At 47.8% G+C, this 123,752-nt stretch overlaps 4 protein-coding genes and 1 non-coding gene across 10 annotated transcripts; 3 read left to right on the top strand and 2 right to left on the bottom strand.

The window, feature by feature from the left end:
* Nucleotides 1–26,514: 26,514 nt before the first annotated feature.
* Nucleotides 26,515–58,833, top strand: B4GALNT2 (beta-1,4-N-acetyl-galactosaminyltransferase 2). Its single transcript, XM_036269059.1, has 11 exons — nucleotides 26,515–26,567; nucleotides 34,822–35,019; nucleotides 35,552–35,683; nucleotides 39,276–39,382; nucleotides 41,114–41,151; nucleotides 42,486–42,666; nucleotides 43,925–44,011; nucleotides 54,074–54,261; nucleotides 55,041–55,181; nucleotides 57,756–57,975; nucleotides 58,577–58,833. Exons 1-11 carry the CDS (start codon nucleotides 26,554–26,556, stop codon nucleotides 58,780–58,782), a joined length of 1,512 nt encoding a protein of 503 aa, XP_036124952.1. The 5' UTR covers nucleotides 26,515–26,553; the 3' UTR covers nucleotides 58,783–58,833.
* Nucleotides 58,834–71,534: 12,701 nt separating this feature from the next.
* On the top strand, nucleotides 71,535–71,606 carry TRNAQ-UUG. The gene has a single exon. It is a non-coding gene; the product is annotated as a tRNA-Gln (tRNA).
* Nucleotides 71,607–82,614: 11,008 nt separating this feature from the next.
* On the bottom strand, nucleotides 82,615–86,322 carry GNGT2 (G protein subunit gamma transducin 2). Of its 2 annotated transcripts, none has more exons than XM_036269119.1 (3): nucleotides 85,028–86,322; nucleotides 83,279–83,402; nucleotides 82,615–82,862 (listed from the first exon to the last, which is right to left on the bottom strand). In XM_036269119.1, the coding sequence occupies exons 2-3, from the start codon at nucleotides 83,360–83,362 to the stop codon at nucleotides 82,737–82,739; spliced, it is 210 nt and encodes a 69-aa protein (XP_036125012.1). In that variant the 5' UTR covers nucleotides 83,363–83,402; nucleotides 85,028–86,322; the 3' UTR covers nucleotides 82,615–82,736. The 2 variants fall into 2 exon arrangements, with proteins under 2 accessions (XP_036125012.1, XP_036125011.1); XM_036269118.1 differs by having other exon boundaries at nucleotides 83,279–83,384.
* A 254-nt stretch (nucleotides 86,323–86,576) lies between these two features.
* ABI3 (ABI family member 3) lies at nucleotides 86,577–98,419 on the top strand. Its single transcript, XM_036267746.1, is given in 8 exon segments — nucleotides 86,577–86,857; nucleotides 93,272–93,439; nucleotides 94,664–94,840; nucleotides 96,038–96,123; nucleotides 96,300–96,395; nucleotides 96,580–96,713; nucleotides 97,154–97,336; nucleotides 97,674–98,419. Coding segments are annotated over 8 exon segments (1,125 nt in total). The 5' UTR covers nucleotides 86,577–86,740; the 3' UTR covers nucleotides 97,838–98,419.
* A 74-nt stretch (nucleotides 98,420–98,493) lies between these two features.
* PHOSPHO1 (phosphoethanolamine/phosphocholine phosphatase 1) lies at nucleotides 98,494–105,909 on the bottom strand. 5 transcript variants are annotated; one of them, XM_036267742.1, is made up of 4 exons: nucleotides 105,564–105,909; nucleotides 104,392–104,488; nucleotides 102,443–102,554; nucleotides 98,494–100,213 (listed from the first exon to the last, which is right to left on the bottom strand). In XM_036267742.1, exon 4 carries the CDS (start codon nucleotides 100,204–100,206, stop codon nucleotides 99,328–99,330), a length of 879 nt encoding a protein of 292 aa, XP_036123635.1. In that variant the 5' UTR covers nucleotides 100,207–100,213; nucleotides 102,443–102,554; nucleotides 104,392–104,488; nucleotides 105,564–105,909; the 3' UTR covers nucleotides 98,494–99,327. The 5 variants fall into 5 exon arrangements, with proteins under 5 accessions (XP_036123635.1, XP_036123634.1, XP_036123636.1 ...); XM_036267741.1 differs by having other exon boundaries at nucleotides 105,584–105,909; XM_036267743.1 differs by having other exon boundaries at nucleotides 98,494–100,086; nucleotides 105,584–105,909.
* Nucleotides 105,910–123,752: the final 17,843 nt, after the last annotated feature.

The following is a 123,752-nucleotide window of genomic DNA, read 5'->3' as shown; positions in this document are numbered from 1 at the left end:
GCTGCCACTGTGCCCTCACCCCAGCCCATGTGCTCCCTTGAGGGCTGGTTCCCAGAAGCAGGGGTTGCAGGGCCCTCCCCCCCACGGCACTGTTTTTTTGGTGGTGGTGGGATGTGGAACCCAACCCTGAGCTCCCAATAAAGCTCAAGTTCATCATCTGGCATATTTTATGAAGATTCAGTCCATTGGAGAGTATTTGCTTCTGTTCCATCCTAGATGCCTGTTTAACTGATGGCTTCTGCCTCCATGACTCCCTGGCAGGATGAAAAGGTGTGCTTAAAAAACAAAATCCAAACTACCAGCAACATATGATGCACAAAGGGGTGAATAAACTTAACTTATTAACTTACCAGCCTCAATAAGATGCCGTTTAAAGTTCAGCCCTATGGAGGACGGCAGCAGCCATCAGTTAAGTGAGCTTAGGCCTCTCCTAATATGCTTGTTGTCAATGCATATTAGCCAGGTGGTGTCCTTTAGCTACCTTGGACAATGCTATCAAGTGTGCTGGGAAGGGAGGACGGCCTCTCTGCATGTGGAATAGCCCATGTGCGGGCGGAGTCCCCTCCTTCCGACATTGCAACGACAGTGACAACACAACCATGACGTGGGCGGAGTCAGTCAGGTAATGCTGTGCGCGAGTAAACTACCTCAAGGTATGAAGTTACCTCAGCAATTACTTTCCTTTTGTTCCCCCCACCTTTTTTTTTAATCTTTTTTTTCTTTGCGGCTTGCTGATATTTTATATAAAAGAGAAAAAAGCAAAGCAAAAGAGAAGCTGATAGTCTTGAATATTTTATTTTTTTAATGAAAAGAAAAAAAATGAGAAAGTTATGTTTCATAATTTCCTAATTTCTTACATCATGAGCCAGTGCAACCCTTTAGGAACTGTCTGGAGAACAGGCCCTGTGGGAAAGACCTCGGGGGCTGGCTCCTTGGGAGGGGGCTGGGCTACAGGGAAGGTCCAAGTCAGGACCCAGGGTGAGGCTCCAACCTCTGACTTCAGTGTCCTGGAAAATCCTGCCTGGTGCAGCCAAGAGGCCCGGCCCTAGTGGCAAAACAGGCCTCCCTGGTGTCCCCTCTCTCCCCCTTTGGTGAAAGGGCATCCCAGCCGGTCTTTCCCAACAGTGGTGCTGTTGAGATATTTTTAAATATTGCCTCCGTTTTATCGAGGAGAGAAATAAAACTAAAAAAAAATACCCTATAAAATTTATATTTCTCTGTCAAAAATATGGGAGCCAAGATTCTATTGGTGGAGAGACAAAGCTACCCCTGAACCCTCTGCGAGGTCCACGTGGTCTACCACGCAATGCTTTTCACTTTGTGTTGTCTCATGTCAGCCCCATCTTGTTCTTCTTGGTCGATTTCAACAGACCGAGAGGCAAGCAGATACTTGGATAACTGCTCCTCTCTGCCCCCCGTCTTCAGATTGATCTGACAGTGGATTCAAACTTCGGGGAATTCTTGATTTAGGGTGGTGGGTGGTCAGGAGGGCCAGGGGATATGGGAACATGATTGGGGGCAGGTCCCTGCCTCATTCATGTCTTACCACTTTCTCGATGTATAGCCCCCCAGAACTGTCTACTCTAAAGAGAGGAGGAAGCCGGAAAGCATTTAGGGACAATATCAGGCCAGTAATAATTAGGCTTCCCACCTGTCATAACCACAATGAAGGGTCTCCCAACTTCCATCTCTGGCTCTATATGCTTTATCCCAAAATGAAGCAGACAACGTTCAGACATCGGCCATTTAGTGATTTAAGGTGAATTTCCAGCAGCAAGCATGCTTTGATACCTGGTTCAGACTACCATCAGGAAAAAAGTCACACAGTACCTGAAACGTGATTGTTGCAGTGTTCAGTTTCCTTGGGATCCTGCTCCCTTCACACCTTCAGCCCAGGTCCTTTCCCTCTGGCTGGTTCCGCTCCCAGGAGAGGCCAGGACGTGTGGGAAGGCACTGTCAGACCTGACTAGGGTTAGGCACAGCTCCACTCATGGCTGATAGTTGCCCAGCAGGAAAATCGGAAAAGTTACACTACAGAAAGCAAAAGGAATGTGGTTTGGTGGTTCATGTTTAGCGGGATGAGGGGCTTGCCTGAGTGGGTCTGCCTTTGACCCCTCAGCTAGGTCTCGGGACAGTTCTTGCCCCTCCTGCACATCACCTCCATTTCCCCATCCTTGGTGAGACGACAAGCTAACGTGAAAAGCACTTGGGAGATTTGTATGATCTGAGCAAAGCTACTTCTGTGCTCTAAGATATATATGTGTGTGTGCTACATATATATTTTTAAGAAAGGACCATCTCTTTAGGATATATTTTTTAATTCTGTGGAACACATGAAAAACCAAAATGGTTTGATTCACTGACTTTGAAGCTGCATCTGACAGTTACACCCCAATGGCTTTAATCCCCCCGAGCGTCTGGTTGCCTTTTGCAGTTTGGGTTGTGGACTCAGTTCCTGTGAGGGGTCTGGGTAGTAGAGAGCCATGTTTAGGGGCAGGGAGTTGTATCACCTTCTGCCTTTTTCTCTCCTCCCAGTCCCGTCTTTCCTTCCCCTGAGCTCTCCACTTCGGGGGCCGTTGGGAGCCGTTCTCTTCATTACGCCTCACCATTGGCAGAAAGACCCCGTGTAAAATCCAGAGAACACTGGGTCGGACACTCCAGTTGATTCTTTGTGTCCGTTTTCCTCTGTGCCAAAGACAGACAGGCTGAGAGAGGCCGTTTCTGAATCAAAGCAATAGCCATCTTTCGACATAAACCTGGGCTGTCTGAGGAGAGGGCTCCTGGAAACAGCTAAAGACAAGACCCTTTCTGAGGCTCCTGGGGGTGTGGGGGCCACGTGTGCCAATGGGTAGGGAGCTGAGAAAGGGGTCCGGTGGCTCCTGGTTGCACTTTGGGGATGGAGGGGAAGTTTGGGGCTCCTCCACGTGGGGCTGCTCTTTGCCCCTTGCCCCCACTGCAGAGACAGCACGTGAGTTCCCTTCAGGCCTGGCAGACTGGCAGCGAGGAGGGGCCTCAGCTCTCACTGGTGCCTTCCCCTCCCACTCCAGACACCCTCTGCCAAACTGGGAACTAGCGGTGCTATGTAACTACCTCACAGAGCCCCAGAGGGACCGCCTAGTCACCCCTTCTTCCCACCTCGCCTTCAGGGGTGGGGGATCTCCTTTCTTCCTCCACCCCCGAAGTGTTTATGGGGAGATCCAAGTAGCTTTGACGTTCATGCCATGCAACTGCTTTGCCTGTTTGTCGAAAACTGGTAGAAGGAGAACAGCACAGCCTGACAGTAATTGCAGGACGATGGAAGAAAATTCTTAATGCCAGGGGACATAAAGCCATTTCCCTTCCAAACTCTCGCTTTAGATGCAGAACATTTCTCTTGAATTCAGACTTAGAACAACACCAGCTGAAAACTTCCGTTTCTTTCCTTTGGATGCATAAGGCTTCTCTTTGGGGTGCAGGACAGGGGGAGGCCTCATGACCGAAGGTGGATTTGGAGGGTGAGGCCCAGAGCCCCCGCCCTGACGCTCGGCCCTCCTTGGGGCACAGTCTGATGGCACCATTACTGGTGCTGTAGTATGGTTGAATCCGGACTGACAAGACAAAAGAAAAAAAAATTTTTTTTTCTTAAATGAAATAGCAGGAAGCTCCTCGGGAGCATGTGTTTTGAGGAACCACAGGTGATGGATGCTACGAGTATAAATGGATTAACTACCTCAGTCCTCACAGTGAGATTGGAACCAAGGACGGACTCGTGCGTAGGGTAGGAATCCCAGCAGGAGGAGTGAATTGAGGCTTGTGCCGCAAAAGGCTTGTCCTTGAGGAACAGGCAGTCCTGCCAGCTTCCCCCACTCAGATCAGTTGGGTTGGGAGGGCTGGCCACTACGTCCCCCCTTTCTGCCTTCTTTGCCTTAGGGTCCCATGTTTTACCCCTTTTCCTCCAGCTTGTCCCTCACTTGTTATTTCTTTGTTGGACCAGAGGTGAGGAGAGAAACTGCCTTCTGCCAGAGGGGGCTGGCTGGAGTTAGAATCCGGGGCTTGGCCTAGAACCCACCACTCAGCCCCAAAGCCGGGAAGCCCGGGGGAGCCAGAGCTGAGACCTCTTCAGCAGGGTTTCTGTGAGATGCTCCACTTCCACTGCATCCCCTTCTCAGTGTCCTTGGAGACGCTTGGCTCTAGAAGGAAAAGATGGAGCAGGATCCTGTGTCCTGAGAGTCTGAGGGCCAGGTCCTCTGGTCGCTCAGGTGTCTTCGTAGTCTGGGGAGTTCCACTGGGCCATTCCAGCCCCTCCCCACCCTCTAATGAATGGACCTCCTCATAGAAACCCCATTTCACTTTTGTTTTATCTACCTCTTAGCAAGACAATAGAGATAAGTTAGGTAGTGGCAACTCCACTTGCTTAGGTTAGGGGGGCGGGAAAAGATTTCTTTTTCCAAAGGAAAAAAAAAAGATATTACCTTAAAAACACTTTCCAAAAAATTTTAAAAACCAAAAAAAAAAATAATAATAATAAAAAAAAAGAGGGAAGCATTTTCCAGTAACTACTGGATCATTTTAATTCCCCAAACTTTCTCTTTTCTCCCATAAATAAGTTTTACTCTGATTTTTCTCCACTTGTTTAAGATGATGCGTTACTCTAACAGGTGCAGCTTTCACAGTCGGCCCCTGGCCTGCCCCGCCCCCACACCCCATTCCTGCCTGTCCTTCCTGTGCTTCTACCTGTTCCCCACCCTCCCCCCACCCCAGCCAGGGGACTCCCAGTCACCCACAGCAAAAACTAAGGCTTTGTGTGTGTTGGGGCGCTTAGGTCTTGATCCACCATTTCCCCCATTGGGGTTGGGGGCCACTTGTAACACTTTTGTGTAAATTTTATATAACCAACTGCAATGGAAAGGTAAGATGAATTTCAGCAGATAATGAGTTAGCATCATGAGTAAATATCTATCACCATTTGGATTCTCCCGTCTCCAGCATCTTGATCTTGGTCCCAGAAATCAGAATAAGTCAAAAGAGCCCCCTCCCCTGAGGCAAAGTGAATGGGTGCATAAGAGATGTCTCTTACTCAGGACTGGAAAATGTATTGTTATGAATCATGGTGGGGCTGGAGGGGGAATCGAGTTTGTGATTGTGCTACCCTGTTCTGTAAATGTGGCCACTTTGAAAAATTGTACTTTGCTGGAAATTTGCCAGCCATCACCACCCGGATGTTGATTGTACCCTTTCTCCCACCCTTTAATCTGGTTTTGACTTTGTTCAGGGGGGAGGTGGGGCAGCTGGCTCAGACTTTTGGAGTTTGTTCTTTTGCTGGGTGAGCACTCCAGTGTCAGCCACAAACCACTTCATTCCACTATTTCAATTTCAAAATAAAAGGAAACTTGTATTGAAAGCTGAGTGTGTCTGTGTCTCAGAGGAGGGTTTTCTGGGTTGGGGAGCTGAGCTGCGACCTCAGGGTGAGAGCCCTGGTTTCCAGGGACAAGTCACTCAAGTGCAAAGTAGGCAATTTGCTTCTATTTACAGCACAGCAACAGAGGAGTGGCCTTTAAATGGTGCCTTGCTCTTAATTTCCTTTGCATATTGGAATAAAGCCTCCATTAAAGATGTTGAAACGACTGCAGAGGGTCAGTTGCTCTGGAAATGATGAGGGTGTATTGCTGTGTCAGGAAATAGAGAAGGTGTGTTGCTCGCTTCCTGACACCTGCCCGAAGCTGGGGTTTTTTATTTGTTTGGAAAGGGAACTAGGTCATTATTTGTTGTGACCCTGCCCTCTCTTATATTCTTACTTTAAAAAAAAAAATTTTTTTTTTTCCTTTACTGATTTTAGAAAAAGGAAGTGAGGGAGAGAGAGATAGAAACATCAATGAGAAAGAACATCGATTGGCTGCCTCCTGCATACCCCCAACTGGGGATTGAGCCCACACCCTGAGCATGTGTCCTGAACAGGAAACGAACCGGCGACCTCTTGGTGCATGGGTTGACGCTCAATCACTGAGCCACACCAGCTGGACTTATATTCTTACTTTTTGAAAGCTGGATTGGTGGAGGGACAGCTTCGTGTGACATGACCTGGACTCCAGTTTGACTCTCCTGATTCTTGGTCCAGCTCTTCCCACTATATCATTTGTCTTTTTTTTTTAATCCTCACTCGAGGGAGGACATTTTTTCATTTTTTTGTTTAGATAGAATGGGGGGAGAGAGAGAGAAACATCGACGGGAAAGGGACACATCGGGACAAACTACAACCGAGGTACGTACCCTTAGCGGGAACCAAACCCAGGTCTCTCCGGACCGCAGGCCGACGCTCTAACCGCTGAGCCAAACCGGCCAGGGCTATCATTTGTCTTAAAAAGATGCCAGGACAGGCCCAGCCGGTGTGGCTCAGTGGCTGAGTGTCGGCCCATATACCAAGAAGTTGCTGGTTCAATTCCCGGGCAGGGTACCTGCCCAGGTGGTATTTTTAATGGGGCATGCAGGAGGCGGCCAATTAATGTCTTCTCTCATCCATGTTTCTATCTCTCCCGCTCTGTTCCTCTCTCTCTCAAATCAATAAAAAAGAAAAAAGATGCCAGGACAGGACTGGCCAATGCCACGCTCAAAGGAATGTTTCAGGCTATCGAGTGAATAGTTGTGCCCGGGACGTTACAGTGTTCTGAAGTCTGGTGTGCAAGGAACACACTCCCTCCCACTTTGGTTTTATGGTTGCCCTGGCCATTGAGCAGATCAGTGCAATCTTCACTTCCACAGGGGACAGTGAGGAGTATCTTGCCTCCCCCCTGACCCCTATGCTTCCCCCCTTAACCCAGTCTTGTTTGAAAAGCTTAAAAGTGAATCTGGATGGGTTAAGGTCATTAGGCTGGGTTTGGTGTTGCTAGTGAATCTGCCTTATCAAACAATTGGATAGAAGTTGGGATGTGGTTTTTTTTTTAAGTCCTGATGGAAGCTTTGTATAGGAGGTGAATACTTATTTGTCCCTTGCCCTGTTTCAGAAAAAATTAAGTGGTTTAAACAAGGGAATGAAACCCTGTGGAAACTTGGCTGATAATGGCCAATATCTGATGAGATGTTGTGCTTCTTGCATACCTATAAGGCATCGAAGCCTTTACCTGATGAATTATTTAATCCTCACAACAATCCTGAAACAAATGACTTCCAATTTATAGATGAAGACGTTGAAGGTCAGAGAGGTTATGTTACTAAAGTCACAGACATTTGATTCTAGAACCTGTACCTTTAACAGTACAGCTGCCCTGGCCGGTTTGGCTCAGCGGTTAGAGCCTTCCTTGGCCCTTGGACCAGAGAGTCCTGGGTTCAGTTTCCGCTAAGGGCACATACCTCAGTTGCAGTTTGTCCCCAGCCCCGGTTGGGGTCGTGTGAATGGCAGCCAGTCGATGTGTCTCTCTTTCACATCGATGTTTTTCTCTCTCTCTCTCTTCCTCCCTCTCTCCCTCCTGCTCTATCTGAAGATAAATGCAAAAATGTCCTCGGGTGAGGATAAAAAACAAAACAGTACAGCTAACTAACATCTCTGCAAAAGAAATCTCCATCGGTGCATGTGAGACAAGATGGAAACTCATTCCAGCTGTAGATTTACTAGAACATATTCTTTTTACCAGCTATGTAAGTGATAAACTGGAAGTCTGAAAGTGGCTCTTTGACTCTTTCTTGATCAAATCAGTCAGACCTTGGCCTTACCTTGTTATGTATGTATGAGCTTGACAAATTTGGTGCCCAACCTTGGGACCCATAAAGTTACAGTGCCCCTAAGACAAGGTGGCATGGGTCAAGTTAGGGGATAATATGAGTGTCCCAGGACCTACTAGCACAGCCATGAAGTAATCCATGGATCAAGGTCAGGTTAGGGGATAGGACTTCCTGGGGTCTGATAGCGAATGTACCCATTAGTAAACATTTAGAGGTCAAGTGGCTAGAAGTGGGATTGGTGCCTTCAGGTGTTAAAGTGAATTTTAGGCTGAATTAAAAGCCACTTAAAATCTAAAGTCAGTGCAGAACAAGTTGCTCCCTCAGCTTTTAGCTACTGCATAACTCTCGCAGTACCTGTGTTAAAAGTCCTTGTCTGTATTTCTATAGGGGGAAAAAAGCCCCTAATAGAGTTTGGGCAAGAAACTTGCAGTGAAGAGAAGGGGGGAAAGATAAAGTAACTTTGCAGATGAAGGGTCCAACCCACTCATTGTATGATCTGTTGTTGAAGGTGTAATGGGTATTGAAATGCATCACTTCATTGAATTGTGTGTTGTAGACCAATGAGACACACCAGACTCAGACTCCGAACTGGGTTCAAATTAAGAGAGCTTTATTAGCCACGCGGTGACTGTCCCATCCTACATAGAAGAGAGAGCCGCTCCGAGCTCAGGGGGTGGGTTGCTTATATAGAAATTGGGCTAAGGGTCTGCAAGCAAGCAAGCAAGCAAGAAGCGGATATCTGTGGTTAGCCATTATGTCTGAGGGGTAAGCCGTTCTATTTGCACGATATAGTGGTCAGCTCCAGCTGATGCCTGTCTCCTTCCCTCCTACCTAGTTCCTGTGATCCTCTTAGGATCCAGGGCAAGGTCTACCAGGTGGGAATTTTTAACTACAAGTTTTTACAGTACTTTAGCTGTATGTCCTTTTGTTTTATTGCCCTATTGTCTGTCCTTCACATTGAATGTGCTTCAAGTATTAGAAAATTCCTCTGGTGTCCAAAATTTTTACTCTATAGTGACGTCTTGTTTGACAAGTGAAAGGTCTCATTCTTAGTGTCATTGGCTGCATGCCAGTGGGCCACCACAACCCGAAAGTCTCAGGGCCAGCTTGCCAAGTAAAGTGCCTTAAAACAATGGATTTCTCCAACAGTCAAGGAAAAATTGCAGGTTTGCTTTTTTTTATGAAGTAAGAAACTCTATGTTCTGATTGAAAACTTCTAATTGTTGGCCTATTCATCTTGCTGTAAAAAAATAATTTCCTAGGGCTGCTGTAACAAATTACCCCAAAGCTAGTGGCCCAAAACCACAGTGCTGGAGGCGGAAAGTCTGAAATCAAGGTGTCAGCAGGTCAGTTCCTCGTGCAGGCCCTCAGGGACATCCTTCTGGAGGTTGACAGCAATCTGTGGTCTTGTCTCTGCCTCTGTTTTTCTGTCTCTTACAAAGACAGTCATTGGCCCTGGCCGATTTGGCTCCGCAGTTAGAGTGTCAGCCCACGGATCGGAGAGTCCCGGTTTGGTTCCTGCTAAGGGCATGTACCTCCGTTGCAGTTTGTCCCTGGCCCTGGTTGGGGTCGTGTGGGTGGCAGCCACTCGATGTTTCTCTCTCCCTCTCTCCCTCCTGCTCTATTTGAAGATAAATGCAAAAAAAAAAAAAAAAAAGGCAGTCATTGGATTTTTTTTTCTTTCTTAATCCTCACCCATGAATATTTTTTCTATTTATCTTCAGACAGAGTGGAGGGTGATAGGGAAGCCTTTATCCAAGTTGCTTGGCCCTCTTGTTTTTTTAGCCTCTCACACAAAAGTCTTTGTGTGGGCCTGACTTTGACTCCTGGGGATGCTATGAGTCACCATAGGTGTGGGGCAGGCCTATTCTCAAGATGGTGGCAAAGCTCCATAGCTCCTCTCCCTGAGTTTATACACCCACAGTCCACTGGCCTCCAGCCAAAGCTACAGCCCTATACCTCGCATCAACCCCTCCACCCCTGGGGTTTTTCACGATCTTCCCATTTCATGGTGTTTTATTTTTCATGGTGTTAGTTCAGCATGAAAACCAGAACTGTACCATAGTTTATTTCTTAATATTTAGCAATTTCCATTGAGATTTCCTCTTCAAGTCATGCAGTATTTAGAAGTATGTCTCACCTGGCTGCTATAGCTCAGTGGTTGAGCATCAACCCATGCACCAAGGGGTCACCGGTTTGATTCCCCATCAGGGCACATGCTCAGGTTGTGGGCCAAATCCCCAGTGGGGGGCATGCAGGAGGCGGCCAATCAATCTCTCTCATAGATGTTTCTATCTCTGTCCCTCATCCCTTCCTCTCTCTCTCTCTCAAATCAATAAAGAAAAAAAATTTTTTAGAGGTGTTTCAATTTCCAAGTCAATAAGGGTTTCTGGTTTCTGTGTGTGTGTATGACTTACGTGTGCTTAAAAAGAATGTGCATTCTCTATCTTTGGAGTACATGTATATGTGTATATTTATATATGTCTATGTGTTTATATATACACACACACATACATTTGATCAAGATTGTTAATTAGATTGTTAAATCCTCACTAGAATTTTGTCCACTTGAACTGTTTATATTAAAGTCTCCAATTATAACTGAACACTTGTCAACTTCTTCTTACGATTCTTTCTATTTTTTGAGGTTCTGTTATAAGGTGACAGATGATTTCCTGATTGCTATCTATTATAAGAATGTTCCTTTTATCATTATAAATGTTGTTCCTATCAAAATTCACTTGTCTAAAATTTTATTTTGTCTGATTTTAGTATGGCTCTACTAGCTTTCTCTTAGTTAGCTATTGGCCAATAAATATTTTTTCATTCCTTCATGTTTAACGTTACTGTGTCTTTTTTGTTTTGTCTTGTTTTTAGATATGCCTTGCAAAGATTACATAGCTCATTTAAGAAATCAGATTAATAGGCTGTCTTTTATTTATTTTTCACATTCATATTTTATCTTATTTTTTATTGAATTTATTGGGGTGACATTAATTAATAAAATTACACAGGTTTCAGGTGTACAATTCTACAATACATCATTTGTATATTATATTATGGGTTCACCACCCTAAGTCAAGTTTCCTTCCAGTAGGCTGTCTCTTATAATATGAGCTTAGCCCACTCATATTTATCATGATTTCTAACATAGTTGGACATATTTCTAACATCTTATTTGGAGTTTTCTGATACTCATACTTTTTACCTCTCCAACTCCCTACTACTGCTTTTCTGCTTTTGTTGGAGGAGGAAAAATTGTCTTTTCTATTTCCTCTTCTCTGTTCATTTGGAAGATATGCATCTATGTCTATTATTTTTAATTATTACCACTTCTAATGGTTACTCTTATATTCCTAACATAACTCTTATATTCTTAACATGCTTAAAAATCAATGAGTCAAAACCCAGGTAAGAAATAGTAATGATGAGTACACAAATATCAGAGGGCAGAAGCTAACAGTTATCCTTATCCTCATATTTTTTTCCATCAAAATCTAATGTTGATTTGTCAAAACTCGTTCCTCCTTCTGAGAAAGATGAGAATCTTAAAGTATATATATACATTTATTTGCTGTTGTTGTTTTTACTATATTCCAACTTTTTCTTTCCCTCTCCATAGCTTATGCTCTTGTTTTCTAATATTTAAATTTACAAATATTTACATATTTTAGGTTTAGGTTTTTATTTTTATTTTTTATCTTTATTGTTGAATGTATTACAGATGTTCCTCATTTTTCACCCATTGACCCCCTCCTCCCCACTCCCATCCCCTCCTGCCTTTTCTCACACTGTTGTCTGTGTCCATTGGTTATGTGTATAAGTTTTTTGGTTTATTTCTTCCCACCCCCCAACCCCGCTTCCCTTTGAGGTTTGTCAGTCTAGCAACCAATCTGCACTTCTTAATCCCTTCACCTTTTTCACCCATTCCCTCAAACCCCCTCCCATCTGGCAACCAACAAATTCTCTGTATCTATGAGAATGTTTCTGTTCTGCTTGTTCATTTTGTTTGTAGATTCAATTGTCGATAGATATGTATTCATTGCCATTTTGTTTGTTCATATTTTTTATCTTGTTCTTCAAGAAGACCCTTCAACATTTCATGTAATAATGGTTTGGTGGTGATAAACTTTTTTAGCTTTTCCTTGCTGGGAAACTCTTTATATGGCCATCAATTCTAAATGACAGCTTTGCAGGATAGAGTAATCTTGGTTGTAGGTTCTTGTGTTTCATCATTCTGAATATTTCTTGCCACTCCCTTCTGGCCTGCAAAGTTTCTTTTGAGAAATCAGCTCACAGTCTTATGGGAACTCCCTTGTAGGTAACTAACTGTTTTTCTCTTGTTCCTTTTAAGATTCTCTCTTTATCTTGAACCTTTTGCATTTTGATGATGATGTGTCTTGGTGTGGGCCTCTTGGGGTTCATCTTGTTTTGGGACTCTCTGTGCTTCCTGGACTTGTATGTCTGTTTCCTTCACCAAGTTAGGGAAGTTTTCTGCCATTATTGTTTCAAATAGATTTTCAATTTCTTGTTCTCTCTCTTCTCCTTCTGGTACCCCCAAGATGTGAATATTGGCATGCTTGAAGTTGTCCCAGAGACTCCTTACACTATCCTCATTTTTTTGGATTCTTTTTTCTTTTTGCTGTTCTGATTGGGTGTTTTTTGCTTCCTTAGATTTCAAATCGATGGTTTCCTTTTTGGCTTCACCTACTCTACTATTGAATCTGTGTAAATTATTCTTTATTTCAGTTAGTACCTCCTTCATTTCTGACTGGTCCTTTTTTATGTTCTTGAGGCCCTCACTAAGTTTGCTGAGGTTCTCACTAAATCCATTGAGCATCCTTATAAGCAGTGTTTTGAACTCAGCATCTGTTAAGTTGCTTCTCTCCATTTCGCTTGTTCTTTTCCTGGGGTTTTGTTCTATTCTTTCATCTGGGACCTGTTTCTTTGTCTCCTCATTTTGGCTGCCTCCCTGTGTTTGTTTCTATGTGTTACTTAATGAGAGGTATGGGGCTAGCTGAGACCAGATGCTGCTTGTTTGAAAGAATTAAGGAAAACCTGAAGCAGGATCCAAGACAGGCGAATCCTATGGTTCAGCAACTGGCAACAGCTTGGGTGGGCCTGAAAGTTGGGTGGGGCAGGGCCTCAGGGAGTCACCAGAGCGGGGCTACCAGTGTGAACCAGGTTACTGGAGTCCCAGATATGGTGACTGTCTGCTGCCCCAGGGAAGGGCTCACCAAAGGAACAAAGGCCTCTGACAGCACGTTTGTCCCGGAGAAAGCCCCCTCTCCAGCCCTCGCTCCAGTGCCAAACAGCTCAGTTCTTCCCTGTATGTCTCTGGCGCCCCTCGAGCTGCCTCCCCTCCAAGCTTAGAGGGAGAGAGTCCGATAAGTCTGTGCGCGGGCCCTTTAAGGAGCTGCCTGGGGCTCCAGCTGCCTCAGCCTCCCTGAGCCTCAGTTCCTGCTGGTTTTTCCAGCCAGAAGTTATGGGGATTCTCTTCCTGGCACTGGAACCCTGAGCGGGGCACCTGGTGTGGGACAGGGACCCCTCAGTCCTCAGGGAGGACCTTCCCAGCCGAGGTGTCCTCCTGATTTTTATCCGCCACACGTGGGTGTGGGACCAGCCCGTCCCCTCCGCCCCTCCTACCAGTCTGGATGTGGCTGCTGCTTTAATTCCGTAGTTGTAGGACTGCCATTCAGCTCGATTTCAGGCGGTTTTGAATGATGGTTGTTCTGTAGTTTAGTTGTAACTTTGACGTGGTTGTGGGAGGATGCGATACCGCATTTACCTACCCTGCCATCCTGATCGGAAGTCTCTCATTGATGTTTCTCTCTCTCACAACACAAAAAACTGGCCAGTTTCTGGACTTTCCTTAGTAAATGTGTCGTTTGGCCGCCCTTCCACACCTGGTGTGGGGGCAGTTATCTATGCACCTGGCAAACGCCGCAATCTTAGGTCTTAGAAAGGTTTAGGTTTTTAGATAAAAATGAACCTTTATTTATTTTTATATATGTTTTTATTGATTTTTATTTTATTATTTTTTAATTTTTTTTTCTTTATTGATTTGAGAGAGAGAGGAAGGGAGAAGGAGAAAGAGATAGAAACATCGATGAAGGAGAACATCGATTGGCTGCCTCCTGCATGCCCCACCCTGGGGATTAGGCCCACAACCTGGGCATGTGCCCTGACCGGGAATCGAACTGGCGACCTCTTAGTGCATGGGTCGACGCTCAACCACTGAATCACACCAGCTGGGCTGTTTTTATTGATTTTTAGAGAGAGAGGAAGGAAGAGGGAGAGATAGAAACATCAATGTGAGAGAGAAACTGATCCGTCACCTCCTGCACGCTCCCTACTGGGGATCAAGCTTGCCATCTGGTCATGTGCCTTGAGCGGTAATTGAACTCTTGGTGCATGGGAGGATGCTCAATCCACTGAGCCGCACTGGCTGGGCTGAACCATCATTTCAATTAATAATTATTTAGACACACCTGTTTGTTTTACTGGTTTCTAATTTTGCTATTTCTCATTTCATTCCCCTAACTTCCTCCTGGGTATATTTTCTTTCACTCAAGTACATCCTTTAGTAGATATTTCAGAGGGAATCTGGAGGTTGAAAAACCCATTTTACTCTTTGTAAGTCTGAGTTTATCTTTGGGAGAATCTTTCTTTGGGTGTTTCTTCTTGTGGGATACTCATTATTATCCTGGATTATGAATATGTGCTATTATGGTAACTTTTATAGTTGTCTTTTTTTCTTTATTGATTTTAGAGACAGGAAGGGAGAGGGAGAGAGAGATAGAAACATCGATGAGAGAGAGAACATCGATTGGCTGCCTCCTGCATGCCCCCCGCTGGGGATCGGGCCCACAACCTGGGCATGTGCACTGACTGGGAATTGAACCAGTGACCTCTTGGTGCATGGTTTGACACTCAGCAACTGAGCCACATTGGCTGGGCTATAGTTGCCTTTTTTTTTTTTTTTTTTATCTTCAGCCGAGGACATTTTTTCATTTTTTGTTTAGATAGAGCGGGAGGGAGAGAGAGAGAAACATCGACGTGAAAGGGACACATCGAGTGGCTGCCACTCACATGACCCAACCAGGGCCGGGGATAAACTGCAACAGAGGTACATGCCCTTAGCCCTTAGCCCTTAGCAGGAAGTGAACCCGGGTCTCTCTGGACCACAGGTCAACGCTTTAACCGCTGAGCCAAACCAGCCAGGGCTATAGTTGCCTTTTTTGAAGTCATACAATAGGCATTTGTTATGTATCAGTGTTTATATTAGTTTGCTAACTGGAACTTTCCACCTTGCAAACTTAGTCTGTGACATTTACAGAAAAAGGCTGAGGCTCAACAAAGGGCTCAAATTCAAGTCCTACCTTGGGCTTAAAGGAGACAACTCGATTGGGGAAATAAGTGCTAGTTTCTCTCCTTAGGCATTATATGTATCTCAAAGTCCTAGTGGCACAGTCTTTTCTGGGTGTGACAGGGACTGTGAGGTGCCTTCCAATATCCATTCTCTCTTTCTTCATGGCAGGATCTCAGTTTTATTCAGGCTATCAATCAGTTCAGCTAAAAAAATAAAAAAATAAAAAATAAAAACCACCACATTTCCAGCCCATCTGAAAGCTGGGTTATGTGACTCAGTTCTAGCTCGTGAGATGTCAGTGGAAGTCACTGGCTTATTAAGGAGGCGCAGACTCAACTGGGAGTCTCAGCTTTTTGTACTCGGTCCTCCTTTCCTCCCCCTGGGGATGTGGAGTTGATGGCGCCACCCTTGGCTGTCATTATGTAAGTATGAAGATGAAGCTTCACCCTGGGAAGAGCAGAGTGGAGAGCTGGAGGAAACTGGGTCCCTCATGTTGTAAAGTGACATCCCAACTCTAGATGACCTTCCTTTAGATTTCTTGTTAAAATTTCTAACTTGTTCAAGCCACACTTTTGAGAGTCTGTTTCTTGCAGAGTATCTCAATTCCTAACAGATACTTAGTAGTATATCTCTTCCCTGCTGCTGGGTATGTGGACAGCTTGGCTGGGGCTCCAGCAGCTTTCTTTTTGTTGTTGTTTCTTTTTAATCCTCACCCGAGGACATTTTTCCATATTTTGTTCAGGTAGAGTGGAAGGGAGAGAGAGGAAGAGAGAGAGAGAGAGAGAGAGAGAGAGAGAGAGAGAGAGAGATCGACGTGAAAGGGACACATCGAGTGGCTGCCACCCCCACAACCCAACCAGGGCCGGGGACAAACTGCAACCGAAGTATGTGCCCTGAGCGGGAACTGAACCGGGGTCTCTCTGGACCACAGGCCGAAGCTCTAACCACTGAGCCAAACCGGCCAGGGCTTCAGCAGCTTTCTTGTAAGTGCCTGGCTGCCAGAAGGAGCTTAGGGTCCTGAGAATGTGTATATAACCCTCAATAATGGAACAGCTGATCCCTGGTTTGCTGTTACATCAGAAGCTCCCAGAGCTTTTCCTATGCTGCAATCTGAAGACCAGGGCAAAGCTCCGCTCCAGCTCACCACCTCTATTGGTCCTGCTGCTACTCCCAGGCCCAGGACTCACCACACTGCCACTCGGTACCTAGCCAAACTCTGTGGTATCAGGTACCCTAAGGCTTACACAGTGTCACCTGGTTGAATAAAGCACCTTTGTAAAGTGCTCACAATGAACTTCAAACAAGTTCTACACACCAATCACCTGCCTATCTGCGTCTCCATGGAGCCTCTGAATTAACTAAAGGACTAACGCAAATGGGTGGTATTCCCAGAGGAGTCAGATTATAGGCAAACAATGCCACAAAGGTGTTCTTTGGAGCGTGGTATCATTCTGTTCCTTGGCACAGCAGCTCTAGAGAAGTCAGAAGCCAGGGCGGGGCATGCATTGGGTACTGGGTGAAAGGTTCCTAGCACAAACAAAGCCTTCTGTGCAGCTCTGGTGGTAATTGTGACTTGTTCACCTAGTACCATGTTCCCTGTGTTTGCTCTAGAAAGAGAATGCCAGGTCCAGGTGGTAAGAAAAACTATACCTAAAGCACATCTGCCCTTGCTTTCCGTCTGAACCTGTACCACAGAGCAGAATAGAGGCACTAGGGTCTCAGCTCTGACAAACTAGGAGATTTTTTTAACTTGTCTAAGGGACATGAATAGAGCTTGGAGTCAGTGGTATATGGAGAGTTGAGGATTTATGAATGGGTGGATATTTAATAGGTTTTCCAAATCCAGGCAACAGGACCGACATTCGTGGGCTCAATGGCATAAGGACTGCGTGATCCCACAACACAGACCTAGGGACGGGTGAGGGCGCTGCAGGCATTGGTTAAGGCATTATAAGTGTTACAATGTGTAACCTCATCATAAAATTTGTGTAGCTTCTTACTACATTGGAAGCTGGGGGATGCTCTTTAGCTGTGTGTAAGAAAAAAGAAGAAAACACTGATATTGACGAGCCCTTGTGGTCGCTGACACAGGGATGAAGCCCAGTGTGGTATTTAATCTCCTCGTCCAGCCATGGCAGTTCAAGTTCATATACGTAAAGGGTACTTATTTATGAGCCAACTCAATTCTCCATTTCTCTAAGAAACTGCACTAGCTTGGCATTAGCGAGACGGAAGAATTTAGAAATAAAGTTCTGATGGCCGACTTAGCTACGGAAGACGGCTAAACCTACTGCTGCTGCGGGAACTGGGAGCCAGTGACAGGAAGCACACACCTCAGAAAACAACGGAAGTTGTCGGAAGGGGTTTCAGATCTTAATAGTGAGCATTTCATTGATTTCAGAAGTAAAGAAAACTGTATTAATATTTATGGCCATAAATACCGACCATTGGGAATGTATGATCATAAATACCGACCAAGGAAAAAAATGGATTTCCACTGGTAGAAAGAAACAAATTTTAATTATTTTAAGTTCCCGCCAGTACTTCCTGGACCAGGAGGCTGTGATAATGCACAATGGGGAGAGTGTGGAGCGTGTGGCAGGAGCGGGAGCGAAGGCAATGAGCACAGACAGCTCCTCAGAGTAGTACGGCTCTGCAGGGAAGAAGGAGAATAGTAGCTGAGGAAACAACTCGAGGAGGGTTTCTCTTTTTTAATGAGAGAGGTGTGGACATGTGTAAATATTCCTGGCCCTGGTGGTTAGGTGGGCTCAGTGACCACCTGCGATCGGTGTAAGGGAGTAAAAGTTGTGTCCCTACTGGGTCAAGGAGGTTCGGCATATGGCTTGTTTTCCCATTAGCTTGTTTCTATTTGGTGGTGACCTTAGAGGTCACATGATGATAGAGACTTTACAGGCTGGAAAGAGCCTAAGTTTCTGAATCACCCTTTGAAGGAGAGTCACCAACCACCCAAGAGCATCCATAATGGTCTCTACGTGAGCAAGAAATAAACTACTACTGTGTTAAACCACTAAGATTTGGGGGTTGTTCCTTAATAGCTATTATCATATGCTGACCGAATCCGTTATGAATGAGACTGTGTGCTGGTTGTCCTGTTTCTTCAGACCTATCCTCCACCCTTCTCTGCCCTGTCCTGTGCTCCAGGAATACATCTATGATCAGTACGACTCGGGTTCCTTGTCCTCTTGCTTCCTGTTGGGTTTCATCAATGGGAGGAACTAGGAAAAAATTAGAGAGTGGAGCCCTGGCCGGTTTGGCTCAGCGGTTAGAGCGTCGGCCTGCGGTCTGGAGAGACCCGGGTTCGGTTCCCGCTAGGGGCATGTACCTCGGTTGCAGTTTGTCCCCGGCCCTGGTTGGGGTTGTGTGGGTGGCAGCCACTCGATGTGTTCCTTTCACATCGATGTTTCTCTCTCTCTCGCCCCCCACTCTACCTGAACAAAAAATGGAAAAATGTCCTCGGGTGAGGATAAAAAAAAAAAAAATTAGAGAGTGGAGGAAGAAAGAGATCAAAGTATTTATTCCTCCAGCTGTCTCCCTGTGGCTTGGCAGTGGCTGTGGTTTCTCCACCTAAGGCGACAGCTCTTGCTGAATTCAGATATTCCTCTTTTGCCCTGGCTGGGTAGCTCAGTTGGTTAGAGCATTGTCCTGATACAGCAAGGCTGCCAAGTTTGATTCCTGGTCAGGGCAAAGCAACCAATGAATGCATAAACAAATGGAACAATAAATTGATCTCTATATCTCTCCCTCTCTCTCTCAAAAAACAAATAAACAAACAAAAATCAATAAATACACATTTAAAAATATCCAATTAGTCTTACTTTCTCAAAGTCTTCACTGCTATAAATAATTACTTTCAAAATACCTACTGTATGTAGAGCATAATGCTAGGAGCCACAAATATATATATAATAAGGCATGTCCCTAACCACAGAGAACTTAGCACAAAATGTATGGGTAATCCGGCTGCTGTGGTACAGTGGGTTGAGCATCATCCCGTGGACTGAGAGATCCCAGTTCAATTCCTGGTCGGGGCACATGCCTAGGTTTTGGACTCCATTCCCAGTGCAGGGGGAGGGCGTGCAGGGGGTGTCCGATCAATGTGTCTCTCGCTCATCAATGTTTCTATCTCTCTTCCCCTTCCTTTCTCTCTAAAAAAGCAATAAAAATATTTCAACAACAACAAAAAAAAACCCCAAATACTTGGGTATCCCTGGCCAATATGGCTCAGTTGGTTGGGCACTGTCCTGTGCACCAAAACGTTGCTGGTTTGATTCCCAGTCAGGGCACATGCCCTGGTGGAAGGCTTGATCAATGTTCCACTCTCACATCGATGTTTCTCTCTCTCTAAAATAAATTCTATTTATTTATTTATTTTTAAATTCCTCACCTGAGGATATTTTTCTACTTATTATCAGATAGCAAGGGAGGGAGGGAGAGAGAAAGAGACAGAGAGAAACATTGATATGACAGAGCCACATCGACTGGTTGCCTCTGCACAACCTGTCCAGGGCCGGGGATGAACCGCAACCGAGGTATGTGTCCTTGACCGAAATTGAACCCTCTCCAACCCCTGAGCTAAACCGACCAGGGCAACAATTTATTGATTTATTTTTAAATTATTTTTCTTTATTGATTTTAGAGAGAGAAGAAGGGAGAAGAAGAGAGATAGAAACACTGATGAGAGAGAACATCGACTGGCCACCTCCTGCATGTCCCCCACTGGGGATTTGGCCTATAACCTGAGCATGTGCCCTGACCAGGAATCAAAATGGTAACCGCTTGGTGCATAGGTCGACGCTCAACCACTGAGCCACACTGGCTGGGCAACTCACTTAATTCTGAAAACAACCTCATGGACCCTGGCTAGTGTGACTCAGTTGGGCATTGTCCTTTGCACTAAAAGGTTGTTAGTTCAATTTCCGGTCAAGGCAAGTGCCCCTGTTGCAGTCGATCCCCGGTACCGGCCATGCAGGAGGTAGCCGATTGATGTTCTGCTCTCACATTGATGTTTCTCTCTTTCCCCCTCTCCTTTCCTCTCTGTGTAAAAATCCATTTAAAAATATTAAAAAAACAAAACAAACCAACAACAACAACCTCATAAGATAAGTGCTACTATCAACTGAGGATACTGAGGCACAGAGACATTAAATAACTCATCTGTGGTCAACACAGCGGGTAAGGGGTAGAAGCAAAGCCAGGCTCTGGAATTCATCTTTTTTTTCTTTTTGGTACGTGCCCCTAGCGGGAACTGAACCCGGCACTCTCTGTTCCGCAGGCCAACGTTTCAACCGCTGAGCCAAACTGGCCAGGGCTGAGGTTCATCTTTTAACCAGTATACTATACTGCTTCTTAAAGGCACCCAGACAATTCAGAAGACAATTGAAAAGAAATTTTCAGCCTCTCAAGTCTGTGCTCCTTTTGCCTCAGTCCACATCAGAAATTTCGAAGTCCAGAAAGGATTGGCACAAAACATTCAAAGTGATTAAAAGCGCCCTGGTTGGTTTTGCTCAGTGGTTAGAGCGTCAGCCTATGGTCCTGAGAGACCCAGGTTCGGTTCCCGCTAAGGGCACGTACTTCGGTTGCAGTTTGTCCCCGGCCCTGGTTGGGTCGTGTGGGTGGCCACCACTCGATGTGTCCCTTTCACATCGATGTTTCTCTCTCTCTCTCCCTCCCACTCTATCTGAACAAAATATTGAAAATGTCCTCGGGTGAGGATTAAAATATAAAAATAAAAGCAAAGGACTACAACCAAGGTTACTCTACTCAGCAAAGCTATAATTTAGAATCAAAGGACAGATAAAGAGCTTCCCAGACAAGAAAAAGCTAAAAGATTTTTATTTTTTTATTTATTTTTATTTTTATTTTTTTTTCATCCTCACCCGAGGACATTTTTCCATTTTTTGTTCAGGTAGAGTGGCGGGGAGAGAGAGGAACAGAGAGAGAGAGAAACATCGATGTGAAAGGGACACATCGAGTGGCTGCCACCCGCACAACCGACCAGGGCCGGGGACAAACTGCAACCGAGGTACGTGCCCTTAGCGGGAACCGAACCCGGGTCTCTCAGGACCGCAGGCCGACGCTCTAACCGCTGAGCCAAACCGGCCAGGGCAAGATTTTTATTTTTTTAAATCCTCACCTGAGGACACTTTTTCCATTTGTCTTCAGATGGCGGTGGGGGGGGAGGGGGAGACATTGATGTGAGAGAGACACATCAACTGTTTGCCTCCTGCATGACCTGACCAGGGCCAAGGACTGAACCACAACCAAGGTACATGCCTTGACCAGAATCAAACCTATGACTTTTTGGTTTGTGGGCTGATGTTCTAGCCATTGAGACAAATCAACCAGGGCAGGATTTTATCATCATCAAACCAGTATTACAAGAAATGTTAAAGGGTCTTTAAGAAGAAGACTAAATGCCTGGTTGGTGTTGCTCAGCGGTTTGAGCCTTGTCCCATGGACTGAGAGGTTCTGGTTTGATTCCCGGTTAGGGCACGTGCCAGGCTTCAGGCTCCAGCCCCAGTGCGGGGGCAGGCAGGAGGCAACTGATTAATGTTTCTCCTTCACATTGGTGTTTCTATCTCTCTCTCCCTTTCTATCTCTCTAAAAAAAATCAATAAAATATATATTAAAAAAATGTACACAGACTGATGGTGAAGGGATGGAGGAAGATGTTTCATAAAATTGAACAACAAAAATGTTGGGGTAGCAATAGTTATATCAGACAAAATAGACTTTAAAACAAAGGCTGGAACAAGAGACAATAAAGGACCCAGCAATTCTTCTTTTGGGTTTTTATCTGAAGAAACCCAAAACACTAAATTGAATAGATATATGCATTCATATGTTCACTGCAGCATTATTTACAATAGCCAAGTTATGTGGTACATATATACAATGGAATATGACTCAGCCATAAGAAAGAATGAAATCTTGCCATCTACAACAACATGGATGGACCTAGAAGGTATTGTGCTGAGTGAAATAAGTTAGGGAAAGGCAAATACCATATAATTTCACTTATATGTGGAATTTAAAAAACAAAAAATGAACTAGCAGAACAGAAACAGACTCGACATTTTGATGGTTGCCAGATGGGAGGGCGATTGGGGGATGTGTGAAAAAGCTAAAGGGATTAAGAAGTACAAATTGGTAGATACAGAATAGTCATGGGGATGCAAAGTACAACATGGGGAATATAGTCAATAACGTAATAACTATGTATAGTGTCAGATGGGTACTAGATTTATTGGGGTGATCACTTCATGTTACATAAATGTCTAATCACTGTGCTGTACACCTGAAACTAATATAATATTGTATGTCAACTGTAATTGAAAAATAAAAAATTATTTTAAAATAAATTCTGTAATTATTTTATAAGTATCACAATTAAATTGCTGGGCATTGTCATCTGTGATAGAACATTAAGACAAAGTTAACTCAAAAAATAGACAAAAGAGTCCTGGCAGGTTTGGCTCAGCGGTTGGAGCGTTGGCCCGCGGACTGGAGAGTCCTGGGTTTGGTTTCTGCTAAGGGCATGTGCCTTGGTTGCGGTTTGTCCCTGGCCCTGGTTGGGGTTGTGTGGGTGGCAATCAGTTGATGTGTCTCTCTCACATCAATGTTTCTCTCTCTCTCCCTCCCTCTCTCCCTTCCGCTCTATCTGAAGATAAATGCAAAAAATGTCCTTGGGTGAGGATAAAAAACAAAACAAAACACAATGAAAATAGGCAAAAGAAAAAAAACCCCCAAACAACCTGCCACCTATCATTTTGGAGTGGTCTGCCTCTCTGTCTTTGCCTTGCCCTCTGTGTACAGCGGCAGTTTGAAAACCAACACCAGGGTTTTTTGTCCCTACTTCAGTCCTCTGAGTCTTGACCCCCATCTTCTTTTTCCTTTCCATATACATTTATTGAACATCAGTAAAGACTGGATTGGGGGAGGAGAAAGGTCTAGTGACTATGTAGATGAGGGAACAATCTCTTTTTGCATTTATCTTGAGATAGAGCAGGAGGGAGAGATGGAGAAAGAAAGAGAGAGAGAAACATTGATGTGAGAGAGACACATCGAGTGGTCACCACCCGCACGACCCAACCAGGACTGGGGACAAACTGCAACTGAGGTACGTGCCCTTAGTGGGAACAGAACCCGAGCCTCTCTGGTCTGCTGGCCGAAGCTCTAACCGCTGAGCCAAACCGTCCAGGGCAGGAAACAATCTCACCACTCAATGCAATCAGTCACTCAGTCAATAATTAGACTACTCTGAAGAGTCCTGGGTGAAGCTCTGGGAATAGAAAAACGAATAGGACATGGTCGCATTCCTTTGGAGGCCAGAAGTGGCTATCGGGCACCAGTCCTTTGATAGAGTATCAGAAATAATTTCACTTCTCCCTGAGTGCCACTCCTCTTGGCTGACAGCACTGTTTTAACTGGACCAGGATGCAAAGCTGGCTCAATCCATCTTTCAAGATCACCTTTCAGAAGGCTCAGACATGGCACCAGGGTCTCCTCAGCCATGTTCCAGTATATGCAGCTGAGTTCCCTGTGGGCCACTAGAAGCTTCTCCCACAAGGGACAAGTAGACAAGAGCTCAGTTATCAAGGACAAAGAATTTGGGATGTGAGGGAGATTTGGTTGCGACATCTGTCACCCCAGTGATCGCCAGGGTTGATACAGCTGGTCTGGCTGGCTAGGCAGGTGTCCCCCTCCTCCCTCACGGATTCATGTGCGTCCCTCCTGGAGCTGCGCATTGGGTTGAAGAGGATGACCTTCCCTCCAGAGGAGAAGACCCATCTTGGATCAAGGGTATACGAGTAGCTGTGTTCACCTGCTAAAACCTCCAAACAAGCTCTTAAGAATTTGGCCTTTGGCTCCAGTGCACCAGTGCCAGATGGGAATGACTGAAATAATCAAGCACAGAGGAGATTCAAATTATAGTAATAATTGACTGATTTGTCAAAATTACAGCCAGAAATGGGTTAGCAGCCCATTCCCCTCAGGGAAAAGTGGGGGTCTTGTCACAGTGGTAAAATAGTAACCACCTATAGCGAAAAAATTTGAGGTTACCCACCGGCAGTAGCTGTCCTTGGTCTGACTCCAGACAGTACGTGGAGTGCGCTATGCACAGGTCTGGCCACCCTTGGGGCTCCAGGTAATATATATATATATATATTTTTAATTTGGTACCTGCCCCTAACAGGAACCGAACCTGGGACTCTGGTCCACAGGCTGACGCAAACCGGCCAGGGCAGGGGCTCCAGGTAATCTTGAAGAACCATTTCTTTTCTATCACTTAGAGCAGCAGCGGGCAGTCTGCTTGGCTCTGCATCTTGACACCCAGGGACAACAGCACAGCTGTCATGGGGAACTGGTGTTAGCAAACCCTCCCTTAACTAACTCTCCCTTCTTGCCAGTCACCCTCAGAGCAGGCAGAGGCCCTCACAATCCGGGAATTCACCCTGGAACTGAGATCACCGTTCACAACACTTCTTTAAGGCAGAACATAATTAACCTCATCCCCACTTCAAAGTCACAGAGTTTCCCCATTTTGCTAGAGCGGGTGAGGCAGGGTGTACAGTGGAGCCAGCACTGACTGGCCTTAAGGACACAACTCCTGGGTGCAAGTAAGTCCTAGCTCCACCGCTGGCCACAGACGTTTGAATAAGTCATGAAATAAGCTGGGTCTGCACATCCGTGAAGCAGCTCACAGTGTATTACGAGGGCTGAATTAAGGAGGATATTGTATATGAAAACCCTTTGTAAGCACTGAGGTCATTTTACTACATGGACGTGGTAAGTACAATGCTTTGCTGATTAGTGCCATCCAGGAAAGCATAACATTCCTCTCGGAGCTGTTTCTAGAAAATAGTTCTCTGCAGTTGCTACTTCAGAGCTACCTTCCTGCTGGGTTTTTCTGCTGGATGCCAAGGGCTCAGAGTGAATCTGGGACTCGCTTATGCCAAGGTTGTGGATCCCTCTGGCATTTCCTTCTACTCACTTTCCTGTTTTCTTTTTGGTTCAATTCATTTTTTTTTTTTTCATTATATACACCACCTTGTATTTTATGTATCTCTGTCTTAAATTCTTTTGGGGACAAAGTGTGGTATAATTAAGTACATACTGTATATACACAGAAACACTAATTATTTTTTGCATGCCAGTGTTTTGTCTACTTTTTAAAAAATGTCATGTTTTCGACTCAGGCTAAGTCATAATAAAATACAATCAAATCCACCTGAGATGAGCCACAGGAAGGCCCCCAACACCAGGCCTGGCTTGTGAAAAGGGTCCTGCAAATTCTAATTTCATCAGAAATTCACCAGACTCTTCCGCGCACAAAGGCATTAAGTGGCTGGACCGTTCTGTTGGGATGATTTCATCCATTCAAGCTGATGTCTAGCGTCTTTTGCCAGAACAATTCCAGTGGAGTAAAGGGTGAAGTGGCAGGTGGAGACGGAGCAAAGGCTGAGCTTGGCGAACCCAACCGTGAGGGTGGGAAGTGGAGGAGGGGAGGAAGCCCAGAGGCTGGTGGACCAGCGAACGCAGCTTAGCTGGGAAAGAAAGGGAGGGACCGTGGTGGTAGGGACACTAGAAGTGGGCACAGGGATTTTGTTGTTCTTTTAAGGTGGAGAGAGAAGTCTGATTACCCACCGAGGAGAAGGCGAAGAGGTCCCAGCTAGAGGCTGGGAGGTCTGGAGGGCAGCGCGGGAGCTGGACTGCAGTGTCCGGCAGGGTGCGCCCCGGGTTGAGAGCGCCGTGGGCAGACTGGCTCCCGGGTAGGGAGAAGGGAAGCGCCGGTGTCCCCGCGCGCTCTCGGAACGTGCTCCTGTCCAGCCTCTCCCTGCCCCGGACCATTCATAGGTTTGGGTGAACCGCTGAATCCACGCGGTCCTCCGCAGAGAGGCCCCCTTCTACGAGCTCGGACCTCCGACGCGGTGGCGCCTGGCGGGTTTGGGGGCTCCGCGATCGCCGGGCAGAAAACGCTTGATTCGCCGCTCGGGCTTGCGAGTCACCCAGACGCGGTGGGAATCCCAGCGCCGCTCACCAGCTCATCACCCCCGCTTGGCCTCAGCTTCGCGTCTTCAAAGTGGAGCTAACAACGGTACTCACTTCTTAGAACTGTTGTGACGAATAAAGGGCACAACGTAAAGAAAACGTTTAGTGCCGAGCCGGGACCTAGTATCCTAAACAGGGGCTGTGGTCATTACCCTTTTCAGCTCTCCAGAGCGTGGGCCTGTTGCTGGTCTGTTCGCTGTGAGGTTTGGTCGTCCCCAAACGACGGTGCAGGTGTTGGGATGAAAAACCCAGGAGGTGGGCGGGGGTTGGTGGTGACGTGAGACACGAGGACTCGTCTAAGTTCTCACGCCTCCTCCACCTGCCCAGCTCCCAATTTGCCCAGGGCGGGGCAGTTGGTGGAGTGGTTGCCCGGCCAGGATCGACCAGCTTGGTCCTACGAGGTGGAGAGATTCAGAATGACCTTGTGTGGGTGAGTGTCACCGGAGCACCGAAAAGTGGAGGGTCACACATGGCCAGCCCCGCGAGCCCTCGGAGAGCATCCAGGGCCGGGAGGTGATGGTTGGTCTCCAAATTCAGTCAAACCGGCTCCCCCTTCCCCACCTAGGTGGGGACAGCGGGAAGGGGATGACGCCCGGGGACGCTGTTGCTGTGCCCCAGGGAACACTGGTTTTCCAGTTTGAAAATTCGACTGGGAATGTAGAATGGGGTCTTTGGAGCGCAGGATTCGGGTCTCTCGTTGGAGCCCGGAGGCTCTGACCCAGGGCTGGGGCCTCTTTCCTGCGCCCGGGACCGATCGCCACGTGGACGTGGGTCCCTGCGCGAGGGCCGCGGGCTCTGGGCCGTCGAAGAGCTGAGGTTGCGTCCCTTCCGCGGCCTCAGAAAACACCCGAGCAGGTAGGATTTTGGAAAGTCGGTTTTCAGGTGCATACACCCTCACCACAGAGTGAACGTCTCTATTGTCCTGGGGCACTAAAGAGCCTAAGGAGTAGCATAGTAGTTAATGGGAGAAAGGAGACTTGGAGGTCCACCTTAATGTTTATAAACTACTTAGAAGGATCAGAAATACATTTGTGCCTTTTTATCCCCAAAGTTTATTTCCTTTGTCTTTTTCAAGACTAGAACAATCATTTAGCACTGACAAGGAAGTCATCTCATGAAAACATTTATGAGCATTATAAGGAAGCATACTTTGTACCCATCGAAGGTCCCTGGCTAAGGCTTTCTTTCCAGCAATTCCTTCCTCAAAAGCCCCTCATCCCCCGTTCCTTACTGGGTGACCCAGGAATCTTGGCACCATGATAGAAACAGGTGCCAATGAATTTAAAGCAGGCTAGTGCTTGGCAAACTTGATTTGCTCTGCACAATTGGACTGCTGCAACCATACACGAAGGTCTGGGTTTTCACTGATTTTGCTCGCTAACTTTATATCTCTACCATCTTAAGGCTGCTGCTGGCTGGTGTGACCTTGGCGGAACTAAAGTTTCTCTCTCCTTTAAACTTTCCTTTGATTCCAAGTTTTATTTTTCATTAAAAATGTCTGATTTTGAAATGGGTACTTCTAATTATGTCCTTCTAAGATAGGGTAGCATAATAACTAATGGAGAATAGTTTCTTTTCTTTGTATTTTTCAAAAGTAAAGCAATCATTTAACACTGACAAAAAGTCATCTCTTGAAATGCAAAAATGCGTTCATGAGATATTCTATAAGCATTGAAATAGTATACAAAGGAGGAAGAGCACCCTACCCACCGGGAAATGATTTAGTCGCGCTATGCAAATGACTCAGTAAATAGTAGTTGGTAAATTCATTTCCTTTCATACGCTATTCGGCACTTATTTGTTATGCATAGTTCCTGTTCTAGATTGTCCGAACAGCGCTCACAGCAGCACCTTTTAAAGAACGTACTCTAGCCTTGGCCAGTTTGGCTCAGCGGTTGGAGCATCGGCCTGCGGACCAGAGAGTCCCGGTTTCCGTTACCGCTAGGGGCACGTACCTAAATAAATAAATAAATAAATAAATAAATAAATAAATAAATAAATAAGATACAATAAAGAAAGTACCCTTAACTATATCCACTCTACAATTGTGGAAATTGAGGAAGTTTCCTGAGGAATACACTGGATAAAGCAGATTGAAATTCAGCTGTATTTGAGGCTAAAGCCAATGCTTTTTTATTGTGTGGGGGATTTTATTCATAATATTTCATTCAATGAATATTTGATAACCCAACTATGTGCTAGACATTGTACTAGGTGCTGGGAATAAAACTGTCCCTATCTCCTGGAGAAGTAACGATTTTAGCATCATCAGCTGATCATTTTTAAACTCTTTCCTCTATAGAACAGAATTATCTACAGTAATAGTAATAATTATTTTCTTGTTTTCTTTCTTCATTTTAAGACAATAAAAAATAGCCTGGCTAGTGTGGCTCAGTGGATTGAGCATTGTCCCATGGACTGAAAGGTCCTGGTTCGATTTCTGGTCTGGGCACATACCCAGGTTGTGGGTTCGATCCTCTGTTAGGGCATGGGAAGGCAAACAATTGATTTCTCTCTCTCTTTCAATTCAGTTTATAAAAATAAAATGCCAGTTTTATGAAGGCTAGTGTCTTTTTTTTTTTTTTTTTTTGGCTAATCCTCATTCAAGGATATTTTTTTAATTGACCTTTTTAAAGAGAGTGGAAGGGAGGGAGGGAGAGAAACATCCACTGATTCTTGCCTCCCCCACGCACCCGGAAAGGGGCTGGGGATCTAAGCTGCAACCCAGGTACCTGCTCTATGCCAGTGGACCAGAGTGTCAGCTCAGTGTGTTTTTAAGGAAATGGTTGACAAAACGAAGGGTTGAGACCAGCAGGTAATTGGGGATTTATCAAAGTTTTGCCATAACATATTTCTTTAAAAAAATATTTATTTATTTATTTCCTTTATTGATATTTTAGAGAGAGAGAGGAAGTGAGAGGAAGAGAGATAAAAACATCAATTGGCTGCCTCCTGCATGCCCCCCACTGGGGATCAGTCCCACAACCTGGGCATGTGTCCTGACCAGGAATCGAACTGGCGACCTCTTGGTGCATGGGTTGATGTTCAACCACTGAACCACACTGGCCAATACCATAATATATTTCTAAGTTTTGCTTTTTGGCTGCTTCCCAAAGGTTTTGACATATGACATTTTTATTATCACTTAGGACAAACTAGTATCTAATTTCCATTATGATTTAATCTTTGACTTAGAAGTATATTTCTGAATTTCCAAAAACAGGGATTTCCTTGTTATATCTTTGTTGTTCACTGCTAGCTTAATTGGATGGGGGGGGGGGCAGAAATATACTCTGTGTTATTTATTTTTTTATCCTCACCCGAGGACATTTTTTTTTTCTTTCCATTTTTTGTTCAGATAGAGTGGGAGGGAGAGAGAGAGAGAGAAACATCGATGTGAAGGGACACATCGAGTGGCTGCCACCCGCACGACCAACCAGGGCCGGGGACAAACTGCAACCGAGGTACATGCCCTTAGCGGGAACCGAACCCGGGTCTCTCTGTACCGCAGGCCGACGCTCCAACCGCTGAACCAAACCGGCCAGGGCAACTCTGTGTTATTTAAATTCTTCAAAATTTTGGACACTTTTTTTTTTATCCTCACCCGAGGACATTTTTGCACTTATCTTCAGATAGAGCAGGGGGGAGAAAGGGAGGAAGAGAGAAAGAGAAACATCGATGTGAGAGAGACACATCGAGTGGTTGCCACCCACACGACCCCAGCTGGGGCCGGGGACAAACTGTAACTGAAGTACATGCTCTTAGTGGGAACCGAACCCAGGTCTCTCTGGTCCACGGGCCGAAGCTCTAACCTCTAAGCCAAACCGGCCAGGGCTGAACACTTGTTTTATGACCCAGAATTTGTTCAATTATTGTGTATGTTCTTTCTATGTTTGAAAAAAATGTGTATTTTGCAGTCATTACATGCAGTGTTCTATTTATGTCCATTTATATCAAGTTTGTTGATTATGGGTTTGTCTATTTCTCCTTGTAATTCTTTTAATGTTTTTGCTTTATATATTTTGAGGCCTCCTGCATGCCCCCCACTGGGGACTGGGCCCACAACCTGGGCATGTGTCCTGACCGGGAATTAAACTGGTGACCTCTTGGTGCATGGGTCTACACTCAACCCTGAGCCACACTGGCCAGGCAGCCTTGCATTTTTGTTGTTTTAATTTCCTTATTAAAAAAAAAAAAATGCTATCCTGTCTCAGAATGTGCCTTTACAAACATGATCTTTACAAAATAGTTTGTGCAGGTAATCTGATATGTATGATAACTTGCCCCAGAGATGATTTCTGTTTGGCTCTGTTCACTTCAAGAGATGAATTCAATTCACTTCAATTCTCACTTCACGAGAAACCTAGCTGGGGGAGGAGGGGGTGGGAAAAGATTAACCAAAGAACGTTTATGCATATAAGCATAACCCAAGGACATAGACAATAGTTTGGTGAAGGCCTGGGGGGGATGGTGGGGGATGGAGGGGGTCGATGGGGGGAAAAGGGGGAGGAACATCTGTAATACTTTCAACAATAAAGATAAATTAAAAAGAGAGAGAGAGATAGACTCTTAGTGGCCATGCCTGGGAGAGTGTATCTGATTCTGGTTCCCCCTTCTCCAAGGTGCGACAGCCCATTCAGAATTCCAATGTAAAGGAAGGCGGATTCACCAGAAACTCCCACTCCTACCTCTACCCATGGTGGATTGAACTCTAATATTTATTCCTCTAGCCCCAGGAGGCTGAGTAAAACACGCTTAGCCTCTGTGCTGCCCCCCTCAGGAAGAAGCAAACACATCCAGAAGAAAAGTAGTCCCCACCCTTCGCCTCTGTTAATCTCTTGAATCCTATCCCAGTAGTTCATTATGTTGGCAGCTCTCTGATCTTATCCAGCAGATTTTTTTCAGGTCCAGCTTTTCTATGTCCTCAGTGGGAAAGTAGATCTAAATTGCCCAGTCCACTATTATTGGAGGCAGAAGTCCTTTTTGTCCCTAAGGCTCTTAGATGAGCTAGTATAGGAGGTGGATGTTCCAGGAGACTGTTTTGGGACCTTCCACCAAAGTAACAGTGGAGTATAGCTTATTTTAATTTAGTTTAAAGAAAGGTGAGCCTGGCCAGTGTGGCTCAGTGGCTGAGCATGGACCCATGCACCAAGAGGTTGCTATTTGGATTCCTGGTCAGGGCACATGCCCAGGTTGTGGGCTGACCCCCAGTGGAGGTCATGCAGGAGGCAGCAGATCAATGTTCTCTCTCATAGATGTTTTTATCTCTCTCTCTAAAATCAGTAAAGAAGGCTGGCCGGTGTGGCTCAGTGGATTGAGCACCCTCCCATGGACTGAGAGGTCCTGATTCGATTCCCCGGCACAGCACATGCCCGGGTTGCAGGCTCGATCCCCAGTAGGGACATGCAGGAGGCAGCCGATGGATGTTTCTCTCTAAAAAATCAATAAAAAATATATAAAAAATAAAATCAAATCACTTGGCCGGTGTGGCTTAGTGGTTGAGCATCAACCCATACAACAAGAGGTCACCTGTTTGATTCCCCATCATGGCATATGCCCAAGTTGTGGGCCCGATCCCCAGTGGGGGACGTGCAGGAGGCGGCCCTATCGATGTTCTCTCATCGGTGTTTCTATCTCTCTCTCTAAAATCAATAAAAAAAAATTTAATATATAAAATCAATAAAGAAAAAAATATAAGGAAAGGCGACATGATTTGTACTCTTAGTATTGTGAAACAATTCATAGTCTTTTTTTTTTTTTTTATCCTCACCTGAGGACATTTTTCCATTTTTTATTCAGATAGAGCAGGAAGGAGAGAGGAAGAGAGAGAAACATCGATGTGATCACATCGAGTGGCCACCACCCACACAACCCAACCAGGGCCAGGGACAAACTGCAGCCAAGGTACATGCCCTTAGCGGGAACCGAACCCAGATCTCTGTGGATGGCAGGCTTAAGCTCTAACCGCTGAGCCAAACTGGCCAGGGCACAATTCATAGTCTTTATATATATCATTTGAATGGGTTTCTGTTACTTGCAACCAAAATTCCTGACTGGAATATCCAAAAGCAGTATGGATATATCACTTTTGCCCATGACCTCATCAAACCTTTTTGGTTATTAATAGGTAAAAAATGCTATTTTTAATTTTAATATTCTTAACTTATGAGAACAAATATTCTTCCCATGTGTTCACCTCAGATGTTTATCTCATAACTGGATTAAGATCGAACCTTTGTTCTCCTAGAAGTCCAGTATTACCATTTTAATTTCAGTGTTGATTTTCACCGTGCAGACATTTTAAAAAGTTCAGATGTGTACACAAAGATAAAGCCCACAGAAATCATGAGACTACCTTTTTAGGCAACAGAAAAATGAGGCTACTGGCTAACTGGCTTCCATGGTTTGCAGAGAGAGCTTGACATCAGGACCGTCCCTGCTGGGATACAGGAGTCCCTCAGGGCAATGAGGAGCACCATCCTCTGACTCAGTACAAGACTGCCCTATAGTCTCTGCCTGGTCCCACCAAAGCTCTGTATGTGGAACAGGAGAACTGCTTGGCAGGGTTAAACAGCTGCACCTGGCTGGAAGGGTCAAGTTGCCATCAGCCGATACAGATGACTGGCTCATTTCTCACTGACTTAATACATTGGATTTTGGCTTTCTTGAATTTTTCTCAAATATGGTCCAACCAGAATAACAGACGCATACAATTATAATTTTAACATCCCCACTTAAGCACAAAAGCAGTGCAATTTCAACAGTGCAGAACATTTGTCGCTATCTGATAAAAATTCAGCTGTTGAACATTTTATTGGCAATCTCTAACCACACACTTCCTATTAACGTTGGCATTAAAATGCTGTCCCTCGCTGGAACCAGGTTTGATGGAAAGAACTCCAAGCTGAGACGGGTCTGTTCAGATGGTCAGACTTGACTGAGCGTAAGTAAAGGTCTATTTTCTGCCAGTGTTTCTGTAACTTGACTACTTCAAATATATCTATCATTTTCTGAATACCATTTTAGGAAATCAGATGTTACAGAAATATGTAACAAAGTAGTATACATTTCACATATACTTGTGGTTTTTTTTGTTTGTTTATTCCACCCACTTATTTGCTTATTCCTGAATCAGTATCATGCTTTTATTTATTTATTTATTTATTTTTCAGATAGAGCGGGAGGGAGAGAGGGAGGAAGAGAGAGAGAGAAACATCAACGTGAGAGAGACATATCAAGTGGTTGCCACCCACATGACCCCAACTGGGGCTGGGGACAAACTGCAACTGAGGTACGTGCCCTTAGTGGGACCCGAACCCAGGACTCTCTGGTCCACGGGCCAACGCTCTAACTGCTGAGCCCAACTGGCCAGGGCAGTATCATGCTTTTAATAACTGTAACTTTATAGTAATTTTGTTCTTTAGTAGTAGTAGTAAAAAAAGAAGACTTAGAACTGAAGACTGCATGATTTCAGGTAAGGCCAGTGATACAAACAGGAGCACTTTTTTTTTCCTTTATTGATTTTAGAGAGAGAAGAAGGGAGAGGGAGTGAGAGATAGAAACATCGATGAGAGAGAACATTGATTAACCGCCTCCTGCGTGCCCCTCACTGGGGATTTGGCCCACAACCTGGGCATGTGCCCTGACTGGGAATTGAACTGGTAACCTTTTGGTGCATGGGTCAACGCTCAACCAGCGAGCTACACCAGCCAGGCACATTTTAAATGCTGAATAGCAAGAATCTTTTTTTTTTTTTGGTACATGCCCCTAGCAGGAACCAAACATGGGACTCTCTGGTCCGCAGGCTGATGCTCCAACCGCTGAGCCAAACCGGCCAGGGCAGCAAGAACCTTTTGCTGAGTGTCCAGTAGGACCAGAAGACCGGGCTCAAAGTTACCTTAATGGTCTGTCTGCTACATAGGTCCCACACGTTTCTTCTTAAGTTTCTGCTGCCTGGGTGTTCTGTCCTTCTGTGTTGCTCATTCAAATTAGGTCTCTTTTTTTTGTTATATTTTGACTCATTGTTGGCTTATAGAAAACTGTGTAGTAGCATGATTTTGAATCCTGCATCCATTGTTCATCAACTGAGCAATTTACTTTTTCTCTCTAAGTCTAGCTAACTTATCTGTTAATTGGTAGCAATAATGGAACCTCTGTCATTATGTTGTTGTGAGTATTAAATGAGATGATGTACACAAAGCTCTTGGCAGATGATTAGAACATAGTAAGTGGTCATAAGATGATAACACTAATGATTAGTTTTAAAAATGTTTATTTCATAACTAGCTACTCTAGTAAAATGTTACTAATTCTAATAGTTTCTCATTTAATACATTCTAGTTTTCCAATATGCAATTATTTCATCTGTAAAAAATTATGCATCAGCCCTGGCCAGTTTGGGTCAGCGGTTAGAGTATCGGCCCGTGGACCAATGAGTTGCAGGTTCAATTCGGGTCAAGGGCACATACCTCCGTGGTTCATCCCCAGCCCTGATTGGGTTGTGCGGGAGGCAACCAGTGAATGTAGCTCTATCACATCAATGTTTCTCTCTGTCTCTCTCTCCCTCCCTCTCACTCTGTCTGATGATAAAAGGAAAAATATCCTCAGGTGAGGAATAAAAAAAATAAAGAAAGAAAATAAAGATTTTAATGAAATTTGCTTTTTTTTTTTTTGTGCCCCAACAGCACTAGATTTCTGTGTTTCCTTAAGATGTCTGCGTTAGTCATAGGATTTGGCATGGTTTTATTTACGTTCAGAAGTATGTACCTTCATGAAAAGTTCAGCCTCCAACTCGAACTTCCTCGTCCTGCTCTGGCTGACCTGATGCCAAAGCTTCTACCTGAGGAGCGCCTCAGGACCCTCTTTACCTACAGTGAAGTCTGGTGAGATACCTCACGTTCTCTCTCTTCCATCGCAGGCGGACAGCTCCCTTGCTCCTCCCATGGTTGGCTGTGCTCTACTGTGCCCATTTTATAGATGATTCTCTACCTTCCTGAACTGTGTTGCTAAATGATTCCCAACTGTGGGACCAGGAAAGGGCTTGGTCTCCAGAGTAGTCTCTGTTCTCTGCAACACTCAGCAAAGGCCCTTAAAACTTTGAAGAGCCCATTTAACTGCCTCCTTTTTGACCCTCCTGCCTCCTCTTCTGGTGGCGCTGAGATGCCACTGGCATCCCTGTGACTCTCAAGTTGAAAGAAGTTTGGTGCAGAGGGGAATTCAAGAGAAGGGGGCCTTCTTCCCTTCCCCCTCCCTCCCCTGCCTTCGTCTCTGTCAGGGGCCACTGCTGAGATTCCAGAGTCTCAGCCTAACTAGGACAGCGGGTCTGAGAAAGGAAATTCTCACGCAGGATGAGGCCTCAGGTTCTCTCACCCACCCACCCACCCAATAACGTTACAGTCCTCTTGCTTGTTTTAGGCTGTTCCCGAAAAATCAGTGCCAATGTGAAACCAAACATCAGGGCTACAACTTTCAGGATGCTTATGCCCGGACAGACCTCCCTGCGGTGGAAGCAAGGAGACGGGCTGAATTTGAACACTTTCAGAGGAGGTAATGTACACGCGAGGGCTCTCGAGGCCTGGGGAAGAGCAAAAGCTCTCTCTGCTTTGTCCTGAGGGCATGGATTTGAAGACAGAAGGAAGAAGCTCTCCTTCTTGCAGGGTCCCTGGGAGGAACTATTAGGAATAAACCAAGGAAAGAGAACTGAAGAAATAGCCCTTAAATGAAGATTTATCAATTTTGCATCCATAAAACATTTCATAATAAAGAAGAAGAAGCCCAGCTGGTGTGGCTCATTGGTTGAGCATCGACCCATGCACCAAGAGGTCACTGGTTCAGTTCCCGGTCAGGGCACATGCCCAGGTTGTGGGCCTGATCCTCAGTGGGGGGCAGGCAGGAGGTGCCAGTCAATGTTCTCTCTCATCGATGTTTCTATCTCTCTATCTCTCTCCCTTCCTCTCTCTATAACATCAATAAAGAAAAAAAATTGAATAAAAATAAAAAAATAAAGAAGCAAAAGAATGAAGGTAGTTTGAAATGTCAGTGTGGTGTTATGGCACAGCCTCCATGCACCCAGGCTGTCATAGCAGGTGACTTTGTAGTCTCACCGAGTTGCACTATTACATTTATATTGAGAACATACTGTCCCACTGCTGTGTGCAAGGTCCACAGTTAAAACACTTGGGGTACCCTGGCCGGTTTGGCTCAGCGATTAGAGCGTCGGCCTGCGGTCCGGAGAGACCCGGGTTCGGTTCCCGCTAAGGGCGCGTACCTCGGTTGCAGTTTGTCCCCGGCCCTGGTTGGTACTGTGGGTGGCAACCACTCGATGTGTCCCTTTCACGCTGATGGGTTTTTTTTTTTTTCTCTCTCTCTCCCTCCCACTTATCTGCTTCTTTTTTTTTAGTCCTCACCCGAGGACATTTTTTGCATTTTTTGATACTTTGTTCAGATAGAGTGGGAGGGGGGAGAGAGAGAGAGAGAGAGAAACATCGGCGTGAAAGGGACACATCGAGTGGCTGCCACCCGCACGACCAGCCAGGGCCAGGGACAAACTGCAACTGAGGTACGCGCCCTTAGCGGGAACCGAACCCGGGTCTCTCTGGACCGCAGGCCGACGCTCTAACCGCTGAGCCAAACCGGCCAGGGCCCTCCCACTCTATTTGAACAAAAAATGGAAAAATGTCCTCCGATGAGGATTAAAAAAACACCCCCCCCCCAAAAAAAACACTTGGGGTATATTGACCAGGATTATTATTTTTTTAAATTTATTTATTTAATCCTCACCTGAGGACATTTTAGCATTTACCTTCAGATAGAGCAGAAGGGAGAGAGGGAGGAAGAGAGAGAAACATCGATGTGAAAGAGACACATCGAGTGGTTGCCACACGCCCCTAGAGGGAACCAAACCCTGGACTCTCTGGTCCACTGGCCGATGCTCTAACTACTGAGCCAAACTGGCCAGGGCTTGGCCAGGATTATTGATTGAAAAGAACAAAATCGATTTTGTCTGGCTTATGTCAAAAGAGAGTTTGTGGGAAGGATAGGATAACCAGGCTGAGAATTTAAGATACAGTGGCATACACAAGGTCTAGGCAAGCCCTTCCTTTTATTTTTAAATTTTCATCTGAGGATATAGTTCCATTTATTTTCAGACAGAGTGGGAGGGAGAGAGAGAGAAAATCATCGATGTGACAGACTGCACAACCCTGACCAAGGCTGGGACCTACTGCAACCGAGGCATGCGCCCTTGACCGGAATCGAACACATAACTCATTGGTTCTCCAGCTGAAGCTCTAACCACTGAGCGAGCAAACCAGACAGGGTTTCGTCTTTTTTTTTAAGCAATCATTTATGAACTATTGTAGAAGGTGTGCTATAATAAAAACATAATAGCATTGTGGTTAAGGACTTGCAATTTGGAACAGGTTGGATAGCAAGTAACTTAACCTCATAGTATTTCAGTATCTTACATGAAAAATTCAAAAGCTTATTGTAAGGTTAATTGTATTAACATACAAAGAACTAACTAGTAACTCAAAAAGGGCCTGACATATAGAAGCACTGCAAAATATGACCTATGATTATTGTTGATTTATCATTAATATCATCATTCTTTTAAAAAATTTACTTATTGATTGATTTTAGGGAGAGAGGAAAGGAGAAAGAGAGATGGATTTGTTGTTCCACTTAGTTATAAATTCATTGGTTGATTCATGTATCTGCCCTGATGGGGGATCAAACCCAAAATCTTGCTGTTTTGAGATGACTTTACATAGGCCTTACCTTTAAATTTTAATTAAAGGGTAGTTGTTTTTTAAAGTTGTATTTTCCTGATTAATATTGAAGTTGAGCATGTGTCATATATTTATTTTCCATTTGCATTTCCTCTTTTAAAAATTGCCTATTTATCTCCTTTTCTATTTTTTTTTTTTATCCTCACCCGAGGACATTTTTCCATTTTTTGTTCAGGTGGAGTGGGAGGGAGAGAGAGGAACAGAGAGAGAGAGAGAAACATCGACATGAAAGGAACACATCGAGTGGCTGCCACCCGCACAACCGACCAGAGCCGGGGACAAACTGCAACCGAGGTACATGCCCTTAGCGGGAACCGAACCTGGGTCTCTCAGGACCGCAGGCCGATGCTCTAACCGCTGAGCCAAACCGGCCAGGGCTATCTCCTTTTCTATTTTAAAATTTTGTCCTTTTAATATTCCCATAAATTCTCACTATAGTAGTTTAATCTCTCTTCCAGGTAATCTTAGTGGTATTTTTGGTTGAACTGGATCCCTGAAGGCTACCATCCAACCATTTACCTTAGTCCCTCAAAGAATGGATCTCACGCCCCTGGCCGGTTCGGCTCAGCGGTTAGAGCGTCCGCCTGCGGTCCGGAGAGACCCGGGTTCCCCGGGTTCGGTTCCCGCTAAGGGCATGTACCTCGGTTGCAGTTTGTCCCCGGCCCTGGTTGGTCGTGCGGGTGGCAGCCACTCGATGTGTCCCTTTCACATCGATGTTTCCCTCTCTCTCTCTTCCTCTCTCTCCCTCCCACACTGTCTGTACAAAAAAAAATGGAAAAATGTCATCGGATGAGGATTAAAAAAATTAAAAAAAAAAAAAAAGAATGGATCTCACTGCATTGTGTCACGTACTTGTCTTTGCCTGAAGGTTGTTACCACAACAAAACCATCCTCACTGTGCTAGACAACAACCACTAACATAAATTTTCCTGTGATATACTTTATTTTTTAGTTTAGTACCAGGAAAAGTTTTAATTCCCTTCAGGAGCTGGTCTCCGTTGCCCCTTTGAAAAGGCCAGAGTACTGACATTCATTTTACACCCTGGGGACCAGGAAGTTCACAGTTGACTTTGGCGTTCAGCTACTGCAGCTGCTTGGGCCCATTAAGTCTGATTATTTTCTTTCTTCTCTTTTTGCTGGTCGTGATTTTTATTTTTTACGTGATTTGTTGTAAACTGCCTCAGTTCTTTTGTGGAATTAGAGTCTGGGAATAAGGGCGGGGATGAAGGGGAGACAGGGTCTTTCTGTTTCTCCCCGTTGGCAGCCCAAGGCTCTGGGCACAGGTACCACTTTAAGATCTAACCTGGGACGGGCGTCAGGGCAACTACTAACGCTCCCTTTCCCCGCAGAGAAGGGCTGCCCCGCCCACCGCCCCTGCTGGCTCCGCCCAACCTCCCCTTTGGGTACCCGGTCCATGGGGTGGAGGTGATGCCCCTGCACACGGTTCCCATCCCAGGTAGGTACACTCCGCCCCATCCTGAGAGGACGCGGGCAACTTTCCTATTCCTTCTTAAACGAACGGAGGGAACAGAAGGGAACACTCATTCGTGGAGTACCTGCTGTGCCTAGCACCAGGCAGGAGGCTGGACGTGCTTTTATTTAATGTTAAATGTCACTGTTTCCACTAGTGGAGGTCATCCTTAGTAGCCGTGACCTCCCTGGGGCTAAGAGATCACACAGAATAGGACAGATAACTATGTGCCTCAAGGAATCCGAAGACATAATTGGCTTTTTGGTGTCCTGCAGCATCACGGGAGCAGGCAAAGCAGGGGCCATCTCCGGGGACTGGAATATTTATATCGATGAAAACTAGGCATGAGGGCCTGGTGCTCCCAGCCCTCCCGCACCTGGGGTGGAGGCGGTGGCTATATGCAGGGGGTCTGCATCCCACCGAGGAAGGAAGTGTCCAAGCTGGGCCAGGCTGTGTAGGTGCCCAGCTGCACACGCGGGGCCCTGGCATCCTCGTCCTGGAGGAAGAGCTGCGACTGAGGGGGGCTCTGGCGGAGACACAAGTGACACTGTTTTCTAGAAATGAAGCATTTATTTGACTTTTAAATAATTAAAAAGCCTGTCCTGTGCAGGCCCTTGCTCAGAAAAAAACCAAAACCGAAACCAAAACCCCTTCCCATGAGGGGTTTTTACACACTCCTCTAGTTCAACCTCACAGCCCTGAGAGGTAGATACTGTTTTGCCAATTTCACAGACGAGTTTAGTAAGTTAACTATGGCCACATAGGGAGGATATGTTTGAATTAGAACTTGAGTTAATCATATTATAAGAACAGATGCTAAAGTAAATACATTTAGGGTTAATTGTTAGTGTTTGTTGTTTTAAAATATGTTTTTATTGGTTTTTTAGAAAGAGAGGAAGGGAGAGATAGAAACATCAATGAGAGAGAAACAGCAATCGCTGCCCCCTCCCCCCCACAATGACCTCTGCCAGGCATGTGCCCTGACTGGGAATCAAACCAGGACCTCTCAGTCCATGGGACAACGCGCAATCCACTGAGCCACACCAGCCGGGCAACTGTTAGTGTTTTTGAAGGTCATTTAACAATGATATGATGCTTTGGGTGATGATTTTTTTTTTATTGTGGTTTTATACATAACAAAATGTACTATTTTAACCGTTTTAAGTATATGTGTCGCTGAAGCGTGTACCTATTTTAACCACTTTTAAGTGTACAGTTCAGGGGCATTAAGTACATTCACACTGATGTGCAACCGTCACCACCGTCCATCTCCAGAACTTTTTCATTTTCCCAACTGGAACTCTGTGCCTATTTAACATTAGCTTTCCTCCCCTGCCCCTGGCAACCACCATTCTACTTCCTGTGTGGGTGAATTTGACTACTCTAGGCACCTCAGATAAGGACGATTCATTATATCCACTGCTTCCTTCACTTCAGTAACAGAGATACCTGGAAGGGACTACATTAATCCCCAGCACCCAGCCAAAGCTGAGGGTGGGCATCCGAGGTTTTAGAATCACTGGAAGGACCATAGGAAGAGTACAACAGAACCCTGGGGAGAGGGGAGTGTGTCAGCAAACACCCTGGATAGGAGGGGACACTTGATGGGACTCTGGAAGGACATGGACTCAGCCAGGAAGGTGTGAGCCTCAGGGAGCTTTTGGAATTCTCTCAGATGGTGTTTTTGTTTTTTGTCCTGTTTCCTGTGTCCTCCAGGTCTCCAGTTTGATGGACCCAATGCCCCCGTCTATCAGGCAAGAGCCCCCTTCCCAGTCTCTCTGTGCACTTGGCATCCTGTCCTTGGCTCACTGCCCATGCTCCCTTCCCCCAGTGGTGGCTGCTCTCAGATTGTGACAGAGCCAAATACCCAGACCAAATATCCATCCAGACCAAATATCAGACATGAGTCTGATGTGGGGAGAGGGAAGGGTGCCTATGGAAGGCACAATTTCTCCAGCCATAGGGGTGGTTGGGGTTCCAGGAAGGACGTCCAAGATCACCCCCAAGCACTGAGCCACCACCCACCACGGTGCTGCTGCTTCTGCTGCAAGAGGATGCCGCTGCCACAGCCCGGCGCTGTGCTGCCCCGTCAGGGTTAGCGCCACCAGGGTGCCCGTGCCTGCTGTTTTCCCCACGCGACACAGCTCCAAATCAAGGTCTCTGCACGTCTATCTGACTGGTGGGACATAAATCACGTCAAGAACCCTAACTAAAGCGGAGCCTGGGAAATGTAGTTTTAGTTTTCTCACCTCTGCATGTTAAGCAGAGGTTGGAATGGGTGGTGAGCGAGCAGAGCTACTGTACCCTCCAGGGGCCTCCCCTTGTCACAGCGCTAACTGGCCATTGCAGAAGACGAAAGGCCAGAGAAGAGGGTAGGGAGCAGCCACGGGGCGAAGAGAGGCGGGCCAATTCCAGCCACACGTTGAAAGTGGAACTGACAGGACTTGTTAGGAGATTGGCTGTAGGTGTGAGGAAGAGGGCAGAACAGCAGCGGCCTCCATCTGGGGACTTGAGCAGTTGGGCAGATGAAGGTGCCATTAGCGAGGCAGGGAGAACCAGCGAGAGGGTGCAAAACAGGCTCCTAGAGAAAGATCAATCGTTCAGTTTTGAAGATATTGGTGTGATTTGCTTGTGAAACTTCCTAGCAGGGCAACTTCCAGGCAGTTGGATCTTAGAAAGAGATGAGTTGCAGATGTACATTTTGAAACCATCATCATATGGATGGTACTTAAAGCCACTGAAGGGGGTGAAATCTTCCAGCAAGAAGGCAAGGGTGCAGAGTCAAGCCTGGAAAACTCCATTTGGAGGTCTGATAGAGGAGGAGGACTTGGCAAACTGAAGTCAAAGGAGAATGTTATCCTGCAAGCCAAGAGATAAGAAAAGAAAAGAAACTACCCTTGAAAGCACCAGGCCCCAGGGCTCAATTCTCCTTCGCTGTGACTACAGCAGTGACACCGTGCAGAGCCAGACCCTAGCTTCTGGGGCACCCAAGACACTGCCCTCGCCCTCATTTGCTCTGCCCACTGCTGGCCATGTTGGGTATGTGCCTCTCCTTGCATTTAGCCTCTTTGTTCTTCGCCTACCCTAGGTCACCCTGACAGCTTCTCTGGGGACACTCAACACCCTCGTAGACATCCCAGACAATGTGGTGCAGGGCAGAGGCCAGAAGCATCTGACCATTTCTACCAGCGACCGGAAGCTTTTGAATTTCATCCTCCAGCACGTGACCTACACCAGCACGGTGTACCAGCTCCACAGGGTGGATGTGGGTGAGAGCCTGTCCTTGGATAGCAAAATGCTTAGGGAGCCGGAAAACACTACTCGGCCCTCTCAAAGTCTTCCTCCTCCAAGAAGCCTGCCTACATTTAAGATGCTTCCCTTGCTCCTGTTTCTAACCCTAGACCCTAACTTCCAAATTACTGTACCCAGGATTATCCCCACATTGTCACTGACCCTATGGAAGTGACTCGAGGAAAGGACAGGTGAAATGCCTGTCGGGACAGATCATTCATGCTGTGCACCTGGAAATCATCCAGGTCTGTTCCCTATTCTCCATAGCTCTCAAAGCTGAAGACCTCGGCTGTGGCAGAGGAGGGAGCCAGCCCATGCACCTGTTACTGTCCTGGGTAGCAACAGGAAAGGAGGATGTGGGGAAACTCCCAGTCCAAATGGCAGTGGCTTTGACTCCGACTTCCCAATCAGCACCCACCCCCAGCTCCACCCTACGATTCCCTGGAGGACAGTTTCTGCCATTCTCAGGGCAACCTAGTTTCTTCCTGGATGAATCAAAGCCATCCCTCTCTCTCTCTCTCTCTCTCTCTAAGCTTTTTCCTTTATTGATTTCAGAGAGAGAGGAAGGGAGAGGGAGAGGTAGAAACATCAATAAGAGAGAACATCGATTGGCCGCCTCTTGCATGCCCCCCACTGGGGATCAGGCCCACAACCTGGCCATGTGCCCTGGAATCGAATCGGCGGCTTCTTGGTGCATGGGTCAATGCTCAACCACTGAACCACACTGGTTGGGCTACCCCTTTCTCTTTTGACTAGCTACACGGGATACATTCCCAGGACACCAACAAAAAGAAATGAAACATGGGACAGGTTACCCAAGGCTGCACACTAAAGAGCGAGTTCTCTCCACCGTCAGGCATTCAAACATTTCCTCTCAAAAAGTGACTCTGTGAGGTACAATAGGGCAGGCATTACTGTCCTGGTTTTGTAGCTGGAGGAGATTGAGTGATTTGCCCAATGCCCTTCAGATAATAATGACAAAGTCAAATTTAATCTGAGCCCTATGATCCACACCCACTCTACCTCACTAGATCCTCTCAAGGGCAAGAAATGTGCCCCAGGGACACACTGCAAGTCAGGAGCCAGAATGCCAGACTCCATTAGGTCCTCAGTCTTATCCCAGCCAGGACACTGTCCACCAAACCTTCACTCCCGCACTGCATGGGCTTCCCTGGGACAGCTCAAAGACTGACCCAGACACGGTGCTGCCCACCCTGACCTTATTTCTCCCTGCAGTGAGTCTGAAGTTCAAGTCTTCAATAGTCAAGTTTCCAGTGGTCATCCGCCATCCTGTTGTACCCAAGTTATATGACCCTGGACCAGGTAAGGCCCTTGTCCCTGGGGCTGCATAGTGGCGTCATGTAGAGCAGTTGGTGAAATTCAGATCCCCTCTGAGATGGAGGATGAGAATCGATCAAAATAACAGCACTGATAGGGTTCCTGGCAACAAACTTTGGAGGAAAACAGTTCTAGGACACACTGCCCGAATATCGCTCAATTATATTCAACTTACATGGTTGTGCTTATTTTATTTTTTTTATCCTCACCTGAGGATATTTTTGCATTCATCTTCAGATAGAGCGGGAGGGAGTGAGGGAGGAAGAGAGAGAGAGAAACACTGATGTGAGAGAGAGGGACATCGACTGGTTCCCTCCTGCACGACCCCAACCAGGGACAGGGACTGAACTCCAACTGAGGTACGTGCCCTTGACTGGAATCGAACCCGCAACTCTTTGGTCCATGAGTCAATGCTCTAACCACTGTGCAAAACTGGCCAGGGCAATAGTAACATTTTATTTTTTTGTGTGTGTTTTTATTTTTATTTATTTTTAATTAATTAATTAATTTTTGTTACAGATGGTTCTCCTTTTCCCCCCACTGATTCCCCCTCCCTTTCCTTCCCCGCCCTGTCCCCAATAGTAACATTTTAATAAGCAATAGTAATAAAAACAGAATGGTACTGGAGCATGAATAGATATATCAATGGAATTGAACTAGAATTCTAGAAATAGACATGTTGGAATTTTACCATGTGATAAAGGTCACTTTCAAATTAAAGGAGGAAAAGATAGATTATTAAAGAAATCATATGGAATAACTGTGGAACATGAGAAGTTGAATCTCTCTCACAGCTCATACCAAGATAAAGTCCAAACAGATCAAATACCTAATTTCTTAAGTACTAGAAAAATAAAGAAGTTTAAAAATAACATTAGAGTATAAGGCCTTGCTAAATATAACACTAAACCTAGAAGCCATCAAGAAAAGACTAAAAACATAAAATACATTAAAATATTAAATATTTTTATGGCGGAAACCCACCATAAATAAAGTTAAATGAAAAAGAACAAATTGGGGAAAATATATCTTCAACCACATTAAAATCAAAGTAATTAAGTAATTTTACATAGAGCACCTGTGAATCATTAAGAATCAAAAGACACACACAACGCAAAAGGTGTGATTTTATGCATTTTTTAACTTTTCATAAAAGTTATCACACTAAGGTTTGTAGTTCTAGATCCTGACCTTTTGTCAGCCCATGGTTTGTCTTTTGATTTTGTTTCTGGGGTCTTTTGTTATATGAAAGTTTTATTCTTTACTGTAGTAAAATTGATTTGTTGTTTTCTTTCTAATTTTTGCTTTTTGTGTCTTGTTCAAGAAATTCTTCCCTACACTAAAGCCAGAAAGATATTCTCCTGTATTTTTTCCTAAAGATGTACATATTTGATTATTTATTTTTTATTTATTTATTTATTTATTTATTTATTTATTTATTTATGTATTTATTTATTTATTTATTTATTTTGTTTCTATGTCTGAGTCCCCTGCGTTGCCAGACCCAGCCTCATGGGCACAGGTTTCTAGCCCAGAGCCGTTCACCCTTGCCTTGGGTTACAGCCAGGTGGGGCAGAACCAGCCTTTCTACAGGTGGGGAAGGGGCATTTCCCCTGTGCTCAAGTTGGGGAGAACCAATCCTCTTTCCCAGGGCACACTGTCTAGCTCCCATCCTGCTCTCCACCAAAAGTTCTTCCAGAGAATAAAGGGTCCCTCAGATTCACTGCTGAGTGTATCAGTTAGACCCTCCACCAGCACTGAGTCCCGCCGCATGGCCCCTCATGCAGGCACAGTCTTTTCAGATTTTTTCATTGCTTTGGGTTAGTGCATAGAAATACCATCCTGGTGTACCAGTCAGTGCTTGACACTGTCCTTTATGTGTCCTTTGTTTGTGTTGCTGGTTTACCCACTAACTGTGATTATTCTCTAGGACAGTGATTTTCAACCAGTGTACCATGAGAATTTTTATTTATTTATTTATTTATTTTTATTTATGCTTTAAAAAAAAATCCTTATTGTTGAATGTGTTACAGATGTTCCTCATTTTCCCCCCCATTGACCCCCTCCTCCCCACTGCCATCCCCCTCCCGCCTTTTCCCACACTATTGTCTGTGTCCATTGGTTATGCATATAAGTTCTTTGGTTTATTTCTTCCCACCCCCCAGCCCCTTTCCCTTTGAGGTTTCTCCCCTTTCCCTTTGAGGTTTCTCAGTCTAGCAATGAATTTGTACTTCTTAATCCCTTCACCTTTTTCACCCATTCCCCCAACCCCCCCTCTCATCTGGCAACCAACAAAATGTTCTCTGTATCTATGAGAATGTTTCTGTTCTGCCTGTTCATTTTGTTTGTAGATTCCATTGTTGATAGATATGTATTCATTGCCATTTTGTTTGTTCATATAGTTCATCTTTTTCTTCAAAAAGACCCTTCATCATTTCGTATAATAACGGTTTGGTGGCGATGAACTCCTTTAACTTTTTCTTGTTTGGGAAACTCTTTATATGGCCATCGATTCTAAATGACAGCTTTGCAGGATAGAGTAATCTTGGTTGTAGGTTCTTGGTTTTCATCACTCTGAATATTTCTTGCCACTTCCTTCTGGCCTGCAAAGTTTCTTTTGAGAAATCAGCCGACAGCCTTATGGGAACTCCCTTGTAGGTAACTAACTGCTTTTCTTTTGCTGTTTTTAAGATTGTCTCTTTGTCTTGAACCTTTTGCATTTTGATGATGATGTGTCTTGGTGTGGGCCTCTTGGGGTTCATCTTGTTTGGGACTCTCTGTGCTTCCTGGACTTGCATGTCTGTTTCCTTCACCAACTTAGGAAAGTTTTCTACCATTATTGTTTCAAACGGGGTTTCAATTTCTTGTTCTCTCTCTTCTCCTTCTGGCACCCCCAAGATGCGAATATTGGCATGCTTGAAGTTATCCTAGAGGCTCCTTACAGTATCCTCATTTTTTTTTGATTCTGTTTTCTTTTTTGTACAGATAGAGTGGGAGGGAGAGAGAGGAAGGGAGAGAGAGAGAGAACCATCGACGTGAAGGGACACATCGAGTGGCTGCCACCCGCACGACCAACCAGGGCCGGGGACAAACTGCAACCGAAGTACGTGCCCTTGCGGGAACCGAACCTGGGTCTCTCCAGACCGCAGGCCGACGCTCTAACCGCTGAGACAAACTGGCCAGGGCTGGATTCTGTTTTCTTTTTGCTGTTCTGGTTGGGCGTTTTTTGCTTCCTCATATTCCAAATCAATGGTTTGCTTCTTGGATTTACGTACTCTACAATTGAATCTGTGTAAATTATTCTTCATTTCAGGTAATGCCTCCTTCATTTCTGACTGTGCATCCATCATTTCTGACTGGTTCTTTTTTATGCTCTTGGCCCTCACTAAGTTCAGTATTTTGAACTCAGTATTTTTTAACTCAGCATCTATTAGGTTGCTTATCTTCATTTCGCTTAGTTCTTTTTCTGGGGTTTTGTTCTGTTCTTTCATTTGGACCTGTTTCTTTGTCTCCTCATTACGGCTGCCTCCCTGTGTTTGTTTCTGTGTATTACTTAACGAGAGGTATGGGGCTATCTGAGACCAGATGCTGCTTGTTTGAAAGAATTTAGAAAAACCTGAAGCAGGATCCAAGACAGGCCAATCCTAGGGTTAAGCAACTGGCAACAGCTTGGGTGGGCCTGAAAGTCAGGTGGGGCGGGGCCTCAGGGAGTCACCAGGGCGGGGCTACCAGTGTGAGCCAGGTTGCTGGAGTCCCAGATATGGCGACTGTCTGCCACCCCAGGGAAGGGCTCATGAAAGGAACAAAGGCCTCTGACAGCACGTTTGTCCCGGAGAAAGACCCCTCTCCAGCCCTCACTCCAGTGCCAAACAGCTCAGTTCTTCCCTGTATCCCTCTGGTGCCCCTCAAGCTGTCTCACCCCCAAGCTCAGAGGGAGAGAGTCTGATAAGTCCGTGCGCGGGCCCTTTAAGGAGCTGCCTGGGGCTCCAGCCGCCTCAGCCTCCCTGAGCCTCAGTTCCCGCTGGTTTTTCCAGCCAGAAGTTATTGGGATTCTCTTCCTGGCACTGGAACCCTGAGTGGGGCACCTGGTGTGGGACGGGGACCCCTCAGTCCTCAGGAAGGACCTTCCCAGCTGCGGTGTCCTCCTGATTTTTATCCGCCACACGTGGGTGTGGGACCAGCCCCTCCGCCTCCGCCCCTCCTACCAGTCTGGATGTGGCTGCTGCTTTAATCCCGTAGTTGTAGGACTTCCATTCAGTTCAATTTCAAGCAGCTTTGAATGATGGTTGTTCTGTAGTTTAGTTGTAACTTTGATGTGGTTGTGGGAGGACGCGATACCGCGTTTACCTACCCACCATCCTGACCGGAAGTCCTGCTTTCACATTTAGATGTCTGATCTACCTAGAAGTTATGTGTATGTGTGGCATATGATGGGGATCTCATTTTCTGGTGTACGAGCAGCAAATTGTCCAGCACCATATAAGCTCTGCCTTTTCCCTGGCTTGTATTGCCACTTGGTCACACACCAAGGTTTGTATGTGCAGGACAATTTTCTAGAATACACAGACAGATCAGGAATAGACTCTGCCCTCGAGTTCAGTGAGATTAAATGACATACAGACTTATTCCTTCACTCCTTCTTGGCAAGTGTGGGTATAATTTCCAAGATCAAGAGGGGTTGGACCATTCTTTTTTTTTTATCCTCACTCGAGGACATTTTTCTACTTTTTGTTCAGTTAGAGTGGGAGTGAGGGAGGGAGGGACGGAGAGAGAGAGAGAAACATCGATGCGAAAGGGACACATCAAGTGGCTGCCACCCACACAACCCAACCAGGGCCAGGGACAAACTGCAACCGAGGTACATGCCCTTAGCGGGAACCAAACTCAGGTCTCTCTGGTCTACAGGCCGGCGCTCTAACCGCTGAGCCAAACCAGACAGGGTGGGCCCTGGCCGGTTTGGCTCAGCGGTTGGAGCGTCAGCCTGCGGTACAGAGAGACCCGGGTTCGGCTCCCGCTAAAGGCACGTACCTCGGTTGCAGTTTGTCCCTGGCCCTGGTTGGTCGTGCGGGTGGCAGCCACTCGATGTGTCCCTTCACATCGATGTTTCTCTCTCTCTCTCTTCCTCTCTCTCCCTCCCGCTCTATCAGAACAAAGGATGGAAAAATGTCCTCGGGTGAGGATTAAAAAAAAGAAAAAAAAAACCAGACAGGGCGGAATTGCACACATTTTATTGGATTTAGCCTGAGGTACCTTGTATTTTTATTGTTATTGTGAATTGAAACTTTTTCTTCCAGATTTTTTTGTGTGTTCATCTTCACCCAAGGATATTTTTCCATTGATTTGAGAGAGAGAGAGAGAGAGAGAGAGAGAGATCGTTATGAGAGAGAAACATTCATTGATTGCCTCCCACACTCACCCTGACCAGGCCAGGGATCAAACTTGCAACCTAGGTACCTGCCCTTGACTAGGAATTGAACCCAAGACTCTTTTCTGCATGGGATGACACGCTAACCACGGAGCCATGCCAGTCAGGGCTCTTCTACATTTTAATTGGTTGTTGCTAGTATATAGGGCATTAGTAATTTTTGAATTTTGAGCTTATAAACAGCATCCTTGTTGCACTTTTATTAGTGATTTTTAAAAAACATAGAATCTCTTAGACAAATAATTATGATTTTTGTCTTCTCCTTTCCAATTCTTATAATTTGTTCCTTTTTCCTGTCTGACTGCATTCGGCTAAAACCTCCTACACAGTGTTGGGTAGTAGCAGGGGACAGCAGGCACTTTTGCTTATTCCTGACTTTGAGAAGAATATTTGGATGTTGTACCACCAATGGTGGCTGTGGAAGAGTGTGGTAGCCTTGGCTGGTTTCGCTCAGCGTTTAGAGCATCAGCCTGCAGACTGGAGAGACCCCGTTTCAGTTCCCACTAAGGGCACGAACCTTGGTTGCAGTTTGGCCCCCACCCTGGTTGGGGTCGTGTGGGTGGCAACCACTCAATGTGTCTCTCTCACATCAATGTTTCTCTCTCTCTCTCTCCCTCCCACTCTATCTGAAGATAAATGCAAAAATGTCCTCAGGTGAGGATTAAAAAAAACAAAACTGTACTAGATGTATCAGGGTAAGAAAGTTCCCTTCTTTCCTTCTATTTCTGTTGCTAAGCATTTTTTCTGCTTCTACCTTCTGTTTTCTATTTCATTGTTAAGAGTTTTTATTATGAATGAGTCTTGAATTTTATCAGGTAATTTGTCTGTATATTGAAGTAATATCCCCCCTTCAACTGGGTTCATGTAGTGCCTTATGTCGATTGATTTTCTGCTGCTGAAATAGCCTTGCATTGCTAGAATAAACCCATCTTCATTGCAATGCATGATTTGATTAAATGATAAATTAAATTTACTACTATTTTATTTAGGATTCTTGCATCAGTATTCAAAACTGAGACTGTCTTTTCCTGTACTGTCCTTGCTCAGTTTGTTATCAATATCATGCAAGTCTCATAAAATACGTTGGGTAGCTTTCTATTTTTTTTTTTTTTTACTATTTTCTGAAATGAATTGCAATACAGTAGGAATTAGATAGCTCTTGAACTTTTGTTAAAACTTATCTGGTCCTGCCCTGGCTGGTTTGGCTCAGCGGTTAGAGTGTCGGCCCGCGGACCAAGGAGTCACGGGTTTGATTCCGGCCAAGGGCAAATACCCCGGTTGCAGTTAGGTTCCCGGCTCTGGACGGGGTCGTGTGGGAGGCAACCAGTCCATGTGTCTCTCTCATGTCGATGTCTCTCTCTCTCCCTCCTTTCCACTCTATGTGAAGATAAATGGAAAAAAGAATATCCTTGGGTGAGGATTTTAAAAAAACAAAAAACTTATCTGGTCCTTGTGTCTTTTGTGGGGTGTCTGAGTTACAAGGTAGGTGGTTTGGGATTAGGAGTGAGGATATAAATGAGAAAGAGTGAGAGAAAGGGAGACATTTAAAAATATAATTCTGTGTCTTTAATGGTTATTGATCTGTATGTACATTGAGTCATTTTTTAAATGTTTCTATAAAAGTATCCACTTGATGTAAAATCACCAGTTTTTTGTCATAAAGTTGTTCATAGCATTCTCTTAAGCTTTTTATAACATTTAAATACATCTGAATCATGTCCCCCTTTTGGTTTTTGACATTGATCTTCAATAATTTTAAGCAGTTTTCATATTCAAATATTCTCACTTTATTTATACCTGTTTTTGTTTTATATTTTCTTTTTCATATGTGTGATTCCGTTATTTATTGTTTAAAGATTTCAAACGTTTTCATTTTAAACCTTTTTTGAATGTCTATTATTTTCAGTCTGTCTGGAGTAGGTTCTGCACAAAGTAGATTGTTGGCTGTTGTTCTTCATGCTAATTTTAAGTGTTTTGGAATTTTTGTTGATGAGCTCATCTTGAGCAGGAGAATTGAGCTTGCTTGTTTGTTTTGTTTTCTTCTCTCTTTCTCTCCTGACTTCTTCCCATCTCCCAGCTTTACAGTTGCCTTTACTCCCAGTATCCCCAGATTCCTAGTTCATTCCATCATACTGGTGTGTTGGGGTTCCCATCCCATGGTGATACTGGAGTTACTGAAGAGATAGTTGCTGGGCCAGATGGTGGCTTGGCACAGGTCCTGCCGTGAGGTGGTGTCTTCTCAGATTGCACCCAAAGGTGTTGTAGGGGTGATAGCTGTTTGGGGTTCCTTGCACAGCAGGTAGTATGGGGGGGGATGGAAGGAGTGCAACCTATTAGTCCCTGGCTTCTCACAAAAAATCCTGGCTCTGGACCCACACATCTCATGAGACATTCTTACTTCGTTACCTTTCAGAATCAGCCTCCCATCTCTTCTGTTGCACTGACCCCAAAATCTAGTTCTGCCTGCTGCTTTTTATTTCTGTTCTTTGGAAGAAATGTCTCATATTTTTTTTGGCATGGCTATATCTTTAATTTTTCTTTATCATTGCTGTGTGTTTGGAAAAAAAAAAAGGCTCCCAAAGCAGAAAGCTACACCACCAACTTGGCTAGGAGTCCCTTACCTTGACCACAACCTGTGATAATTCCCATTCCTGGTTCTTTAACAAAAGAACCAAATGTCATGTGGCCTGAGATAAGAAAAGAGAGGAGAGGATTTGACATGCTCTTGAATGTGATCTACTTGACTTTTTCCTCTGATACCTTTTCCCCTCACTTTCTCCTCCTCTCAAATCCAGGAGGAGCTAGGGTAATCAAGCAACCTGGGGTTTGGGAATGACTTCTGTCGGGCAGAGAAAGCGGCTCTGCAGTAGGGTTATGGAGCATGTACTCGTACATTTTTTTATTTTTTTCTTTATTGATTTAAAAAAATTTTTTATCCTCACCCGAGGACATTTTTCCATTTTTTTTTTCAGGTAGAGTGGGAGGGAGAGAAAGGGACAGAGAGAGAGAGAAACATCGATGTGAAAGGAACACATTGAGTGGCTACCACCCGCACGACCGACCAGGGCTGGGGACAAACTGCAACCGAGGTACGTGCCCTTAGCGGGAACTGAACCCGGGTCTCTCAGGACTGCAGGCCAACGCTCTAACCGCTGAGCCAAACCGGCCAGGGCTCTTTATTGATTTTAGAGAAAGAGGAAAGGAGAGGGAGAGAGAGATAGAAACATCGATGAGAGAGAACTTTGATTGGCCGCCTCCTGCATGCCCCCCACTGGGGATTGGGCCTACAACCTAAGCATGTGCCCTGACTGGGAATCGAACCAGTGAACTCTTGGTGCATGGGTTGACGCTCAACCACTGAGCCACACTGGCTGGGCAGGGTTGTGGTTTTCAGCACCCACAAACTCCACTTGAGCCGACTCGCCCAGACCCCTGTGTGCTCAGTCAGCTGGTGTGGCTCCATCCTCAGTGATTAAATTACAAACACATCAGTAGCTCCAGTTGTTTCGTCATGGGGTATTTTCCATAGAAAAGCTGTCCCTTCTCCAGACTTTTATATAAATCACAGGCCGTAACATGGACAATCTGGTCCAGACCTTCCAATCTCCAAGTAGACCTGTTTGTACTCATGTCTTTCTGAGCATCAAGTCCAAGTAGGTTTTTCTCCAGGAGTTTCAGCTGATGACAGGGGCAGGTCTCAAGTCCTTTAGACCTTCTCTCCTCTTCCTGGGCCCCTTGACCTTCCATATTGAAGGGACAAGATCTGTGCATCTCAACTCCTGGTATTAAATGGAAACAGAACCCAAGCAAAGTGCTGACAGGCAAGCATACAATAAGCATTCAAATAGACAGTAGGAAATGACATAGTGAAGCCAACAGAGCCAGGGAAAAAATCCCTCTAGGATACAAGACAGATAAAATCTCAACAAACTGCATATGTTTTAAATTTATTTATTAATTTATAATTGTATTACACTTATTGGAGCAACACTGGTGAATAAAATTAGATAGGCTTTAAGTATACAACTCTATAATACGTCATCTGTACATTGCATTGTGTTCACCACCCCAAGCCAAGTCTCCTTCCATCACCATATATTTGACCCCCTTTGCCCTCTGATAACCACCATACTGTTGTCTGTGTCTATGAGTTTTTGTTTGTTTGTTTTTTCACCTTGTTGGTTCATTTGTTGTTTTCAGTTTTATATCCCACATATGAGTGAAGTTATATGGTTCTTGACTTTTTCCGTCTACTTATTTCCCTTAGCGTGATTCTCTCAAGGTTCATCCATGTTGTCACAAGTGGCAGTATTTCATCTTTTCTTAGGGCTGAGTAGTATCCCGTTGTATATATGTACCACATCTTTATCCAGTCATCTAGCAAAGGACACCTCGGTTGCTTCCTTGCCCTGATCACTGTGAGTAATGCTTCAGTGAACATAGGGATACATAAACATATTTATTTTCTAACCTGACAAACTCTTATTGAGCGCTTACTGAGGCATGAGGCCCACAAACACTGAGAGGTTGTGGCATAAAGAAACCACCAGAACAATGCAAATGAAGACAATGAGCCTTCCCAAGAGACAGTGCTCTGACATTACTTACCCTTTCTTGACTAGAGAGGAAACTGAGAGACCTCGTGACCATCGCCACCAAAACTTTCCTCCGTCCCCACAAACTCATGACCATGCTCCGGAGTCTTCGTGAGTATTATCCAGACTTGACTGTGATCGTGGCTGATGACGGCAAGGAACCTTTGAAAATTAATGACAGCCATGTGGAGTACTACATCATGCCCTTTGGGAAGGTATGTTCGCCCTAGATGGGGAGACACCTGGTCCTGGGCCCAAGGGCCTCAGAGTCAGGTTCTGCCTTGGATGGGCTGTTTCAGTGGCCTTCCCAAGGAAGCAGCGTGCTGGAGCGGGCAGGGGTAACACTCTTCTTGGAGTCCCCTTGCTGACTCCAAATTCACAAAGGAATCAGGTCACTCACGTTTCTATATTAATGGGTGGTTCACCTGGCTTCCCTCACAAGTGATGTGGAAGTTCACTGAAGTCCTTCTGAGTGATTTGAGGTGTCTGACATCCCAAGGATTCCTGACAGGCAGATCCAACTGCAGAGAAACTTCTCATCTCTGTGATTCCCCCCAAGCTGGACCGGCTAGCTCTCTGTCTGTCTTTCTCCCATATGCCTTCCTCCAAGGACACACAGCAGGAAATAGCTACTATACACACAGAGTGTCCCACCTTCCAGCATCTTCCAGGCAACATAAGGGGAAATGGAAGGAGAGCCACAGAGACTCTTATCAGATGGAAAAGAACTTCACTCCCTCCATATTGGCCACAGGACCAAGGCAGGGCTTTCTAGCCTTTCCATCTTTGATCCAGAAAGTCACCTTCCTTCTTCCAGTGTCTCTGAGACACGACCCTTTAACCCAGTGTCTCTCAACCTCAGCTTTATGTTGGATTCACCCCACAAATTCTGACTTAATCCGTTTGGGGTGCAGCCTGGCTATTGGGAATTGAGAAAGCTCCCCAGGTGATTATTCTAGTGGTAACCACTGATCTAACCTCGTTCCACCTACAGGGTTGGTTTGCTGGTAGAAACCTGGCCATATCTCAGGTCACCACCAAATACGTCCTCTGGGTGGATGATGACTTTCTCTTCAACAACAAGACCAAGATTGAGATGCTGGTGGATGTTCTGGAGAAAACGGAACTGGATGTGGTAGGAGGGAGTTGCCAGTTTTACTCCAATTGCAACCTGTAGAAACAACCAGGAGAAGGAAGGAGAGGAGAAGAGAGGAAAGTATGTGAGGAAAGAGGAGGAAAAAAGAGAGAAGAGAGGGAAGAAAGGCAAGGGAGAGGGGCGGATGCAGGGGGTGAAGAGCCAGCACAGCTCTGGGGTTGAGAGGTCACACCAGACTTAGGAAATGTGCGAGTTCTATTTCTGCCTCTGGAAACACAACTTACTTTTCTCTGAGAAAACTGCAGCCCACCACTGTTTCATCTTTAAAGTGGCCCTGGAGTGGTGTGAGATGAAAGAGTAGTGCCCTGGGTCTGCCACACACCATCTGAAAACAATGTAAATGTCTCAAAGCCTTGAAGGCACACATATCCCTGATGACATTTTCTTTCTTTCTTTCTTCTTTTTCTTTTTTTTTTATTCCTCACCCGAGGATATTTTTCTATTTATCATTAGATAGAGTGGGAGGGAGGGAGGGAGAGATAGACAGAGAGAAACATCGATGTGATAGAGACACATCAACTGATTGCCTCCCGCATGACCCCAACCAGGGCCAGAAATGAACTGCAACCGAGGTATATGCCCTTGACCGGAATCAAACCTGTGACTCATTAGTCCATGGGCCGACGTCCCAACCACTGAGCCAAATCGGCCAGGGCCATGATGACATTTTAAAACGAAGAAAATAATAAAAACATCAAAAGTCAATTCACATATAAAAAAGAGAACAAACCCGGCCGGTGTGGCTCACTGGTATAGCGTTGACCCATGCACCAAGAGGTCGCTGATTTGATTCCTGGTCTAGGCACATGCCCAGGTTGTGGGCCAAGTCCTCAGTGGGGGGCAAGCAGGAGGCGGCCAATCAATGGTCTCTCTCATCAATGTTTCTATCTCTCTCTCTCCCTCTCCCATCTTCTCTCTCTAAAATCAATTAAGGAAAAAAATTTAAAAAGAAAGGTGCTGATAGGCAACAATACTGTATTGTATTCTTGAAATTTGGGAAGAGATAGATCTTAACTCTTCTCATCACACACAATGGTACTTATGTTAAAGTGACTGATATGTTAATTAGATTAATTGTGATAACCTTTTCACAATGTATACATACATCAAAGCATCAAGCTGTATACCATAAATATATACAATTTTATTTATTTATTTATTTATTTATTTATCCCTACCGGAGGACATTTTTCCATTTTTTTGTTCAGATAGAGAGGGAGGGAGATTGAGGGAGAGAGAGAGAAACATCCACGTGAAAGGGACACATCGAGTGGCTGCCTCCCTCACAACCCAACCAGGGCCAGGGACAAACTGCAACCGAGGTACATGCCCTTAGTGGGAACCGAACCCAGGTCTCTCTGGTCCACAGGCCGAAGCTCTAACCTCTGAGCCAAACTGGCCAGAGCTAAATATATACAATTTTAATATGTCAAAGATATTTCAACAAAGCTGTTTAAAAAAAAGAAAGAAAATGAATAAGTGGCATTGTGACCACACATAACTCTTACTCCAGATGGATAGTCCCCAAAGCACCCAGGTCACTAAGAGATCTCTTGGCTACTCTTCTAGAGACCAAATCACAACAGCATAAATGAGATAGAAGGTGTAGATCCCGCTCATGTCAAAGTTCAAGCTGGCACTTGACTCTGCTTCCACCGTCATCCTGGACTAGCTTCCTTCCCTTGTGGCTTCATCATCCTCGTGGTCCTCAGAGGAAAAAGGGAGCAAGGAAGTGGAGGACCATTTACTTTTAAGAATGTGATCTAGAAGTTGCATCTATCTAAATCATAAGGACTTAGCCCCATGCTCAGACCTTGCAAGGGAAATGGGTAATTTCTTCTTTAGCTGGATAGTGAACTGTATCTTAATTTAACCCATTTAAAACTCAGAGGGTTCATTCACTAAAAGGAAGAAGGAAAGAACAGGTGATGGGGGATATTAGCAGGCTGTACCATGCCATCCTCAGTGATTATGATGATTCAGGAATAGAAGTTCTCGCTTGTCCTGTTTGGCTTGGGCTCAAACGTACAGATGCACATGCCCCCATAAGTACATGGACAGCTGCTCAGAGAGGTGAGCAGGGAGCAGAGAATGGGAGGAAGACAGCTTGAGACAAACTTCGAAAAGCGGCAAGAAGCCCCACAGGGGAGACTCCGCACACAGACCACTGCACACGCAGGCTGTCCCTGGCCTGCACCCAAACACTGCCCCTCCTAACGGAAGGGAGTGAGTTGGCTTCTTCTGGAAAGCATGAGCTTGCTGTAGGGTATGCAGAGCAGAGAACTTGTCTGCCCTTTCGGCTTGGTGTGCTTTCTGCCCCCACCAAGGGGATTTTCTGGAGTGAGTAGGAAAGAAGGATCAAAGGAACCAGCAGTAGATATCGAAGGCTGTGGCTGCAATAGCAAGAAGAGAGTAACTGAGGGACAGCATGGAGGGTAGATAGAGAAGAGGTGTGATTCTTGTAACAGGTTCAGTCCAGTAAGGCTTCCCGGCAAAGGCAACATGGATATTGAGTCTGTGCTCCTAACGTGGATATCTCTGCCCATGCGCTAGGTGGGCGGCAGTGTGCTTGGAAACGTGTTCCAGTTTAGGCTGTTGCTGGAGCAGAGTGAGAACGGACATTGTCTTCACCGGAGGTCAGGCTCTTTCCGGCCCCTGGACGGCTTCCCCAACTGTGTGGTGACCAGTGGCGTTGTCAACTTCTTTCTTGCCCACACAGAACGACTCCAAAGGGTTGGCTTCGACCCCCGTCTGCAAAGAGTGGCTCATTCAGGTAGGGAGGCTGAAGGCGTGAAGCCAGGGCCTGGGGTATGAACTGACTTTAAGTTTGTTCTTTCCAGGGCAGGCTCCAGGGATCACAGTCGCTTGCCTGGCAACAGTGGGTTTCCTTTCCCTATGACCCCAAATAAAGGAGCTCATCGTCTCTCTTGCTTCCCTCTTCACCCTCTATTTGACTTCTTGTCTCCTGCTTGTCTGAGACACCCTTCCCTTTCTCCACAGCTCTGTCCCCTCCCTCTTTCCACACCCTGTTTCCTATTCTCATTTTCCGGAAATCCTTCCCTATTTAACTGCAACTGGTTAACTACCTCTCTCTTTTCTCTCTTATTCCCTCAGTCCTGGAGTCCACAGTTCTGTCCAGCTGGAACGCTGATCTGTGTTTCTCTGCCTCTCTACCCGTATTTCTCTCTGAGAAGGGACCTTATTTATTTATTTCATTCCAAATCAGCTTGGGCAGGTGGCTTTGCATGGGGCTGAACCTCCACAGGGGTATAAACTGTCTCCTCCCCCTGGCTCCCCTCCCAGGCTGTGGAATGCGGCCCTGGGTCTCTGGCTGAATCTCACATTTCCTTCTTGTGCTCTTCCTCTCCTGGCAGAGTTCTTTATTGACGGGCTCGGAAGCCTGCTGGTGGGTTCATGCCCAGACGTGAGTATAGGTCACCAGGCCCGTTCTCCAGAGGTGGACCCACAGCTGGGTGCCCTGGAGAAGACCTACAGCAAATACCGGCTCAACACCAATGCCCAGGTCCAGTTCAAGCTGGCTCTCCACTACTTCAAGAACTATCTCCACTGCTCCACGTAAAGGTGCCTGGACATCAAAAAAAGCACGAAATCAACTGGTTGTGGGTATCTGGAACAGTGGAACTGGTGGTCAGGCTACCAAAAAATGGTCTTCTAAAAAGATGAATATTATGCTTGTATGTGTAACCAATGGACAAAGACAACAATGCTGAGGATGGGGTGGGGAGGGGGACCAGGGGGAGGATGTCAATGGGGGCAAAAGGAGAAAAAAAAAAGATGAATATTATAATAAACCATATAGTATATAAGGGAAATGGCATGGGTTTAATTAGTGGAAAGACCAAAGGTTAGAGGTCATTAAAAACGGACCAATCACTGATCAGGGCAATAAAGACCACATTAATAACAATTATTTATTTGTACAATGCCTCACTGTTTATGAAGCATTTGCACATACAGTATCTCACATCGTTTCCTTAGATCTCACAAGAAAGAGGCTTGGTATCCTCAATCAAAGGAATGGCTGGCTGCTGGGTCCTTGAGGGTTATTTGGTGGCAATTATGTCACAATCAGAAGCATCATCTCCAGCATCACTGTCATGCACACATTTTTGTTTGGTTCTACCTTGTGGACTCAGATAGTGTGAATAACCCAAGGCCCTTGTTTTGAGAGGTTGCAGCCTGGTTCAGTTCAGTCCACTAGCATCACTGGGCAGCCAGAGGCAGAGGATCAGAGGAGGGAGAAGTCACCATGGCTCAGGCAGCTGAGGAAGGCTCTGGAGTGAGCTTATCTGGAGCCCAGAAGACGGATGGGATTCAGGCAGTTGTGGGGAGCAAGGAGAGTACTGGGTAGTCCACTGCCTGACAGAACAAAGGTTTTCCTGGCATCAGATTTGCTACCACAAAGACACATTCCAGAATGCTGTGCTAAGGTGTCATGATAAACAGTGTTAAGTGTGGTGGCAAGCCAGTGAATTCCAGGGACTTGAGATCAGTTCCTGACTACTCAAGACCCATGTCATCTACCACATGGAGCCATCACATGTTGTGGAGGGAAGCTCTGTGTTGTTATCTTTGGAGTCAGTAGGTTCTACAACTCATCTAGCCCTGCCCTATGGTTTCCTCTCTCTCCTACTGAAGATGGCCAAGGGTAATCCAGGATCTCTGAAATGTGACTGTGAGGTATTAGTAAAATTGGATGAAAAATATTTTAGTGGTCAAATAATTTTTTAAAATATTTCAATTCAGCCAGGCCGGTGTGGCTCAGTGGTTGAGCGTCGACCCATGCACCAAAAGGTCACTGGTTTGATTCCCAGTCAGGGCACATGCCCAGGTTGTGGGCCAAATCCCCAGTGTGGGGCATGCAGGAGGCAGCCAGTCGATGTTCTCTCTCATCGATGTTTCTGTCTCTTTCTTCTTCTTCCTTCCTCTCTCTCAAAAATCAATAAAGAAAAAAAAATTAAAATATTGCAATTCACATTTGCATAGTAAGGGCTCTGAGAAGTTCTGTAGTAAAGAAATTGGTTTAACTTTAATTTAGCATTTCTCAGATATGGATATAGACTGGCAATCATTTGTTATTCTCCCAAGTTGCAATCGAACACACACACCTCATTCCATTGTTATCATAAAGATTCTACTGCAAAAGCTTTTCCAGCCTTAACTAACATACACAACCCCTTTGTGTAATAGTATCTGCATTCCATGTACAATAATGTTAGATAGGACAAAAGTCTCAAGATCTGGGCAGTTTTTACTAAATGCTATTCTTGCTAAATGTTAAAATGTAGCCAAGTATTTTGCAGATGTAGCTGTAATCAAATGGGCTTGACCCAAACCCAATTAACATAGGTATAGCCAACTGCAAAGAAGAAGTCAACATTAATATGAACTAAATGTCCCTGGCCAATTTGGCTCAGCAGTTGGAGCACCTGCCCTCGGACCAAAGAGTCACAGGTTCTATTGCGGTCAGGGGCACTTACCTCAGTGGTGATTTGATCCCTGGCCCTGCGGCCCTAGTCAGGGTCATGCGGGAAGCAACCAACTGATGTGTCTCTCTCACATCAATGTTTCTCTCTCTCTCAGCAATGGCTAAGCCTCCCTTCTAGGAGCCAGAGCTTTGGATGTGAATTCCATCTCCAAAACTACCTAAGGACAATCATGTCTCTTTATTTTTTAAATATGTTTTTATTGATTTAGAGAGAGGAAGGGAGAGAGAGATAGAAACATCGATGTGACATCGATTTTCTCCCTTTTGCATGCCCCCCACTGAGGATCAAGCTCGCAACCTGGGCATGTGCCCTGACTGGGAATCTAATGGGTGCCCTCTTGGTGCATGGGTCGATGCTCAACCACTGAGCCATACTGGCCGGGCTATTAGTCAAATTTTTATTTTATTTTATTTTTTTATTTATTATCCTCATCTGAGGACTTTTTTTTTTTTTTTTTGCATTTATCTTCAGCGGGAAGGAGAGAGGGAGGAAGAGAGAGAAAGAAGCATCGATGTGAGAGAGACATATCGACTGGCTGCCACCCACACGACTCCAACTGGGGCTAGGGACAAACTGCAACCAAGGTACGTGCCCTTAGCGGAAACCGAACCCAGGACTCTCTGGTCCATGGGCCGACGCTCTAACCACTGAGCAACCGGCCAGGGGATCAGTCATATTTTTAAAGAAACTGAATTGCCAATGAGATCTCAGAAACTTATGGTTTTCTGTTATTTCCAGTCAATTCCAGACATCTCGTCTAGACATAGGCTTTGAGACTGGGAAATCCATTCTGGTAATCACAGGCTATCTACACGGTGCTTACTCTCTGGCACTCAGTAAATAGCCCCTACTTTGAGGCTATTCAAAATCAGCTTCTAAGGTACAGAGAGATCATCTATAATCTGTTCTTTGCCCCCACGTTTTTTTTCTCATTGTGGGCAGAAAATGTTTAAAGCTTTGCAATGTAGTAGGCTGGTCATTTTGCTCAAACTGATCTCCAGCTAAGTCTCCTGTCTCTGCTGGTGCTTTCTCTTGGGGTAGAGAATTCAGCTTTTCCAGCCCTAAAAGGCTCCAAGTTATAGGACTCCCAATAAACGTGGACTAAAAACCATTCTCGGCAAGATCATATTCTACCTGCTTTTTTTTTTTATCCTCACCCGATGACATTTTTCCATTTTTTGTTCAGATAGAGAGGGAAGGAGAGAGAGAGAAACATCCACGTGAAAGGGACACATTGAGTGGCTGCCTCCCGCACGACCCAACCAGGGCCGGGGACAAACTGCAACCGAGGTATGTGCCCTTAGCAGACACTGAACCCAGGTCTCTCTGGACCACAGGCCAATGCTCTAACCGCTGAGTCAAACTGGCCAGGGCTCTACCTGCTGTTAAAACAGTGTGCCTCAGCCCAGGTGGTATGGCTCAGTGGTTGAGTGTCGACCCATGCTGGTTTGATTCCTTGTCAGCGCACATACCGGGTTGTAGGCCTGATCCCCAGTGGGGGGCATGCAGGAGGCGGCTAATTGATGCTTTTTCTCATCGATGTTTCTCTCTCTCTCTCTCTCTCTCTCTCTCTTGTCCTCTCTAAAATCAATAAAGGGAACAAAATAAAATAAAATAAAACATGGTACCTCAGCCCCAAATTTGTCTCTCTTATAGGACCATCCTGAAGATGGCATGAAGTCGCTAACACACCAACATCCTCATTTGTTCCTCCCATTTCCCATTCTTGATATTCTGCAGTTTTGAGAGGCACAGTCTGTGCTCCAGACACCAGCAACAGTTTCAGGATTGCCAGCTTCCCAGAAGCTCACTGCTCTCTATCTCATCTCTCCCGTACAACCCTACCTCCAATGACCTCCACAGAGGATTTGTATCTCTATACAGCTTTTTCTTAATTCTTTGCCTGCATGCTCCAGCTGCCTTTATGCCCTTCAGTCTTCCTGCTCTAGCTTCAAACAAGTCTTCAGTATAAAACCTACATCTCTCACCCCCCTTTAAAATGTTCCAAGAGCCCTGGCCGGTTTGGCTCAGCGGTTAGAGCGTCGGCCTGTGGTCCTGAGAGACCCGGGTTCAATTCCCGCTGGGGGCGCGTACCTCGGTTGCAGTTTGTCCCCGGCCCTGGTCGGTTGTGCAGGTGGCAGCCACTCGATGTGTCCCTTTCACATCGATGTTTCTCTCTCTCTCTCTGTTCCTCTCTCTCCCTCCCACTCTACCTGAACAACAACAACAAAAAAAAAAGGAAAAATGTCCTCGGATGAGGATAAAAAAAAAAAAAATGTTCCAAGAGATTATCAACATTTTCATTATATAACTGAGTAATCTGTGTAACTGCACATGTCCATCTCCCATCTCATGTGCCTGGAAAAAGACCCTAGCTCTCTGCATGCAAGGACCCAGCAGCATTACTCACAAAAGGAAAAGAAAAGGATACATTTGACTTGATCAAAATGAAAACCTGCTAAGCCAAAGACACTATTACGAAAGTGAAAAGATAAGCCACAGACTAGAAGAAAATATCTATAATTCAAATATTTGGCAAAGGCCCTAGCCTGTTTGGTTCAGAGGTTAGAGCGTCAGCCCACGGACCAGGTTTGGTTCCTGCTAAGGGCACGTACCTTGGTTGCAGTTTGTCCCCGAACCCAGTTGGGGTTGTGTGGGTGGTGACCACTCACTCTCTCACATCAATGTTTCTCTCTCTCTCTCCCTCCCTCTCTCCCTCCTGCTCTATCTGAAGATAAATGCAAAAATGTCCTCGGGTGAGGAGAAACAAAAAAATTTTTTTAAATTTGGCAAATGATTCATATCACAGATACATAAAGAATTCCTATAAGTCAATAAGACGACACTTTTTAAAAATCCTCACCTGAGCCCTGGCCAGTTTGGCTCAATGGTTAGAGCGTCGGCCTGCGGTCCAGAGAGACCCAGGTTCGGTTCCCGCTAAGGGCATGTACCTCAGTTGCAGTTTGTCCCCGGCCCTGGTTGGTTGTGCGGGTGGCAGCCACTCGATGTGTCCCTTTCACCTCGATGTTTCTCTCTCTCTCGTCCTCTCTCTCCCTCCCACTCTGTCTGAACAAAAAATGGAAAAAAATGTCCTCGGGTGAGGATTAAAAAATAAATAAATAAATAAAAAATAAAAATCCTCACCTGAGGATATATTTTCCATGCTTTTTAGAGAGAGTAGAAGGGAAGGAAGGAGGAGGAGAGAGACACACACACATATCAATTGGTTGCCTCTCGCACATGCCCTGACCTCTCCCTGACCAGGGACAGGGATGAATCTGCAACCCAGGTACGTGCCCTTGACTGAGAATCGAACCCATGACCCTTTGGTACACAGGCCAATGCTCTAACTGCTGAACCACACCAGCTAGGGCAAGATGACAATTTTTAAAAAGTGGGCAAAACACTCTAGGAAACCCTTAGACAAGAAGATATCCAAATGGCTAATGAGCATGTTAAAAAAAAAAGTTCAACCATCAGGGAACGCAAATGAAAGCTACAAGGAGAAACCATTCATTATACACCCACTAGAATGGCTAAATTTAAAAGACTAACGCCTGGCTGGTGTGGCTCAGTGGTTGAGCACTGACCCATGCACCAAGAAGTCGCTGGTTTGATTCCCGGTCAGGGCACATGCCCAGGTTGTGGGCCCGATCCCCAGCGGGGGGCATGCAGGAGGCGGCCAATTGATGTTCTCTCTCATTGATGTTTCTGTCTCTCTCTTTCTCCCTTCCTCTCTCTCTCTCAAATGAATAAAGAAAAAAATTAAAACATAAAAATAATACATAAATAAAAGACTGAAAGTACTACCAATTAACTAAGATGTGAAGCAACAGACACTCTCATATGCTGCCGATGGGAGCGTAAAATTGTACAGTCACTCTGGCAAGCTACTTGGCAGTTCCTAATAAACTAAAATGTATACCTAGCCTATGACTCAGCCTATGACCCAGCAATTCCATTCCTAGGTATATGCCCCAAACCAAAAAATGTCTGCGCAAGAATGGTCATAGTAGCTTCAAGGTGAAAACAACCCAAATGTCCATCAACTGGAGAATGAACCAAGAAATTGTGGTATAGTCATACAACAGAATACTACTCAGCAATGAACATTGAAAAGCATGCTGCTTTTTTTTTTTTCTCTCTCTCTCTCTCTTTATTGATTTTTATTTACTTATTTACTTTAATTTTTTTATCCTCACCCGAGGACATTTTTTTGGTTTTTGTTCAGATAGAGTGGGAGGGAGAGAGAGGAAGAGAGAGAGAGAGAGAGAGAAATATCAACATGAAAGGGACATATCGAGTAGTTGCCACCCGCACGACCCAAGCAGGGCCAGGGACAAACTGCAACTGAGGCATGTGCCCTTAGCAGGAACCGAATCTGGGTCTCTCTGGACCACAGGCCGACGCTCTAACCACTGAGCAAAACCGGGCAGGGCTCTTTATTGATTTTTAGAGAGAGAGGAAGGGAGAGGGAGAAAGAGAAGCATAGATGAGAGAGAATATTGATTGACCGCCTCCTCCATGCCCCCCACTGGGGATCAGACCCACAACCTGGGCATGTGCCCTGAACAGGAATCAGACCTATGACCTCTTGGTGCATGGGTCCATGCTCAACCACTGAGCCACACCGACAGGGCAAAGCATGCTGTTCATATATAAAGTGTCATGGATGAATCCTGAAAACACTGTTACTGCAAAACAGTATTATTTGTCTGGCTCCATTATATATGTAAACATTAAAGTAGGCAAAACAATTTTGTGTGTGTGTGTGATAGAAAGCAGAGTAATTTAAAGGGAGCAGGGTAGATAATGACTAAAAAAGGGCAGCAGGCAATTTTATGTGGCGATGAAAACACTATATGTTTTCAGATTTTAAAAACTTTTATTTTATTTTTTTCCTTTTGGTACGTGCCCCTAGCGGGAACTGAACCTAGGACTCTCTAGTCCGCAGGCCTATGCTCCAACCACTAAGCCAAACCGGCGAGGGCTAAAAAATTTATTTTTAATTACAGTTTACATTTAATATTATTTTTTATTGTTTGTTGTTTTTTAATCCTCACTCGAGAACATTTTTACATTTATCTTCAGACAGAGTGGGAGGGAGGGAGAGAGAGAGAAACATTGATGTGAGAGAGACATATATGGATTGGTTGCCAGCTGCACGACCCCAACCGGGGCTAGGGATGAACCACAACCGAGGTACATGCCCCAGAATTGAACTAGGAACTCCCTAGTCTGCTGAGCCAAACTGGCCAGGGCTAATATTATTTTGTATTAGTTTCAGGTGTACAGAATAGTGGTGAGACAATCACATACTTTGTAAAGTGTTTCCCCTTATATTTCCAGTACCCACCTGGTACCACACATAGTTATAGTTATTACAAAAACAATGTTCTATATCTTTTTATTATTATTATTATTTTTATTTTTAATCCTCACTGGAGGATACTTTTCCATCCATTTTCAGATAGAGTGTGTGTGTGGGGGAGAGAGAGAGAGAGAGAGATCTATTGGTTGCCTCCCACACGGCCCTGACCAGTGTGAGGGACTGAACTGCAACTGAAGTACATGCCCTTGACCTTTGACCAGAATCACACCCAAAATTCTTCAGTCTGTGGGCCTATGCACCAACTACTGAGCCAAACCTGCCAGGGCAAAAATGTTTTATATCTTTTTTTATTTTTTATTTTGTTCAGATAGAATGGGAGAAAGAGAGAGAGAGAGAGAGAGAGAGAGAGAGAAACATGGACGGGAAAGGGACACATCGAGTGGTTGCCACCCTCACCACCCAACCAGGGCCAGGGACAAACTGCAACCGAGACACATGCCCCCAGCGGGAACCGAACCCGGGCCTCTCTGGACCGCAGGTCGACGCTCTAACCGCTGAGCCAAACCGGCCAGGGCTGTTTTATATCTTAATCTAGGCGATGGTCACACAGATGTACCATTTGTAAAATTGCAATTCAGTTCAGATTTGTGCACGTTATGTAAATAATATTTCAATAAAGTGGTATTTAAAAAGGATGAGATATATTTTACTTGTACTGTTATGGAACAACACTCAAGATATGATGCAGAACAGCGTTTTGATATTTTTTAAAAAAGGAATATGCATAGCCCTGGCCGGTTTGGCTCGGCAGTTAGAGCATCGGCTCGCGGACCAGAGTGTCCTGGGTTTGATTCTGGCCAAGGGCCCGTGCCTTGGTTGGGGTTCATTCCCAGCCCTGGTTGGGGTCACGCGGGAGGCAACCAATAGATGTGTCTTCCTCACATCACTGTTTCTCTCTCTTTCTCTCTCTTCCTCTCTCTCCCCCTGTCTATGTGAAGATAAATGGAAAATACCGTCAGGTTAGGATTAAAAAAATGAGCCCTGGCCAGTTTGGCTCAGCGGTTGGAGCATTGGCTTGCGGACCAGAGTCTTGGGTTTGATTTTGGCCAAAGGCATGTACCTCAGTTGCAGTTTGCCCCCGGCCCTGGTTGGGGTCGTGCAGGTGGCAACCAATCCATGTGTCTCTCTCACATCAATGTTTCTCTCTCTCTCTCTCCCACTCTGTCTGAAAATAAATGTAATAATATCCTTGGGTGAGGATTAAAAAAATTAATTAATTTAAAAAAATAAAGAATATGCATATACATGTATATTTTTATAAGAATAAAATGCCACTAGCCCAGCTGGCATGGCTCAGTTGGTTGAGCATCAACCCATACACCAGGAGGTCACTGGTAAGATTCCCAGTCAGGGCACATGCTTGGGTTGCAGGCTCGATCCCCACTAGGGGGCATGTGGGAGGCAGCCAATCTACGTTTCTATCTCCCCACACCCCCAAAATCAATAAAAATATATTTTTAAAAAGAATAAAATATCTCGCCCTGGCCAGTTTGGCTCAGCGGTTAGAGCGTCGGCCTGCGGTCCAGAGGGGCCCGGGTTCGGTTCCCTCTAAGGGCACGTACTTCGGTTGCAGTTTGTCCCCGGCCCTGGTTGGTCGTGCGGGTGGCAGCCACTCGATGTGTCCCTTCACGTCGATGTTTCTCACTCTCTCTCTCTTCCTCTCTCTCCCTCCCACTTTATCTGTACAAAAAAAAAAAAAAGAATAAAATATCTCTAGAAGGAGAGTATCAGAAGTTACCTCTAAGAAAGAACAAACATTATAGTCAAGACATTTTACTTACCTATGTATTTTCTTTGATACTTTTTAAAAAATATATATGTCTTCATTGATTTTGGAGAGAGGAAGGGAGAGGGAGGGAGATATAAAAACATCAGTGAGAAAGAAACACATCTGTTGGTTGCCTCCTGCACAACCTGGACCAGAGCTGGAGATTGAACCTGCAACCCAGGTACATGCCCTTGACAGGAACTGAATCCTCAACCCTTTGGTCTGAGAGTCATGCTCTAACCACTGAGAAAAACTAGCCAGGGCCTTATTATACCTTTTGACTTTTATATCATGCTAACTTTAATATTTTTAAATATTTTAAGGAAAGAAAAAGCAAGAAGGTTTTAAAGTAACATGTTGTTATTATATTAAGTGACAAAACAAAACATAAATTATATATACAGTGAGTCTGACTATGTAAAAATGCATTTAAAAAAAAGAAAATGAGCCCAGCTGGTGTGGTTCAGTGGTATAGCATCGACTCTTGCACCAGGAGGTTGCCAGTTCGATTCCCGGTCAGGGCACATGCCCAGGTTGTGGGCCTGATTCCCAGTGGGAGGCATGCAAGAGGTGGCCAAATGATGTTCTCTCTCATCGATGTTTCTATGCCTCTCCCTCTCCCTTCCTCTCTCTCTAAAAATTAATAAAAAGAAAAAAAACCTTTACAAAAAGGAAATAAAACACATCAAATGTTAAAAGTGATTGTTAGGACTGTGGTTATTTTTAATCTTTCTGTTTCAGTGCATTTTTTACATTTTCCCTCATAAATGTTTTACCTTTTTTCAAAAAAGAGAAAGTGAACACACTCAAGAAAAAAATAAAATGTGCATGCTGCTTTGTTTGAAATAAGTGGCCAGATTTCCCCATCAGATTTTCCTGGGGAATGCTAGACCCAGACCAGGGTTGGGTAGGGCGAGCTGGGAGACTCAGGGCATCACTTGTCATCCTGCATAAGAAGGCACTAACAGCTCCCAAGGTCAAGTGGAGGATTTGTGGCAGATATCACCTAACCTGGGTGGTGAGGACACAGGGCAAGGCAGATTCTATCCCAACTCACTGTGAGTGGCTTCAACATGGATAAAGGAAATCGATTAACCTAGTCTCGTAAACTACTCAAAGCATCATTGTACCTATTATTCCACTCATTATCCATTTATACAGGCTCACAAGAAACTTGGGGGAATATTTTTAAAGTCCCTTATCCCAGACTTTAGCCCTTTCCTTATCCCCTGGCCTCATTGTACTTTCCCGGGTGCATTCTGCAGACTGCAGTCCTCAGACTGAATCCCACTTCAAGCTAACCCCACCTGGGGCAGAGCCCTGACTCCCCCACGCTTCAGGGGCCACCTTGTGGAGGGTTAGAGTTTGTTCTCACCGATGTCAGAGACACCTTTGTGATGTCGTGCACTGTGGATTTATGTTAAAAGAAACTAGTTGTGCTGAAGCTGGGAGATTACGTATTATCTGTTTTTTCTGATCTCTGAAAGTTGTTTCTTCCTCCTAAGTTCTCCTGGGCACTCTAAAGGGGTTGAATGAAGTGTTTGGTAAGGCACTAGTCACATTCAAAGATCAGTAATTCCTAGGCCCTGTCCTAAAGGAATTCACAGCCTAGCCAAGAAGGGGAGGGAGGGAAGGAAGGTGGGAGAGACTGAACCACAGAATACAGTTACCTATAATTCCAGCCAGTAAAGACAAAAGCTGTAAGGGAGATGATCCTTTTATGCCACTTGAGGAATGCACGCGTAGAGGGGTTTCAGTCAGAGTCTCATTTGGGCTGGTAAGGTTTCTCTGGAGCTGAGAAAGGAGGTGGGAACTGCAAAAGAACTAGGGAAAGGGAGTAGTGAGAAATAGGAGGAGGAAGTCACTCCTTTACTCTTGTACTGGACAAAAGAAACTATCTCCTATACACTTTCAAAGGCTATAAGCATCCTTTAGAATTTCTACAGTAGCTTTTGAACAACGAATTGTAATTCACTTTCACAGAGCCCTTGTAAGAAGGAAATAGAGGGGAAAGCTGAAGCCCAGAGTTGCTAAAGTCATTTGACATGAAGTCAATTAGATATTAAGTCACTTCAGCCTTAATAGGCCCTCCCCAGAGATAACTGTCATCATCAACAGACCTTTTCCAATTTGGGCTAAGAAGGTTGTCCACTGTATGAAACAGAAATAGATTCTGCGTGTCTTACACAGAAAAGGGACTTATTGGAAGGAGGTCAGATAGCTCTTAGCACAGGAGGGGAAGCAAAGTCAGGAAAATGGGCAAGAATGAAGGGGAACTAGGCAACCAGGAACTCAGCGAAGGTCAGGAACCTAGACAGTCTGGTTAGGATGCCTCTTCTGCTACCAGTGGACACGGTATGGCCTTCATCACTGCTCCCGTGATCCTGGGTATCACAGCCACCACCAGCAGCAGAACAAGTTCTAAAACATCCCCGCTTCTGGATTCTAAGTCCAATTGGCCAAGCTAAGGACACATACTTTCACTCTGGCTACCAGAAGCCTGGAGAATATGTCTGTCATGAGGACAGCCCTGCTGTCACCCAGACCACCCAATGTTGGATCACTCAAGAACGGGAGCCAGTCAGATGTCACAGAGCAAATAAATGGCAAATGTTTATTACATAGGTACACAGTTTTTCTGTTTGTATATGTGAGATATTATATATAATTGGTAAGTAGATTTGTCTTTATTTTGTTTGTTTAGACCTGTATCTCTTCATGTTAATACAATAACTTATTCCTTAAATTCCTGCACAGTATTTATTGTACAGATAGTTAATATTTATTTAATCTAGTTTCACTTAATGTACATTTAGTTTCTATCCTGTACTGTTATAAACAACACAGCGAGACCATCCTGAACACCTGGCACTTGTCCCAGTAGTTCCATGGATAAAGTGAAATTGCTGAGTCAAATGGCATATATAATTTTAACTGTCGCCCCATTGACCTGAGGGAACATTATCCATGTATACTCTTACTAAAACTTAAGAAAAAAGCCCAAAAGGGACTCTTTCACTGATCTGATTGTAGACTACTTCTTAAAAGGAACCACCAAGTATCTTTACAAACTAAACCCGGAACTGGAAATGAAACCTTCTGTGCAGAACTCCGCTGGCTGCCCCCACGTGGAGCTCCAGGTATCGGTTGGGGTGCGCTCTCCACTCAAAAATTCGCGCTCGGGCCTTGAACTGCGGGCCGCTCGCGTGTCGGTCCGCTCCCCTCCCCGCTCCGCCCAAACACTCCCTTCGAGACACTCATTTGTAAAAAAATAAATGAACCAAGTACGAAGCCCGGGGTGCGGGTGCCGAGCTCCCGGCTGGGGAGCTGGGAACCGGGACGGGTCTGTGGGCCTGCAGCCCCCTCCCGGCATCAGGGGCCGCCCCGCTGAGCGCCCCCGCCCGCTCGCCCCGTCCCGGTGCCCCGACGCGGGCCAGGACCCCGGGAGGACAGCACGAAGAGTGGCGGCAGGAGATGGCACCCCGGGACCGGGAACGTCGGGGACGCTGAAGCCCTCGCTGCTTCGCTTCCGCCCGCCAGTGCGACCTCGGGCCCAGCGCCCAGGCCAGGTGAGCCCGGCGCCGGCCGCCGCGCTGCGGAGACCGGGCGGCCCGCTCGTTATATGGTTTGAGAAGACTCCCGGCCGCCTAGAGCAGCCAGCAGGTCCCATGGTGTAATGGTTAGCACTCTGGACTTTGAATCCAGCGATCCGAGTTCAAATCTCGGTGGGACCTCTCCCGATATTTTGGTTCTACAATTCCTGTTTTGGGGACCCCGGCGCAGGCCCCTGCCAGCTTGGGCTGTGCCGACGCCCGTGTGACCGGCCGGGCGGCAGTTTAGGGTCTCTCCCCTTAAGACGCGTTCATTTCAGGGCCTGCCTGAGGTTCGCAGTGCGCCTGCGTGAAAGTCGGGGCGGAAAAGTCAGGGCGCCTGACCCTGGGAGACACCGTGGCTTCACCCTGGAGCGGGTCGCCAGAGGAACCTGAAATACCCCGGGGAGCCCGCTTGGGGCGGGCAGCTGCGGCAGCCTTCGCGACTGGAGACACCCCCTGCCCCCAGAGCTGCCGAGAATCCTTCTCCCCACTGGCCGGTGTGCGGAGTGCGACACGTTTCTGTCGTGTACGCGCGGACAGCTGGCCCCAAGAGCTAAGGGGCGGAAGGCATGACCGGCTGGGGAGGAAGGTGTGGTTTGGGGGTACAGACACCGAAGTGTGGGTGTCTGTTTTGGTTATCCAGTATTCAGGCAGTAGGCAGGGAGGGTTTCTGTGTCTTTCTTTTTAAATTTTTCGATTACGGTTTACATTCAATATTATTTTGTATTAGTTTCAGGTGTACAGCAGAGTATTTAGACAATCATATGCTTCACAAAGTGCTCCCCCTGATACTCCCAGAACCCAACTGGAACCATACATAGTTGTTACAATATTATTGACCGTATTTCCGTTCATCAGTCTGGCTCAGCAGGGCGGGAAATTTCTGTCGTCGGTTCCTCATCATATCGAGGCGCTGTTTCTCCCAAGAGGAGGGTAGGGATCGCTGCAGGGTTTACCAACAGGGTTGAGCGAGTCTCTCTATTGGTGAGTTTGTCCTGGATCCATGTTTTGGGTGCTGACCAGGCCCAGGTGATTTGCAGGAAAGGGTGTACTTCTGGGAGAGGAAGGATGTGCATGGAGTGTTGTCTTCTTTGGATCGGTATGTGGGTGTTGAGAACTGTCTGTCCCTCTGGGATAAGTGATGAAGGAGCCCGCTGACGCATTTGTGATTTCCCTACGGGGCGATTGGCACTGTGGTTATAGGATCGCCCCTTGGGAAGATGCCATAGAAACAGAGAAGATCCTGGCACTGCTCTGAATCTCTCCCCTGAGCACCCCTCTCTCCACCCCACTACGCCCCACACACTTCTTAAAGGTTTGAATGGATTTGTGTGTATGAGCAAGACACAGAAGGTTCTAAAAGTTTGATATATGTCATTATATTAATAGAATATTCTTCTCAAAGACCCCAATAAAAAAGTGAAAAGGCAAGCCACAGAATAGGAAAAGGTATTTGGAATGTATAAATGACAAAGAGCTTATATCTAGATTGTGTGTGGCTGGTGTGGCTCAGTGGTTGAGTGTTGACCCATGCACCAAGAGGTCGCTGGTTCAATTCCCAGTCAGGACAAACGTCTGGGTTGTGGGCCCGATCCCCAGTGCGGGGCATGCAGGATGCAGCCAATTGATGTTATCTCTCATCATGTTTCTATCTCTTGAAAATCAATAAAGAAGATAAATAAAATAAAGAACTAATATTCATTTAGAGAAAAGATAGATGACCTAATGGAAAAATAGCAAAATACTTGAAATGGCACTTCACTGATATACATATTAAAAGATGCAAAATACCATTAGTCATTAGAAATATGCAAGTTAAAAGCTTAATGAAATATCACTGCACACTCACCAGAATGACAATGCTGAATGCTGTCCATAGAGAGAGACTCAGGATAAAGATCCTTTACTCTGAGCCAGCCTAACAGGTCTTTGGAAGATCAGGAAGATCAGGCTCCATTTCAGGCATCAAAGACATTGATAAATTTCACCCTGCCACCAGTGTTATATGTCAATTACATCTCAGTAAAACTGGAAAAATTAAAAATAAACATTGTGAGCCTTATCAAACAAGTGCTGGTGGGGGTTGCAGAAAAGGGGATTCTAGTACACTGCTGGTAGGAATGCAGACTGGTGCAGCCAGTGTGGAAAACAATATGGTGTTTCCTCAAAAAAATTAAAAATGGAACTGCTATTTGACCCAGTGACCCCACTTCTTGGAATATATCCTAAGAAACCTGAAACACCAGTGAGAAAGAATATATATACACCCATGTTCATAGCAGTGCTATTTACAATCGCTAAGATCTGGAAACAACCTAAGTGTCCATCAGTAGACGAGTGGATAAAAAATGCTGTAGTACGTTTACACAATGGAATACTATGCAGCTGTAAGAAAGAAAGTCTTTTACCCTTTGAGACAACATGGAGGGACCTGGAGAATATTATGCTAAGCAAAATAAGCCAGTCAGAGAAAGACAAGTACCACGTGATCTCACTTATTTGTGGAATATAATGAATAAGCTGATGATCAAAATAGATCCAGAAACATGGAAGTAGGGAACAGACTGACAAATCTCAGAGGGAAGAGGAGTGGGGGAAACAGGAGAGATAAACCAAAGAACTTTTATGCATATATGCACAACCAATGGACACAGACAATAGTGTGGGAAAAGCAGGAGGGAGGTGGGAGCAGGGAGGAGGGGGTCAATGGGGAAAAAAGGGGGGACATCTGTAATACTGTTAACAATAAAGATAAAAATATATAGTGTGAGCCTTATCTGTAAAGGGGCAATTATGCTTTTTGCAGAGCAGTGTTGCAAGAACTAGTAAAATAGTCATTGAAAAGTCCTTTTCTCTGCACCTAATCCACAGTAGACTCAATCACGGTTAATTGCTAGAAAGACAATCAGAAGAGTAAAGTCTCAGGAAACTCGGATTCGTGAGAAAAGAACACACGCTTATATGGAGAAGAGGGTTGCAACAGAGGCACAGATGAACTCGTGGGTGGATGTCAGAGAGGCAAATGGAAGGAACTTGCAGACAATTTGAGCTGTCCATCAACAGGACAGGCTTGAGAAATTCTGAGCTTCTGATGCCTGGAAGTCTCCTGGGGGCTCCAAGGTCTTTGTCACTTGGGGGTGTAGGAAGATTTCTGTACTGAGATAGAAGTTGGGCTCCACAAAAGTGGCCTTGCTTTCTGCTGAGATTTGATTCTGCGAATCCTCGCTCCCACTCAGGATTTTACTCATGCCCACTCAGGACCTTTCTCATCATTTCTAACGGTACTTAACCCACATGTAGTAAAACACTTAGGAGCTCACCACCATCCCTTCTCTCCTCCCCTCCTAGCTCCAGCCTCTCTGAAACCCCCTCCACACTTCCTTCTCCTTCCATCCCCGTAGCTCAGGATAGAACCTCTCTCCTCCTCGCCAGCAGTCTGAGGAGACCCTTCCAATGGTTTTAGTCCCTTGAAGGGCCCCCAAGAACAGCATTTTCCAGAAGATGGCGCCTGCAGCATGTTGTTCCTGACCAGAATCATCAACAGAGGGCAGTGTCAGGACCATGGCGGGGAAACCAGGTCTGTATCTAGCTTGGCCTCTTCCTTACGCCAGATTCCCAGGGTGGTCCACTCATTATCTTTGTTCATTCTTTGTATAGTTCAGATAATGTATAGTCAACACATATCACAGTGCCTCCCACATAGAGAGCCTATTAGGGATAGAACAGAGTCATTTAACTCCCATTTGTTGAGCACCTACCATGTTCTAGGAGCTAGAAATACAAAAATCAAAGACTTGACCCCTGCCCTCAAAGAGCCTGAACTCTTGACTAATAAATCGAAGACCTAAGTAGAATGTAAAATGAAAAACAATAGGCTCAGGAGTATTTGTGAACACAAAGGTAAGTGAAATCCAACTAGGTAAGGTTAAAAAAAAATCTAGACAAAAGCTCAGAACAGCATGTAGGTGCTACCATTTGTGTAAAAAGGGTTGGGGGAACGTTTATATGTATTGGCTTGTGCCCAGCTGGTGTGGCTCAGTGGACTGAGTGTTGTTCCATGGACTGAGAGGTCCTGATTCGATTCCTGGTCAGGGCACATGCCCGTGTTGTGGGCTCAATTCCCAGAAGGGATGTGCATGAGGCAGCTGATCGATATTTCTCTCTCACATCAATGTTTCTATCTCTTTCTCTGTCTCTAAAAAAATCAATAAAAACATATTTTAAATATATATATATTGGCTTGTATATGTATAAGACATCCCTGAAAGGTTACCTGATACTAGGGAGAGAAAAGGAGGGAAGGATTGTTCAGTGTGTACCCTTTTATACCTCTTTTCTGAACCACATAATTTTGAACGATCTGGTTATTCAAGTACAAAAGCAAGAGTCAGGGAAAGCTTACTAGAAGTGGTGCTTAAATGGACTTGTGATTCTATATGAATTAGCTAGTTAAAGAAGTGCCAGCCCTGGCTGGTTCGGCTCAGCAGTTAGAGGGTCAGCCGGCAGACCAATGAGTCTCAGGTTCGATTCCGGTCAAGGGCACGTGCGTGGATTGCGGTTCATCCGCGGCCCTGATCCAGTCGTGCAGGAGGCAACCAGTCAATGTGGCTCTATCACATCCGATGTTTCTCTCTGTCTCTCTCTCTCCCTCCCTCCCACTCTATCTGATGTTAAATAGAAAAGTATCCTCAGGGGAGGAATAAAAAAAAAGAAGTGCCAGCATGGCCTGGTGGGTGTGGCTCAGTGGATTGAGCCTTGTCCCATGGACTGAGAGGTCCTGCTTGGATTCCAGTCAGGGCACATGCCTGGGTTTCAGGCTCGATCCCCAGCAGGGGTCAGGCAGGAGGCAGCCAATTGATGTTTCTCTCTCTCTCTCCCTTTCTCTCTTTCTAAAAAAAATCAATAAAACATATTTTTAAAAAAGAAGTAGCACCATGATAAATTATTTCAGCGGAGTCCTGGGGGCAGATGAGGTGATCAGTGGGGGAAGCTGAGGCCCCAGAAGTAAGCGGGGCCTGACCTATGTGGGAAGGGCCTTGGTGCTAAACCGAGAAGTATTTTTTATTCTATACAGTTGACATTCAATATTATTTTTAAACCCAGAAGCCTTTTAGTTTTTTTGTGTTTTTTTTTGTACAGACAGAGTGGGAGGGAGAGAGATGAAGAGAGAGAGAGGGAAACATCGATGTGAAAGGGACACATCGAGTGGCTGCCACCTGCACGACCAACCAGGGCGGGGGACAAACTGCAACCGAGGTACATGCCCTTAGCGGGAACCGAACCCGGGTCTCTCCGGACCGCAGGCGGACGCTCTAACCGCTGAGCCAAATCGGCCAGGGCTTAGTTTTGTTTTTTTATTTTTATTTTAAAATCTTTTTTTTTTTGTATGTGCCCTTAGCAGGAACTGAACCTGGGACTCTCTGGTCTGCAGGCCGACGCTCCAACTGCTGAGCCAAACCAGCCAGGGCTTTTAGTTTTTAGTTTTGTTTTTATTGGCTTTTTTAGAGTGAGGGGGGAGAGATAGATAGATGATAGATAGATAGATAGATAGATAGATAGATAGATCGATTTATTGTTCCATTTATTTATTCATTCATTGGTTGATTCTTTTTTATTTTTTTCCCTCTGTTGTTTTTAGAGAGAGAGGAAGTGAGAGGGAGAGAGAGATAGAAACATCGATGAGAAAGAACATTGATTGGCCACCTCCTGCATGCCCCATCCCTGGGGGTCGGGCCCGCAACCTGGGCATGTGTCCTGACTGGGAATCAAACTGGTGCATATGGGTTGATGCTCAACCACTGAGCCATACTGGCTAGACTATTGGTTTATTCTTGTACTCTGAGGATCAAACCTGCGACCTTGTGGGTTTGGCATATTGGGAGGATGCTCTAGCCAATTGAGCTACCCAGCTAGGGCTAAACCCAGAAGTCTTACACGTGTGGAGAGTCAATAAGGGTTTTGAGCAAGGGAACCACAGAGAATACACTAGCAGCCAAGTGCAGTGTGGGGTGAAAGGGGGCCAGGTAGGAGGGGAGTTTCGAAGGAAGCTGTTGAATCATGGGGTGAGAGGCTATGAGTCTAACTAGGGCCTGGCAGGGGGAGCAAAGGGATAAGTAGGTGAATGTGTGAGAGATGTAGAAGGCAGCATCTCAGGTATTTGCCTCTGATCAGATGGGATGGGGGGAGTGGGCATGGAGAGGCCAGTCCACTGCGCTTCTTTGCCTCTCTCTCCTCTCCTGGCCTCCTTGGTTTGTATTTCCTCAGCTCTGATGCTACAGGTGATGAGTCACCCACTTCACCCATGTCTGTGGCCTGCTAGAGAATAGAAAAACGAGAGGGGACAAGGGAACCGCAGAGTTGCCTCTCTTACCCCAGCTTCAGAAATGGGGCAGGAGGGCAGGGAATAGGATGGTTTGGGTGCTATTTTGAACCCCACCTCAAACTGTGCTCCACCACCAGGCCCAGGCCTCTGTCTCCCTACACAGCACCAAATATGGAATAAGTGGGGCCCAGTACAAGAGGAAAATGTGGGGCCCCTGTGCAAAAATTATTAAGAACTTCAAGATTGCTATAGCAGCCCTGGCCGGTTTGGCTCAGCGGTTAGAGCATCGACCTGCGGTCCGGAGAGACCCGGGTTCGGTTCCCGCGAAGGGCATGTACCTCGGTTGCAGTTTGTCCCCGGCCCTGGTTGGTCGTGCGGGTGGCAGCCACTCGATGTGTCCCTTTCACGTCGATGTTTCTCTCTCTCTCTCTCTTCCTCTCTCTCCCTCCCACTCTATCTGTGCAAAAATGGAAAAATGTCCTCAGGTGAGGATAAAAAAAATTAAAAAAAAAGATTGCTATAGCAGAGTATTAAACCAAACACAGGGCCCTTCTAAGCAGGAGGTCCCGTGTGACAGCTATGTGACAGCACAGGTGGACCATGCCCATAAAGCTGGTCTGTCCCCAAGCTTCAGACTCAAGAAGAATGGAATAGGGTGGGGCAGAGGGCTCTGACTAACTTTCCTAGAGGCCCTGAGGCCATAGTTGGGTAACGAAACTCTGCCTAAGGCACCAAGATGCCTAGTAGACAAGACCTCATGCCTCTAGGCTGCAGGGGTGAGAGTCAGGAGGCAGCAGGGTGGGAGGGGCTGGGCTCTCTGATTCACTAGGAAGGATTTCCAGCTTCAGCCACTTCAGAAGCTGAGTCCTGAATTAACCAATCAGCTGTTTCCCCTCTTCCCCTCTTCCCTACTTCCCCTCTCCTGCTAAGGCCTGGGAATCCCATTCTGGGGGTCTCCTGAACAAGGAGTGTGGAGGAAAGGTGATGTAGAATTTGAACCTTGAGAATTATTCAGATTGATGTAGGTTGACCGGGAAATCAGGACCATTTCCCCTCTCTTCCTCCCTTTTCCTGACTTGAAATCATTTTACTGCTCAGGATCATTAGAATTTCAATCATCCAGTCTCTGCTTGGTGGCCTCAACACCTCCGACCCTCCATTCTTGGCCCTTTTCGTGGCCCTTCTTCCTCCACCCCAGCAACCTGAGTTGCTGATGTTCTTCAAATTCCATTTTTAGCCTCTTCTCATCTTGGTCCATGCAGCCATCTTGAGCAGCGTCACCTACTTTTATAGTATCAGGGGCCACCTCTCATCAATACTGCAGGCTCAAGGGGAGGAAGAAGTGTAGGGAAACCATCTAGAGTCACCTGGTGGAGAGGGCTTTCTAGTTGGCGACACCACCATTCAGTCAGTCGTCCCAGAAAGAAACTGGAAGTCATCCTTGAAGTTCCCTGGCCATCCTCCAACATTCAGTCAATCTCTAAACCCTGGAGATTTTACTTCCTAATTATCTCTCCAATTCATCACCTTCTCTCCACTCTTAAACCACTTGCCTGATTTAGTTCCTAATGACATCTGGGTGCCTAGATCCCAGTGATTTCACTTTCTCTGGAAACTGCCCATCTCAGCGGCGGCACGGAAAATCATTAGGGAAGGAATTCCTCCCTCTTTGATTTCTGGGAAGCAGTTAAGGTTCTGGTCAGATGATCAGGTCTCAGAGTAAATTGACAAGGACTGACGACAAGGATATCTGGAGAGAGCCATGTGGCTGGTCCCCTTAGGGTGAGCTCAGAGACTGAAAATATTCAAGTGTCTTGAATGGGTTTACCAGAAGCCTCCCTGCACAAGAGGCTCTTTATAGCCCCAGTGGGCTGATGGGGCACATAGAACAAAGCAGCCAGAGAGGCAGGAATGGAACTCGTGCACGAGAGGACAAGCATGGGCTTCCTTCATCAAAACCAGCGCAACTTAACCAATGAGCCAGCAACGGTGACAACCCTGAGCCCCTCTTATAACACCAGACCTCAAGACAACCAGCAGATCCTCTGGTGGCAGGTCAATGGAGAGGACGGACTTGGCACTGAAATAGGCACTTATTTAGGAATTGTGTTCCTTGACTGTTATGTCCCTGCCAACACTTCCATCTATGGACGTACGGAATGTCTTCTAGAGGCCCATAACGTGGATCCTGGAACAGAAAAATGGCACTAGTGAAAAAGCTAGGGAAATGCAAATAAAGTCTGGAGCTTAGTGAACAGCATTGCACCAATGTTAATTTCTTAGTTTCAATAAAAGTATCATGGTTATGTAATATATTAACATTAGGGGAAGCTGGGTGGAAAGCATGTGGGAACTCTTACTAGATCTGCAACTGTCTGTAAATCTAGAAGTATTTCCAAATGAAACTACAGCATTTTTAAAAAGAAGTTAGGCAAGGGGCTAAGGTCAACAGGAGTTGCTGATCTTGCCATGTGTCCTTCATCTGGAAGCTGGTGGCTTCACAGAATAATGCACTGGCGTGGTGAAGCCCAAGTTTGATGCCAGCAAGGGGACACCACTTTGCAAAGGCAAAGTGCTGTCAGAGGCTGCTGGATGTGCCCTGAACGGAATCGGTAACAGCACACAGTGCTTTCCTTTCAGGGCTAAAAAAGCTTAAGGATGGACAGAGGGGTTATGAAGGGCTTAGATTCCATCAAGGACCGGCTCTCAGAATGATCATTCTCATCCTCTCAACTTGCTAATGTGAAGGTCTGAGCATGTAGGAAGGAATGCGGCCAGCAGGGCACAGAATAATTCTTTTGAAGTGGAAGGTGAGATTGCCCTCAGCCCTTTGAAGCTCCTTCTGGAACTAGGAAAACAGACAGAAAAAGGTGTCAGAATGTTGGGCCCATGTCTGACCTTGAGTCTCAGGGGTTCTATTATTACTACACCTGTGGGGGTGGCTAGGAAGTGTATGGGAGGAGCCAAGAGAACATCTGGGGTGCCACGCCCCCAGTAAAGATGCTACCCTACTCAGAGCCCCCCCAAGGGTTCAAACTCCTCAAGAATAAAGGTTGGATTCACCCTCTTGGACCAAATACCCCAACCAGTGAGAACAAGGACTGGTGGGTGGAAGGAGGAAGCCATAGCCACATGGGCCATAGCCCCATGACGGTAGCCCCCCGTCTGGTTTTCCTTTCTTACTGCTGGAGCCTAATGGGATATTCACCCTTCCCCATTTTATAAAATAAGAATTATTGAATTTAAATGTTTTCTTGTTCTCATTTTTTATCTTTTCCTTTTCTTGAGCACAATACATTGACAGTGGGTGAATGTATTCCAGGCTGCAGAATGGTGAGTTAGCAAAGGAATGGACGCTCCTCAGGAGATCCTGGATTCTGACCTCACCGGTAGGAGCAGGGCACACCCTTGGGCTGTCACCTGTCAGAAGCCAATTTCCTTCTAAAGGCAAACATTACCAACTCACTCCCAGCAGATAAGGTTGTTTAGTAGAACAACAAAACTCCTCTGGTCATCCCTAAACCCAACTATTTAGCAACAAATCCTAAGGATGTAGGCCTATCTCTTGACATTCCAACAACTCCAATCTGATGGGTGTTTGGATTCAAACCCTTCCACCCCCCTCATCTGTATGCTTCTGTTTATGCTGTACCTTCAGCCAGATTTGCCATCCATTTACTCATTTACAACTTAACTGTTCAGGACTCAGCTCAAGACATCACCTCTTTCTAGAGGCCTTTCCTGTCAGCCCTCCCAGGATGCAACACAGCCAGTCAGCTGGATTAGGCAGCCCTCCTACGGTTCCTGTCATACCCACACTGACCTCTTTGCCACTGCACTGGATGCGCTGTATTATGAGTGTATGTCTGTGGCTCCCTCAGATAGTAATCACTCCACTAACAAGGCCCAGAAATCAGTCTTGCTTTCATTGTACCCCCAGCCTTTAGCAGGATCCAGCCTTCCTTCTGCTAACCAAGGCCCAGCTTTCCATTACTTAAATACCTTCCTAAACTTTGCATGCCCTGAGGGTGAAGAAAAAATTCGTAAGGAAACACACACACACACACACACACACACACACACACACACACACAAATAAAAATAAAATAGAAAAGAAAGTTCTTACCTGAGCTCCAAGCAAAGTCCTTTAACCCTTGACCCGTCTCCCTCTCCAGCCTCATGTTTAACCACGTCCTGTTCTGCCCTTGTCATTGCCCTGAATGTCTGTCTGTCTACCTGCTCTGTGAGTCTCCGGCACCGTTGACTTTCCTTTCCCCATAGTAACGCTTACTAATTTAACTATAAGCCCTTTGTTCCATGTCTTCTCTGCTAAATTCCATGGAAATAGGAGCCATGTTAGTCTTGCTCATTCTTCTACCCCTGGTGCCAGGGCACAACAAGCCCTGAGACATTAAATGAATCACAAAATCGTGACTTTACAAACTTTTTGCTATGAGGCTATCTGGGGTGGTCTAAATGACTAGGAGGAAGACCACAGGAGTAGACATGAGATGGGAAAAATGGACCTCCCAATTCCAGTCCTCGACCCAAAGTTCTCTGTTAGAAATGCTGGTTCCTAGGAAGAACGGGGAGGGGGAAAATGAGAGAGGTTCTGAGGAGGAGTAAATGTCTCCTAAGGCCTGCCCACTGGGGTCTCAGGGTATTGTAGACTCTTCAGACCCCACCACTCACGGGCCAGCTGCTAAACTGGGGAAGAGCAGAGTGTTTCCAAGTGAGGTCAACAGGGATCCAGCAGGTGGAGGAGGTAATGGCAGAAAAGACTTGAAAATGGGCTTAGGAAATGGATACACAATGCATGCAGCCAGATATCTTTATTCTGTGACTAAGAGAAGGTGGAAATTCACTGGTTTTTAACCAGGACAGTTGGCTCTGGGTGAGGAGTGGGGCCGAGGAGGGACAGACAGTCAGGGGGAGGGGCTCTTGTGCCATCAGCTTATTATACAAGTGCCTTTGTCCTTGAAGGGATTCTTGTCCTCAGAGATGCCTTTGAGAAGAGGGTCGTTTCCTGCTTGGGCCTCCACATAATCCTTGATTTCCTTTCCTGTCTTGGAAATCTGCGAGAAAGCAAAGCAAGGTTCCAAGCCTGGTTTCCCGCTCAGGATCCATGACTTGGTCAGTCCCCCCAAAACAGGCTTCTGGACAGGGCGGGGACAGTGGCCAGAGAGAAGAAAGATGATGGGGACAGGCAAGAGTGAGAGGGGTGTCAGTTCCTTGTGCAGAACCACAGAGCCTCACTTACCTGCAAGGGATGCTGGCCCAGAGACGGGGCTGCAAGGCGGAGGTTCCCTCCAGTGCGCCTCCATGGGGTCAAGCCCCAGTCTCCTTCCACATCCTACCCCATCCCGGAGGCACCTCTTGCTTCTTCTGCCCTGGAGAGGCCCTCGCACCCCATTGTCCGTCGTTTCCTTCTCTAAGTCCCAGCTCCAAGGGGATGGAGAAGAGGGAGCAGGGAAGGGAAGAGGAGACTCACCGGAGTTCTTGGGTTCCTCACTTCCTTCTTCAGCTGCTCCACCTCCATCCTCAATAGTTCCTTCTCGCTGAGCTCCTGGGCCATCCTGCCCTGAAGAGACCTGGTCCTGGAAAGGCTTTTGCAGCTGGAATTGCAAATTCCCCAGGTTCCCCGAGCTCCCTCCTCTGTAGTCTCTGCATCTCATCTTCTACCATCTTCCCTGCCATGTCCCTCAGTCCAAGCCCCTCACTGCTCATATGCTCACTGTGTCCTCCCCACCCCACCTCCATCACGAGCCTAGGCTCAGGAGGAGAGTATGCTCCCAATCTGATGGGGGAGGCACAGACTCTGTTCTCAGAGAAGGACCTGTCTATGAGGAAACAGGATTTAGAGCATCAGGAAGGAAGAGGAAAAGAGTTTCTCCCAGTGAGGGAGATTTAGGAAGCAAAGGTATCGTTGCACACACTACACAGGTAGAAGTTTTTTTTGTTTTTGTTTGTTATCCTCCCCCGAGGACATTTTTCCATTTTTTGTTCAGATAGAGTGGGAGGGAGAGAGAGGAAGAGAGAGAGAGAGAGAGAAACATCGACTTGAAAGGGACACATTGAGTGGCTGCCACCCGCATGACCAACCAGGGCCGGGGACAAACTGCAACCGAGGTACGCGCCATTAGTGGGAACCAAACCTGGGTCTCTCTGGGCCGCAGGCTGACGCTCTAACAGCTGAGCCAAACTGGCCAGGGAAGAAGTTTTTTAAAAAATTAATTTGAGCCCTGGCCAGTTTGGCTCAGCAGTTAGAGCGTCGGCCTGCGGTCCGGAGAGACCCGGGTTCGGTTCCCGCTAAGGGCACGTACTTCATTTGCAGTTTGTCCCCAGCCCTGGTTGGTCGTGCGGGTGGCAGCCACTCGATGTGTCCCTTCACGTCGATGTTTCTCTCTCTCTCTCCCTTCCTCTCTCTCCCTCCCACTCTATCTGAACAAAAAATGGAAAAATATCCTCCGGTGAGGATAAAAAAAAAAAAATTAATTTGAGAGAGAGAGAGAGAGAGGTGAAACCCACAACTTAGGTAGGTGCCCTGACCCAGAATCCAACCTGCCACCTTTTGGTGTACAGAACAAGGCTCCAACCAACTGAGCCACACTGGCCAGGGCCAGGTGGAAGTTTTTTGTTGTTGTTGTTTGATTTTTAGAGAGAGTGGAAGGGAGGAAGAGGGAAAGAAACATCAATGTGAGAGAGACACACCATTCGGTCGTCTCCTGCACAATCCCAGGGTCGGGGATCTAAATGGCAACCCAGGTACCTGCCCTCGAATCCTAGACCCTTTGCTCCACTGGCCGATGCTCTAACCGCTGAGCCAAACCAGCCAGGGCCAGGTAGAAGTTTTAAGGAAACTCCAGGTCCTGTCAGGGGAGAGGGAACCCTAGTGGTTAAGAGAAGGGCTCTGGAGCCTGTCAGACTCCAGCTCTGACCCCCGCTCTGCTGCTTCCAAGCTGTGTAGCCTTAGGCAAGTCACTCAACCTCCTGAGTCTTAGTTTCCCCATCTGCAAAATGGTTATAATAATAGTATCTACCTTATACGTGTATTGTGAGTACCAAGAAAAGAATGCATATAAAATATTTTAATGCATTGCCTGGCACATAATAAACACAATGCATTTATTATTATTACTATTATCATCACCATCAACATCATCATCGCACAGTTATCAAGAAGGCCTGTCAATAATTCTAAGACTAGATCCCAACCCAGTACAACCTCAGCCCCTCTCACCTGCCAAGGAAGAGCGTGCACTTCAAGTCACTTGTGCCGACCCAGACAGGATGGTGTATGAGCCACCCCGCTTCTCATCAGCTGAAAGTCTTTAGATAAAGCAGATGGTCTGGAAGCTCAAATCTCTGATGCCAAAGCTGATCATAGGCTCAAGGTTCTAAGCCTATCCACCGGCCTGAGCCTCCAAGCTCTCACTGCCCCCAGAGCAGACACCCTGCCCCCTGCATGAGTCCACTCCTTTAGCGACCTTCTGCCTTATTTCCCCATTTCTCACCTCCAGCCATACACGCTCCCCTGCCTTCTCTCCCAAGCCTTCCCCTCCCCCATCTCTGAGACTGTGCTAAGGCGATTCTTCTCCATGAGGCAAGTCCTAGACCAGCTCCTAACTTCCCGCACCCAAGAGGCCTTTGTGACCCTGATTGGAGCCCCGCATTTCACTGTATACGGTTCTCCCAGCTCACTCTTCATTCACTCATTCAATGAAAGTGTACTCACGTAGGACGCTGTCAGTTAGCATTGGGGCCATGGCCACCTCTAACCCCATGTCCATGCCTCCTTGCCTCCCTCTGAGCCCTGGGTGTGGGTCTCCCTCAGCAGCCCCCCAGCACAGTCACATATCCTGATCCTTCTCTTGGTCTCCTCCCAAGATGACAGACACTGAGCTCCTGCTCAGGCTGACACCTGTGCAATGACAAGGGGCTCTCTTGAGGAGCAGATGTTAAGGGACCTATATGGTCAGTGAGTGTTCCTCTTTTTCTCCTGCCTCTAGGGGACAGACTGGGTGCTGAGAGGGGCAGGAGGAGGCCCAGGGTTCATCCTAATTTCCCCTGCTCCAGGATCTCCAAGAAGCTGAGATCAGGACAGGACCCTGGAGGTCACCTAGTCCGACTCCCAGTTAATGCAGCTAATAGGGCACTTACCTTCCTAAACCCGACCAGTTCATCTGGAACTTGAACCTGGTGCTTCTCAGAGCCAAGTCCTTCCTGTTGTCTAATCCGAGTCCCTCACACTTGGCCCACTTCACCTCATCCTGCCTCCATGGAGCGCAGAGCATGTACACAGACCTGCATGGCCCGTAGCCCTCAGAGGCTTTCTAACACTTCTGGGGCCTCTGGCCTCTCTTCCCGGGGTTCAGTGCGCTCCTCTTGCTGTTGCATTGTCTGTTTTCCGTTGTTGCTGCTCTGCCACCCTACAGGCCCCCAGCGTGACTGGCCTCCATATCCTCTCCACCCTCCACTCTCCTGTCCCTTGGTGACTCATCCCTGGGCTTCCCAAGGAAGCCCCCACCCTCTGCCTTTTCCTCCTCTTCCATGAGTGGAAAATCCGTCTCCACGCCCCCCCCCCCCAGCAGACCAACCCCCTTCCTCCACAATCTACCCCCTCCGGACAGTTTCCTCTCCAGGCCCAGGGAGCAATCACAGACGCCCCGACCTTAGCTTCCTCTGCTGGGAGGGGTTGGGGGACTGGCCCCACAGGGGCCACTGGCTTTCCCCTTCCTCTGGGCAGGGGACAGACAGGCGCAGGCTCAGGGAGTAGGGACTGACTTCCTCTTGTCCCGGAATGAGCATGCCTGCCCTTTGCGAGCAGGTTTGGGTCTCTCACGAAGAGGAAACCAAAAGCGGTGAGAGAGAGGGAAGGCAGAGCGACCAATCAAGGGCAGGGTGAGGCACGAAACCAGCAGCTCCCTGGGGAGCCCGGCAGAGGCTGGGGGCGATGGCGGAGCTGCAGCAGCTGCAGGAGTTTGAGATCCCCACGGGCCGCGAGGCTCTGCGGGGCAACCACAGTGCCCTGCTACGCGTCGCAGATTACTGCGAAGACAACTACGAGAAGGTAGGCAGAGCGGGCACAGGCCCCGGCACCCCTGCCCCTGGAGGGGCCCACCCTGGCAAGGCCATCCCCAGGGCAAGGCCATGAGGGCATCCTGACAGTTGCTTGTCCTGGGCTCTGGGCCTCAGCTTCAGCTCAGTCCCCCAAACTTTAACGGTGACTGCATGCTCCCCAAGCCCCCACTGTGCCCCTTTTCTCTCCTGAGCATGTCCAGGCAGTGCTTTCCATCTGTTAGCAGGCCTCAGCCTAGGTTCATCTCCTTGCCAGACTCTCACTCAGATCCACAGGCCCAAAGACTGGTCCTCACACAAATGTCAGTGTCATCATTTCATTTTCAGGCTGGCTCTAGGTGAGACCTCATAGGGACTTCCCAAACATGGTAGAGAACTCGAGGTGGACCAGGGAGAGAGGGAGAGCAGAGAGATGTCAGACCGGCTGGGCTAAAGAGAGAGTCTGGCACAGAGGCCAAGGAATGGACAACATGATTGCAGGACCAGCTACCAGCAACGACAAGGATATAGCTGCATCTCCGCGGTTTTCTCTGTACCGCAGGCCGACGCTCCAACCGCTGAGCCAAACCGGCCAGGGCATCTGCGCGGTTTTCTAAAGTGTGTGCTTGCCCCAGGACCGGGCATGTGGACTCCTGGATCAAGGGAAGAGGAAGGAGGAAAACTTAACAACCACTGAGCATCTCTGTTACTTTGTTAATCCTGATGGCCCTCTTGTGAGACAGTGCTATTATTCCTATTTCGTAGAGGAGGAAACAGCAGTGCAGGGAGGCAAGGTGACTTGCTTAAGGTCACACAGCTTGGAAACAGTGGCGCCGGGCATCAGCCCAGCTCTGAAGCTGAGCTCTGCACCTTCCCGCCTCCCTGACATGGTGTGTGACTTTAAGATCATTTATTTGCCCTGGCCGGTTTGGCTCAGCGGTTAGAGCATCAGCCTGCGGTCCAGAGAGACCCAGGTTCGGTTCCCGCTAAGGGCGCGTACCTCGGTTGCAGTTTGTCCCTGGCCCTGGTTGGGTTGTGCGGGAGGCAGCCACTCGATGTGTCCCTTTCACGTCAATGTTTCTCTCTCTCCCTTCCACTCTATCTGAACAAAAAATGGAAAAATGTCCTCGGGCGAGGATAAAAAAAAAAAAAAGATAATTTATTTGCACTCTCTGTCCTCAGTTTTCTGTGCTCCCTTAAGAGCTACTGACTAATCCTGCCATCCCATGGATAAAACTTTATTTTTATTTAAAAATATTTTTCCTTACTGATTTTAGAGAGTGAGGAAGGGAGAGGGAGAGAGAGATAGAAATACCAGTAAGAGAGAACATCGATTGGCTGCCTCCTGCATGCCCCCCACTAGGGATCGGGCCCACAACCTGGGCATGTGCCTTGACCGGGAATCGAACTGGCGACCTCTTGGTGCATGGGTCAACACTCAACCAGTGAGCCACACCAGCCAGGCAAAAACTTCATTTTTCTAACACATTGTAACCAAACTGTGAGATGAGGCACAGGGACCTCCCAGATTAATAATTAATAATAAAAGGAGCAAGTGCTTATGGGAAAATGGTAGATTAAAGAGAATCAATGCTAATAACAGTCAAAGTGCTCTGCCCCCTTACTTTGGGCAGGTGGGTTGCCTCCTTTACCACTCAACCCAGTCCTGTGAGTGAAAACCACTCCCACTTCACAACCAGGAGGCTGAGGTTCAGAAAGGTTGACTCACTTCCCCAAGGTTTTCAAGCTAGTGGCAGAACCTGGATTCAAACCCATAACTTTGACTCCAGGGTCCACCACCAGACCTCTAGTTGAAAACTACCCAGGGCGTAATTTCATGCGTGTGGAGGGTGGATGGCTGCAGGCAGCTCCGGTCTCCCTGCGCTGGCAGGCACAGCCCCCTGACGACAGGCGTGAGGCGATCCTTCCCACTCCTTCCATGACCGCACGTCTCAAAGCACGTGCAGGCGGGTTCTTATCTGCGCACACTGTGCACACGGGAATTGAGGGCACAAAGGCCTGGGTCCAATTTCCAACTCTGCCAACTACCAACTGTAAGACCTGTGGCAAGTTTCCCCTTGATTCTTCACATGGGTTAAATGTATTGGAGCACGTAGCCCAGTGCCTGCTCCTTAAGAAGGCCAGGATAAATGGCAGCTCGTACCACCATATTCTTCATCATCATCATCATCATCATCAATCATAAGGATGAGAGACACATGTAGAAAATCAATTCTATTGAGGTGGAGCAGCCCGTACAAAACACCCAGGGCATAGGAAGCTCTGACCCAAGTCAGAATCCCTGGACTCCTGCTTTCTTCAGGCAGAACACTATGAGACCACCGACCTTTTCTGGCCTCTCTGAGGGTTTTCATCTGAAGAGCAAATGCCTGGGAAGGGTTTGGATGACTTCTTAGAACTGCTCTTTAACAAGGCCTGGTTCCCAGGCCCTCCGTTCTCCCCCCGCCCCCTCCTTCCACCCCAAGCAGGTGTCAGGAAACCCATGGGGAATGGGGTCAACTGCAGAGTTCTCTGTTAGGGTCCAGGGAGTTTACAGACAGGGTAATTTGCATGATAAATAAGCAGTCAGTTGTGAAGATAGATCCCAAACCCTCGACCTCCAGACCTAACTTTGGTCTAAGACCCAGGGATTGGTAGGCATCCAGGCTCTAGCCTTCCAGAGCTGAGCCCAAGCAGACATTTTTCCTATTTAGACTGACAGAAAAATCCAGTGGTAAATTCCACATGCCAGTCTAGGGAGGAAACAGTAGAGGAGAGCTGAGCTAAGAAATCTGGGTGGAAATCAAAGGAGTAGTCACTGGTCCATTTGGGCCTTCATTTCCTCACCTATTAAAACAGGGTCTTGGCCCTGGCCTGTTTGGCTCAGCGGTTAGAGCGTCGGCCTGCGGTCCTGAGAGACCCGGGTTCGGTTCCCGCTAAGGGCACGTACCTCGGTTGCAGTTTGTCCCCGGCCCTGGTTGGGTTGTGCGGGTGGCAGCCACTCGATGTGTTCCTTTCACATCGATGTTTCTCTCTCTCTCTGTTCCTCTCTCTCCCTCCCATTCTACCTGAACAAAAAATGGAAAAATGTCCTCGGGTGAGGATAAAAAAAAAAAAAAAAACAGGGTCTTGGGCCCTGGCCGGTTTGGCTCAGCGGTTAGAGCGTCGGCCTGCGGTCCTGAGAGACCCGGGTTCGGTTTCCGCTAAGGGCATGTACCTCGGTTGCAGTTTGTCCCCGGCCCTGGTCGGTTGTGCGGGTGGCAGCCACTCGATGTGTCCCTTTCGCATCGATGTTTCTCTCTCTCTCTCTGTTCCTCTCTCTCCCCCCCACTCTACCTGAACAAAAAAATGGAAAAATGTCCTCGGGTGAGGATGAAAAACAAAAACAAAAACAGGGTCTTGGCCCTGGCCGGTTTGGCTCAGTGGTTAGAGCGTCAGCCTGCGGTCCACAGAGACCCGGGTTCGGTTCCCGCTAAGGGCATGTACCTTGGCTGCAGTTTGTCCCCGGCCCTGGTTGGGTCGTGTGGGTGGCGGCTACTCGATGTGTCCCTTTCACATCGATGTTTCTCTCTCTTCCTCTCTCTCCTTCCCGCTCTATCTGAGTAAAAAATGGAAAAATATCCTCAGGTGAGGATAAAAAAATAAAAATAAAAATAAAATAAATAAATAAATAAAACAGGGTCTTGGCCCTGGCCAGTTTGGCTCAGCGGTTAGAGCGTCAGCCTGCGGACCAGAGTCGCGAGTTCGATTCCGGTCAAGAGCATGTACCTCAGTTGCGGTTCGTCCCCGGCTCTGGTCAGGGTCCTGTGGGAGGCAGCCAGTCGACGTGTCCCTCTCATGTCGATGTTTCTCACTCTCTCTCCTCTCTCTCTCTCTCCCTCCCTCCCACTCTATCTGAAGATAAAATGGAAAAATATCCTCGGGTGAGGATTAAAAAAAAAAAGGTCTTGAACTAGAACAAGAGCTGCGATCCTTTCTGGTTTATATATATATAAACGAATATTATATATATATAATATGTTTATATATATAATATGAATATATATATGTTTTTATTGATTTTTTTAGAGAGAAAGGAAGGGAGAGAGAGATAGAAACATCAAAGTGAGAGAGAAGCATCAATTGAGCCCGAAACCCAGGCATGTGGCCTGACCGGGAATCAAACCAGGACCTCTCAGTCCATAGGAGGACGCTCAATCTACTGAGCCACTGAGCCACACTGGCCAAGCTATATTTTTTAAATCCTCACTTGAGGATTTTTTTTTTTTCCGAGGATATTTTTCCATTGATTTTCAGATAGAGTGGGAGGGAGGAAGGGAGGGAGAGAGAGAACATGGATGTGAAAGAAACACATTGATTGGTTGCCTCCTGCACGATGCCCTTGACCGGCATCGAACCCATTACTCTTTGGTCCACAGGCTGATGCTCTAACTGCTGAGCCAAACCGACCAGGGCTCCTATCTGGTTTTAACATCCTGGGTTGGCCTGGCCAGTGTGGCTTAGTTGCTAGGAGCGTCATCTCGTACACTGAAAGGTTTCAGATTCGATCCCTGGTCAGGGCATATACCAGGTTGCAGGTTTCTCTCTCTCTCCCTCCCTCTTCTTTCCTCTCTCTTAAAAAATAAATCAGCAAAAACATATCCTTGGGTGAGAATTAAAAAAAAAAATCCTGGGTTGATAGCTTTGCTTTGCCAAGGCACTTGGTTACATATGCTGATGAAGATGTAAAATGTAAAGTCCCTGCTAATGAGCATTTCCTCACTGGTGCTGGGACCGAAAGGCAGGAGGTCCCCTGACAGGAGGGGCAGCTCAGAAGGTTCTGGGTCTGCCCTATGGCTCCAGCTTAATTCAAGCTACATTGGAGGCGCCCAGATCTCCCTGAGCACCCTGCTCTGATAGGTTCCAGGTCTGTTCACTGACGGGCTTGAGGAGCACCTGCATGCCGAGACCCCATGCTGCAGCTTTGTCTGCCCTGGCCTCACCTCCCCATCCCCACAAAAGCACAGGCTAGAACGCAGCAACTCCATGACCCCACCAGAGATGAGGAAGCTGTCTGGGGAACCAAATGATCAGAGACGTTTTGCCCCAGCCCCCACAGTCTGATTGGGGCTGAAAAAAATCCCTCTTCTGTCTCAAGCTATTCTCTGCCCACCCCTTCCCCACTGACTGGCAGTGTGACCCTGCCCATTCCCTGGCACAGCGCCCGCATGCAGTGGGGAGATGCCCAGTATTTGGGTTTACATTAAATCCATTAGTTAACTCACAAGTGCATGTTTATTATCGGCTGTGTGGGGACACTATCCCAGCACGGGACAGAAGTGGGCTGGGGAAGACCACAAGGTGGTGAGGGAAGGTGTCTCCGAGGATTGCAACAAGTGCAAAGGCCTCGAGGTAGAAACAATCTTAGCTTGACCAGGAACAGAAATCCAATGGCCACGGTGGCTGGAGGGGAATGAGAGGGAGTGGTAGGGGATGGGGGTAAAGAGAAAACAGGACCCAGCCTTGTGGGGTCCTATATAGGCCTGGTTAGTAGTTTGGATTTCATTCCTGGTGTACTGGGAAGCTACTGCAGGGAGTGAATGAATGAGGTCACAATCTTCTGACTTCAATTTCCTTATCTAGAAAACAGATTAATTCATTGTTCCCCAAACACCCACCTGCAGACTGGAGCTAAACAAAGAGCACAAGAGTCCCCTGGGGAGCTTTTAAAGGCACAGACTCCTCAGCCTCGCTCCCATGGGATTCTGGCTAGAAGGTCTGGGATGAGGGCCTGACATTACTTGGTTGGTTTTGAGTTTGAGAGCTCCTCCGACTAGCATTACCTTTCCCTCTCCTTTCTACTATTTACCCTCTACACCTCCCTCCTCCCCAAAGGTCCTCAAGAAGGTGGTAGTGTTAATCTTTAGCTTGACTATTTGTACAGGGGTCTCTTTCCCTTCCCTTACCCCCATTCCCCACGGCTACAGATTTGCTTTTCTGATGTCCCAAGTCCCTCTTCCTGTAACATCATTCTTTTTTTTATTATTTTTTATTTATTTATTTTTTATCCTCACCCGAGGATATTTTTCCATTTTTTGTACAGATAGAGTGGGAGGGAGAGAGAGAGAGAAACATCGATGTGAAGGGACACACTGAGTGGCTGCCACCCGCACGACCAACCAGGGCTGGGGACAAACTGCAACCGAAGTACGTGCCCTTAGCGGGAACCGAACCCGGGTCTCTCCGGACCGCAGGCCGACGCTCTAACCGCTGAGCCAAACTGGCCAGGGCTGTAACATCATTCTTATGGAAAACATTTCAAACATCTAAGGGTTGTTGCTTTTCCCAGTTCAACCCCCCACCTTCCCTATACCCTCTCCCATCGCACCTGTCCAGCAAAGGATCAGTGGAAGGTGCGGGCCTCCAACCAGGACTGTGTATGTTTCAGGCCACAGACAAGCGGAAGGCGCTGGAGGAGACCATGGCCTTTACCACCCAGGCCCTGGCCAGCGTGGCCTACCAGGTGGGCAACCTGGCCGGGAACACTTTGCGCATGTTGGACCTGCAGGCAGTCGCTCTGCGACAGGTGGAAGCCCGTGTGAGCACACTGGGCCAGGTAAGGAATATAGGGAAGCTTCTTGCATCAGCCCCCAACTCTTCAGCCCCACTTGGGCATTTTCTCCAATAAAACTTCTTTCCTGGCTCTGGCCAGTCTGGCTCAGCGGTTAGAGCTTCAGCCCGCAGACCAAAGAGTTGTGGGTTCGGTTCTGGCCAAGGGCACATACCTCGGTTGTGGTTCGGTCCCAGCCCTGGTGAGGGTCAGGGTCGTGCAGGAGGCGACCAGTTGATGTGTCTCTCTCACATCGATGTTTCTGTTTCTCTCTCTCTCTTCCTCCCTCCCTCTCCTCTACTTTATCTAAGAAAAAACAAAACAAAAAACGTCTTTCCTGCCTTTTTCCAAGTCCAAATGCCTGACTCTGCCACAGAAGCTTGGCAATTCCCAAGCGATATGAACCTTTCTCTGTGCCTTGCTGCCCCGCCAGACTAGGTACTTCCTGAAGGCAGAGCTTTCTCTGAATTCTATCCTGTGTGGTAGAAAGCAGACTCTACCAATCACGGTGGCTGCATAGGAGACCCCGTTCCCATCTAAACACAGGCAGTGACTTAATACATGTCCTAGATCCAGAGTGCTTACTTGGCAAGATCATCTTCAGCCCTGGAAGGACAGTCACCACCATGCAGTGTCCCCCACCCAGCTATCATACACACCCTCCTCCTTCCTTCCTGGATCCTTGGCTGAGGAATTAATTGCTCCATGAACCACGTGCACTGATCCAATTACACATCAGCCTGGCCTGTGCAGCAGCCCCATGCTGAGTGTGGGTGTGTCTTCCTCTCATCCCAGCAGACAGGAGCTCCTACCCTGTGTTGTAGATTTCTCCACAGCACACCCAAGAGGACGTTAATTCACTTATTTGTCCCTCAGAAGGGAGAGCTGACCCTGCCACAATTCTTAGCCACCTCCACGTTTCCCATCTCTGCTCCCAAGCTCCCAGTCCAGTATTTCAGTCTCTCCCGACACCCTCAGGGATGCTGCGTTCTCCCTTTTCCTCTGGTTTCTGCTCAGCTAATAATAAGCCCCATTCTCTTCCACTAGGAAGTTGCTCCAAAGTGGCTCCATCCTCCCCTGGCAACACTCTTCCCACATGCTGTGTGGCCTTGGGAACAAAACCCACTCTTTCTCCCGACCTCACTGCCTCCCATGGTCCCTACCCCCACCCCAAAGTCTCACGCTGCATAGAGCGCCCCCCCCACTGTCACCTCAAATTCTGTCACACAGATGGTGAACATGCACATGGAGAAGGTGGCCCGAAGGGAGATAGGCACTTTGGCCACTGTCCAGCGGCTGCCCCCCAGCCAGAAAGTCATCGCCCCTGAGAGCCTACCTCCTCTCACGCCCTACTTCAGGAGACCCCTCAACTTCGGTTGCCTGGATGACATTGGCCATGGGATCAAGGTAGAGATTCGGGCCCCTCCTCTTCTTCATGGCTCCCTTCTCTCAGGTACCCCGGTTCTCTTCCACATCCATGTACTTGCCCCAACCTGCAGCCCTTCTCTCCTCACTCCCTGAAGCCATCCCCTTAAGGAAGAGGCCCTCCGTAAAAACCCTTCATGATGCCCCTCCTCCAGAAGCGACCTTTGCCCTGAACTCAGATGATCTGCTGAGACTGACATTTGAGCCGCGGTGCGTGTGTGCGCGTGTGCGCAGGGCAGGAGGAAGGGCGGTCCTCAGGGCATGCATGAGAACAGCTCCCCAGCCACATGAGAACAGCGACTTCCTGTCTGGAGGTTTGAGGTCACCGCACTGAGAAGTCACCCCAGAGCTACTGTGGGGTGAGAAGAGGCAGGGATGCAGACACTCAAAGAGGACATGCTGAGGATGGGAGCAGGACGATGGCCTTTTCTTCCCAGCCCATCTCCTAAGACCTGGAGAGGACACACACCCCTATCCCATTTTGTCAATTCTGCACCCACACTCCAACATTCTAGGTTAGGCTACAGCTCCTCTCTATCTGAATGACCCCCTCCCCCCATACACCCTTTCCTCAGAAAGGGGAAACTACATTGCCTCCTTCGGTTGCCAGGCCTCCCCACCAGTAAGTTCTTTCTATTGTTCAACTTCAATGCTTTATGGTTCAGCTCAAATCCCTTTGCTTCGTCCCTAATGAAGTAGAGCAGAGGATGTCATTCCCTGGAAACCTTATAACAGACCTGCTTTCTTGCTCGTGGGTCTGCACCCTGTCATTAGTACTCTGCTCTGAATGGCCTGCCCCAGGGGGACATTTCTACATGTGATGATCCTCTCCTTTCCCCACCTTCCCCAGCCCCACGCTGAGGTTGGGGTCTCAGTTGGGGGCCACCACGCTGGGCGCTGAGGTGCTTTGGGGAGAGGGGTGAGCTGATGGGCCCACTCCGCGGCTGAGGCGGTGCAGAGGAAGTGGCCTTCAGACTGTCTGCGCTGAGGTTTCCGTGTGGCCTGCAGCAGACTTGGCGCCCCGGCAATGAGCAAGGGCGGGTGGGGGAAGGTGGGAGAGGGGGCTGGGAAGTGGAAGTGGGAACTTGCTGCGTCTGCCCCTCCCCCATTTCCTCTGTGGGATCACGGGGCAACCGGGGGTGGCTGCCTATCGATCTCAGCCCGCCTGCTCTCTCCCAGGATCTGAGCACGCAGCTGTCGAGGACCGGCACCCTGTCTCGAAAGAGCGTCAAGGCGCCTGCCACACCCGCCTCTGCGACTCTGGGGTGAGGCCTCGCCCGAGCCGAACCAGCGTCACAAGATCCTGAAACTCTATTCCCCCACCCTCGCCTCCACGCCCTGCACCAAGCTTCCTCCTCTGCCATCTGCCCCCTCCTCCCCGCACCTGACCCCTGCTTACTGGAAGACTTCCTGTCCCGTGACGACATCCCCCCACCCCCAGGAGGCCGCCCCGGATCCCAGAGCCAGTGCAGCCCCCGGTGGTACCCGACGGCAAACTCTCCGCAGCCTCATCTGCCTCTTCCCTGGCCTCGGCCGGGTGAGCCCAAGTCCAAGCTGGGAGGGAGCTGAGGGGCCTCCTGACGATTTGTCCTGTTTACTACTGGGGCTGAGGCCTGGGGATCACAGGGTCGAGGCTTATGACTGAGGGGCAGGGGCCAGTTGGGGATGCCGAGTTGGAGCCCCTCACTAAAACGACCCTCTCTGCCTTCTCTGATCTCCAGCAGTGCGGAAGGTGTTGGGGCCTCTAAGACCAAGGGGCAGGCAGTAGCCCCACCCCCTCCTCTTCCCAGCTCCGTGGCCCCACCTCCTCTACCAGCCTCCGATATCTGCCTGCTGCCCCCACCTGGTAAGCTCTGTGATCTTAGCTCAACTGTGGGGTCTCGCTCTCACTTCCCTACACCCCTCCCCACCCCTCTTGGATCTGATGGTCACCTCAGTGAACAATTTGTCTAAGGTAGGGGTAACAGGAGAGAAAGGAGGCAGAGGAAGGTAACTAATAACTCAGTGACTGCTTTATACCAAGCCTTGAATTAGAGGGTCCTCATCCATTTTTTCACTTAAATTTAACCCTGAGGATCTTCACACTCCCATTTAAAAGATGAAGCTGAGGATGAGGTTAGGTGACTTGCCCGTCACCCAGTTAAGTGCAGTCTGACCACCCTACACTGTCCATAGGTTCAGGTTTACTGAGCACGTCCTCCTTGCTGGAAGCATTGTGGGAGGAGCAGGATGGCCAAGGGCTGGAGGAAGATTACATAAAGCGCTAGATCCTGATGCACTGCTCTTGAACAGCAGTTTCCTGGAGCTAGGGGAGGGGGCTCCCTCTGCCACTCGCAGCCTTTCTGCTTTTCCTCCCAGCCCCAGAGCTGCCCCCTCCTCCGATCCTGGATGTAGAGGACTTGGAACTGCCACCGCCACCTCCACCAGACTTTGGGCCAGAAGAGCTTAGCTGGGTCCCTGCTTCATACTTGGAGAAAGGTACCTGGCTACTGGGACTGAAGGACACCAGATCCCACCACCAGGGTTCCCCTCCTCCTACCCTAAAGGCATTCTGGGCCTCCTGCCCTCCTAACCACCCATTTTCTGATGAGCCAAGCAAATGTTTGTCCAGTTGGCCAGAACGAAGCTGGGAAGAGAGCAGGAGGATTGGTATTAACTGAGCTGGGGAAGGGTCCACAGGGCTGGGGAGAAGGCACCTTCTGCCCCAATGCTTACAGCCCCCTCCACTAGATGCTCCCTAGAATCATGTGGGCCCCTGCATCTCCATGGCGGGCAGGAGGCACTTCTCACAGCACCCTCTCCTCCTGCCCTGCAGTGGTGACAGTGTACCCATACACTGGCCAGAAGGACAACGAGCTCTCCTTCTCTGAGGGCACTGTCATCTGCATCACCCGCCGCTTCTCCGATGGCTGGTGTGAGGGTGTCAGCTCGGAGGGGACTGGATTCTTCCCGGGTAATTATGTGGAGCCCAGCTGCTGACAGCCTGGGGCTCTGGGCTGCTGACTAGAGGCTCTTCTCTGAGGGAAACTGGAGCCCCAGGCCAAAGCCAACTCCAAGGTCAAGCAAGGCTGAACTAGGCCTGCCCACCTCTGTGAGCTGTGTCTGCACCTTCCCCCACTGTGGTGGGAAGGGGTCCTGAGGAGAGAGAGGAGGTGCCCAGAGGCCTGTCACAGCCAGGAAAGAACTGGAAGCCGAGGAGTTTGGTGATCTTGTATACAGAGGACCCCTATTCCACAGAGGGCGGGGTCTCCAGCTGCAAGTGCCAACTTCCAATAAAAACTCTGATGAACTCCTGATGACTGCCCTGCAGGGCTGGGGGCCCAGAGAGAGAAGGGACTGAAAGGCATTTCACCTCTAAGTCTCCTGCTAATCATTGAGCCGCTCTGTCTGCTCTTAGCAGCAGTATATCTCCCTTCTCCTCGATCTTCATTACTGCCCTTTGTACTGGACCCAGTTGCCCTCTGCAGATGGGCCACGCACCGTGTTCTTTTGTCTGTTGTCTGTGTTCATCCTTGGTTCCTTAAGCTGGGCACTGGCCAAGAGTGGAGACCAGTCCCCTCACTTAAGTGGGGCTCCCTGAGAGCAAAGGCCACCCTCACCCCTCAGATTGCGGCGCCAGAGATCTCAGTCACCTCTTCCCCATCACCTGCTTTATAGCTCTAAAACACCAAAGAGGAGGGGCTTGGGTTTCGCTGGCTCTGCCTTCAAACATCATGGCTTTCTGTTCCATACGGGAGTTGGGCGTGGAGAGGGCCCAGCCCGCGGGGATGACTTTGGTTAAGTTCCTGGTCTTGCTGCATAGACGATGTTGGGGTTCGAGGAGACATCATGGCACCGCTGCGAGATCCCTGGCCGGCCCGACCCGAGCCAGACCGTGTGCTACCTCGTTCTACCACTAGTAGGCGACGTTCCCTCCAGCTTTTTTTCCTCTGGGGTTGCTGGCCGGCTGGGCGGCGTAAGGGAGGCAAGAAAAGGGATGTAGTGTGGGGTCGCGGTAGGTGAAGCAAGATCTAGGCCTGGGGCTGTCGGCGGAGAGTTTCATCTCCGTCCGTGCGCAGTTCGATGCGAAAAGATTTTTCCTGGACCTAAGACTGGGAGAGAGGAGGTTAGGTGCCCAGGTAGCGGTTCAAGTTCTCTCGCCTGCAGGGGAACCTCTTCCTCCCAGTTCGGAAGATGAGGTTTTTGGAAACGCTGCTGCCGTCTTAGATATGAGTACCACCCGGGATGGGCCAGACTCCAGAATTTAACTGTTTGCGGTGGATCTGAGGGAGGCAGCCGAGCTGGTTTAACTGCATAGAAGGGATGGTTGCAAACTCCCTCCTTCAGTCCCGGAATGGACGGGCCTGGCATTCTAGAAATTCCTGGAGGTACATAATAAAGCGAAAGGGGAAAAGGGGTGATAAAACTAGATTGTCTTTCCCGATCTCCCCTCCCCCTTCTCCTCTGGGCGCCCCATCCAGGCAGCAGTCTCAGCATGCCTTCAGCACCTGCTGCAGATGGAGGCGCACGTCGCCGGCGGTCTCCCAGGGCACCACGCTGGCGCGGAATGAGCTGGGCTCGGCCTTTTGCGCCTCCTGGATAAGGCGGTGCATGGGATAGCCGCGCCGTGGGAAGGCCACGTCGCCGCTAGCCAGCACCCCCATGGGGCAGAAGTCATTGGCACCATCGCCCACGTAGAAAAGGCGCTCAAATTGCACGCCGTCTTGGGCTCTCTCGCGCAGGTAGTCGCTGAGCACCTTGTGCTTGCACATGTTGGCAGGGCAGCGCGCGCAGCTGTGCGAGTGGAAGGGCCGCAGCGTCAGCAGCCCCCGTGCGTCAGGCACCGACGGGTTGCTGAGGATGCGGCGGAACAGGCCGAGGTGGCCGGCGGCGCGCAGCGCGCTCTCCACGCCGAAGGTGTTGGCATCCGAGATGAGAATCACTTCAAAGCAGGTGCCCTGCTTGGCTACAAACTGCAGCAGGTCACCCATGCCCGGTGACAGGGGGATGGCCTCGTAGACCGCGCGCAGGTCCCGCGGCCGCACGCCCTGCTCGCCCAGGTACTTGAAGACCCGCTGCATGTACTCGTTGTAGAAGCCCTCGCGGTAGGTGGCACGCAGGCTCTCCGGCAGCCGCTGGCCCGGCGCGGCGCGCACGATGGAGTCGTCGCTGTTCTCGTCCACGATAGTCTCGTCGAAGTCGAAGGTCAGGAGGAAGCGCGGCGCGCCCTGCACCGCCATCCTGCCGTCCTGGGAGCAGCGGAGAGAAGAGCAGCAGGAGGAGGAGGGAGGAGCAAGCGAGAGCGGGCCGGGCAGGCGCCGACCCGGGAGAGGCTGGTTAGCAGGCCTGGGCCAGAGGCGCTGGCACATCCAAGACCTGAGGAGGACCCAAGGCTGGTTAAGCTGAGGGAGCACCCAACGCTGCGACCCCCACCCCCAGCTCCCTGCCCACCCCCTTGGTATCTCTAAGTTAACTGCGCTGGGATTTATCCTCACAGGACCATCCTCTTCTTGAGCCCAGAAGGGCTCCCTTGGCACCTGTTTCTGCTGCTCCCAACCGGGGTCACTGGGACTTAACATGGGTCAGCTTAAATGAAAGGAAGAGCAGCTCCCAAGGGGACACCCTTTGGGGACGTTTCTGGGCTAGACCTTCTACAGACCTACTGACCCCAGTTGTTGGTGTGGTTAAGGGAGGGTGGGGGGATTCTCTACTCCCTTCTTCCCTAACAAACAGAGTCAGGGGAACCACCCATTCACTCAATGGGAGCAGCCTCTACAATACCCCTGTGGGCTGTGGGCCAATGGCTATGGACTGTGATGGACAATAAGGAGCTTGGCTCCAGGGAAACTTGTTGACACCATCCAAAGCATGTGGACAATGAGTGCCAGACCTCAGGCCTGGAGAGTAGGTGCTGGGCCTCTGCACTGGCCAGAGAACTGGGTTTTAGCTCTCAGAAGAGCCAGATAGGTAATTGACAGCTCAAGACCCAGGAAGGCTCTTCTGGTAGCTGCTTCCAGCCAGATGGCTCTGGGCAGGGGTTGAGGGGTAGGACTCAGCTTTTCCCGGGAGTTTTAGGGCCCTGTGCTGACAGCTCATCACTAGTCACTTGCCAATTCCCCGGAAGAACTGTGTCAGCAGGTGGGGTTCGTGCCAGAGTCCGAAGCAAGCGAGCAGCAGAAGCAATGGGGCTTAGGGAGGTAGGAGCCTCCCAGGCCAGGCCACGACACACCTGGGAGACAGGTAAGAGGGAGGAAAGAGAGCAGCAGTGGCTGAAAGGTGGAAGAAGGTAATGGGGGCATGGGGGGGTGACATGAGGCAAGGGTAGGGAAGGAGGGGACTAGGAGGAAGTAATGATGGGGGAGCATGTAGACAGACTGGACAGGAAGACAGTGGGGGCGAGGAGCTCCAGGAATTGTAGACTTTGGGTCAGAGTCATGTTTTTTCTTTTTTTATCCTCACCCGAGGACATTTTTTTTTTTTTTTTTTAAATCCTCACCCAAGGATATTTTTCCATTTTTTGTACAGATAGAGTGGGAGGGAGAGAGAGGAAGAGAGAGAGAGAGAGAGAGAGAGAAACATTGATGTGAAAGGGACACATCGAGTGGCTGCCACCCTCACGACCAACCAGGGCCGGGGACAAACTGCAACCGAGGTACGTGCCCTTAGCGGGAACCGAACCCGGGTCTCTCCAGACCGCAGGCCGATGCTCTAACCGCTGAGCCAAACCGGCCAGGGCTCGAGGACATTTTTTGATATTTTGTTCCGATAGAGTGGGAGGGAGAGAGAGAGAGAGAGAAACATGGATGTGAAAGGGACACATCGAGTGGTTGCCACCCACACGACCCAACTAGGGCCGGGGACAAACTACAACCGAGGTACGTGCCCTTAGCGGGAACCGAACCCGGGTCTCTACAGACCACAGGCCGACGCTCTAACCGCTGAGCCAAACCGACCAGGGCAAGAGTCATGTTGACAGGGGACATGGGAGAAAACGGAGACAAGAGGGCAAGTGCGAGGGCACAAAGAAGTGTGAGGGTAAGCACATGGAGACAGGAGCCCTCAGCAGCCAGCCCCTGTCGCCTCTGCCCGCCAGCAGCTGTGTGGATGGAGGGGCAGGGTGAACAGAACATGCACAGCTTCAGAATACCCACTACACTGCCTCCCTCTACCCCGACTCCAGCCTCCCACCCCAATTAGTCCAGACAAACCACTCCTCTTTCTGGTGTCTTCTTAACTCCCTAATATTTCTGATGTTTATGGCCTGGCACACTTTGTGAAGCAGAAATCCAGACTCCTAATTTCAGACCTTGGATTTGAACCTGGCTATCTGCCTCTCAATGGAACTGCCTTTTTGACCTCATCCAAGAGTCACCCACTGCTCTCAGCAGCATCCACTTGGGAGGCTCAGTGGCTCAGGGTCTCTGGAGTTGAGGATGCTAAGCATCAGGACCTCTCAACTGGGATAGAAGCTTCTAGGGGTTAGTGGAGGCTCAGGAGAAGTGAGCGCAAGCCTGAAAGGGGCTAGATAGGGTTCCTCCCACCCCATGATGAAAACATGGAGGCTGAGGCCTCATCCAAAGAGACCCCCTAGAGGGACCCACTTACCCTAGACAGGCACCGGAGGCCAGCAACTGGAAAACACCCGCTCATTGTTGGTACATCACCCTGAGCACCACGCGTAGGAACTTTGTTGGTCTCTAGTTGTTGTCCAGAGCTCCTGACAACCACAGAAGGTTCGTATGAGGGAGCCCAGTCAGCTGGCTTTGTTTGCACCACAAATGCTACCAGCTCTTATCCCCTTTGCTGAGCCCCAGGAACTACTCCCAGGAGCTCAGTAAAAACGACCCCTCAGATGGGATGAGGACTTAGAGACCTTAAACTCATTCTAGTTATCCTCTTAGCAATTCACTACTTTGCTGGAGAGGCTATAGACTGTGTAATTGGAGACTCAGAGAGGTTAATCAACTTGCTCAAAGGGCACCCACTGTAAATAGCAGAGACAGATCTCAAAACTAGATCTCTGAGTCTGAGACCAGTGCTTTTCCCTCCAGTATGATCATTGCCCTTTCTGTGCACATACAACGTAGTTTATAAATTACCTTTACTCATATTCTCTCACTGCTCACCACACAGTATCATGAATTCAGCAGACGAGAAGGGCTCAGAGAGGTTAAATGACTTGACTGAGACTATGCTGTTTCCATGGGGCGGAACCTGGAGCATGAGCACCTAGCCACAGCCTTGCCTGCTGTCTATCCTTACAAGGGTAGGGGAAGATGACCGGGCTCATTGTACCGCAGCTGGGGGATCCAGACCCCTTGGCACCACAGATGATCTGGGACTGGAGAGTCAGACTGAAATTCCTGCTGGACTTTGCTATGTGGCTTTGGGGACAGAGTTTGACTTTGTGGGGCCTCCACCAATGCAGCTACAAAGGGCACCACCTACAGCTCCCACTGCCCCCCTCCACCCTGGGGTTGTATAAAGAGACCAGAGACAGCTGGGACAGATCTGGAAAGACATTGAGAGCCAGGAAACTAGACAAGAAAAGGAGCAAAGGTCTGGCTGGCTGCTGCCCTCTGGTGGTGACAATGGGTGACACTGGAAACACTTCTGATTTTGTCAAGGTGACACTCTTCCCCAGACCATCCCAGGATAGCAGGGATAAGCTACTGCCCCCAAGAGAGACTGGGACATGCTAGGAGTAGGGCACAGGTGTGTGGGGGGCTCTATCACCTTCCATCTTGAGGTACCCCAGCCCTGTCCACTTTGACTACACATGCATTAAACCCTTTTGGTCAGGATGGGATGTGGGTCTCAGCTTTTTAATCTAGGAATTAGGAGAGGTGGTTAAAGCTAAATGGGGCAGTGGGCAAAAGAGGAAGGGGTTGGGCGAGGAGGCAAGGTCAAGGAGATGATGGGAGAGAGTGAGGGAAGGATGGGGACAAGGAAATGGCAGGTTTTGGAGGATGAGAGAACAGAACTGTCCCTAGGCCTTATCTGGAGAGAGTTCCAGCCTTCCAGAATCCTGGCTGATAACACATGTCCTGTCTGTGGCCAGGAGAAAGGTCAGGGGTTGTCACTACCACTCTAAAAGCAAACAGGGACATACACGTGTTGGAACATGCCACACACGTGAGGAATCAAGGGATTAGATATAAAAGGATTCAGAGGGTCTCCAGAAGCCACCTAGAAACCAACTTTTATCTCATAGAAAAGGATCTCCTTATTTTGTTTCTTTTTCTAATTTGGTGGAATATTCTACTGATTTCTAATCATCCTCAAAACTTCTCATTTCTCATAGCAAAAGACAGTTACTTTTTTTCATATACTAATAACAGTATTTAGGGAAACTGGTTAAAAATTTATTATTTGGTAAGTTGTCCTTGTTTCTTTTAATCCCCATGGCAGAAAACCAGGCATCCTGGGTTTCTTCCCCTGGAAACGGAGAACCATGCTGTGATACCCCTCCCCTAGGCAGGTCCCACAGTATTCAGAGGGACCCTGGGCCCCACTGAAATCTGCCTCCCGTGATGTTCAGACAAGTTACTCACCTCCGGCAGTTTTGTCCTGAATGGTCAAACCATTTTGTGTCATCTGAAAGAGTTCCTCAAAAAAAGGGGGGCAGGATCTCTGAGTTTTTCTAACAGGCTAGAGCAGAGAGTGGAGAAAAGGATTCCTTTGGGGTCAGAGTCCATAACTAGTCCCAGCTAAAAGCAGTGCCTGCCTCCCCCACTCCACACCAGATCTCCAGATCCCTCCCAGCTTCCCCCACTCTTCACACAAATGCTCTTAGATGACATCTGTGGGAATGGGTGGGAGGGTCTCCGGGATGGGGGAGGGAAATAGGCCCCCCTTGGGCATGGCCTCTAAATTTGAAATGCCCCTCTTAATGAATGGATGGAGCCCATAGGACAGTTTGGGGACAGTTTACCACAGGAAATGTGCAGGATGGGTATGGGGGAGGGCGAGGACCCCAGAGATACCACAGTAACAAAACCAGGTCTCCTTGTGTCATCACTAGAAATCGGATTCAGCCACTAAGTTGGAATTCTTTTCCTCCCCCAGACAGCCCTCCCAACCGCACCACTGCCAGCAGCAAATAGGAAAAACAGGGGCCAAAAGAGGTCAAGCTAACATCCCAGGGCCACAGTGTTATCAGATCAGGATTAGAACTCAGGGGTCTCTGGTGCGTCTTGGGAAAATTGCAGCCAGAGCTTCCGTTATTGCCCCGAAGACCCCCTTGAGTTTGAGCTTCCTGTCCTGACTAGCTGGAGGTGATGACCTAGAGCCCTGGTGCCAGTGAGGAAGCTGGGACCTGGAGTCACCTCTGGGCTTGCCCTGCTGGGAGGGGATCCTCACTGGGCAGGGAGGTGGCAGCTGCCGGGTGGAATGGGGGGAGAGATATTTTTAGAGGTGGCTGGAAGGCAGGCAGGCAGGCACTCTGGCACACTCCCAGCTGGCGGGCTTTTCGCTCCAATGCGGGGCAGGGGGTGCGCAGCTCAGGGAGCGGAGGGGACTACTGGGTAGCGGGGAGCAAGGGCACCGATTCTTTCGCTTTGACGGAGCCGGGGATGGAGAATACACCCGGGCACCACGTTCCTGGGGCAGGAACGGGGAACTCATCCCTCTGCTTCAGGGACTCCCCCACTGACACACGCGTGCAGGATCGCCCTCAAACTCCACACAGCCCCCACTCCACACTCGGACCCAAGCCCTCCCCTACCTCAGGGAGCCAGGACTCACGTGGGGAGCGGCGGCGGCCGAAGTCTGTCCCGGCTGAGTTTGAAGTGTCAGGAGTGGAGAGAGGGGCTAGCCGAGGTATGTGGACGCAGGATGGAGCCGGGGTGCTTACGGGAATTGGAGGAGACGCGGTCTTATCCACCCCCGGATTTCTGAGCTCCGGCTCACGAGTCCCTCCGGTCCGGAGGGGCCATGGACGATGTGCGTTTGGCCCGTTCCTTCCACCCGCCCTCCATCTCCATCCTCAGCCCCCGGGCTGCCGCGCGTCCCCTTTAAATGCCCGGGAGCCGGAGCCCGAGCCGCCGCTGGCGCTGCGGCTGCCGCAGCACCCTGGCCCACCGCAGTCCCCGCACGTCACAAGCGACGGTCCAATCACAGCGGCGCCGGCGCACATCAAAGGGGCGGGCCACGCCTCCCGGCGGCTCCCGAGGCTCCGCGAGCGCCAGAGGAGGTGGGATTGGGTGTCGCGGAGAAGGGAAGGAGGTGGAGAGCGAGCTTAGCTCTTTGGAGGAACGTGGGTGAGGGCACCCTCATTGGAGTGGATGCGGGGTTCTGCCTAAGTCCCCGCCCACATTCCCCGGAGTGCCAGGGCTGTGAACTTTCAACTGCCGCTTCCAGGGCTCGGATGCCTGAGGTGTGCAGAAATGCACCCCGACATCCAGCTCTCATTCGGTTCTTCGCCCCTAAGCCCAGTGAGAGGCACCGGTTGACCAAGCTAAGGGAAAGCAGTTCCACTGTCCCGCTCCCACGAGCGTTTAGCTGGGTGCCCTCTGCCCAGCAGGCGGAGTCACAGCGCCCCATTCTGGCCTTTGGGACCCTTCCCAGGTTACAGGGTACAGGGGATTGCCAGGAAAGACTCCCACTCCCCTACCCTGTAAACACTGAGTTGAGGACCAAACAATTTGCCCCTTTGCGAGTGCTGTTGTTAACTAAAATACGCACCTACTCTGCCGCTTCTTAAGTGTCTGTTCCCAGCCACGTTCCCTCATCCCCCTTCTGCCCTCCCAGCCTGGTGGTGAGAAGGAGAGGAGATTCTGTTTCCAGAGGAAAGAGGTGATGCTTATATTTACTGAGAACGTACTACGAACGGGACACTGCACTTGGCCGCTGCACTCGTGGCTGAATGTTCACAACACTCAGGAGAAACTTTTGCCTGAGTTGAAGCCCACGCACACCTGACTCATGGGATCACAAGGGGGCCGCGTGAGTGGGGAGAATGTAGGTGGCCCCAAGCCTGGTCCTACCTTCAGTCTTCCCTAAGTCTCCCCTGCTCCAGTCCTTGAAGACAGCCAGCAAACGTAAAGGCCCTGAGTGATCTGAGAGCCGATGGGGCTGGAGAGCAGAGGAAGTGAGGGTCAGCATGGAATTACCCTAATCTCTGTGCCAGGTCTGGGGATACAGGCACGAACAGGGCACATGTGTGTCATGTTTCTGTTACCAGAAAGGATCTTGGCCCTGAGCAGGTCTGCCTAGTTCTTGACTTCGTGCAGGAAAAATTTCACAACACTAATCCAGGTGAATTTGAGAGGACTTTTATTAAAAGCTGGGGACAGTGGAACAAGGAAGGGCTGGGGAGATGAGCTTAGACGGGTCTGCTTTGGCTCACTAAGAAGTCAGAGAAAAGAGGGCCTTGGGGACAGGTCCAGGGGGTTTGTCTGGAATGAACTGTCACTGCCCCTTGCTGCCCTTTTTGCAAGCCTCATGGGGTCCTTCAGGGTTTAGGAGATGCATTCCTGGGGCATGCTCCTGGGAGGGACAGTGCTCTCTGGGGCTTCTTTTTGAGAGGTTATAAAGGTTGGGCATTTAGGAGAGGTCTTAGGAGAGGAGCTCAACAGATTATTCATTGGCTTTATGCTGATATACCCAAATGAGGTTTATTTTCTTAACTTCATCTGTCCTTGGGTGTGGTTGATAAGATGACACTAATTGGATTTCTGCTATCTGTCTCCCTGAGCAGGGTTATTTAAGCTATTTACCTTCTGTTTGGGGAGAAGTGCATACCATTTACTCTTAAGTGTCCTTGGTTTAGGGAAGATAGGATTTACTAGATGGCTGCAAACTGCTGTTTAACTATCCTTGTTTCCCTATTCCGCGTGTCGTGACTCACTAGTCTGTCTCATTTCCACATATACAAAGGGAAACAAATACTTTAAAGCTGCCAACCTTAGAGACAAAGCTGCTGTCTGAGGAATGGCTCAGCGGTTAGAGCATCAGCCTGCGGACCAGAGTCCTGGGTTCAATTCTGGTCAAGGGCATGTACCTCGGTTGCAGTTCGTTCCCGTCCCCAGCCTGGGTTGGGGTTGTGCGGGAGGCAGTGAGTTGATGTGTTTCTCTTGCATTGATATTTCTCTCTCTTTCTCTCTCCCTCCCTCTACTCTATCTGAGGATAAAATGGAAAAATGTCCTCCGGTGAGGATTAAAATAAAAGCTGCCAACCTGATCCTTAAGAGCCTTGACAGTAATTCCCAGTGCCCCAACTCCTGAAACTGGCTTGCTGTTTCACTTCATCTCAGCCCTTTTTACTCCTCACCCTTTCTTCCAGCTCCACAATACATCCTGCTCTTTCCTTGGAACCTCCTCAGAATATGCCTGTTTCGTGTGCTGGTCTAGCTCAGCCTCAGCATCATTCTTGCCCTGTTATGCATCCCAGAGCTCCTTTCAGTACACTGATCATGCACTAAAACACACAGTAAGTGCTGTGAATATTTCCCCATGTATCAGTTCACGTAACCCTCACCATCCTATGACCCGGGTGTACAGCTCATTTTATTGTTGAGAAATCAAAGCACAGAAAGTTGAGCTGGCCCAAGTTCATCTACCTGGTGAATGGTAGGGCGGGGTTTCCAATCTGGTGCCTTAACTGTTCCTACACCATCCCTCACATTTGGTGTTTGCTACCCCTACTCACCTGTAAGCAGCATGAGGGTGGAGATCTTGTTTGTTTAAGTTTATTTTTTTTATCCTCACCCCAGGACATTTTCCCATTTTTTGTTCAGAGTGGGAGGGAGAGAGAAGAAGAGAGAGAGAGAAACATCGACGTGAACGGGACACATCAAGTGGCTGCCACCTGCACGACCAACCAGGGCTGGGGACAAACTGCAACCGAGGTACATGCCCCTAGTGAGAACTGAACCCGGGTCTCTCTGGACCACAGGCCGACGCTCTAACCGCTGAGCCAAACTGGCCAGGGCTCTTGTTTGTTTATTAATGTCCCCCTAGTCCCTAGCATATAGACTCTGTACACAGTAGGTCTTGGATATTTGTTATTGAATAAAAAATCACTCTGTGCCCAGCCCGTGTGGCTTACTGGTTGAGCATCAACCCATGCACTAAGAGGTCGCCGTTCGATTCCTGGTCAGGGCACATGCCCAGGTTGTGGGCCCGATCCCCAGTGGGGGCATGCAGGAGGGGGCCAATTGATGTTCTCTCTCATTGATGTTTCTATCTCTCTCTCCCTCTCCCTTCCTCTCTCTCTAAAATCAATAAAGAAAATATATTTTAAAAAATCACCCTGGTCGGTGTGTCTCAGTGGTTAGAGCATCAACCAGAGCACCCAAGGGTCACAGGTTCGATTCTGGTCAAGGGCATGTACCTGGATTGCAGGTTCGACCCCCAGCCTCCATTAGGGATGCATGCAAGAGGCAACCAAGTCTCTCTCACATCTGATGTTTCTCTCTCTCTCTTTCCTTCCTTCCCTTTCTCTTTAAAAATCAATGGAAAAAATCTCCTAGGGTGAAGATTAAAAAAAAGTCTCTGCTGCATTCCATTTGCATTTCCTCATTCCATACTAATGAGTCACTTCAGTATTACCCCCATTTTACAACAGGAAAATTGAGACTCAGAGAGATCAAATGATTTGCTCGGGGTCACACACCCCTGGCACGAGATTCAAATGTTGACTCGTTTGATGCAATTAACAGCCTTTCCCACCTTGTTTCTAAATTCACTGATGGGGTTGGGGAAGGGATGGGCTGATAACTTTGTTTTGCCTCCTATCCTGAGTTCTTACTGCTCAACTCTGCCTTCCAGTGATGGGACTACCGAAGTTCTCAGGAACTGTGGGTCAAGAGCCTTTGTGGAGGAAATATAGAAACTCCTGTTTCTTCCTAAACTAAACTTCTCAGGACACACTCCTATCTGTCTTTAAACTTCCCCCTTTCATTGTGCCAGTGAGTAAGTTGGATGATTAGCCATGTGCCTAAAGATAGGGATAGAGCCCGGCCAGTGTGGCTCAGTGGTTGAGCCTCGACCAAGAGGTCGCCGGTTTGATTCCCAGTCAGGACACATGCTCATGTGTGGGCCCGCTCCCCAGTGGGGGGCATGCAGCAGGCAGCCAATCGATGTTCTCTCTCATCGATGTTTCTATCTCTCTCTCTCTCTAAAAATCAAAAAAGAGGGGTCAGAAATGGAATGAGGATCCTACCTCCCACCCACATCCCAGCTCCCCCAGATTGAGGCCTGAGCTTCCTCTGGTGTGGGGTTCACTTTAGGGCTCAGGTCAGTCGTTGTGTCAGAGAACTAGTTCACCCAGCTGGTGAGAGGGAGTCATCGTGAGGCGACAGATATAGAGGTCCCTGGCGAACCCTGACTCAGACAGCCCGGAATGGAGCCCTCCAGCTGGTCCTCACAGAGGGTGTGACTCTTGCCCAAGGTTTGGGTGTTAGAGTCAGGGAGGCCAGAAATCTAGAACGTGGCCTCCCGCTCTCCAATCAGCCTGGGGGAGCGGAGGGGCAAGGGTGAGGGAAGGGCAGATTTGCCCAAGTCTGTTCACCTGAGGAAGGACCAACTGGGTGCCAGGTACATAATCCCTGCAGCAATCCCAGCAAGAGGGGTTTTAGTATTGCTGTTTTTACAAATAAGAAAGCAGAAGCTTGGGGACATTAAGAAAGCACCTTGCCCAAGCATGCTGTGTAGCAAGTGGTGGTCAGCACAGATGTTGATGTCTCCACTTCTCTGTCTGCAGAAGACACAGGGCCTTCAGTGATCTGGTGGCTGACGTGGGTAGACTTAGTGGGAAAGACCACCCGGGTGTACCTGTTTCGGCAGTTCTATAAGATCTGCTGTGGGATGCTCTGAGTCTACGGCATTGTGCTGGGGTAAGGGAACAAGGCTGAACAAATCCCTTTCCAGGTCTCTTGTCTCCGCCCCAGACTACAGTCTCTAACACTGGAGCACCTCCTGTGTGCCAAGCAGTGTTCTAAAAGGCTCAGCTCTCTTCATTCTCATGTTAATCCTGTGACAGATCAGTTTTCCCATTTTACAGATGAGAATAATGAGGCACAAAGTGGTAACATGATTTGTCCAAGACCACAGGGCTAGGAAGTTGCAGAGCTACTTTTTTCTTTTCTTTTTTTCATCATTTTTCAGGACAAGTGGAATAGGGAAACAGACAGATAGTGAAATAGCAGTTTGCAAACATACAGAAAATGTAAGTGCCAAGCAGTGTGCAGACATCTAGTAAATCCTATCGTCCCTAAACATTTAAGAGTAAATGGTTTGCATTTCTTCTCCCTAACCAGAAGATAATAGCTTAAATCACTCTACTCAGGGAGACAGCAGAAATCCATTTTAGTGCCATTTGCCAACCTCATCCAAGGACAGATGAATTTGAGAGAATAAATCTCGCCTGGTGTGGCTCAGTGGTTGAGCATCGACCCATGCACCAAGAGGTCGCTGGTTTGATTCTCGGTCAGGGCACATGCCCAGGTTGTGGGCCCGATCCCCAGTGTGGGGCATGCAGGAAGTAGTCAATCGATGTTCTCTCTCATCGATGTTTCTATCTCTCTCTCCCTCTCCCTTCCTTTCTCTCTAAAATCAATAATAATAATAATAATAATAATAATAAAACCCAACTCCTCAAAGCAAAGATCCCAGCGTGTGCTCTCCTTCCCAGAAGCACACCTTGCCTCCCCGACCCTTCCCCTACAGGCGTGCATCTCCTAAACCCTAGGGACCCAGAAGGCTTGCAAACAAGACAGCAATGGGCAGTGGCAGTTTCATCCCAGAAAAACTGCCTGTTTGTCCCCTGAGCCTGTCCCCAAGGCCCCTTTTTCTTTGACTTTTTTTTTTTTAATCCTCACCCGAGGATATTTTTTTTGCATTTTTTGTTCAGACAGAGCGGGAGGAAGAGAGAGAGAGAGAAACATCGATGTGAAGGGACACATAGAGTGGCTGCCACCCGCACGACCAACCAGGGCCGGGGACAAACTGCAACCGAGGTACGTGCCCCTAGCGGGAACCGAACCCGGGTCTCTCTGTACCGCAGGCCGACGCTCTAACCGCTGAGCCAAACCGGCCAGGGCTTCTTTGACTTTTTAGTGAGCCAAAGCAGAGCAGCCTAGGCTCATTTCCCTGGCCTTTCTTTGTTTCACTGTCCTCATCTTTATTTTAAAATATTTATTGAGCATCTACTGCATTCCAAACATTATTCTTATTTTATTTATTTATTATTATTACTTTTTTTTTTTTTCCATTTTTTGTACAGATAGCGTGGGAGGGAGAGAGAGGAAGGGAGAGAGAGAGAGAAACATCGACGTGAAGGGACACATCGAGTGGCTGCCACCCGCACGACCAACCAGGGCCGGGGACAAACTGCAACCGAGGTACGTGCCCTTAGCGGGAAACGAACCTGGGTCTCTCCCGACCGCAGGCCGACGCTCTAACCGCTGAGCCAAACTGGCCAGGGCTTATTACTTTTTTTAATACTCACCCGAGGATATTTTTTCATTTATCTTCAGATAGATTTGAAAGGAGGGAGGGACAGACAGAGAGAGAGAGAGAAACATCAATGTGAGAGAGACACATCGATTGGTTGCCTCCTTCATGACCCCTACTAGGGCCGGGGATAGAACCTGCAACTCAGGGATGTGTCCTTGACCCAGAATCAAACCCATGATTTACTGTCCCCATCTTTAATTTTTTAAAAAACCTCCAAAATTTACCTGGACTCGTGCTGTAACTTTTCCTGCATGAAGTCAAGAACCCACACTAAGGGCTGACCCTAGGCAGACCTGACAAGGGCCAGGTCCCCTTTCTGGTAACACTGTTTTTCACTAGACCGTCACATGGCCTGCCTTTGAAGTGTCTGGGGTGTGTGTGTGTGTGTGTGTGTGTGTATCCAAAATGTGTTTATTGGGATGGTTCCCCACTCATCTGGATTCGGGGCGCTTTTAGTGCTGCTTCCTTCTGAAGGAGCCTCCCCTGGAAGCCTCGTCTTCCCTCCTGTCGGCTGCCTGAGGGCAATGGAGCCGCTGACACGTGAAAGCACCGTTTGTGCAGGGCCGAGGACGGGTGCTTTTATAGCATCCTGAGCATTTCGCATTTAGACTCCATGAAGTAGGAACTGGGGCTCTGTACCAAATGCTTCTTCTTGTATTTCCTCTTCTCTTCTGGAGAGGGATGAAGGGGATCCTTAGCGAGAGGCATATTGTCATGAGAGACTGTCAGCTCTGGAAAGGTGAAGTGTCTGGGTTTTGAGTGGCCCTTCTGTGCCGTCCTACCCATCCTTGGTCTTTGGAAGAATCTGATGATAAAAGATCAAGGCTCCTATCTTCAGAGCTGGCTCCCACCAGCAGCTGTAGGCAGTCTCCTGCTCTCCGAGTCATCTTTACAATGCAGTGTTCATTAGTTTGTGCTTTCGTTCATTCAACAAGTATTAACTGCATCCGGCAATGGGAGAGACGATATCGAATAAGATGCAGACCCTGCCCTCAAGGAGCTTATAGTCTAGAAAGGGGACCAGAGATGCAAACAAGCCTTCCCAAAAGAGTGTCTAGCAAGACTAACTGTGCTGGTGACCACAGGGCAATTCCGCAGGCAAGGCGGCTGGGACCTGAGGTCCCTCCAACATAAAGAGGAGGCTCCTAACCATCTGGAGATGCCCCATCCTGACCACTCTCCTTCCTGTCTCACTTCAACTCCTGTCCTTGGTTGTGCCGGCTGCTCCCTCCCGTTTCCTCTCCACCTCTCTCTCCTGTGCAGCCTGGAGACAACCCTTATCTGCATCTTTCCTTCCCTGCTGTCCCCAGTTCCAGCCCTGTCCCGTACAACAGACTTACCTGATCATAGCTGTTACAGAGAACACCACAGGCCCCAAATGACCTCATACCTGACCTAATTGCGGTTTCAACCTTTCCCAGAAATGTAATCTTTTTTGTTGTTGTTAATCCTCATAGAAGTATATTTTTTCCATTGATTTTTAGAGTGGAAGTGTAGGAGATGGTGGGGGGCAGGGACAGAGAGAGAGAGAGAGAGAGAAACATCCAACTGAGAGAGACACATCTATTGTTTGCCTCCTGAACTTGTCCGGACCAGGGCAGGGATCGAACCTGCAACCCAGGCACAGTGCGCTTGACCCGGAATCAAACCCTTGACCCTTTGGTGCAAGGGCAAACACCCTAACCACTGTGCCACACCGGCCAGGGCCAGAAATGTAATCTTACTCAACCTGTCTGGAACTTTCTGGTCAAGCACCAGTAAGGTAATCTGTCACATGGACCCTCTCCATCCCCCATAGGAAGGAGAAGCAATCCGCATTATAAAAACCCTTCCCTTTCTCTACCCCACAAAAACAGATGTCCCAACCCCCAAATAATCCTTTCTCTTCTTTTGTTAAGAGCTCCCTTGCCCCACCCTTCGTATAAACCTTCCATTTGTACAACCCCTTCCAGTTGCTAGGTGGGAAGCCAGCTGCCTGATTCATGAATTGCTTCAGAAAGCCCATTAGATCCTCAAATTTACTTGGCTGAATTTTTTTCTTTTCTTTATTGATTTTAGAAGGAGAAGAAAAAGAGAGAGATGAAAACATCAATTGGCCTCCTCCCGCATGCCCCCCCCACTGGGGATCGGCCTGCAACCTGGGCCTGTGTCCTGACCGGGAATCAACCAGCGACCTCTCGGTGCATGGGTCGATGCTCAACCAGTGAGCCACACCGGCTGGGCTGAATTTTGTTTTTTAGAAGAGCTGTCCACTGCTCTCCCTCAATGAGCAGCGGGGATGAGGAGTACCATGGCAGAGGGAACGGGACAGAGAAGAGAGCAAACAAACAGACCCCCTTTGGAGCAAGGGCAAACACAGCAAGGGGAGTGGAGCAGGCAAGCCCCAGCCTCCTGGGATGGAAAGGGCCACGTACTAACCCTGACAAGCTCAGGGGAGGCCGGCATGGTGGCCTTACAAATTCAGAGACCTAAAATAACCACCAAGAATGGCCTGAAATGCAAACTTTTAAACTGAAAGCAGTTTATGGTGGGTAGTCCTGTCCTAGACCTGTATCTTCCCTGACAAAGGTCAACTTTCACCTTAATGGAGCCTGTTGTCTTTTTGCATCTACGGTAACATACCTTTGGAATGTCAGGGTAGCGTCCCTTTTCCCAGACCCCTCAGGGCACAACCAAGGCACCAGGGTGGTGACCACAAATCCCCTCATTGTTATTATTTTCACGGTAATTTTGTTGACTGTTAACTATCCTGTATCCCCCTATGTAAAAGATGTATGTGCCTATCATTTTACTTTTTATCCAATCCCAGACGTTTCCCCACTTGGCTTTCTCCCGCCTCCCTAATCTATCACCAATGGATTTCTTGTAACTCTTTTTTGTTGTTGTTAATCCTCACCCAAGGATATTCTTCCATTAATTTTTAGAGTGGAAGGGAGGGAGGGGAAGAAAGAGAGAGAAAGAAACGTTGATGTGAGAGAGACACATTGATCGATTGCCCACCCTCAGGACCCCCACTGGGGCCAGGGATAGAATCTGCAACCCAGGTAGGTGCCCTTGACCAGAAATTGAACTGTGACTCTTTGGTGCATTTGCAACCGCTAAGCCAAACCGGCCAGGGCTCGCCTTCCCTTCGGACTGTAATGTATAAAACAAGGCGCAAAGCCGCCATCTCTGGAGCATTATCTCAATCTCTTTAGGTTTTGCTTCTCGGAAATTGTCGACAGTTTTGGCTCCAGTAAGCACAAAAATTCTTCACAGGTTTGAATGTTTCTTACATTGACACTCCCCTCGGGGCCAGCAAGTCCTTTCTCTCTGACTCAAATCCCACCTGTTGGGGTATTTTCTCTCATTTGGCTGCTGAGTGTCCCAAGAATTAAGAGCCTGGAAGCTTTGTTCCAAAGAAGAAAGAAAAGCTGAGTTCTTACAGGGAAAACACATTCTTGAGAAGACTCTGTCCTGCTCTCTTCGCCTCTAGATTGATCTGAGATGATAATCTTCTAGATGATCAGTGGTCTGGATACCTGAACATTCTTTCCTTAGTCTTTCATGGGGGTAACCAGAGAATCATCTGGAGATATGTAAATCCAGGCATTGACATAGGACTGAAAAGTTCAACAATTTAAGTTTCAAGTTAATACACGAACAGAATCATTTCCTCATGCCTCAACCTACTTGATGTTAGAAATTTAGCAGCTTGACTCTAGTGTGTTGTATTTCTTTCTCTTTTTTTTTTATCATCACCTGAGGACATTTTTCCATTTTTCGTTCAGAGAGAGTGGGAGGGAGGGAGAGAGAGAGAGAAACATTGACGTGAAAGGGACACATCAAGTGGCTGCCACCCGCACGACCCAACCAGGGCCGGTGACAAACTGCAACCAAGGTACACGCCCTTAGTGGGAATCGAACCCGGGTGTCTCCGGACCGCAGGCCGACGCTCCAACCGCTGAGCCAAACTGGCCAGGGCTCTGTTGTATTTCTTCACTCTGTTCCTCATGAGGCACCCTCCTCCTGTGCAACAGCTATTAAGAGATTTGAAATCTGCCACTCCAGTTCCTTAGTCTGCAGAAGTCACATGAAAGAACAAGGTGTTTAGTCTCTGCCTGCCACATATCCCTGGCTACTTCTGCTGCTGCATCTCACGTCCCTTTCCTCACCCTGCTCTGTGCGCTCTAAGCACACTAGTCTTTCAAACTTTCTGATGTGTTACCACAGGCCCTTTGCACTTGTTGTGTGTCAGACACTGGCACACTCTGTCCAGAGTACTTCCCATCCCATCATGGCCTCTCTTTGAGTTCAGGTTCAGTTCTTATATCACTTCTAAAAGGAAATTTGTCCTGTCCCCCTCTCCCCAATATCAGAACCTCCCATTAAAAATCTTCAGAGGGTCCTGGCCGGTTTGGCTCAGTGGTTAGCACTGGCCTGCGGACCAAAGAGTTGCAGGTTTGATTCCAGTCAAGGGCACGTACCTCGGTTGCGATTTGTCCCCGGCCCTGGTCTGGGTCGTAGGAGAGGCAGCCAGTCGATGTGTCTCTCTCATGCTAATGTTCCTCTTCTCTCTCTCTCTCTCTCTCCCACTCTGTCTGAAAATAAATAGAAAAATATCCTTGGGCGAAGATTAAAAAAAAAAATCTTCAGAGAACCACATATTTCTGGATTTCTGGGTAATTGATAATATCTACTTCCTATCAGACTGTCAGCTCCAAGAGGCATGGGACCATAGCGGGTTTACTCCCATGGCGACCCCAGCACCTAGCACAGGCCTTGACCGAGAGAAGTTGCTCAATAATTTGTTGCCTGGCCCTGGGCAGTTTGGCTCAGCGGTTGGAGCATCGGCCTGCGGTCCAGAGAGACCCGGGTTCAGTTCCCGCTAAGGGCATGTACCTCGGTTGCAGTTTGTCCCCGGCCCTGGTTGGTCGTGCGGGTGGCAGCCACTCGATGTATCCCTTTCACGTAGATGTTTCTCTCTTTCTCTCCCTCCCACTATCTGAACAAAAACTGGAAAAATGTCCTCGGGTGAGGAGGAAAAAAAAATAATAATAATTTGTTGCCTGGGTGATTGCAGAATTCTCCGTCCAGCCTACTTGTGTAGGCTGTGAACTTAGGCCTTGAATGAACCCAGAGTGAACCTTCCCGGCCTTAGGCGTGTGGTAACTTGGCCTACTGACTGCGGCTATGCTGAGGACAACCCTGGCAGCTCTGCATGTTTTTACCTTCTTTTAAGCAAACTGCCCCACCCAGGAATCTCCCATCCTTAAGGCAGGTCTGTGCCTTGAGGGTAGGTGGAAATAATAATTCCATTTCTTTTGCCAATCCACGTGTACCCACCAGAATAAGAGTCCTTCATGTTTGTGTACGTCTTGTTTTTAGTAGACTTTATAGCTTACAAAACACTCTGTAATTCATGATAATGTCCTGATGAGGCAAATGAACCTGAGAGAGGTTGGGTGACAAGTCCAAGTTCATATAGTTAGTAAGGTGGCCAAGGCAAAACTTGAACACAGGTCTTTTGAAGCCAGCCAGTTTCCTGAAGGCAAGTATACAAGTGCTGTTAACCAGCAAAAATTCCAAGATTCTGGCCTTTTGGGCAATTACTTAATTCTTTCTTTTTTTCTCATTCATTCCTTCATGCATGCATTCATTCATTTGTTCAGGAGACACAGCCCCGGTCACTGCCTTTAAGGAGGCCACAGTTCAGTGCTAGCATTTGGAAGCTACGGTCCTTTGTGGATGTCCTGAGCTTATTATATATACTTTTTTGGTGTTTATGTACAAATTTGCATTTGTCTGGACCACATGACCGACCTTAGACAGCTCCTCTCAGCCACTGCTCTCGGAAAATCAAACATATAGAGACACACATACACACACATTCACACCAACATTCTGCCCATGACGACTGCGCTGGGGAGGGTGTGTGTGTGTCAGACACTGATGCTTACACCCCCATTCTTTAATCCCCACAACAAGTCTGTGAGTTTGGGAACTTGCCCAAGTTCACACAGCTGGAAAGAGGTGGAGCCAAATTATAAAAGGGCATCGCGGGTGGGGGCAGGGAGTTGGGGAAAGCTGAATGTGTTTCAGGTCTTTCAGGGATGCGGCAGTGGTCAGGGCTACCAGCTCTCTGTGAGAACTGAAGCCCACACTAGGCCTTCTGATGAAATCAGTCCTTTTTCACTTTGACAGCTCTTTCTTGAGCATCTTCGGTATGCCAGGTTGTGTGGGGATTGTGGCAGCCAGCCCCCAGGATGGCCCCAGTGTCTGCACCTGCTGTCTGCACCTGTGCAGTCCCCTCCCCCACGTGGGTCTGTGTGCAGGTGGCGTTGTGCAGAAGCCAAGGCACATCTCTCCCGATACAGGTGTAAGACGGGTTTCTGGGTGCTCTCTCACTCTCCGGTTCCCTCCGGTTTGGATCACTGCTCCAGGGGAGGCAGGCTGCCAGGTTGTGGACAGCCCTCGAGGGAGGCCCACAGGGCAGGGTATTGGAGCCTCCACCCTGAAGAAGCCTGCAGACCTGAGGCCTGCCCCCAACCAATGAGTGAACTTGGATGCAGACCCTCCAGCCCTCTTCAGGCCCTAAGATGACTGCAACTTGATGAGGATTCCGGGCTCCCAGAAACTGTGGGAGAGAAGTCATGCTTGTTTCAGCTGCTAAATTATTAATTTATTTATGTTAATCCTCACCAGAGGATATTTTTCTATTTTTTATTTTATTTTATTTTATTTGATAGAATGGAAGGGAGGGAGAGAGAAACATCGATGTGAGAGAGACACATCGATTGGTTGCCTCCTGCATGACCCCCAACCCGGGCCGGGGGATTGAACCCGAAACCCAGGTACGTGCCGTTGACCGGGAATCAAACCTGAGGCCCTTTGGTCCTCGGGCCTACGCTCTAACCACTGAGCAAAACTGGCCAGGGCAAAGCTGCTAAATTTTTAGGGTAATCTATTTTATAGTGATAGAGAACTAAAGCAGAGTTCTGTCTGTAAACACAACTGCCATGGTTCTTACATTCTATGGAAAGCAGACATAGTGGAAGGGAAAAAGGGAGGGAGGACCCTGGCCAGTTTGGCTCAGCGGTTAGAGCGTCGGCCTTAGGTTCAGAAAGACCTGGGTTCGGTTCCCGCTAAGGGCATGTACCTCGGTTGCAGTTTGTCCCCAGCCCTGGTTAGGTTGTGCGGGTGGCAACCACTCGATGTGTCCCTTTCACGTCGATGTTTCTCTCCCTCTCTTCCTCTCTTTCCCTCCCATTCTATCTGAACAAAAAATGGAAAAATGTCCTCAGGTGAGGATAAAAAAAAAAAAAAAAGGGAGGGAGGGAGGGGAGGAGGGAGAGAAAGAACCCGGAGAAAAATAACTCAGGGACATGGGGTCGGAGTGAAGGAGGTTCAATTTATTTTATTTTTTTGCATTTATCTTCAGATAGAGCAGGAGGGAGAGAGGGAGGAAGAGAGAGAGAGAAACATCGATGTGAGAGAGACACATCAAGTGGTTGCCACCCACATGACCCCAACCAGGGCTGGGGACAAACTGCAACCGAGGTATATGCTCTTAGTGGGAACCAAACCTGGGACTCTGGTACGCAGGTCGACATTCTAACTGCTGAGCCAAATCATCAGGGCAAGGAGGTTCAATTTAAATAGGGTGACCAGGGAAGGTCTGTCTGAAAAGGGGCCGGTTACACACAGAACTGAGGGAGTGGGCCCTGTAGAAATCTAAGGGGAATATTATCCAGGCAGAGGATATGCTACCTGGCCAGGTAGCTCAGCTGGTTAGAGCATCGTCCTGATATGCCAAGGTTGTGGGTTCGATCCCTGGTCAGGACACATATAAGAAGCAACCAATAAATGCATAAATATGCTGAACAACAAATTGACGTTTCTCTCTTTGAGATGAGAATATTCTGGATCATGTGATGCACCCAGCCAGCGTAGTTTGTATGTTTTGCCACTAGATTGATTGTCCTCACCAGACCTGGCTTTGGCCACCTCATGATGTGACCTCCAGGAGCAGGGAAGTGGGGTGCTGAGCCCCCACAGCTCTCTTCCTAAAAGACCTGGGTTCTAGACACTGGCTACATAGCTGTATTCCTGGGACTGGGTCTCATGTTCTCAGAGGGTGGAAACAGATGCAGTGACCATATTTCCCAGCCTCCAGGTGATCTGGGACAAATTCAAGTGACACTGCAGGATGAGAGAAATGACAAAGGAATGCACTTTGGACGCAGAGAGACTTAAATTTCTGAGCTCCTCCAGAATGTATAGGGATAACGGGGTAATAATCTGACTCCAGCCTCATTGCTGTAGTTGTAGGTTATTCTTTGCAGTTTCCTCTTTGGAGCAAGTAAAATACATAGTGTATCTCTGTGTCATAGCAGAAAGTGTCAAAATAACCTGCCCTGCCCGTGGGCACGCACACCCACCTTGCCTTTTAGTAACAGATTTGTTGCTTGGAAGTGACTCATGGCCTGAGGACTCCCTTTTTCTGTGCCCTCCTCCTTCTCAAGCCAAAGATGCCCTGCTGTCCGACAGTGCATCCTCAGAGCTCCTGGGGGTCCCTCCCCAGCAGGCCAATGGCCAGAGCAGCCATATCTTCCAGATCAGATGGACAGACAGTGCAGCAGACCTGATGTTGTGCTTAGAGGACAAAGGGACCAAACGCTGAAGCCGAGGCTTTCTGGGAAAATGAAGAGCACAAAGTAGCAGACACCCCCCAAAGCAGCAAACACTCATCCTGAAGGGGCAGAGGCGTCCTTCATTTATTCACCCATGTGTTCTTTCAACACATCTTCCTGGAATACCTACTGTGTACTAGGACTGGGCGAGGTGCTGGGGAAACAATGTGAGCAGAGTTCCTGCCCCAGTTTGATTTTTTTTTTCTTTATTATTTTAGAGAGAGAGAGAGGAAAGGATAGGAGAGAGAGATAGAAACATCAATGAGAGAGAACATTGATTGGCTGCCTCCTGCATGCCCCCCACTGGGGATGGGGCCCACAACTTGGGCATGTGTCCTGACCGGGAATCAAACTGATGACCTCTTGGTGCATGGGTCGACACTCAACCACTGAGCCACACTGGCCGGTCAACTACCCTAGTTTGTAGTCAGCTAGGGAGACAGGTGCATAGACAAGGGCCTTGTGCTTCTGGTGAACATGGGAGGGACACTCATTTCAGTCCACCGGGAGGACCAGGGAGAATGTGCGTGGTGATGGTAGAGGAAGGCTCCATGAGTGACTCCTAAGTCAATACCTGCAGAATGAGTAGGAGTTAGATGAAGAGGAGAACTGTGTCCAGGCACAGGGAAAGCATGTGCAAAGGTCCTGAGGTGAGAGAAGTGGCAGAAAGGGCAGAGGAGGAGGTCTTGCAAGCTTCATCCCTAAGGGCCAGGGGAACCACTGAAGATTGGGAGCTAGAGTGACACAGTCACATTTGCATTTAAGAAATATCACTTTTGGTGCTGCTATTGACTCCCCACCCCTTTCTTGGCCCTGTGGCTGAGCAACCCAGGCTGACCCAGTGCCCAGGGTGTGGGGGAGATAATGACAGGCTCTCTTCTATCCTGTACCCCACCCCACCCCACCCCAGCAGACTTCAGGGTCAGGTTCTGAGGGCTGCTATATTGGGCTCTCGTGGGTGAGGGTTTCATACTGCCTCTGCCCACGTCGGGTCGGCTTCCCCAGGATTGAAGAGTCATTTGTATCTCCAGGGTGGCAGAGCCTCCTCCCCAGAGCCACAGTGCCCAAGATAACAGGGCAGCCTGGGAGTTGTTTATGAAAAGGCAGTCTATGGGGGGGCAGGGCCCTCGGGGACGGTGACTGCTGCCACAGATAGCAATTGGGGCGGAGAGGCTGTCTAAATTACAGCTCCCAGAATAGAGGGGCCAGAGGGAGCGGCAGGGCATCCTACCAAGGAAGCACTGGCAGCCTGCCAGGCACGTCCAGGCTCCAGTCCCTGCCACAGGCAGAGGCGGTGACCACACGCCAGTGGGCCATGGGGGATGCCATTCATCCTTGGCCAAGGCAGCTGGCAGCTGTGAGGTGGGGTCAAGTGGTGGCAGGGCCTGGGGGCTGGGAGAAAACCAGCCCAGTGTGACCTTCTGGAAAGGGTGAGGGTGGTGAGGTGAGGGACAGGCTGAGATAAGGGAGGCATATCTTGCCTGACCCCAGAGGAGACGCTCCATCACCAGCTCTGTGGATATGACAGTCACATAAGGAGTATGAGATACTGTAAAAGTAACAAAAATAACAGGCATAGCGTTAGTGGGTATGTGCCAGGCACTGCTCCAAGCAGTGACATGCATCAGCTCACCCTCACTGCTCCCCATTATTATTCCCATTTTATAGATGAGAAAACTGAGGCCCACAGAGGTCCCATACATGCCAAGCAGAGCTAGTGAGTGGTGACCTAGGACAAGAGCCCAGTTCGTCTGACTGCGAGTCAGGGAACCTGCTTAGAGCCCTCGCGTCACCAGCTTTCTCTTTACCGATCAGTCTCTGTCTGTCTCACCCCCCAGAGCCGTTGCCGGAGCCGCACGGGCAGCGTGTGTGCTGGGAAGAGCCTCAAATCCGAGGCCTGCTGAGCTGAGTGACTTAGCCACTCCCGGCCTCTGTTTCCTCCGCTGCAGGATGGAGATCATTATAGTTACCTCGTAGTGTCCTCTGAGAATCTGATGACAATATATGTACATGTCAAGTGATTATTATGTGGAAGCTGAATTTATATGTATAAAGGCAACGATTTCCAGTTGACTGGGGAGCTCACATATGCACAGCATACCCGAAGAACAGCCTTCTTCAAAATGAGGAATGACCCACCCTGGCCAGCGTGGTTCAGTTGGTTGAGTGTCATCCCGTACACCAAAAGTATGCCAGTTCGATTCCCGGTCAGGGCACATGCCTAGGTTGTGGCTTTGATCCCTGATCAGGGTACATATTGGAGGCAACCAATAAATGTTTCTCTCTCTCTCTCTCCCTCTCCCTTCCTCTCTCTGGGAAAAAAAAATCAATAAGAAAAACATAAAAAATAAATAAAATAAAATGAGGGATGACCCTTTTCTTTATCCTTGGTAAATATTTGGTTTCCCTATAAGGTGTGACAACGCAAGTCACACCTGCATTGATTTTCTGTGAGGATTTGCTGCCTTGAAACTGTTTTCCTTCAACTGCTTATACTGAGGTGCTGATTTTCAGCTCAGGCTGGGGCCCCTCCCATCCCCAAGTTCACGGCACCAGCTGTTTCCTGGACTGGGGTTCTCCATCCTGAGACACGGGCTTGGTCGGCCCCGGATGACCCTTGTCTTGGGCTTCAGGCTTTCTGAGCCTTCTGCCCTTCTATGTGTGTTACTTAACGTCATGCAAGATCCTCCAGTCTGTCCCAGGGGAAGTGCTGCAATGAGCCCCAGAGACAGCAGGAACTTGCTGATTCATCCCAGAAGCCAAGGGCAGGTTAAGGGCACTGA

Source organism: Molossus molossus, unplaced genomic scaffold (assembly GCF_014108415.1).
Source record: "Molossus molossus isolate mMolMol1 unplaced genomic scaffold, mMolMol1.p scaffold_m16_p_19, whole genome shotgun sequence".
NCBI lineage: Eukaryota > Metazoa > Chordata > Mammalia > Chiroptera > Molossidae > Molossus > Molossus molossus.
This window is presented reverse-complemented; position numbering and strand designations above follow the sequence as displayed.

What these genes read in the sequence shown, in the direction of transcription:
- PHOSPHO1 (XM_036267742.1), bottom strand. Translation starts at nt 100,206, where the DNA reads ATGTGCCAGCGCCTCTGGCCCAGGCCTGCTAACCAGCCTCTCCCGGGT.
- B4GALNT2 (XM_036269059.1), top strand. An exon ending in GCACACGGTTCCCATCCCAG is followed by an intron (nt 39,383 to 41,113) that starts GTAGGTACACTC and finishes TGTGTCCTCCAG; the next exon opens with GTCTCCAGTTTGATGGACCC. An exon ending in GCTCCACAGGGTGGATGTGG is followed by an intron (nt 42,667 to 43,924) that starts GTGAGAGCCTGT and finishes TTCTCCCTGCAG; the next exon opens with TGAGTCTGAAGTTCAAGTCT.
- GNGT2 (XM_036269119.1), bottom strand. Translation starts at nt 83,362, where the DNA reads ATGGCCCAGGAGCTCAGCGAGAAGGAACTATTGAGGATGGAGGTGGAG. An exon ending in TGAGGAACCCAAGAACTCCG is followed by an intron (nt 82,863 to 83,278) that starts GTGAGTCTCCTC and finishes GCTTTCTCGCAG; the next exon opens with ATTTCCAAGACAGGAAAGGA.